The following is a 130,120-nucleotide window of genomic DNA, read 5'->3' as shown; positions in this document are numbered from 1 at the left end:
GACACTGGCTGTCTCCAATGCAAACTCCAGAGGCAGGAGGAAACCTTGAGAGCTTCACTACCCTTCCCACGTCTTGAGATGCAAAAATGTATACATCCAACAGCCCTCAGGAGGGGAAGACCCAGGGCAGTGCTTCTTGGAGAAGAGGATGGAAAGCCCAACAATCTCAACCAGGGGAGAACAGCCAGCGGCAGCCACTCCAGGCAGGCAGGCTCCCAGTGGCTTTCCCGAGGCTCCTCTGCACTGTGACAGGAGCAGACTCCATCACTGCCACCCAGGAGGCAAGCTGTGGGGGTGGGACATACTTGAAATCCTGAGTCAGAGGAAATGTTCCACTTCACTTTCTCTGGAACAAGTCAAGGATGTAGCAGTCAGTCTGTCTGAAGAGGAAGGGGAACTGGAAAGTGAAAAAGAATAGTGCTTGTTTCTTTCGCTACCGTGACTTTTATTTTTACAGCTTTTATTTATTTATTTATTTATTTATTTATTTATTTATTCTGCCATATGTGATGCATGTACATTACCAAAAATACATGTGGTGGAAATAACATTTATTAGTGAATGGTCCTCCCTTTTTTCTCTCTTCTTACTGATCTACCAAAAGAATCCAACCCCACTTTCCAGTTTAGAGAGTTTGGTCTTTGCCAGCCCAGTTTCTGGGTCCCCTGTAATATAGAATCGTAATGGGCCCAGGGACTGCTTCTTAGAGAGAGAGGATGAGACCTGGAGCCTGAAAGGCTGGGAAAGGAGGGACTTGAGTTGAGAGGCTAACCGGATCTATGTAAGAAAGAGTTAGGAAGGGGAAGGGAGAAGAGCAAGAGATCAGTTTGAAAGGAAAGGCAGGAGGGATGTTACCAAGCATTGCTGAGGGGCAGCAAATGGGTTCTCTAAGTAGAGATTGGAATAACTTTTTTATTTTTTGTCCCCAGGATCCTAATTCTTTACTTGCAACACCATAGAGCACTTTAACCATGTAGAGACCCAGGATTTATTAGGGTTCCATATAGGAAAGTACAGAATATCATTATTTGATCCATGAAAGAAGGAAGTCAAGTATTTATCCTTCCCTTTTTTTTTTTTGCAACTATGATTTAGTGTAAGTTCCTCATAGACAAATTCTGTCTAATAAATGCAAATGGAATGAAAAAATTACAAAATCATCATTTTGTAAGCTCTAATTAGATAATGGATGTAGATAAGGATCAGCAATCATTGGGGATTCCTAAAACCAACTGGGTGAAAGATTGAGGGGAACTTTAAATACCAATAATATTTGAACCCACCAATTAATTTTAGCATCAGAAAAAGAGAGACCACCCAAGAGAATTGAAAACATATGTTCACACGGAAACCTGCACATAATGTTCACAGCAGCAGCATTATTCGTAACAATCAAAAACGGAAACAATCCAACTGTCCATCAACTAGAGAAGATGAATGGGTAAAGAGAATGTGATGCATCCATACAATGGAATATTATTCAGCCAAAAAAATGAAGTAGGGATGCATGATACAATATAGATGAACCTTAAAGGCATAATGTTAAGCGCTCGTTTTGGCAGCACACGCACTAAAATTGGGATGCAGAGATTAGCATGGTCCCTGTGCAAGATGACATAGACATACCAATTTATGAAGCATTCCTTACTTTAAAAATATATGCTTTAAGTGGTCACATGCAAAAGACTACATATTTTGTTATTCCATTTATACAAAATGTCCAGAATTGGTGAATCCATATCCACAGAAACAGAAAGTAGACTGGTGGTTGCCAGGTGCTGGGGGTAGGGATGGAAGGGGGAGTAACACTTAACAGGTATGGGGTTTCCTTTGAAGGTGATGGAAATGTTCTGAAACTAGAAAGTGCTCAGCATTGTGAGTATATTGAAAACTATTGAATTGTGTACTTTAAAACACAGAATTTTGTGTTGTATGAATTATATTGCAATTTACAAGGTCATATCTAGGAAATTAGACCACCAAAAATTATGTGCCTCCTGATATGTTGCAATAACAAGTACATAGCCTCACTTAAAAAGTGAACCTGGATCTGATCAAGCCTCTAGGTGTAACAACCAGTACATAGGAAATTCATGGGATAGAAGGACAAGTTACACACCATTACAGGGGGGAAAATACAATCTGTCAGATTCCAGAAGTGGGGAATACTTCAGGACAAATAACCTGGTTTCTTCAATCAATAAATAGCAAGGGGAAGTATTATGAATGAAGGAAACTTAAAAGGCCTATCCACCAAATGCAAAGTGTGGTTTCCTTTAGGTCCTGATTCAATCAAAGGGCCTTAAAAATACTTATAAAGATATATACTGAAGTAGTCACCAATGAAATTATGTAACATCTGGAATTTGCGTCAAAACAATCCAGTGTGCCGTGGCGGGGACGGACAAAAGTATATGGACGAAACAAGGTTGCTTGTGAATTGACAGCTGTCAAACTGCTTGATGGATACAGAGAGGTTTATTACTCTATTCCCTCCTACTCTTGTGACTGAAAATTTGCACAATAAAAAAGTGAGGCTTGATTTATCCATAAAATTGGAGCACATTTACAAGTTACATCTTATTTGATGGAAAGTGGGCTAAGATTGAATAATTGAGTTTGAGGTGACTCACACTTTAGTGAAAGCTGAAATTAAAGAGCATGTATCTGGAATGGCCAGCCCAAATTATTTTAGTATTACCGTTATTATAGCAATAACTAAAGTGGAAGTGAATCAGGGGCACCAGGACCCTCCCAAAGAGGCAGGAAGAAGTGTGGCCTTTCAAACACCCAGAAACATGCTGGGCTAAGTTGTTGGCCTTCTTCCTAACATCTCTTAGGTTTATCTGTGAGTCCTTGATGGTTGTAAAAAAAGTGGAACCTTCCAAATTTGGCCCCACCTGCCTTTCCAGCAGCATTTCCTTCCCCTCCTCTCCTTGCTTCCCAGGCACACCACCATTCATTCCTGAACACATGGACCTATTGCCTTTGCACATGTTCTTCCCTCTGCCTACAAATCCTCCTGTGAACTCCCAATCCTCCTTAGACAACCTGTTTCTTTGTCTCCTCCTCCTTGACAGAATGAGTCACTCTCTGTTCCATATACACCTCTAAATTATCACACTGTAAGGTAATTATTTATTGCTAAATCACCCCCACCCAATTCTGTGCTGCCCCAGACTCTGTTTTGTTTATTTCTACATGCTCAGGGCCTAATATAATGTCTGTATTTGATACATGTTTTTTGGATAACAGACTGACTGAGTGACTGAAGGAGGGGCATAGAATATGGATGGCCCAGTGCTGAGTGTGGTCCCAAGAGAGTATCCATACTTGGGCTCTTCCTTTTTTTTTCCTTCCATTTATCTAAAAAAGAGGGGAAGGGAGGGAGAAAGAGAGGGAGAGAAACGTCAATGTGTGGTTGCCTCTCATGTGCCCTCATACTACGGACCTGGCCTGCAACCCAGGCATGTGCCCTGAGTGGGAATCGAACCAGTGACCCTTTAGTTTCAGGCCACCACTCAATCCACTGAGCCACACCAGCCAGGGTGAGACTTAGGCCTTTTCTTACAAGACGTGCCCACTCAATTTGGGCAAACAAAGCAGTCTGATCCAAGAATAACCAATAAGACCACCTGGTTAACACCAACTCAGTAACAGGCAAAAGAAGGAAATTTAAGAGAAAGGCTTTGAGCCTAATAGTATATATATGAAATGGGAATAAAGAAATAATTCAGAGATGAGGGCAAGATCTCATGGATCCTCTAAAAAATAGTTGAAGGAGCTTGATGATCTAGTAAAATAACTACCCTTTCTGACTTCAAACAAACAAACACACAGCTCCCGAATTGATAGGTTGCCTCGTAGGCACCCAGAGCAGGCACAAAACCTACAACCCAAGCATGTGCCCTAAGCAGGAATCGACTGAGTGACCTTTCACTTTGTAGGAGAACACCCAACTAACTGAGCCACACTGGTCAGGACTGGCTCCCCAGTTTCTTAAGTTCCCTCCCTCAAAATGAGTCCCAAGAGGGCCTTCTCCCCCACTACCCTAGGGCCTGCTCTTTGGCCTCCACTGTGCAAATCAGCACCATTGTTTTAGAGGGCTGTGTCCTCCAAGCAGAGGGACTGGTCAGGGCAGCTCGCAGGACAGAGGACCCAAGGTCACCCCAGAAATGGAGGATAGGTCTGTAAGATGGAATGAACACTAGGAAGCCCACCTGGAGCTGGAGAATGGGCACTCAAAGACAGGGAAGAAAAAGATTTAAAATCTAGCTTTATGGAGGTATAAGGTATTTCAAAATAGCTTTCTGGAGGTATAACGTATTTCAAAATAGCTTTATGGAGGTATAGTTTACATACAACAAAATGTGCCCATTTTAAGTGTACTATTCAATGACTTTTATTTTTATTTATTGATTTTTAGAGAGGGAGGAAGGGAGACAGAGAGAGACATTGAGTCGTTGTTCCGCTTATTTATTGGTTCCTTCTTGTATGTGCCCTGAATGGAAATTGAACCCTGTAACCTTGGAATATCCAATGATGCTCTAACAGACTCAGCTACCCAGCTAGGGCCCGTTCAATGGTTTTAGTAAATTTACAAAGTTGTTCAAACCACACAATCCTGTGGTAGAACATTTGTGTCATCCCTCAAATGACACGTTGATCTGCAGTCAAGACCTACTTTTACCCCAGCCCCTGGCAACTACTAACCTGCTCTCTGTCTCTAGGGATTTGCCTTTTCTGGATATTTAATATAAATGCAAATGCAATCATACAATATGTACCTAACTTCTTTTTTTTTTAATCCTCACCCAAGGACATGTTTATTGGTTTTAGAGAGGGGGGAAGAGAGGGAGAGAGAAACATTGATCAGTTGCTTCTCACACACACCCCGACCAGAGACTGAATCCTCAAGGTAGGCATGTGCCCTGACAGGGAATTGAACCATGACCCTCTGGTTTACAGACGATGCTCCAACCAACTGAGCCACACTAGCCAGGGCTATACCTAACTTCTTTATCATAATGTTTTTTAGGTTTATCTATGTTGTAGCACACACTCGCATTTTGTTCTTTTTTATTGCTGAATGCTGTTTAATTGTTTGGGTGTACCACATCCTGTTCATCCATTGACCAGTTAAATAGACACTGGGTCCTCTCCACTTTTTGGCTATTATAAACAATGCTGCTAGAACATTTGCACACATATCCGTGTGTGAACACGTTTTCATTTCCCTTGGGCACATACCCAGGAGTGGAACTGCTAAACCATTTTCCAAAGTGGTGGCACCTTTTTACATGCCCACCAGGAATGTATGAGTGTTCCAGGTTTTCCCACATCCTCATCAATGCTTGTTGTTATCTGTGTGGAAAAGCTAATTATTAAGAATAGTTTCCTAAAATAAGTAAAGCCACCCTCTCTCTGCTTTAGCCTTAACACACATCCGGGCAGGCAGCAAGGGCCAGTCTCTCAGAGTCAGGAACACAGACCAAAACAACTCTCTGGCCTCAGCAGCCCTTTTTGCTCGAGCTGCTTCACAGTCCCAGGCTCTCTGGGCCCAAAGAAAAGAAAGAAAAGATGAAGTTTAACACTATTTCAGAAGTGAGGAGTGGGTAGGATATAGGGTTTGTGACGACTAGTAGGTGAGGGGAGCCTGTGTTTCAGAAACACCCTCCGAGGAAGAACCCTCGGAATATAATAATAAAAGACAAAGTGTACAGATAACCTCTTAGGACTAGTCCCCCCCCCCAAGGTAAATTTCTATATCATCTGATCTTAGCCCCTTCCTCCTTTAAAAAAAAAATACTTACTTATTTTTAAAGAGAGGGGGAGGGAGTGAGAAAGAAAGGGAGAGAAACATTCATGTGTGGTCACCTCTAGCGCACCCCCCACCAGGGACCTGGCCCGCAACCCAGGCATGTGCCCTGACCAGGAATTGAACCAATGACCCTTTGGTTTGTAGGCCGGCACTCAATCCACTGAGCTACACGAGCCAGGGTGCACCTTCCTCCTTTTGATGTAGAAGTGTGTCATCAGTGCGTAGCCTACCATCTGTGAGGTACCTTTCTTCACAGAAAAGTATCACCAAGGACTTATATACCATTGCCAAGCTGAAGGAAGGAATAAGCAAATGGGAGGGGGTTTGCAGTAGAGCAATAAAAATGATGAAGGGGCTGACTCTGTTCACTGGAGGAAATATTAAATAGAGCAAACCCCTTAGGAGTCTGGGCCCTGGCTCTGAGTTTGGGGGGAGATGGGTGATTATCGCTTTGAGTAAAAGGAAGATGAGTGGAGACAGGGTGGGATGAAAGAGCCAGAATGGGGGTTTTGGAGTGTATAAGGACACATCCACCCACAGACCTGTGCTCAAATGTACACAGCTGCTTTATTTATATTGATAGTAGCCCCAAAGGGAACACACCAAAATATCCATCCATAGGTGAAAGCATGAATAGACTGTACTATAGCCCTACAGTGGAATACTAGTCAGCAATAAAAAGGACTGAACTATTCATTCATGCAACAAAATGGAGGAATCTGAAAATGATGCTAAGTGAAAGAACCCAGATCAAAATGAGTACATACTGGGACTCCCGGCCAAGACGGAGGTATAGGTAGACACACTGTGCCTCCTTGCACAACCAAAAGAAGGACAACAACGATTTAAAAACAAAAAACAACCAGAACTGACAGAAAATCAAACTGTAAGGAAGTCCGACAACCAAGGAGATAAAGAAGAAACACTCACCCAGACCGGTAGGAGGGGTGGAGACTGGCGGAGAGGACTCACAGCAAGGCGGTGGCTGACGGACCCAGTGAGGTGGCGGAATGAGGAGCGGGGTGGGCAAAGCTGCAGCTGGCTGGCGAGGCAGCAGCTGGTGGACCAGGTGACAGGCCGCGCAACCCAAGGCTTCAGCACGGGGAAATAAAGCCTCAAACCACTGATTGAAAACACCTGTGCGGGTTGAGGCGGCAGCAGGAGAAACTCCCAGCCTCACAGGAGAGTTCGTTGGAGAGACCCACAGGGTCCTAAAACGTACACAAACCCACACACTCGGGAAGCAGCACCAGAAAGGCCCAATTTGATTATGGGTAGTGGAAGGAGTGACTGAAAACCGGCAGAGAGTGGAGCAAGCACCATTGCTCCCTATCGGACCCTCCCCCACATACAGTGTCACTGTGCAGTGATGAGCGTTACCCCGCCCTGGTGAATACCTAAGGCTCCGCCCCTTTACATAACAGGCACACCAAGACAAAAAGAAAAAAATGGCCCAAATGAAAGAATCAGATCAAAGCACCAGAAAAAATACAACTAAGCAGCGAAGATATAAACAACCTATCAGATGCACAGCTCAAAACACTGGTAATCAGGAAGCTCACAGAATTGGTTGAATTTGGTCACAAATTAGATGAAAAAATGAAGGCTATGCTAAGAGGAACAAAGGAAAATGTACAGGGAACCAACAGTGATGGGAAGGAAACTGGAACTCAGATCAACGGTGTGGACCAGAAGGGAGAAATAAACATCCAATCAGAAAAGAATGAAGAAACAAGAATTCAAATAAATGAGGAGAGGCTTAGGAACCTCCAGGACATCTATAATTCGGATGTTGGAACGTTTAAAGGGGTACCAGAAGGAGAAGAGGAAGAACAAAAAAATTAAACTTATTTGAACAAATAATGAAGGAGAACTTCCCTAATCTGGCAAAGGAAATAGACTTCCAGGAAGTCCAGGAAGCTCAGAGAGTCCCAAAGAAGCTGGACCCAAGGAGGAACACACCAAGGCACATCATCATTACATTACCCAAGATTAAACATAAGGAGAGAATCTTAGAAGCAGCAAGAGAAAAGGACGCAGTTACCTACAAAGGAGTTCCCACAAGACTGTTAGCTGATTTCTCAAAAGAGACCTTACAGGCAAGAAGGGGGTGGAGAGAAGTATTCCAAGTCATGAAAGGCAAGGACCTACATCCAAGATTGCTCTATCCAGCAAAGCTATCATTTAGAATGGAAGGGCAGATAAAATGCTTCTCAGATAAGGTCAAGTTAAAGGAGTTCATCATCACCAAGCCCTTATTATATGAAATATTAAAGGGATTTATCTAAGAAAAAGAAGATTAAAAATATGAACAGTAAAAACGACAGCAAACTCACAGTTATTAACAACCACACCTAAAACAAAAGCAAACTAAGCAAACAACTAGAACAGGAACAGAACCACAGAAATGGAGATCACATGGAGGGTTATCAATAGAGGAGTGGGAGGGGGAGAGAGGGGGGAAAGGTACAGAGAATAAGTAGTATAACTGGTAGGTAGAAAATAGACAGGGGGAGGGTAAGAATAGTATGGAAATGTAGAAGCCAAAGAACACATGTATGACCCATGGATATGAACTATAGGGGGGGAATGTGGGAGGGAGGGGGTGTGCAGGATGGAATGGAGTGAAGGAGGGGAAATGGGACAACTGTAATAGCATAATTAATAAAATAAATAAATAAATAAATAACACATAAAAAACCCAAAATGAGTAATACTGAATTATTCAATTTATAAGAAATACCATAAAATGCCAACTAATCTATATAGCAACAGAAAACAGGTACGTGGTTGCTCGGGGACCGGGGTGTAGGAAGGAAAGATCACCAAGGGCACAAGGAACGTTTCGGAGGTTGTGGATAGGTTCATTATCTTAACTGTGGGGATGGTTTCACCTATGTATCTATATACATCGACTCCTGAATTGGACACTCTGTATGTACAGTTTACTACGTATCGATTGTATCTCAATAAAGTTGCAATAATAATAATGATGATGATGACAATCTAAGTACTGAGGGAATGAGCTTGAGGGAGAGAGCTCCCTGAAAGTGAACATGAGATAGTTTCACTTGGATCTGAAGAGCTGAGTCACCAATTTGACCTACAAGAACTTCTCAAGTCTGCTTTGCCTCAAAAGGCTCTCTTAGATTCTAGTAACGGGAAAAGGGAAACTGGAAGAAACATCACTGAAGCAGAGGGCTAGAGTTTATATTTGGGTGCAAAAACCTTATTAGCACCCAAAGGTTTATGGGTAAAATGTTAAAATGTTACTTGCTCAATACCTGATTCTTTTAGACTTGGCCTCATTTTCTTTACAACTCTGGGATCTCACTCTGCCCAATCTTCCCATCTCAGACCGTCCTAAGTATGGCTGAGCCAGGAAAAACAGCAGGGATGGTGAGAGAGGGGGCCGTGGCTCACGTACCTCTGAGCCTATAGTACCCATTCCTGACTCCATTTCTGGCTGGGAAGGGGGAGCTCCGAGTAGGTGGAGGTATACGACTCAGCCTGACAACCAGCCTAAGTCCTTAGAATCTTTGAAAATGAATGAGGCTGAACATTTCTGAAATTCAGAGAAGAGTCTCTCTCAGGTCCTGGGAGGAAGCGGCAAGGGGCCTTAAGACATGATTCTTTCTTTTACTTCAGAATCTAAACCTGTCCTTTGCTGGAGGAGTTCCCCCACCCTCTCTCCTCTACCACCTGACTTCTCTCTGTCCTTCTCCACAGTCCTGAAGCCCTAGACAATGTCCCCAGGTGGCAAACAATTATTCAACACTATCTGGGTCCCTTCCCAAACCTCAGCCTTTATGATGATAACTTTTATCAGCACTGCCCTGTGCCCTTGGTTTCAGATTTCCCTCACAGGAGCAGGAGTTAAAATGAACACTTTCCTTTTATTTTATACTATAGGACGGTAAAATGGGGCAATTTTCGAGTCTTGCCCTATTTTAACCATGCCAAGAAATTTGAGTTTGGATTGTCAGAACCTAAAGATACCCTGCTGACAGGACTTATAAAAAGTAGCTATCAGCCTCGGCAAAATGCCTCGCCAAGCCATTTGCGCCAGAGGCACCTGGGGTGCTTGCTGCCAAAACCAGTTCCAGGACCCCATCCCCGACCTCAAGAGTCGATGATGCATGGTGATAACATAAGAGACCCTGTGCTGTAAATGGACAGATTCTCTTTGCTCTCTCTTTCACATTTCACTCTTGCCATGTTTTGTTTCTTGGGAGTATGTGGGAGAAATTCTTAAGAATGTGTAACAGGCATAGACTTGTGTTCCTGGGCTTAGAGTGAGGTGGGGAGATGTAGGTGGGGCTGGAAGAAATGTGCCAATGCAAATATTGTCCCATCGGGACCTGGCAATTTTGCCTGGAGGCTCGCAAGGATATGCCCTGTGCTAGAGAAGGTGGCTTGGCTCCCCCAGCTCCCCCAGCTCACGGAGGAGGCTGGTATCATGGGAAAAGGCAGAGATCAATGGTGTTGGTCAGGAAGGCTAGAATGGAAGAGAAATAATTGGGCCAATTCCAGGGGATTGCTGGAATTCCCCTGGCCCCAGGTTGTGTTTGCTGGTAACCTGGGAGAAACCCTTAGAGGGAAGAGGAGTGGAGGCAGGTGACACCTTGACTTCACTCAGAGCCTGAGAACCGTAACAGGTAGGGAGGGCGATTCTTCATTGTCGTTATATTTGGGGGTCAGAATTGGAAGAGGCTTGGGAACTGCAGGACACCAAATCTATTGCACCCTTCTGACCAATGGATGGTGGTGTCTGATCAATTCACGGAAGACTCGTATCAGGATTGGAGGTAGTACTCCCATTCAGTGATCCATCCTCCATGCTCCCTGGCAAAGACTCAGCCAACGCCCTTCCTGCCTCACACACAAAGGAAGTCAATCCGGTTGACTCGGTTGACTCGTACTCACCCTTCCCAACTCAGTTTTTCCACCTTTCCTAAGCCCCAGGGTTGGGTGTCCTTCTCTGTGATCCCATAGAGCCCCATGATTGCCCTTATTATATAACACAACACCATGTTATAATTTTTTACTTACATCTGTCTCCTCAACTGACAATCTGCGTTATTGTTGCGGCCAGCTCAAGGCCTCTCACAGAATAGGCAGATATTCATGTGCCCACAAGGACTGCTCTATACTCATGAGTGTGGACCTTCACAGGGCTGGGGCCAGAGGAACTTAGCATCTCAGGCCTCCAACAAAACAGGTACAGACTTGGTCTGGATGGGAACCTTAAACACCAGGCCAGCCTCCTGCCCACTATCCAGGGTTGTGTCCCCGGAAGCTGCCAAGGATGGCAGCTCCAGCTGGCAAGTAATGGGATTTCTTCCTGGAAGGATTCTTGGCTTGAGAATCGGCCCTCACCTCTTCTAGGTTTCTTCAACACGCTCAGGTTTCTGGGGATATGGAGAATGGGAGGGAGAGGCTGAGTCAGCTCCCGCTTTTACTGTTTCCCAAAGCCCTTGTGCCCACCCCTTAGGAGTTAAGGCTCCTGCCAAGTACATGGCAAGAATTCCCAAAGACATGGATCTTCCCAACCCTTTGTAGAGATGGGGGGGTCGGGGAGCAGGGCTCACTGAATGTTCAGGGCCAGGAGAATAGCACTGCCTCTGACCACACGTGTTCTACCCCTACGCTGGCCTTCTTTAGCTTTAACCAAGATCAGGCTGCAGCCCACCAGACTGAGGCGGAACAGGCCCAGAATCAATGGAGGAGACCCACACCCAGTCCTCATAAAGAATTCACTCCAATGACACACAGTGGGCCCCGCAACTCTGGTGGGAATGTCCTCATCTCTGCAAAAGTCCATCAATCCCCTCAACAGGGAGAGCGACTACAGAGCCCACCCCCGGCCCAGCAAAGACAAGTGCAGCCACAGCTAGTTTATTTTCCTTTTAATTTTGCTGAAGGATATACACCACATATCCCATGGGCAATAAAGCGCATTCAATGTGTTTATAAGCCAAACAGTCACTTTGTTTAAGCAAACACAAGTACAAAGTAAAATAAAACCACAAAATAATGAACTGCATGTTCATAACATACAAAAATCGCCGCCTACTCAGTAGGTAACTACGACATTCCAACTCCTGAATATATGTATAAATTTACATTTTCAGTTAAAAAAATAGACTTTTGAGAGTTCAGATTTTGTTTTAGATTTTGTTTTCTTACATTCTGGAGAACCAAGGCTCAGCTCAGCCCTCTTCTTTATTTTGCTCCCAAAGCCTCCCCGAATCATCACTCCCTGCCCCCCTTAAGGCTAGAGGTGAGCACGTCCCTTAAACTGGCACAGGTCGAGCTGTCAGCAAGGCGCATCACACAAAAGGCACCAAGACATAAAACTTTTTAAACTAAAAGGACGAAAAAAAAATAAAAAAACACTTTCAAAAAAAAAAAAAAGAAAGAAAAACCAAACCGTATCTTGCCACATGTGAGAGTACAGTCGGGCAATATTTACAAAAAAAGTTGACAGAACGTCACTCTGACACATGCTGACTAATACCAAGGACTGCTGTTTCAAAAAAAGCTTCAAACTTAATTGTCACAGCGTCATCACAACATAAAGAATCACCATTGGTTTGCTGGGCTTTTCTTTCCCTCCCCCCCAAAGTGAGGCCCTAACTCCAAATAATACAATAGAATATGCAAATTATCTTCACATCAAGAGTACCCCAAGAAAAACGAAATCCATGGCACAGACACTGTACAAGGGTCAGGGCTGGGCTCTGAGAGGCCCAAACCCCATTTTGCCAACTCGATTTTCTAGCATTGAAGGGAGCAAGGGGTCAGGCATACGGTGGAGATGATACTGAAATGATATATCCAAAATCCATGCAAATCAAGTTCTTTGGATAGAGGTGAAGAACTTGGACATGGCTGTTTCAGGCAGCTGAAGTCAAAGGGAGTAGAGGAGGAAGGGGAAGTGGGCAGAAAGGATTGTTGGCCAACACTTTCCACGCTGACCCTGGGGTCAAGTAGAGGGGGAGGACTGGCTCTGAGAACCTCCATGTGGCCTAAGAGGAAACCCTCTTATGGCCATCTCCTCCTCCTGTCCTTTAAGTCTCCTGTGTTTCTTTATCTCCCCTTTCCCTTTTTCCTCTTTTCCTTTAGCAAATTTCAATTGTCCTGGGAGAAAAGGTTGTTGTCATGTCCGAAAGCCCTGTGGAGGCGCTGAAGGAGTTGGTGACAGCTGAGGAAGGGAAGCTGCTGACCTGGGCAGGGAAAGCAGGGGGAACAGAGGAGTATGTGGTGGCCACTGAAGGAGAGGGGAAACCACTGTGCACAGGGGATGGGTAGGTCGAGGAGCCAGGAGAGGAGTAGGAGGTGGGTACAGGTGATGGGTATGAAGTGGTGGCTGGAGATGGATAAGAGGTAGTGACCGGGGAGGTATAGGAGGTAGCCACTGGTGATGAGTAGGAAGAGAGGGACGGCGTGGCAGAAGAGGCCACAACGCCTTTGTCTGCTTTTTTGTCCTTCTGCCTCAAGTGGATCTTGGTATGCCTCTTGCGTTCATCGCTCCTGGCAAACTTTCTCCCACAAATGTCGCAGGCAAAGGGCTTCTCGCCTGTGTGGGTGCGGATGTGGGTGGTGAGGTGGTCACTGCGGCTGAAGTTGCGCATGCAGATGCGACACTGGAAGGGCTTCTGGCCAGTGTGGATGCGAATGTGGCGGGTGAGCTCATCTGAACGGGAGAAGCGGCGGTCACAGGACTCCACTGGGCAGGCGTAGGGGCGTTCGTGGGGAGGTGTCTTGCTGGGCCGGTTGGGGTACTTGCGCATGCGGCTGGGTTTGATGAGCTGGGACTGGTAAGTGGTGTTGAGGGCCTTCAAGTCCTGGGAGCCCGATTGTGTGGCAAAGGCCTTGATGGTAGAGAGTGGAGTGAGTGAAGGCTGCTGGGTCCGGCTCTCCAGTCCCTGGAAGGGCTTCTGGTCTGGGGTGCCCAGGCCCAGGTCCCCCTGTTGTTGTGGAAACAGATAGTCTGGAATCATAGGGACCTGGAAGCTACCCTTGGTAGCAGGGTAGGCAGGAGGTGGGTACTGGAGCGCAGTGCCTGCAGAACCTGGAAAGGCCTGGCTCTGTGGCTCAGGGAAGATGTCGGTGTTAGGCGTGGGGAAGGTGGGTGCCGCTGAGTAAATGGGGCTGCTGTCGTTTGACTGCACTGCACAGCTCAAAGGTGGGCTCTGGGAGGCCGAGGATGAGGAAGAGGCTGCTGGAGATGGAGCTGAGCTTGAGGGAGCTGGTGGGTTGGTCATGCTCACGAGGCCACTGACCAGGCTGAAAAGGGGTTCAGGCCACAAGGTGTTGCCAGTGTTGGGTGCAGGCTCCAGAGAAAAGCGGCCAGTGTAGGTAATGGGGGGCAGCCGGGTGGTTTGGCTGGGATAACTTGTCTCCACCAGAACCTTCTCATTATTCAGAGAGATGTCAGGAAAAGACTCTGGTAGGAGAAAGAGAGAGAGGAGGCTTGGTTACTGGAGAGCAATCACTGGAGGACGAGGAGCAGCAGAGCTGCCAGGCGAGAGGCCGGGCCAGCTACCATTGACGGCCGAGCTAGTTAATAATTGATAGCAGCAGATTGCAATGTTCCTGGACCCGCTCCAGAGGTAGAGCCCATTTCAACAACAGCTGACGCAAATACGGAGAATCCCCCTCCACTGCAGCTCCCAGTGCTCCGCAGCTGCGGCTGCGCGGCCCAGGGATTCCCGCCAGCACCCCTTTGGCCTCCGCTAGTGCGCATCCCCTGCCCTGGGCTGCCGGGACATCCCTCGCCATGGACTATGGCCCTTCCCTGGGGACCAGCGGCAGGCAAGGAAAGTCTTTCTGGAGGAGGAGAGCGCCTCGCAGCCCTGCTTATCAAAACAAGCCCTCCCCCCACATCCACCCACCCACGCAGCCCCAGAGCTCTTCATCCAAAACAAAAGCTCGTTCCTCTGCGCACCGCTAAGGACGACGAGGGTGGGGGTGAATGTCCCTAGGCATCCTTCTAACACATGACCCTGGGGCAACGAGGAATACAAGGGAAACCCCACTTGCATCCCTGAGGTCCAGCAGCACTGCAGCGGTTACGGGAGAGCTGCAAAGGCCGTGGGGAAGGACTGGACGCTAGGATGGTGGCGAAGGGGATAATTCTCGGCATAGTCCCCCCACCCCCTTACCTGAGGTCAGGTGCTCGTAGGGCTGCTCGCCCGTCTCCCCTTGAGGGTTGAAGGCGCTGCCGCTGCTGCTGTTGCTGCCGCCCCCTCCACCTCCACCGCCCCCGCTGCTGCCGCTGCTGTTACCGCCGCTGCCCTCGGGAGCGCCGGGGGCCCCGAGGAACTGGGGAGCCCCGTTGCTCAGCAGCATCATTTCCTCCAGCTTAGGGTAGTTGTCCATGGTAGGCGAGTGAGGAAAGGAGCCGAACGGGTCGGAGATCTGCAGCGGGGACATCAGCTGCATCTCGGCCTTGGCTGCGGCCATCCCGGACAGGCGGGCTGGAAAGCTGGTGTTGGGGCGGGTGGGCGCAGCCCGGGGCGGGTGCTGCGGGGGACACACTCTCGGGGGCCGGCCGGGTCACATGCGGGGCGTGGGGCACAATGTGGAGAGCGCAGGCGGAGTCCCCAGGCTTGCCCTCGCCGCTGGCCGGTGGGGACGCGGCGCTGCTGCCGGGGCTGGGGCAGGGGCCGGTCCTGGGCGGCGGAAGCTGGCGGCGGCGGTAGCTGGCGGCGGCGACTCTTCAAGTTCTGCGCGCTGGGATCTCTCGCGGCTCCGCGGATCCGCTTCTATTTGAAGGGTCTGTAACCACACCGGCCCGCCTCCGTCGTGACGTACATGGCCATATATGGGAAGCAGGAAGCCCTAATATGGCAAGACCGGCGGGGAGGACCCGGAGTGACGTGAAGCCCCCTATCCGAGAGCGGTGGGCAACGCCATTCCGCACCCCGGGCCGTGCGCCGGCTCTCGCACCCTGGACGCCCAGGTCTGGAGAAAGTTTAAGCCTCAAGCCATAGCTGGGGACTCCCAGACACAAGCTTCCCGGGAGTTCCCGACGTTGCCCCCGTCCCTTCCCCCCGCCTTCCTCCCTCCTCCCGGAGCCGGAAGTGGCCGGGCCATATAGAGTCGCTCCATATAAGGTGCTGACCAAATAAGGCTTGTTCCGGCCGGGGGATCCTTCCTCCTCCTTATATGGCGTTTCCGGGTCGCTGCTGGCTGCTCCCCGGCTCCCTCCCTCTTCCCGGGTTCCAAGCCGGGAGCCCAAACGCGCGCACGAGCCGGGGACGCCCAGGCTAGGAGGGCTCAGGCGCGGAGCGCGAAGTGCACAGCGGCTCAAGCGGCTCCCGGACGGGGACTGGCTTGGGGAAGCCCGGCCCTGGGCGGGGGCGAGGGCGAGTCGGGCCGGGGTTGTGTCGCCGTCATCCAGTGCCTGCCCGCCCGCCCACCTCTGGGACCGTGGGAGCCGGGCGGGAGCGAAGGGGAGGAGCGGCTGGGCAGGCCGGGTCAGAGGCCGCCCAGGAGAGGCGGGGCCTTGACCCCGGGCCTCAACCGATGGCGGTGCTTTTCCAGGTTTCACTGGGGAAACTGAGGCTAGGAAATACTAGCCAGATGGTTCCTGTGCGTTGCATTGGTCACCTGGCTTCCCCTACATTTTCCAATGGGATATGGGAGCCTAGGGATCCCTCTGCGCCACCGAGAACGGAAAAGCTATTCCCTGGACGCCTCCGGGAAAGAGACCACTTTTGAGTGACCGGATGAGGGAATCGGATTGCCTTAGGAGAGAGTCTTTTTCCTGCCAGAAGCTGGTGATCCTTGTGATGGCGGGGGACTTTCCCACCTTTATCCAGAGCAAGTAGAGGTGGCGTGGGCAGTGCGGGAATCTGAAAAGGGGGCTTCCCTATGAACAGTCTGGGGACCCCAGACAATCACGTAGAGGACTTGCCGAGCGGTTTGGTGCTGCCCCCTGGAGGTCGCTCTCCAGTTGGTTTCCCTGAGCCCCTGACCGAGTGGGCTCTTCCGCTGTCTTCCTGCTCCCCCTCCCGGCTCCTGTGCTGGGCGCCGAGCCAGACCGGGGGAGCCTTAGACGCAGTGAGCTCGAACTGAGCAGGCGCCGCAGCCTGGGCTCTCCCTGCAGTCCCCGGGGAGCCGCCACTGCCGAGGCGACCAGACTCGGGGCGGGATAACACTCCCCCTCCCTGACTTGGAGGGGGAGAGGTGTAGGCGGGAACCGATACTGCAGGTCTCCCAGGAGTCGGACGCTAGCAGGGAAGCCCTTCACCGTCCTGGTTACCCCGTAGTCAAGTGCGCAGCCCAAAGACCACAGGGATTCCGGGAGCGGAAGGCTCCAGCTCTAGCTTTGAATCTAGAGGAGGTGTTGTTTTTCTGAATTGAAAAAAAAAGCGGAAAGTGTGTGTGTGTGGAAGGAGGGTACCAATGACACCAGGAGGGAAGGGGGCAGGTCTACGTCTCTAGGAATCCAAACAGCCTCATACAGTCGAGGTCAAGGGGTTTGAATGAGGGGTGGGGATGGGGTTGTAACTTTATTGTGCTTCATCCCTAAGTAACCATCCCCCGCCACACACACACACAGATATTTTCTTAACAAAAATTTACTTAAGGAACCCAGCAATGAACGAGGGTTCCCTTGTCTCTCTGCTCTAGGTTTATGCTCCCCATCCCCTACCAGTGCCTAGGGCCAGGTAGGGGGCCCACTCCCACCACCTACGCACCGAGTTGTCCTTTAAGGGGCAGGAGTGATGAGCCTGTCTGAGGCCTCCTGCAGGGCAGGAAGGCTAGGCCAGGCAGGGTCAGATGGTTCTGTTTCTGAATGCCTATTTTTACCACTCCCTGGTGGGGTTCCTTCCCCAGGCTTTTTGTATCTCGCCTTTTTCAGCTATAAAATAAGGCTAATGTTAATGATACCCACATGGAAGAATTGTTGTGAGGACTGAAACTTACATGGACTGCCATCTCTGAGTCCCAAAGCACAGTGCCTGTCCTGCAGTTGGCTTTCAATAAACAGTGGCTATTGTTGTTTTCAGGGGCTTTTGACCCACAGGGTCAGCCACAGTTCACCCACCCATCCTCAGACTCCAATCAGGCCCCAGTGACCCATTTCTGACAAGTGGTACAGAAAGGGAGAAACATTATGATTCTAACACAGGAGACATTGTCCTGAAGAGCTAATCTGTATCCTTCTTGCTGTGGTAGAACATCATTTCCTAGAGCAGAACTTTTCAACCTTGACCATGCAGCAGAATCACCCCTGGAACTCAGAAAGGTTTTACACTAGACCAACTGAAACATAATCTTCTTGAGCTTGTGAGTGCCAGAGCTCAGCAGGCACTTCATTCTAGGATCCCTATTCTGCCCCTGGACAGCTGCCCGGATCCCAAGAGCACACCCTCCTTCTCCCGGCAGGGCAAGCTGGTCCCCTAGGATTCTGACGTGCAGCCTGACCTGAGGTATCTTAAGGTCCTCGCTGAAGCTGGGCTCTGGACATCCTTATAGTTAACATCTTTTGTTTTGCATACCCACCATCAGTTCCCCTTTCCTTCCTTTCTTTTAAAAGATTTTATTTATTTATTTTTAAAGAGAGGGGAATGGAGGGAAAAAGAGGGGGAGAGAAACATCAATGTGTGGTTGCCTCTTGCACAGCCCCAACCAGGGACCTGGCCTGCAACCCAGGCATGCCCACTGACTGGGAATCGAACCAGCAACCTTTGGATTTGCAGACCAGCACTCAGTCCACTGAGCCACACCAGCCAGGGCCCCTTTTCACAACTCCTCCCCAGCCAGCGATTTCCTTTTGAGAAAGACTCCACTCCCTGTGGTTGGGGGAAGATAATCCCATCTTAGACCTAGGAGTGGGCATGTCATCCATCCATCTAGGAGCATTCCACCTTTCTAGCCATGGAGATTGAATCCGGATAGACACATGACTCAGACCAGGCCCACAAGAATCACTTTGGGGACTCCTGAGAAAGAGGAATTCTCTTTCCCTGGTGGTATTCAGCCAATGGAGTATGAGCCTGGAAGCTGTCTTACCGTCTGGGCCGGAGAGCCCACCTGGGATTGACACCAATGCAGAAGTTAGAGATGAGATCTACCACCAGAGAGTAAGTCTCTGGACAAAGCCTGGGAGTTTTAGTTATGCAGACTAGTGAATTCCTCTCTTATTTAATAAAATAAAACAGACTCATTTCAATTTCTGTTACAGCCCAAGAGGTTCTGATTAATATACCCATTATCCGTAAGAGCCAAAAACTTTTCTGAGGACTAACTATGGACAAGGCCTGAGATAAAGCCTGAGGCATAGGCCCCTGTCTCTGAGGAACTTACAGTTGGATGGAAGAAGTCTGGGTTCCATTTTACATGAGAATTAAGAATAGGAAGCAGCCCCATTAGGCACCAAGTCAGTTACACCAAAGGACATAGGGAATAAGGGAAGGAAGAGGTTTCAGGGGACTGGAAGTAGGGCAGGGATGATGAAGAAATTTTGGAAGAGAAAGAATATGAGAAGGACCAAGCCCGTGATTAGAAAGTGAGAGGCAGTTTCAGGCTGGGGTTGGGGGTGAGGTGGCCATGTGTGGTCTGTCTGGGAAAAAATGGCCTGGAGTAGAGAAGGTTCCTACTGGGAAGCAGTAAGAGGTAAGGTTGAATAAAAATTCATTTAACAAAAAGTTTATTGGCTACTGCTTGTATTAGATGCAGTGCTAAGTCTTGGGGATTCCATAATGGGGGAAGGCAGATGTAGTTTTGCCCTTCTGGAAACTAGCATTCAGTGGGATAGAGGGAATTAAACAACTACATAAGTAAAAAAGATAATTTTAGATTGTAAGTGTAACATACCAGAGAGGTGAAGGAAGACCTCTCAGAGGAGGTAACATTTACACAGATATAAAGAAAGGGCAAGAGGAAACCAACTCTGCACAGAGGAGAGTGGGAAGGAGAGCATTCCAGGCAAAGGGGACAGGGACAGCTGTGTGAAGGCCTTAGGGGGAAGAGAGGTCTGGCCGTGGTCAGTCTGGAGCTTCCAGCTACAGTGTAGGCAGTGAGAACATTTAGGGCTCCACTGTACCCTCCACTCTCATCTCCTTTGTTCTGCCCTGTATAGCTCCTGCAGAGAAGAAGGTGGCTTTCCAAACCCTGCCCAGCCTCCACTGTGTCTGCTGCTAAAGACAGCTTCTGCCCAGGAACAGTGAGCGGAGCTGGCTCAAAGTCCCTGCGTGCTTCCCAACCCCCAGCCCTCTCTGTGATGGGGCAACCTGTGAGAGAGAAGGCCTGGAGCCTGTGTCCTGATAGGGCTACGCTGCTGGGCTGCCTTCTCAGCGGCAGCGCTAGGGGCATCTGAGTTATCCCCACACTCCTCTAGTCTGTATGGCCAGTGGCACAGCACACTGCTGTTTGCTGTGGCTTGGGGGACAGAATGGGGAGGAGATGTGGTGAAAGAACTGTCCCTTTCCAAGAAACCAAATTTCAGCATGGGCACCCAACTTGTGACCAACAGCCCAGATGGGATGACTGGCCTGGGGCCTAAAGGAAACCAGGTTGGGGGTAAGGCGGGCTCTGCACTCTGGTCTGATGCCCACAGGGCCTCAATGCATGCTTAGGGATGAGTCTGGGACTCTCAGACCTTACCCACCGCGTGACTGGGGCCAGAAGCCCTGGGAAGGGTGAGAGGCCCTTGGAGGATCTGCAGGTCGGAGCTGCTGCCTGTGCTCAGACTTTCCTCACAAACAGGGGAGGAGGAGGCGGGGGTGAGAGAAGAACTGAGCTTGTCCATGGCAGCAGGGGCTCTAGGAGAGAGCCAGCAGGAACCATCATGTCTTGGACACCCACCCCAGGGCTGAGAAGGCTGCCACTCTCAGAGAAAAACAAGCCCCTTTTTCCATTGCTGCTTCCTTCTCCCCAACCCCGGGCTACGTCAGCACCTACATGTGCTGTTCAGATTGTGGTTTGCCACTGCTGTGGCCAGCCCCGGGGCTCAGGAAGTGACTCTTTTTTTGGTTCTGTCTAGGGAGCCTGTCACACTTTCCGATGGCTGATAGGCTGTGACGGAAATATGGAGGGCTTGGTCTTCAGTCGGTGTGGGGTAGCTCAGCTCCCACCCCCAGAGGGTCTTGAGGGGGGAGAAGAAAGGCCAGGTAGAGGGTGGGGCAGGAGGTACACTGAGGAAGGAAGACATAGAGACACGGAGAAATGCAGGGGAGAGAGATCATCCCAAGTGTTGGAGTGTGAAGCCATCTCATCCACTCCAATTACTGGTAGGAAACTGGGTGTCAGAGGGGAGCCCGAGTCCTAGCACAGGTGGAAATAGCATGTTCTGAGAAGGGCCCATGCAGAGGGAGGTCACCTGGGCTCTGAAGAGAGTGCTTGGCATGTTCCAGGTGGGACTCAGAGGCTGTGGGGAAGAGACCACAGTGGAACTGGCCCTGGGTGGGGTCTGCCTGAGAGAGTTGGGGTCTGGTCTCCTGTCCTCAGAGTCTGTCTGAGGGGCCTGTGTCAGACAGGTGGGTTAGGCCTGACGTGGAAGATACTGGGGCACAATAACTTGGGGAGGTGGCATAGAGGGTCTGCTAAGGAAAGAGGGAGTGGGTGGAGGTACGTGAACACTTAGGTAAGGCTCCCCCGGTCCTCTTGTCCCAGAGTTCCCTGCAGATGCAGAAAGCAACTACTGTCTTTGGACATGAGTCCCTCTGCTCCACGCTGGGTAGCCTTTCTCCCAGGCCAGGGCTGGCAGGACCCTGGACTTAGAGGACAATCCAGCCTGGGGTGAATTCTTTGCTCCCCAACCCCCGGTGCAGCAAAGCCCGCTGCAGAAATCTCTGGAAGCTCCTTGGGCGGGCAGAGGGAGGGGAGTGTTACATAAGAGCCCACTGATGTGCAGGAAGTCTAGAGCAGCCTTTAGATGAGAAAGGCAGTGTTCCCATCCAGCCCAGAAAGGCAGGAATAGCAACAACGGTTATTTCTGGCCCCTCACCACTGCCTGAGCCGGGGCTGCTCAGCTCAGGGCAGGTGAGCTTGGACTCTGCAGTCCTGGTGTGTGGGGGGAGGGGAGGGACAGGCAGCCCCTGGGGCTACCCCACTCTGGCACTGCCCTCACCCCACACCCCCACCTCCAAACACCAGAATGCAGCAATCAGTGGTGGTGCTTATTTCCTCTGATTTTCCTTAATCTCTAGACACATTCTTTAACATATATCCCTTGCCCCCAAGATACGTTTACCATGTGATAGTCTCTGTGCCAAACACTTGACAGGCATTTGTCCTCACAATGCCTCAGGATTCATTCTCACCACCATTTCAGTGATGAGGACACAGGCTCAGAGAGGGCAGGTCAGTCACTCAAGGTCACAGAGCCAAAGGTGGAGCCCGGGTTCCAGTCCATCTCGACCAGAAACCGCTTCTGGGGTCCCAGAATGAGTCAGACAAAGCTTCCACCCTACAGCAGTTCTTGAGTCAAGTGGAATGGGGAGGGACACGTGAACAGGTCATTTCAGTTCATTCATTCGACAATTATTTATCAATCATCTACTCTGCTCTAGGCATTAAAGATACAAAGAAAAGTAAGGAGGGCACTCCTTCTGCAGTGCACAGCCTAGCGGGGAGACAGACTAGCAAGCAAGCAAGTACAGCAGAGTGATCCGTGCTCTCACAGGGAAGCACAGAGACAATGGGAGCTCCGATCCAGCTCCCACCCACTGAGGTGGTTCCCCGGCAGTCAGAAAGCTGACTTGCCATTTTTAAATAATGGCAGGAGGCTGGGTAGGGGAGGACTGGTGGTGACACCAGCTAGAAAACCATGCAACAGTCCTGGAGAGAAGGCGAGGGCTGGATGCGTGAGCACATCATCACAGACTCCCTTCAGGGGCCTCCCGGTCCAAGGCAGAGAGCAAGAAAAAACTGATGCCCAACTGTACTGACAGGCAGCTCAGCCCAAGTGCATCCACGTCCTTGGTACAATGGCAGTAGGATAGTCAGAGAGGCTGGGTGGAAGGGGGACTTTTCTTCTTCCTCCTCCAACTACCCCCCCCCCCGTTTTAGAGTGAGTGACTAAAGCAGAAGGAAGCTCAGAAAGACGAGGAGAGCTTCCATCCAGATGATTGCACTGACAAGTGGTGATAGGAGGGAGAGTCAGCTCCTCTTCCTGGGAATATCTGCAGAGGGGTCTTCTTGGCTTTGCTCTGGGCTTGAGGCAGCACTTCGGCTATTAGCAGGCAAAGGGAGGGAATCTCTGGAACTTAGAGGACCCAGTTTCCCTCTGGTTCAGCCGCAGAAACAGCCATCATAGTAGGATGACTGTGCCTTTTATTATTATTATTATTATTTATTTTTAAAAGATTTTATTTATTTTTTTTAGAGAGAGGGGAAGGGAAGGAGAAAGAGAGGGAGGGAAACATCAATGTGTGGTTGCTTCTCATGCACCCTCTACTGAGGACCTGGCCAGTAACCCAGGCCTGTGCCCTGACTGAGAGTGGAACTGGCAACCCTTTGGTTCACAGGCCCACGCTCAATCCACTAAGCTACACCAGCCAGGTATTATTTTTTTTTTTTTGAGAGAGAGACATCAATTTGTTGTTCCACCCACCTATGCATTCATTGGTTGCTTCTTGTATGCGCCCTGACCGGGGAGCGAATCTGAAAGCTTGATGTATGGAGATGACTCTCTCACCAGCTCAGCTACCTGCCTGGACCAGGATGTCTGTGTCTTGAAGCTGACATTAGACTCAGTGTCTTTTTTAAAAAAATCATTGTGTTAGAATACACATGGCATATGTGAACCATTTTAAGTGCATTTCAGAGGCATTACGCCCACTCACAGTGTTGTACAACCATGACCGCTCTCCACTTCCAGACCTGTCCATTGTCCCCAAACGACAGTCCTGTACCCATAAAACACTGATTCCCCATTGCTTCCTTCCCCCAGCCCATAGGAACCTCTATTATAGTTTCTGTCTCTACGAATTTGCCTATTCTAGGTACTTCATAAGTGGAATCATATTTGTGCTTTTGCAACTGACTTATTTTACTTGGCATAATATTCTCAAGGTTCATCCACGTTGCAGCAGGTAGCAGAATTTCATTCCTTCTTAAGGCTAAATAATATTCCATTGTATGGATATACTGCACTGTGTTCATCCATTATCTGTTGATGGACACTTGGGTTGTTTTGACTGATTGACATTTGTGAATAATACTGCTATGAATATTAGAAACTTTGTGGGCTCTGTTTTCGTTCATCATCCATCTCAGCTATCACAAGAGGGATTAAAGTTAGATTTAAGAAGGACTTCCTGGTTTCCTACTACCAGTGACCAAAGCAGCAGCATCTCCCTCTTGGGATAGTATTGATAACCAGAGTCTCCTCAGCCTCCCGGAATCACACCCTTCGACTGGGGTAATGCCTGCAATGGCTGCACTGAAATAGGAAAGAGGCTTCATAGGGGTCACTGTGGGGTCATGGCCTGTGTGGTTTATTTTTAGGAGCTGGGTGGCGGGGGTTTCATAGTCTTCCCTTGGGTATGTTTGCCACCACTCCCCAACCCAAACCGACTTTCTCCTATCCCTGGCAATATCCAGGCTGTCTCCCTTGTTCTCTCCCGGGCTAAATTGGGAGTGTGAAGCTGCTCTTCTTCCCAATATAGCTTTTGAATTAAAGTGAGAACTGAATGTGGCTGGAAAACTGACTCCCATCTGTGTGTGTGAGAGAGAAAAAAGGAGAGCAAGTGAGCCCGAACACATGCGGGGCAATTGGAGGGAGGGGGTGGATCTGGGCTGCAGGGGCGCCTTCCTCAGGTGCAAGCACCGCTCAGCAGAGGGATGCTGAGGTCTGGAGGCTGGTGTTTTTCCAGGAGCGCTACAGGGACATCATTCGAACATTCCACAAAATTGTGTCGAGTGCTTACTGTGCTAGATGCTGGGGAAGTGGTGAACCAGGTAGACGCATCGCCTACTACATGGTTTTCAGTGTGGAGGGGAAACAGATGATGACCAAACCGGGTGATGTGTGCTGTCAGGGAGGAAGAGCAGGAAGCCACAGGGGTCTGGAGGGAGAGGGTGGGCGAGTCACATGTAAGTGCAGACTTGAAGTGCACACAGGAGTTGACCAAGTGAAGCAGGAGAACAAGAGTACTTGGGCAGAAGGCGCTGTGCATGCAAAGATTTTGAGTGGGCCAGGCTTCGGTGGCGGCGCTGGCACTGGGCGAGTTGGGTTTAGGAGGGCTCAAAAGCATTCACCTCCTCCTCCTTCTCCTCCCCTTCTTCCAGGGAAAAGAAAACCAGATGAGAGTGATCTAGGCCACAGAACTCTGGGAGTACGTAAGTCCCTTCTGCTCAGGTTCTAAATAGTCAGAGGTGGGGGGCGGGGAAGTTGCAGGTCACCTTTGAGCCACCACTCAGAAAGCTGGACCTGGCAGGTCCAAGATGGACATAGAACAGAGGGAATAGGATCTCAATCGTATCATAAAAGGCATTTGTATCAAGAAGGGTCTCTGCTTGGTTTAGCTTACCACATCTTTCCCGGGTGGCCAACTGAGTCGGTCTCGGAGGGACCTTCCCTCTTCTTACGTGATAGGAGTGAATCATGATTCTGGCTGAGATGGGAACAGGCTGAAATCTTGGCAAAGAAAGACCTGCTGTTGGCAGAGACAGGGAAGAGCTCTCCGGGGGCCGTACATTTCTCTGTCAGCTCTTGTGTGCCCCAGTGACAGGCACAGCTAAGGGATCCTGGTGTAAATCTCGCCATCAATATTTCAGGCAGCATTATTTATTGATCACTCTTCTGGCTAGGACAAAAGGAGAGGGTAATTCATTAGGGATGCAGGGCTGGTGGGGTCAATTTGGGAAAGAGGTCAGGGAAAGGTAGATCACTGAGAATCCCCAGCCTGGGCTCCTGCAAAAATACCTTGGGTTTCCAGGGTTTTGAGATTAGCATCTTTGTCCTCCTTTTTAACCCCATGATACCCATGAAAGTAAGTGAAGGGGCAGGGGACAGGGAAAACCGGGACAGGCCTGAAACTGCCACTGTGGCCATCAGGGGGCTCATATCCAGGGAATCCTGTACTAGGTGCACTTCCTTTCTTTCTTCTGGATCCAGTCTGCTCCTCCGAAATCCCTTGTCCCTTCGGTCCCTCTCCTTACCTTACCCTGAAATCAGCTCCAGTAGCCTCTCTAGATGCCATTTCAGGAGGCCAGGTTGGGTCCTTTGGGTTGTAGGGCCCTTCCTGGGTCAGCTTGGCATCTTCCCTGCTTCCAGGAGATGCCTGATCCTCACCCAAAGGGAATACCTGCCCTCTGGTGTGACCTGAGAGGAGTAGGTAGAGGGCGTGCACACAGGCTGGGCTTAGGAAACAATTGCTTGAGAATCCATAACTGTGCTGTCTACCCACAAGAACGCTTTCTTCGTGAACCTCCAACTCCAGGGAGTGAAGCATGAGGCAACCCGCTCTCCACATTTTAAGCAGACAAGGCTGCAGGAAAGATTGCCTCCTGCGGGCGCCAGGGAATCCCGTATTGGGAGGGAGCTGCGCCACCCAGTGGGCTTTTTCCTCCTTGCAGGCATCCCTCCCACACATTGCTGCCTCCAGCCTAGACAAGGGACAAGCTCTTGGGCAGAACCCAAATGGCTCTAAGACTTGCGGTGCTCTCTTCCTCCAGGCAGGCCTAACACAGCTCAGAGAGGAAAAAATTAGGGGAATTTTGGAGCAAGATGATCATGTACTGGCTGAAATTTAAGGCAGTGGGGAAGCCAGCAGTGGATTTTGACCTGGAAACCAAACCATCTCTCCCTCTCAAACTAGACTCCACAGATACAGAACCATGGTCCAGAGCCCCCAGGGCCCCCATATCCTCCGCCTCCCTCTCTTTCCTCCAGGCTGAGCAAGGCTAGGCTCAGTCCATTGATCAAGGAAGAGCTGGCACAGGCTGGAGCTGCTGGCTTTCCTCTGACGTCACAGCCTGGAAATCCCATTTTAAGCAGGTTCCCCAGGTGTGGGGCACACAGAAGAAAGGGAGAGGGAGCCAGCTGAAGAAGCTCCAGGCCTGAGGCCATTCTAGCCAGAAATCTAGCCATCCAGGCTGCCCCCTATCCCCAAGATGGTCTGGGTGTGGGACACAGAGCTAGACCTCAGCCCCGACTCCAGAGCTAATGATCCTCAGTGCCCACTGAGGGCCTAGGCAGTGAGTGAGTGCCCTCCACAAAGCTCTAGCCATACACCTCTGTTCCCACCTTTCTATCCCACTCTCCAGGCCTAGAGGGATCTACTGAGACAGTGGCGGGGCGGGCAGGTGGCCCCAGGAAATGAGACAGCAAGGGCTTACCTAGACCCAGATGTTTCCCACCAACCTCCTCTCAGGAGGCTTGCCACTCATTCTTTTTGTCCTCCCCCCATCTCTCTTCTCCTCCCCTGCACCACAGTGGCCAGGCCTTGTGCGTAGTTCTAGGCGAATGATCGTTTCCACGGCAACGGACCGACGAGCTTAGAAATCTGAGCATGTTCTAGTTGACACAGGGAGGCCCAGATGTGCATAGAGAGCCTGGCAATGCGGCACCTGGCAGTGACCTCCTTAGCTACCAGTCACTGTGGGTGCGATTGTGCGACTGTGTGTGTATAAAGCAGCAAATGGGATTTAGGTTAGAGAGGGCCTAACCTGCTTTCTTGGCCATATGGCAGCTGCTAGTGTGAGACTACAGCATCTTACTCTGTGGAGGTCTTTCTAGAACAAAGGAGCCTCTCCCCTGAATTCTCCCTGAGGCTTCCTCTCCTTTCTGGTGGAGAAAGGGGCCCATTCGCTCAGAGGCCAGTGGTGACAGGAATGACCGGGAGAGGGCTGTTGACTGGAGGATTCCAGGGAACATGGACAGGACATCTCACGCCTCACTTCCACTGCAGCCTCAGTTCTGGACCTTCTAGGCCAGCTTGGCTCAGGTGTGACTGGAGGACATACCCCTGTGATGCCAGGGAAGGAAGAGGAAAGCCTGGCGTAGGGGCATTTTGCCAACCTTGGGGCCAGAGGCTGGGGTTACCCACGCTCCCCACCCCAGTCCAAGCTCTGCTTCCTCTGTTTTCCTTCCACCAGGCTGAGCAGCCCTTTCTCTGCTTCTTCTTCCTCCCTCCCCATTTGTTTCCTTTATCTTCTTTTTTAAAAATGATTTTATTTATTTTTAAGAGAGAGGGGAAAGGAGGGAGAAATAAGGGAGAGAAACATCGATCGATTGCCTCTCACTCGCCCTCACCCTGGGACCTGACCCGCAATCCAGGCGTGTGTCCTGACTGGGAATCGAACCAGTTTTGATATTTCCTTTTGCAGGCGATGCTCAACCAACTGAGTCACACCGGTCAGGGCTCCTTTATTTATCTTCTGATGCACTTCTACTCCCCTGCCATTCTTTCCCTTCTCCTGAGTTCCACCTTCCAGGGTCTCAGTCCCAGCCAGTTTGCCCCTTGGCCCCTGGTGGCCTGGGCTGTACCTCCCAAGGGCTCGGGCCCCATGCCCTATAGTCTCCCTCAGTCTGTCCTCCAACCTCACCCAACACCTCCCTTTTGGGGCCACATGGGCTGCTGCTTTGGCCCCAGTCCTTGGGTACCTGTCCTCCTCTGTTCCTAGGGTCAGACATGAGCCTTGGGGGCTGGTTCCTAGCTCCACCTCTTTCCTCAACACACCTGTCTCCTCCTTTCAGCCTTTCTAGGCACTATGGCAGCCCAACGCCCCAGCCCCGCCCAGCAGTCTAACTTCTCTTCCTTGGAGGCCTCATCAGAGTCATCTTTGTCCCCAGAGTTTACCCCTGGCACTTTCCATGAGGTACCAGAAAGTCCATCTCAGGGCAGGCTTCTTTAAAAAAGAATTTTAAATTGATTTTTAGCCCTGGCAGTTGTGGCTCAGTGCATTGGGCATGGTCCCACAAAGCCAAAGTTCGAAGGTTCGATTCCTGGTAAGTCACATGCCTCGGTTGTGGGCCAGGTCCTGGTTGGGAGCGTGCGAGAGGCAACCGATTGATGTTTACACCTTGCGCATCGATGTTTCTCTTCCTCTCTTTCTCTAGAAGTAAATAAAATCTTTTTAAAAATGGATTTTTAGAGAGAGGGGAAGGGGGGAAGAGAGAGAAGAGAGAGACATCGATTTTTTCATTCCTTTTATTCATTCATTGGTTGATTCCTGCATGTATGTGCCCTGACTCGGGATCAAACCTGCCACCTTGGTGTTCAGGGTGATGCTCTAACTGAGCTACCCGGCCAGGGCCTAGGGCAGAATTCTGAGGGACAAGGCAACCCTAGAGGGTTGAGGCTCCTAACCTTTCTTAAGTCCTGACCACTGTTGGTCCCCTGACTTTATCTTGAACCCAAAGCTTCTGGTGTCCATAGTCTGATCTCTTGTCCCCTCCCTCCCACAGCTGGGCCCTGCTTCTCACTTCAGGTCCTTCCACCTGGATTGGATGGGGCAAGAACAAAGCACAGAGGCCAAAATTGATGTGGTGCCAGAGTTTGGTTTATTGGTTTGTCCCGTGCCAAGGGTTGAATGAGCATCCACTTTCCACTGAATCGGGAGCCAATGGCTCCTACATTTCTCTCCCCCTCACACATTCTTCCTGGCTGTGACTGAAATCACAGCAGAAGCTGGGGCAGGGTGTGGGGCAAAGGGTGGACTCTGGCAGGGATCTGCTCACCTGGGGCCCCGTCTGCTTGGCACAGGAAGGAGACCTGGGGGCAAGGATGGGCCCCCTGGTGTGAAGGAAAGGAGCTGTCTCAGCAGGGGCCTCTCCAGTGGGCCCCAAGGGGTAGAGGAGTCCAGTCCAGAGGCAGGAAAGGGATGGGAAGAGGCAAAAAAAGAACTGAGGTCAGAGGAGTAGGTGAGAGGCCCCTCAGAGTCCCTCTGCCTCACAGGCTGGGCCCCCCTGAAGCTCAGAGACTAGAAGGGAGGGCTGAGGGTGGAGGGAGATCACAGGGAGAGATTACTGCGAGAGGGAAAGTCCTTTACACCAACCCCCCCCCACCCCCAGCCTTAGACCCGGAAAAACACACCCACACTCACACGCACACCCCTGGAATCCCATGTCTTTACTGGGGACATGTAGCACACAGTTCATCCAATGCCCCCAACTGCGGTTCTGGCCTGGCCATCCTGGTCACTTAAGCCCACACTAAGCCCCAGTCCTCCACCCACAGCTGTGGCCTGGAGCCCCTGCCCAGGTTCCCTGAGCCCCTCCTCACCCCCTCCCTCCCCCAGGCGCCTCCCCCTCTCTGGTTCCCCTGGGCTGTGACTGCTCCCCCACCCCCAGCCCAGGGACAGCAGCAGGTGCACGTGAGGACCTCAGAGACGGGATGGCCGTGGTTCAGCAAGGCACTGGGTGGGCAAACAGGACTGGAGCGGGAGAACGGCAGTTCAGGCTCTGAGGAGCCCCCACCTCCTCGGTGGCTCAGTCCTCAGCTCCTGGTCCAGCCTCTACCTTCTACCTGCCCCCCACCAGCAGGCTTCCCTCCTCTTTTCCAAGCCCTTCCAGACAAGCAGCCACTGAGCAGGCACCAGAAACAGTCATCTGAGGGGCCCTGGGGCCTGTGACACGCGGGCCACGGGCACAGTGTGGAGCAGGGGCTCTGCAGCCTGGGGGGCGTCCAGACCTCAAGCTGAGTCACCCCCGCCAGAGGTCTTCTTCTTGGGCCGGGTCTTCAGCGTCTTGGAAGCCAGTGGCTGTGGGAAGGAGGGAGGAAGCCAGACAGCGCTCAGCTTGGAGCCACAGCCCCTCCCCACCTCCCCAAGTCCTGGGCTCTCACCTCAGCTTTGGGTACTTTTTTGATGGATTTGGCCCTCTTGGGGGCCTTGTCTCCCACATCATCCTCAGAGGGCTCTGTCCGGGAATCTGCCTGGTTTGTGCCAGACCTTAAACTCAGGGCGGGGTCGTCTCCTGGTTGTGGAGAGACGAGAACAGGGGTCCTGGTGTCTCTTGCACCTGGTCACCTCTTTGCCCTTGTGCCCCCCGCCCAGCTGTGGGCCCGGCCTGTACCTAGGTCCTCAATGGTGTCCAGAAGGCTGCTGGGGCTGGGGCGGAGGCGGCCGTCAGGGCCCTGCAGGGGCAGTGTGTCCTCATCCCGGATCAGGGTCAGATCTTGCATGCTGAAGCTTCGGAGCTTCTCTGACAGCACCCCCTGGCCCTAGGGTCACCACCACGCACCGGGAGAACCGGAGGAAGGGGCGGGGTGGAGATAGAGGTCACCGTGGGGCACTGGGAAGCCACTGGGCTCAGTGCATTCCCTACACCATCCTCATCCAGCCCTAATGGGCAGCACTGATGGGCTGGGCCATACTTCCCATTTTGATAAATGAGGAAACTGGCTCAGAGAGTGGGAGTCACTTAGCTGGAGTGTGGCAGAGCCAGGACTGGGACCCCAAGCTGTACAAGCTCTAAACCTTCACAGCCGTGAGGATAGGGCGGATGCATAAGGGCCGAACCAGCGGGAAGTGATAGACAAGCTGGAGCCCCGGGAGCGTGGGCCTACCCCCATCTCACCTTGGCAGCAGCTGTGACGGCGGCATTGGCGGCCAGGTTCAGGCCCCTCTTGCCCACCCTCATCATGGTCTCATAGCTCTTGTCTCGGGCCTGCGTGATGTACTCATCGATCTCCTGAGGGATCAGAGGGGAAGGAGGAAGAGGTGAGGGCAAGCCTTCTTGGCCAGGCCCTGCCCTGTCTAGAAGGCAGTGGACAAAGGCACTGCCTACTGCGGGCCAGGGCCCTGCCAGGTCACTTCAGGCTCTGGGTACCCCCAGGGAGGGCCAGGAGTATATGTGGCTGCAGGCACTGGGCTGCTGTGGCCTGGGGCTGGCTGGGAAGCCGCGTGGGAGCAAACCTTCTCCTTGTTGGACAGTGTCGGGTGCACGAACTTGCGGTAGAGCACACTGGAGCCCTTGGTATAGGGGGACAGCAGCCATATCACAAAGGCAATCTTGAGCTCAAAATAGAAGGGGAACCTGTTGGGGGGACACAGGCAAGCAGCAGAGCTCAGGGCAGGGCGTCAGGAGGTGCACTGATCCCCTGCGTGACCCTGGCCAGCCCCCTACCTGTTAGTACACTGGGTCTCCATGTGGCTCAGGAGACCGGTCATTTCTAATCTCAAGGGGACTGAGAGGTTCAGCTAAGTTCCCAAGTGGGAAGGTGAAAAGTGCCCTCTTCTCTCTTGGGAGTCCCAGCCCTCTCACCCTGACAGGAGACCCCCCATTCCTCTGTCCTGGGGCCAACACCAAGGTGTGCTCCCTAACCTCGTAGGGCTACTGCATCCTCACCCCCTTCTTCACCTCCCCTCCCTCCCATGAAGACAGGGGCTTTTCCAGCTGTGCTCTGGATCCTGCCCCCGGCTGCAAAGACATGCCCTGTGCTTGTAAGGATTACTCTCCATTCCCCACGTTCCCTCTCTCAGGTCACAGACTCCTTCTGGCAGGTTTCACAAAGCCTCCGTCTAAGCTCTCCTTTGCTTGTGTTAGGCAAGAGGCATCTATACTCACTGCCCTCAATTTTCAACCCAGTTCCCTTCCTCTGCTAACACTATTTTTCTCAAAGGCCATAGGCTCTTACACAGCAGGTCCAAGAATAACATCCTTTCCTTCAATGTCGTTTTGTTATAACGTCGATGAAATGGTGGAGGAATTTAATTCTTCTTTATGTCAATTAGTCTACAGTAAAACGAGTTTAGTCATACACCGCTTCGCTTAAAGTTGCAGAACCTGCTGATGACGTTAAGTGAGGACTTAGTATAATCTACAAATGCAGCGATCTTTTGTCCTCTACCTCTCCCTAAAACTCTCCTTGTGATTCCAATGCACTGCACGTGCCGTGTTACTGTTCTTTTCCGAGAGGCATGTATGTCCCATTCAATAAACAGTCCTGAGCTCTGCTGTGAATAGACAGATGATTAAGACTCTCCCTCCCTGTCCTCATAGAGTTCATAGTCCAACTGTGTCTGGAAAAGGGCTTTGAAGTACAAGCATCCAATGTGTATAGGATTGAATCATTTACAAACAGAGAAACTGAGGCCTAGAGAGCTGTGACTAGCCACAGATCCAAGTAAGCCTGGCAGAAAGAGCTTTCCTAAATTCTACTGTGGTGCTTTGGCTGCCACCAGAAAGAAATGTGAAGGGTATGTTCCTTCTTATTTTGCTTATCAAGCCAGGCCTGGGTGGGGGGCAGCATCCAGAACCCCATAGAACTGTGGTCTCCACCCTGGGTCTTAATATTCTGTTTGCCTGGCTGGGAAGAGGAAGTCAGAGGCCCTGGGCCCCGAGATGCAGGGAGGGGGTGCTGGACCTCACCAGGAGAGCACGATATCTGTGAGCGTCTCAGCTGTGGTGAAGAAGGCAAAGACGATCCAGTACATCATCCATTTCACCTGCGGGCACAGAGGCAGCATTGGCTGGGGCCTGAGGGGCCTCTGCCTGCCAACTATGCTAGGGGTTCTGTGGGGGAAGGGACACACTCAGGACCTCAACTTTGCCTGAGGGTCACACCCAGGCAGGGGGAAACACATAGGAATCTCCTTTGGACCAGGGTCTCATTAGTGCCAATGGCATTGGTACAAAGTCACCCCATCTCTGTGACCCACTGCCCTCCCCATCTCTACTGTGTATGTTGGGTGGGAGCTGAAGGGTCATACACTCACATATTCCTTCACATTTTTTGTCTTCACGGCTTTGTAGGAAGAATAGGCTGGGTACAGGGTGCCAAAGATGAGCCTAGGGAGACAGGCATGGTTACTGGGCCCCTCGGCCAAGAGCAGTGGCCTTGCCCTCCCAGTTCTGCATCAGTCCCCAGGTAGGTAACAGGAACTTCATTGATGAACTCAAGACTCAGGTGAACCCTGGCCGGGTAGCTCAGTTGGTTAGAGCATCATCCCCATATGCCAAGGTTGCGAGTTCAATCCCAGATCAGTGCACATGCAAGAATCAACCGATGAATGCATAAATGAGTGTGGGGGAGGAAATCGACATTTCTCTCTCCCCACCCTCTTCCTCTTTCTAAAATCAATAAAAATAAAAAAAAAACCCTCAGGTGATACACAAGCATGGAGGTCCCAGCCAGCTAAGGAGACGTCCCTTCCCCCACACTGTTCAGTTTTTCTCCAGCCCCTGAGATACAGAAAGACCCAGAGCCCAGAGGGTCCTGTGTGGTCCCTTCGGCCATGATCCTTGTTATGCACAAACATATATGTGGAGTGGGGAACAGGCACTGCCACAAGGGTGTTTTCCTTCTGCAAACACCATGTCCATTCATACCCATCTGCCCTTATCCTCTACCTCCCTGTCTCAGAGCCAGGCTGGGTAGGGCCAGGTCTGCAAGGGAACCTGACGCTGTCTATAGGCCACTCTGCCTGGCAGTCAGAGGCACCACTGTGGCCCTGAGGGGCAGAGGGCATAAGGGCAGGAGAGCCTGCGAGGGGCAAAGAGGTTTACTCCCCCATGTGAACACTCTTGGGACCAGTCTCGGGGAAGGCCTTGGACTCGAGGCCCTGGCGGGAGTGGACCTGGTGGTGATCCTATTAGAGACCAAGTATGGTCCTCAGGTCAGGGGATAAGAGGACCAACGCCTCTCGGGGGCTCATCCAGACGAGAGAGAAGCAGCCACTCTGAAGCCACATGAAATGAGGCCCCGGATTCCCTCTGGGTTGGGATGAGCTAGAGGAAGGAAGGAGATGCCAGTGCATCTAGAGGAAGCCAGGACACCAGCACAGGACAACACTGAATGGAAGGCAGCAGGGAAGTGTCAGTCCCCCATGGTGGAGGCTGAGGGTCTGGGTCCTGAGACAAGGCAGTGGTTGGCTGAGGCCATGTGGGGCCCCTGCCATGCTGAACCCTTTGACAATATGGGGGTACTGCCTGTTCCCACATGGACCTGCCTTCCAGAGGCAGGATACTTCTGAACTAGCCTGTGGAGATGGGGTGGGGGTGGAGTCCACAAGGACCAAGTCTGGGGTTGTGGGATCAGGGTTCCCCCCTGGAGGCTGGGGGAGGTGGCAGTGACACAGCTCTGGGACATGGCTGGCAGCCTGGAATGAAGGCCACCTAGCGCCCTCTCCTCCGTGGTTTTCACAGTCCCTAGCTGAACATACACATCCTCTCCCAGTTACCTCCCACACTTTGTCCTCCAAGCACCTCTGCCTCCCCAAACCCAGGTGCCGCCCCAGGGGCCTTCAGAGCCCGTGCCCTCATCCCCCCCATCTCCTGACAGTCAAGTGGAAGCGGGAGGCGGGACCCAGCCCTTCAGGGAGGCCAAGGCTGCCGCTATGGCCCTAAACTGGGGGACGGTGAGGCCCTGCCTTGCTCCCCACTCTCCCATCAGCTCCCTCTCCCCAGGGAGATGAGGACCCAGGTCTGAGCAGCTCCTCCAGACCAGATATGCTAGGTGGGGGAAGGGACATGCCCGCCTCCCCCCCATAAATCAGCCCTAGGATGAGGGAGAGAGAAGGTGCAGGGAAATTAAAAATAAAAGGGATGGGAAACCAGGCCTGCCAGTCTCCTCTCCATACTCGCCCCCAGTCCTGGGTCCCACACATCGATGTCTCTGGGAACCCCAAATACGGACGACGTGTCTTTAGGTGACTGTGCTGTATGAAGCTCCGGAGTGGTCCACCCTGGTCTTCAGTACCCACGGCCCCATCCCCCTCCCACCCGCCGCGCCCACCGGGGCACTCACACCACCAGGCGAGAGATGATCCAGGACACCATGGCGGGGCGCGGGGTGGGGACCCCGCCCGGCCCAGGATGCAGCTGCCGGAGGTCGAGCGGCAGCAGCAGCAGAAGCCGCAGTAGCAGCAGCAGCCGCCGCGGGGGCCGCGGAGCGACGAGCCGCCGCCGTTAAAGGGGAGGTCCCTGCCGCAGCAACCGGCCGTGGGCGGCGGCGGTTCTTAAAGGGGAGGCCGCCGCGCCCCCCGCACCTGCTGTCGCCGGGCATGCGCCTTTGACCCTCAATGCCCGGCCCTCTTCTCTGAAATCTCCTGTTCACCTCTCTTGGGTTCCAAGCTCTGGCTGAGGTCCTCAGAGGCCTTCACGGTTGCATCCTGACACCCCAGCCCTTTCCCTGCCCTGCACACGTTGGGCTGAAAGGCTTAACTATCCCGCAAGGAGGAACATCTGACTTTGAATGCTTTCTATGTGCCAAGCCCTGTGCTACGAGCTTCACGTGCGTTCGTTCTACCAGTAAATCCTCACAACCGTCCTCTAAGGCAGAGGTTATAATTATCCTCATTTCGAAGGTGAGGAAATGTGAAAAATTATGGAGGTTCAGTAATTTGCCAAGTATCAAAAACCACGAAGTCATGCTTCTAAGATACGCTTGTACCCTGGCAATCTACTTCAAATAGGCTACTTCTCCCAATCGCTGACCAGCAAACCCTCCTCCCACACCGCAGGTCCTGTAAAGACACCTACCCGAGAACTGACGTCTAAGGCGTAGTTGCTGCATCTGTCCACCCCACCTCTTCTCAGCCATCAATAACCAACCCCAGCTGGGCCCTGCCTGGTGCGGCTCAGTGGACTGAGTGCGGGCTGTGAACCTAAAGGTTGCCGATTCGATTCAATTCCCAATCAAGGCACATGCCTGGGTTGCGGGCCAGGTCCCCAGTTGGGGGTGTGCAAGAGGCAGCTGATAGATGTATCTCTCACATATCGAGGTTTCTCTCTTAAAAAAACAAAAACAAAAAACCCAACCCCAGTTGGAAGGGAACCCTACAACCTGACCAGCTTTTTTGGGGTTGTTCCTACACTTTGCAGGGGAGCCCTGTGCGCTCAAGGTGAATACTCTGGGGCAGGAGGTTGAGTCAGACCTTCTCCGAAGGCCTGGGGTCTAGGTTGGAGGTGGGTCCAGGGGCTCCAGTTCCACCCCCATCAGGTAGCTCTGGCGGCTCTGTATGCCCTAATTCTGAAGACATTATATCCAGAATGTAGGCTAGCCCTAGCCAGCCTCCCGATTTTCACCGAAGCAACAAAGCCACAACCTCCACAACTCCCATTTTCCCGGTGGCTTTCCTTTCCTGTCCCATTTCAAAGCTCCTGTGGCCATCTACGGTTTTGTGGAGGTGTGATCCTTCTGGTGATCACAGCATCAACCTGGGCCCTTCCAGGCTGAAAGAACGTGCCCTGAGCTCTGTATTTCAGTTACGGTCCTATTTAACCTTGGTATCTTTGAACCACACAATCCATTTCCACCCTGGTAATTGCATTTCCAGGCTAAAACACTTTGGAACACGTTTTCCAACAGGCTCCAGAGAAGCGGCCTCTAATGACCCCTCTTGCTATTCTTTACAACTTCCTCTTAAGGCCTTTTCTAATTAGAATAGTTTGTTCTAGCTCTTCAAGCCACTTTCATTGTTGCTTGATAGAAATAAATCCTATTTGGGTTTTCTCCCACCAACTCCCGAGGTGGATCTAGAGCCATGTTTTGTATGTGGGCCTCCTGCTTTGGAGGAGGCCAAAACCTTGCTCAGGCCACCCCCCATGCGCCTTTCCCCTAGACTGCCCCAGGAAGGAAGGCCCCCACCCTTCCCACTCCATTCATAGGGCACAGACTATGGGAAACCCATCTCTCCTCCCATCCTCTAACTCATGTGGCCCCTTTCCCCTCACCCCAAGCCCTCAAACCACAATGACCTGACACTTCCCTCTCCCAGTTGGGAACAAATTCGGAAGAGAAGGGTGATAATCAGATGCAGCAATGTAATGAAGACCTGAAAATGAACCATCCTCCACTTCCAACCCCGCCGAGCTTTGCGGAATGGCTGGCATAAGAATTTAGTCCACTCCAAACAAATTTGTTAGATTTTTAATAAGAACATGGAAATCCCAATCAGCCCTTCAACAAAATTAAAGTACAGAAAGTGAAATTAAAAGTATTCTACAGTAAATGACTTTTATTAAAAAAAAAAAAAAAGTAACTGTGAACATATAAACAAGCCTGCCGGGCACTACAGTACAGCCAGAAAGAAGACAGATACATTTTCCAATGTACCCGTGGGCCAATGAATTCCATTATTTTCAAATAAATTCTTAATAAAACTCCACTGAGTTGGAAAGTTTTGTTGAAAATATTTCCGGACAAAAAACCCCCCAAACGAGAAAAGCCTCATGTAGGAAAACAAACCTTCCTTTGCATCTGGACCTGTTGAGAGGAGCCCCAAGGGAACGCTGGTAATGGTTGTGGAGTCACGTGTGCGGGGGGGCACACCACAGCTCAGACAGGATGGAGCTCCTTCTCACATGGCTGTTCCCTCGAGATAGGACTGAGATGGGAGGGGAGACACTAAAAGAACCCTAAAAAGCCAATTCTTGTAAGTTCTGCTTTGGCTGATTTTGTGCTATAATGGGCAGTTGATTTCTAAAAATCATATTTCTTCAAAGGATTTTATTGAAAGGAAGACTAAATGTAATGTGCCTTTCCTCATAATCCAGGAAAACAACTGTGGTATTTCAAAAATTCTAAAAATATCTACTTTCATGAAATAGTAACTATTTCACTACAAACCTATTTTTCACTAAATACACACGTTTCCTAATCCTGGAGCCTCCTGGGAAAAGCAGTGGGTCCTCCCCGGGTCCTGCAGGACTCCAGTGTTCACGGGAGAGATGTGGGGAATGGCTCCACCCTGTCTCCTGGGATGGGCTGTGTCAGAGGTCACATGCAGAGCCGCTGTCAGGCTTCCACCAGGCATGTTAAGCAACCGGCCTTCCTTGGACCAGCTGTGTGATTCCCCATACCTCCAGACATTCCCACTTAACTAGGCACGAGAGAAAAAGAAAAGAAAAGTGTGCCCACATTCCTGGTTTCCACGAATCCCAAATCACAAGACTGTGCAGGAAAGCCCAGCGATGTTCAGGCAATTCAGAGTCCCAGAAGGCCACAGGGTGGGAATGTGGTGCCCTCGGCTTGGCGTCTGAAACTGTGTGTGTGAACAGTGGGACTTTCCTGTGTCCACCTTCGGTGTTGAGGCAGCATAGAAAAGAGTGGCTGGAGAGTTTGTAATACTGACCACACTGGCTCCGAGTGAAGGGCCTCTGCTCCAGCAGAGCGCCCCGCCGTTCCCTGTATGTGTGTGAGTGAAAGACCTGCTTCACAGGGGAGTCTGGAATTTCTCCACGCCTAAGACCTTGCCAGTTTGGATTCGTGAGCCTTGAGGGTGCCAACAGCATCTTTCACTGCGTGATAAATGATGTTCTTCACCTGGAGAGAGCAGACAGCACAGTCAGTTCGCGGCAGCCCCACGTAGCCTTCTGCAGAGGAGAGTGCACGTTCTACACTGCCCATGAGCCTACGGATTAGTGAGGAAACCCCTCAACCAGGACTGCACGCTTCCCAACTCAATCCCAAAGGTGATTTACAAGTCACATAGCATGTAAGGTCTGTATTCAAAAAAGAGTAATGAAATCACTTGAAAGGCTATATACTCTCCACCATCTATGTGAGTACTATGTGCTGGGTGCTATTTATTGCACAGCTCTTTTTGTGGATTTTTATTTAATTCTAACCATAATCCCTGAGATAGATTTTATTATTATTCCCCATTTTATAGGTAAGAAACTGAGGAAATCAAGGTTCCATGGTTAAGAACCAAGCCTGAGGTCCTGTAGTAAGAATGTATTAAACAAAGTGGGCAGGTAAGATTATTGGGTATTTTTCCCTTTTGTGCTCGTAGGTATTTTCTAATTTGTCTAAAAGAAACACATACCACGTGTGAAGTAGGAAGATACAGTAAAAGTTATTAAAAGAAAGTGAACAGCTCTGGCTGGTGTGGCTCAGAGGCCTGAACACTGGTCTGTGAAACGTGCCTGGGTTGCAGGCCAAGTCCCCGGTCGGGGATACGCGAGAGGCAACCAATCAATGTTTCTCTCGTACATCGATGTTTTTCTCCCTTCTCCTCTCTCTAAAGAAATAAAATCTTAAAAAAAAAAAAAAAAAAAAGAAAGGAGAAAGTGAATAGCCTAAAGACAGTTTTAAACCAAGATGGTGACTATTTCTGGGGAAGGAAAGTGGAGAGAGAGAATGGGAAGGGCGCATGGAGACTTCAACAATGTAACTGCTGTACATGTTTATGTTGTGTATCTGTTATGTGTACATATATGACGTTTTATTTCTTAAGCTGTGTGATGGGCACGCAAGCCCCCTTGTGCTGCTCTCCACTAAATTTTTTGTATTAATTCAACAAATATTTACTGAGTACCTACTATATGTCCAACATTGTGCTAGGGAAAAGCAGGGAATAAAACAGTAAAATCCCTGCCTTCATAGAGCTTAAATAGCTTAACATCTTTTTTTTTTTTTAAAGTTTTATTTATTTATGTTTAGAGAGAGGGGAAGGGAAGGACAAAGAGAGGGAGAGAAACATCAGTGTGCGGTTGCTGCTCGCACGCTCCCAGCTGGGGACCTGGCCTGGCCCGTAACCCAGAGGTGTACCCTGACTGGGAAGTGAACCGGCAACCCTTTGGTTCGCAGGCTGGCATTCAATCCACTGAGCCACACTAGCCAGGGCTGAACAGCTTATATTCTAGTAGGGACAGAAACCAAGAGATAAAATACAAAGTATGTTAGATGGTAAAAAATACAACAACAACAAAATAAAACAGTGACGGAGGATTGGAGGTGACCTGTTGGAAGTAGACACCTAATGGAGGTAGGGCCTGAAGTACTTATGCCTGAATATTTGCACTATGTCTATAATATCGATGTTGTATTTATCGATGTGATTGTACTTTGTGTAAAAACTTTACAGTTGAGCCCTGGCTGGGTACCTCAGTTGGTTAGAGTGCCACCTGGATATGCCAAGGTTGCAGGTCCAATCCCCAGTCATACAAGAAGCAACAATGAATGATTAAAAAAAGTGGATCAATAAAACTGATGTTTCTCTCTCTCTCTAAAATCAGTTTAAAAAAAAGAACTTTATGGTTGAAATGTTCTATAATTTTGAAAAAGGAATAGCAAAACAGATCAGATTCAGGTTGAAAGTGACTGAATCTACCAGAGACCAAGAAAAATCTTCAACCTCACTGGTCATTGAGCAAAGAAGACACACCTGAGCCACAGGCATGATGGATAAAAACGGCTCACAAGTGAGAGGCTGGGAGAGTGTGTCTTCAGACTGCTGAAATTCTGCCTGGGCAATCCTGTTTCTTTATTCTCTCATGTCACTGAAGCACCGAGATGTATTAACAATGAAATTTAGCCCTTAAAGCTCCAATCCACTTCAGGAGCAGAGGAAAACCTAATCTGATTAGATCTGCAAGGGGAAAACAATCCTCACTCCTCTTAGGGACATGATCCGCAGTCCCTAGCAGAGCTCTAAGGAATTGAGTCTGCACAGAAATCTGCTGTGAGAAGCATCTTCAGAGAAAAATCCAGTCTCGGAAACATGCTCAGAACAAAATGTCACAGTGCTTTTCCCACCTGACTGGGGAAGTGAGTCCAGTCACAGTTCCGAACGCTGAAACACTGTATCTCCCAGGGGCAGAAAAATAGAAAACTGTTACACCGCACATGATTAGGTTAAAAGATGAGTATTCTCTAAGAGGACTGATTAAATACTTTTTAGGGGGAAGACTCCATACCCCCAGACATGGTTCCCTTTATCATCTCTCCACAGTTTTACATCCCAGAGAATACCTTCAAAAAACAGAATGTGCCTCCTGTGTATGTAGCTGAGTAGGAGATGAGAAGACAGAGTGGGGGTGAAGGAGGAGCTATTTACCTGCAGTTTATCCTCATGGTTTGTATGAGTGTTAGAGAGATGCCTGAATTCCTGCGTCAGGCGGAAACAGTGCTTTACGTGTTCTGGAGATACAAAATCTTCTGCTACTTTTATGCAACTGTATAGATTGTGCACCTGGGAGGGGAAAGTACATAAGGCAAACACAGGCATTAGAGATTCAGTAACACATGCAAAATGTCCATGATCTAGTTAGGACAAACTTTAGATATACTTTAAAAAATTCTATTTTTATAGAAACAACACATGCAGAAACATTACAAGTATAAGTTTATAAACAAAACATTACTGTATGCACAGGAAAGGATCTGGAAAAACACACACTTAACTGTTAACAGCAGGCTACCTCTGGGGAGGGCAGGATGAGGAGACTGAAGAGGGGTACGGCACAGGGACCTAGGAGGGGACCTCCACCTTATCCTTAACAGTCTCCATTGTTGAAGAAATTTTTAATGGGCATTTAAAATTACATAGAAGGAAATTCAAAAACCAAAAATAAATTATAGTTTCAAAGCAATCTGTCTAATCCAGCCATTTATATTTACTGCCAGATTAGCAAGAAAGTCCAATAAGGAAGCCCATGGAACTGGGAGCCCCAGCTCCCAAGATGAAACCCACCTGGTGTGGGGCCCCAGCAGGTATGAAGACGGCATCTCCCAGGAACTGAACGATGGCCCAGCCTTGCACACCATACTCTTCATAGAGTCGCTTACGGAGGGTCTGGTCCAGGTACCAACTTTGGTCATGAATTGGGTCATGATCAGGGGGATTCTCTTGGCCTTGCTCTTCTCCAACCTGAAGCCATGACCAAAACACAAAGACAGAAAAATCAATAAATACGTAAAATTATTAACAGCGTAAATCCGACTTGCTGCAGCAACGTCCCTGGTAGGCCAAAGCTTCTGCTTTATTCAACACCCTCTAAGTATAGATTCAGGCCTTTGGGGCATTTTGATAAGGGGTACAGGTCTTTAATGCCAAGGGACCCCCACATGAGAAACCCTAGGGAGGCTGTCTCAGGAACCCCAGACCTTTATTTATTCTGTGAGCTGGGAGCCCGCCCAGGAGCATACCTTTCGGAGCAGCTCCCGGATTTTCTCTGCATCCTTGGCTGCATAGATATGCCACAAAGCACCAGGCTTCTCATTTCCATCGTGAATCCTCTGCTTTGTCACCTCATCAGCATCTCCCTCGTCAATTGTCTTGAGTACCTCTGAAAAGAGCAAAACGCCACTTTTCAACATAACTTGCAATCTCAGTACCTCTGAGTGAAGCAAAATGTCTAATTCAAACAAATTTCGTCTCCACTATTCTTGTCTCTCTGGAGTAATAAAGGTAGAATCAAAGAATCAAAACTCATATAGGTCTAAGCTTCCCAAACACAGGAGGATCGACCCTAATCTTCCGTACTTAACAGAGACTCGGAATTTTTTGGAGGCATAGTTTTCCTTTAAAGCATATTTCCTGTTCGAACTGTGTAGCCATATCTTATGTTCAAATTTGCAGCAGGTTATTTCCTGCTGCAAATAGATGAACTCCGTACTTTCTCAAGATCTCTTCTAAACTCTATGGACTTTATGGATTTAAGGCCACAAAGCATAAAGCTTCTCTGCTAAGGAAGTTACGAAGGCTGGCTTCTGTCCTGACTGGTGTGGCTCAGTGGACTGAGGCTAGCCTGTGAACAAAAAGGACACTGGTTCGATTCCCAGTCAGGTTAAATACCCTGGTTGTGGGTATGCAAGAGGCAACCAGTTGATGTTTCCCTCACACACAGATGCTTCTCTCTCTTTCTCTCTCCCCTTCCCCTCTCTCTAAAAAGAAATAAATAAAAATCTTTAAGAGGGATGGCTTCTAATGCTTATTTATTATAATCCCTCAAAGGACAACACAGTGGAAGGATCTGCAGGTGTGAGGCATCAAAAGCAAATGTGTGGCGGGAAATATGCCAAAGTAATGATACTGATTATCCCTGAACCTTGAGATTTTGAGTTCCTTATTTTCTTCTTTAAAATTGCCTATGTTTTCTAAACCCTCCATAATCAACACATTAATCTTGTACTGAGATAGCAGGGAGTGTAAGTGCAGCAAAATGTCACTTTTATGCTTCATTTCTGTGTGTGTGACCTATCTTTATCATCTGTCCTCCCACAGCTGATCTGGCTGATGACCACGTGGGCTAGTTGGCCATTCCTTCTTCATTCCTCTTTGTGGCGCTACACACTCAGAGGAAAAGGGCAGCACTCCCAGGAGGAGAATAGTAAGATACACAAGTAGCGCTCTTCTCTAGTAAAACCTCCCTGTGTCTCGCAACATCCACTGGGCATTTACGACACATTAGGCCTGGCAGAGATTTAAGAAAAAGCCACTGTCCTGGATTGAGGAGGAAGACACCCAAGGCCAAGACTCACCACCCTGAAGCAGGGAGTCTAGAAAGCGTACCTTCATCATGAGCACCCTCCCCGATGGGGATCCCAACGTACACCATCACATTGACTGCATCAGACACATCCAAGTGCAGGTTTGTCGTGCCAACTCTTCTGTCTTCCGCTGTTATCAAGCCTGGGGGCAAAAGATACGCAAGGTGAAGGGTATTCTGAAGAGCATACTCTACGATGTTCCTAAATGAGTAAAAGTTGGGGAAGAAAGAATATATCTGTTTATCATGCTCATATCTTTTCTAGTGTTTTAAGACCGATTTCTAGCTTGGTTGACACTATCGTTTCATTAGCTTTGGCCACTGAACCAAACCCCTCCACCCCAAAGTGATCTCTTCTTCAAAAGCAAAACAGATATGGGCATTAGCGACATCCAAGTAGAGCCTGGACTTCACAGTGATTTAGGACATGGCTGAGACGTCACAAAGAGCTGCTTGGGTAGCATGGTACTCAGACTTCTTCACTGTTATTTTATCAAGTCTCTTAAAAACCAAGAATCCTGTCTCCTTGGATAGAATTTTTGAGAGGAAACTTCCTCACTACTAGAGATATACAAGCTTTTGGACTGGGCCCATATGGATGTTATGCAAATTAGTATGGCAAAACCAAACATATTCGAAACTAGCCTGGATACGATCAACTTCTCTAGCACACTGCCCTCTGTCATCTCTATACTCTCTTTATGGGTACAGTGGGAACAGTAGTGTCCAAAAAAAGGGGTGATACGGCCTTGCTCTCCTACCATAGGCATTGTACATCTTGGGGCCCAGATCGGGCCTTACGAAGTAGCTGGGTAGCCTAGAGGCCAGGTTGAGCCTGCCATCTCGTTTGGTATACTCTGGCAGAGGAAGGTTCTCCATCAGATCTTCAAACCTACCAAAAAGCAGGAAAGATGACTTAACGTGTTACTGGGGAAAAAAGCAAAGAGGCGAAATTCATTTTTCTGTGATGACTTTGTGACTGCTTCGGCAAGGCAAAAGTCTCTCAAGATGACCCCTGTAGTTCACTGACCTTGTTGGCATCATGTCCCGGAAGTCTTCCCCCGGAGGCCAGTCCTTGAGTTTGAGCACCATTGGCTGTCCGTCTTCTGACCTTAATCGCTCTGGAAGACAGAAACGTTCCCACAAACATCTGCTGAGTCAGCCGCTGCCTGCTTTTCCAGTGATTACAAGTTTTAGGAGGCTAAGCGCTTACATTCAGACTTCTAAAACCCCGTAACAGACTAGCTGGGCTGTTTTCCTCACCCCCTGCTTTAGTACAGGCTGTATTTCTCCTTCTCAGAGGGACTCTGTACCCCTTCCTCAGAGCGAAAGGATGCACCACACACCCTGTGGGGTCACCTGCTTGAGCTCAGATGTAACCGCCATGCTAGCTACCTGGCTGGCACCAGGAAAGAATGTTCCTATAGCCAAGAGGATATATGTTATTCCATGGGCAGGGCTGAACACTGACATGCTTACCTCCCAGCCTGCCATTACTGAACTAGATAGAAGAGCTACTTACTGCATATGATCTCGAAGCCATCCCAGAAATCCCGAACTTTCACATCGGAAATTATAGCACAGTTCCTGCAGTTCACCAAGTCTACATCCTGGTCTCCGAATTCTTGGCTAAAGGCTTCTGGCTTCCAGAGTTCGGACTTGAGCTTTTTATGTACCCCTGAAACCAGCACTGGCTGTGGAAACAAAGTCACCCCATTTAGGAAATACTCTGGGGCTCAGGACTAAGAGATGGACTAGAAGAAGGGTTTCCTGGGGGGCCGCCTCTTCTTGTCTGTAACGATGTATTGTTCCTGGCCAGTTTCAGAAGCTATGGATGTCAACCTGTCAGCTACAGCAAACGGGAACTACTCCTACTCCATTACACAGCACGTGATTCTCATCCTGGGAGGGCACCACAGAAACCACTTCTGCTGCCCTGCTATCTACCACTATTTTGAGGTGAGAAGCAAAAGCTGACAAATGTACCTTTCAGAATACCTCCTCAGAGTGAGAATCAAAAAAATTCCAGACAATTCCATAACCTCCCCCTTCCTCAAGCACCTGCTAAAGTAGGAAAATTAGGCAGTGTTATCACACTATCACATAACTTGTGTGGCCTGGAAACATTTACCTGCAAAAGTACCACCCACTTCCACCCACCCCACACATCACAATTAAGGATTTTCCCCTGAAGGTGTCATCAATGCCAGATCACCACCACCTAACAGGAATTTCACCTGCCCTATTAACAACGCAGAGCTACACAGCTTAGAAATAATACAATCCACAATGTCTTTTCAGGAATCTTTCGGTTTTTAAAAATCGAAGAAAACTCAAAGTAGCAAGACTATTTACAATGAAGTTACTTACGTTGACATGTCGCTGGCCGAAGACCTTCCTTCCAGAGAGACTGCGACTCCCCAGGTAGCCGTGACACAAAGGTAGCCCAGGGAACACTCATTCTTGCTTACCTGGCCTTGCTTCCAACACTCCCGGAAGATCTTCCAATTGTTTTTGTTGCTGGGGTCATGGAGACACAGAAGTCTCCCATCACAGAGCCAGGAGTGAGAGGTATGAGGGTCCAGCACATTTAACCCCATCACCATCTCCTTCACCTCCTTTTGGGTATCAGTCAAGTTGCAGGCCCGCTTTGCAGAATCTGAGGTTTTCTTATTTTCTACCACTGAGGCAATGATGTGGTCAAGGAAGTTGGGGAGACTGGCCTTGTTCTTCACTCCCTGCCAGACACAAATCCATTGGGTAAGTCTGACTGAGGCCGCATGAGAAGAGCATTCAAACACTTGTCTAACAGTTGCATTCCTAAGAAGGAGTTCTGATCTATGTCATTAGATTTCATAAAAGTTAAAATGGCTTTTTATAATTGGAGGGGGGAACCTAGTAAGTCAGTATCTTAAATTTCCCTATGCTTCATATTTTCTTTACATTAATGAAAGAACAGCACTGAAAGATTCCCTCTGCCTCAAGAGACCCGACGCCTAAGGAACATCTTTGCGTTTAGCCCTTAATTTGTATTAAGCATGTGCATGTAGACCAGAGAGATCAAAAAATACTGTTGCTGAGTGAAAAAGATCATTTACTTTGAGGGTCATCAGTTTCTTTTCTGGCCACAATGCCCAAGGGATACAATACTTGGGGTTTTTGTAAACTTGATAATTCTATCCCTGCAATGTCTGTACTGTTACTAATCATTATCTCTGCAGAATACATGAAATCATAAAACATCCTGGGAAAATTTAAAAAGAAAAAGAAAGACTGGGGCTCAGAGCAAGTATAAAAAATACAGAACCAAAATAATTTCTTTAACGCCACTTATCCAAAAGACAAGTGACCCACATTGTACAAGGCTCAACCACCTACTATTGATCAAATTTCAGCCATTAATTACAAAACAGAATGAGAAACATGTTTATGTACTTGTTTAAAATGATCTTCAAGATATATAAACTGAAAACAGAAAAACACTATGTAGAACATTTGTGTAAAAGGCGGGGGGGAAGCTATGTACATGTATCACTGAAAGGACACTCACGAAACAACAGTGACCTTCTGAAAGGGAACCAGGTGGCTGGGAGACACCGTGGGAAGCAGATTTTTCACTGACTCCTTACAACTGTACCTTGTGAATAAACATCTGTACCTTGCTTACTAAATATCTACACTGTGGCACTAGGGATACAGTGGTAAATAAAACAGCAAAAACTGCCTATAAGGAGAGGTGAGCAGACAATAAATAAAACATACAGTAACTCAGGTGTTCGTAAGTGCTACGGTAAAAATAGTAAGTGTAGAGAAAACAGGTATGGGTTGAGGATGGGAGTGGGATGGACTTTCTAAAAAGGTGATCTAACAAGAAGCCTTACTGAGCAAATGACATTTTGGGAGGGAGGAGAAGTTGATGAAGCCAGCCACGTGGTCACGGGAGAAAGCAAGCTCTAGGCAGAGGAAAGGACAAGTGCACAGGCTCTGAAGAGGGTGAGTGCCGGGCCACACTCAAGCACTAGCAAGAAGGCGAGTGTGGCCAGAACAGGGCGAACAAGAAGTGGGAGAGTGGTAGGTGAAGTCGGAAAAGTAAGGGGAGGACACACAGATGGGGTGGAGCCCTAAAGTCCACGGAAAGGACTCTGCTTGCATTGTAAGAGAAGCAGGAAGCCCATGAAGGCTTTTAGGCAGAGGTGACATGATTTGACCTATATTTTAAAAGGATTACCTAGCTGCTGTGTAAAATAAGACTGTGGAATGGAACGGGAAGAAATAAAGATGACCTGTAAAAGGAATTTACTGCAAACATTCACACAAGAGGCTCCGACCTGAGGGGAAGTAGTGGAGCTGTGAGACACGGGTGGACTCTGTCCATTTGGAAGATCAAACTAAAGGGATCTGCTGACAGATTAGTTACCGAATGTGAGAGAGGGGAATCCCAAACGACTCCCAGATTTCCAGCCAAGCAACCGGAAGAATGAAGATGCCACACTGACCAAGAGAGGAAACTAAAGGAGGGGCGAGCACAGGGAGACCAGGACTGTGGTCTTAGATGTCTGGGGTGTCTGTCAGATACTGCCTAGGTGAAAAAAACTTTTTTAAAGTCTGTCAAGAAAACAAAGTAGTTCTAATGATGATGGAAAATTTCCATGTGTCAATTTCCACTGACTTCCTAACAAAAGGTTCACTATTTAAAAGGATCCCAAACTTACTACAAAGAAAGATCTTGTTGGCTGGACAATGTAGAGAACACAGGTCACCCGCATACCCTCTAACCCAGTTATCAGATCGCCGGTGGCTCTTTCATGGAAAAGCAGCAAAGGCTAGAGTTGTAGAGAGGACACTTACTGCTGAGGATGTAGAGAAGACCGGGGGGAAGGGTATGCCTGTGTCCAAGGGGGTTTGAGGAAGCTTTCCGGGCCCGGAGTGAAGGAGGTCTCGAAGGCTAGAGCCTTCGGTTTTGTTGTTGGAGGCAGTGGGACCCAGTAACAGACTGTTAAAAAGCTTTGGAGTCAACGGAGAGACCTTTGCAGTGGAGTTGAAGGAGTCCAGCCCAAAGGGTGAATGAGACTCTTTACTGAGCACCGACCTCAGGGACCCTGCTTCTGTAAGAACATAACCGGGATAGCATTAGGCACGACAAAGGACACCCAGCAGGCAAGTGACTCCTAAAAATCAGCCAAGTGGGAAGAGGGAAAGACTCTCCCCTCCCCTGCCCCCAAACTACGTATGGTTAGTCTGGGCCAAGCCTGACAAACGACGACTATGGCAGGTCTCATGGCCAAGGAGAATCTCTCCTATTTCTTCCTTTCTTTTCCAGATCTGGACTTCAAACTTCCTTTTGTTCCCACCCATCTTTCATCTCCCTCACTTTCTAAGACAGTGTTTCTTCCAGTGGGTCTCCAGGACACTTGTATTGGAATCACCTGGAATGCTTGTTAAAAATGGAGATTCCTGGTCTTACTCTAAGACATCCTTATTTAATAGTTCTGTTGGGGCACAGGAACCTGCATTTTTAACAATTCCCCAGGTGATTCTTATGCCCATTGAAAACTGTCCAGCCCTCAAGCCTAGCTGCCTAACAGAGCCATCTGGGAAGCTTACTAAAAATCTTGCATCCATTCTGACTACAGAAGCCTGGGGTAGAGCCCAGGCGTGTGCATTTTAAAAAACGTTCCAGTTCTAGAAAGAAGTCAAAAGAGATTCCCTCATTTTATGTGATCAGCCAGAGAAAGCAAGGGGCATGTTTCATAAATGTGGATGATAATGTGTGAGTCTGAAGAGTCCCAGAATAACTCAAGTGTTCCACCCACAGCAGGGCAGAGGCTTTTGTTCATCTCACCTTTTGTTTCTTCTTTAGCTTTCTGAGTTGCTAAATCCGCCAACCAGTGCAGGGCAGAGGAGGGTGGGGCTGTGTCTGGGCAAGGGGGCCTGATGGCTTTTAGCTCACTATTGCTGTTTGATGCCAAACTGTCTGCTTTCGGAGGCTCATCTGCTCTGATGTCAGTGCTGTCGGCTTTGGGATCGGGCTCTGGAGTTGTGACCGCTGCAGTTCCTCCTCCGCCTGAGAAGGTGGTTTCACTTCCAGAAGAGGCACTAGGGTTTATGCTAGGAAGCTAAAGCACGGAACACCAGCCAACATGGTTAGAATGCCATCCTTGTGGAGCAAAAGTAATGGCTAAACAGGTCTACTTAGTTGACTCTAAACAGGTCTGCGAAAACAATCTAAAACTGTCCCATAAACAGTAACTTCATGCATTCATTTATTCAACATGTATTTATTGAATCCTATAATGTACCAGAAACTGCTAGGTTCTGTGGAAAGAAGAGTGAACAAGACTTGAAATTAAAACAAGGTTTTGGTTAGCATGTCAGAGGCTCAAATTCTGCAATGGCAAATTGGTGATGAGAACTTGACCTCACAGAGCTGTTCTGAAGATTAAATGAGACAGTATTTGCAAAGAGCTTAGCGTATTTTCTGGCACACATAAACTCAATAAATGTTTATTATTTTGAATTTCCTACATGATTTGCTCTAATATGGCAACTCTACTGAAAATATATCTTGAAGTCTCTCAGCATTAATGCCCCCAAATGTAAGCAGTAGTGGTGTGTGCGTATGCGCGTGTTTAAAAAAAGATGGTCTCTTGTTCAAAATGGTCACGATCAAACAGGAATGACCTCCATCTCTGACAGAACAATGGGAAAACCACTGACCCTCTGGAGGCTTGGGGCCGCTTTCAGGATAGAATGATCCCAACTCAGCAGGTCAATCTTCACATTTCTATCCTCTGTACCTCACACGACAAGGACAGGAACCACGCACAAGGAGAAGACTGTATTCCTAGTAACCTTTGCTATACTCTTCGCCTACACTGGACCCTGAGGTACAATATAAATCTTGACAAAATGCAAAGATTCTCTTTGTGCTAGTTATCAACTAAGCCTGAATTGGTTTTAAAGATGAATTAAGAGAACTTGTACCAGTCAGGGGGAATTAAAATCCCTTGAGTAACTCTCCTTAGGTTCTTTCTAGAAATGCTTCCCTATCCTTCCCTAACTCCGTGGGAACTCTATGTAGTCTGGTACAACAGAGGTATGAATTTCTTGGTACTGAGAACTTAGGTTTTGCTCAGTTATTCCCACACACACTTTACCTGTGACATCCCATTGGTGACAGCAGGTCTCAACACAGATTTGTTTTGCCGACTAATACAAGGGCAGTTTGCTTTAATTCCCCACTTGCCCCGGGCAGCATGTACCATATCTCCAATATTATAAAGAGCTAGAAAAAAGACAACAGTAATAACAATTAATCTTAGAATGCCCATATGTGTTAGGTATTGTGCTAAAGACATTATTTAAATTACTTCTCTCAATCCTTACCACATTTCAATGGGGTAGCGGCTTTTCCCCTCAATTTTTAATGATAAAAGTGACTTGGAAGTTAGGTCATTTACTCAAGTACATACAGTTGGTCAATGGAAGTACTAAGACTTTAACCCTAAAGTTCTGTGAACTCATAACCACTAAGCTACATTCTCTTCCCTCCTCTAGTGAACATTAACAAGGTATCTCCGGGCAAAACTTTAGGGGTTACATTCTTCAGTGTTTTTTTTTTTAATATTTTATTTTTACTCATTTATTTTTAGAGAGAGGGGAAGAGAAGGAGAAAGAAAAACATCAATGTGTGGTTGCCTCTCGAGCGCCTCCCTCCCCCCCGCCCCCCCGCCCCTACTGGGGACCTGGCCTGAAACCCAGGCATGTGCCCTGACTGGGAATTGAATCAGCAACCCTTTGGTTCGCAGGCCTGCGTTCAATCCACTGAGCTACACCGGCCAGGGCTGGGTTTTTTTTTTTTAAGATTCAGTTGTTGATAGCTGTGAATTTGCTGCCTTTATAATTCTCAATGTTGAAGAGTATATAAATATTTTGAAATGTACACTTAAGATTTACATACTTTAAGTTATGCCTAAAAAGAATAGTAAAAGTGAAAAAAAAAACAAACCCTAAACTAAACTAGAAAAAGCAAGAAAAAGAAGACCAATGTAACCTTTACTTACACAAACCTTTAACCAATGCCTGGACCAGCAGGGAGCAGGCATCCTACCACTACAGACAAGGAGCCCTTCTGCCTGAAAGCACTGGGGTGGGTATAAAGGACGCAGGAGTGCAACCCCCCAAATCTTTCTTTAGTGGAGAAGAATATAGGCAGTAGTTTTGCAGATTCCCACCTTTAAAGATTTTATTTATTTATATTTAGAGAGAGGGGAAAGGAGGGAGATAGTGAGTGAGAGAAACATGGAGCAGTTGCCTCTCGCAGGACCCCATCCAGGGACCTGGCCTGCAACCCAGGCATGTGCCCTGACTGGGAATCCAACCTGTGACCTTTTGGTTTGCAGGCCAGCACTCAATCCACTGAGCCACACCAGCTAGGGCAGACTCACCATCTTTAAGGCATGTGTGTTGGTGGAAGTGTGCAAGCTGGAAACAGACTGTCTGGAGGAATCAGTGAAATAAAATGGGACTCTGACACAAAATGACCATTTATTCCTACTGTTAAACTGCCTTCTTCATAGACTCAAGAGGTTTGATTAGCTTCAGCTGGATTTGTCCAAGCCTAAAACCAAAGGTCTTTCTGACAGCATGGGGACTGGCCTTTTTTGTTCTGGTCCTACCTACCATAGGGATGTAAGATGGTATCTGGAAGAGTAACCAAGCTCTGCGACCAGAAAGGTGAAGCAAAGTGTACACAGGGGCTGCACACAAAATAACACCTATCTAATGATTCAACTTCTCAGAGAAATCTGGGGAGGCTTAAAAAAACAGGCTTTCACCAATTCTAAAAAAGGAACTTCCTTACCTGTGCCGGGGATGATCTGTGTGGGCATTAGATTTTCTGGTTCATGGGACTGCCCCTTTGCACATTTCAACCAGGAGAAAACCTCTTCATCACCCATCTCTTCTGTCTCTGAAACAAATGAAATGCCCTCAGTTATTTTATGAGGTCACAAGGTATGAGGTCTCTCTCCATGAGTGGGAGTTTCAGACCTTAAAGGCTAATATTCTCATGGCTCAAAGAAGATTAACAGCTAACTTAAAAAAAAATCTGCTTCACTGGGCTATGATTTACGCACAATAAATCCAAAGAGACAGTTGTATAAATACTACCACAATGATGATACAGAACATCTCCATCTCCCTTGAGCCCTTTGCATCAATAGCCCCATCTCAACCCCTGAGCACCACAGATCGACTTTCTAACACTTTTCCTAGAACTTCATGTAACTGGACGCATACAGTAGGTAGTCACTTGTGTTGGGTTTCTCTTATTTAGTGTCGTGACCTTGAGATTCCTTCCTACTGCGGCATGTACGAGTAATCCATTCCTTTTTATGGCCGAGTGGTGTGCCAGGGTATGGATGTACTATACTTTGTTCAGCTGGTGGACATTTAAATTGTTTCTAATTTTTGGCTTTTAGGAATAAAGCTGCTACAAATATTCAAGTACAAGTCTTTGTATGGCCATGATTTAATTTCTTTTATAAATACCTAGAAGTGGGAATGCTGGGTCTTACGTTAAGTTCATGTTTAAATTTATAAGAAATGGTCACACTGTTTTCCAAAGTGATGGTAGCAATTTGCATTCCTATCAGCAGCGTTTAAGATTTCTAGCTCCTCCACTACTAAGGGGGGTGACCCTTTTGGACTCTACCCAGTGTCTCCCTGCTCTGGCTGGTGGGAATACAAATTGTGAGTTCTACAAGCTGTTCAGTCACTTTCTTTCTCAAAGTTATTTTTTGGAAAGCCTTGCGGAGTTTCATCTCAGGCATGTGCAGATCACTCTGTAGCACAAGGCCCGCGGGCCCTCCACCTTGTTTCTACCCGGCAGCAGCGCTGAGCTCCTGGCCCCTAGGTAAGGAGTAGTCCCATTCATACAGTCCTAAAGTTACATTCGGCCCTTCGAAGGCAACTGCGAGGCTGATGTGGCTCCCGGTGAAAATGGGTTTGACACCCCTGCTCTACAGCCAAAAAATTGAGGTGATCTCTTTGGAGCTATCTGGTGTTCTCTCTCCAGGCAGCTGTGTCTTCTTCAGTACTCTGCCTCACTCTGCTCAGACGCTGGTTTCTCTCCGTTCAGTGAGACTGCCAAGCTGTTTCAGCTGCCTTCCCCTGCGCTACAGCCTGGAAACCGCCTCCAGGGCTTGGACTGGGGCAACTGCAGGGTTCGCGCTGTTTCTTCCCTTCTCACAGGGGTCACAGCCTCATACTGCCCATTGCCCAATGTCTGAAACTGTGGCTTCCCATATTTTGTCCCATTTTCTCGTGTGTTTTCTTTTTGTTTGTTTTGTTTTTTGTTTTAATGGCGGGAGGGCAATTCCTATAGCAGTTAATCATTCATGGGCAGGAGTGGAATATCTAACAGCTACCTGACATGTGGAGCCTAGTGGGTGTCAGGCCCTGTGCTCATCACTTTACCTGCGTTATTTCATCTAAACCTCACAGCAGAGCTGGGAGAGAAGTACTGATATTATCTCTGTTTTACAGATAAGGAAACCGAGGCTCTGAGGGGTTAAGTAACTACCCCAAGATACCACAGCTGGTGCAGTAAGATATGGGAGTGGGTTTCAAATCCCAGTAGCCTAAGCTACCATTGCAATGGTTATACTGTATCTCTGAAATGGAAGAACGAAGAGGTCAAGGAGCAAGGTGGATTCCTGGCCTGTCGTAAGATAAAGCAAGAACAAAGGGAAGCAAATGATTCACATAGACATTTCTCCAAAGAAGAGAAACATAGGGCCAACAAGCACATGAAAAGATGCTCAACATCATTAGTTATCAGGGAAATGCAAATCAAAACTACAAAGCAAGATACTACCCCATAGCTACTATGATGGCTGTGATAAAAAAGACAGACAATAGCAAGTGTTGGTTGAAAAACTGGAACCCTCATAGATTGCTGGTAGAATTATAAAATGGTACAACTACTTTGGAGTACAGTTTGGCAGTTTCTGAAAGGGTTAAAATATAACTGTCATATGACCCAGCAATTATACTCCCAGGTATATACTCAAAATAATGAAAAACACAGGTTCACACAACAATTTCTATACAAATGCTCATAGAGGCACTCTTCGTAAGAGCTGAAAGTCAAAACAACCCCAATGCCCACCAACTGATAAATGAATAAACAAAGGCAGTATGCCCAAACAATGAATATTACCTGGCAGCACAAATGAATTACTGATATGCACTACAACATGGATGAAACTTTAAAACAGTATGCTAAGTGAAAAGAGGCCAATCACACAAAACCAAATATTGTATGATTCCATTTATATGACATGCACAGAATAGGCAAATCTAGGGAGACAGTAACTAGGTAAGTGGTTACCAAGGGCTGAGGGGAAGAAGGAGTAGGGAGGAACTACTAACGGCTACAAGTCATTTCACCTTTGGGAGTGATGAAATGATGAAAATGTAATTAAATAGTAATGATGGCTGCACAACCCTGAAGATACACTAAAAACCTTTCAGTTGTATATTTTAAATGGGTGAGTTTTATGACACACAAATTATATCTCAATAAGGATGTTATTAAAAACAAAACAAGGGAAGATGAACAATAACCCTTCTTGGCTTATTTTAGCCTTCCCAATGATGCTAAAATATTGGCAATTGTAAAGAATGAAGCTAAGAGGCTAAAGAAGGCACGCAAACCCATTCCTGCTCCAATTTCCAAGTGCCATGCCTCCACTGACAAGTTACCTTTTGAACTGCAAAGGACAGTATTTGCTTACCACTGCGTGGACGGCTTTTCCTGAGCCTGTAACAGTCAAGGCAGACCCCAAAGCCACATTTGCGACAAACCCAGTGGATGTTGAAGAGGGTTGTTTCACAGACATCGCACATCTCCCGTACCCCACGCACTGCTCGCTTCCATGCCACTTTCTCTGGTGGGAAGAGAAGAGAGATATTGTTGGTATCTACTCTCCTGAGCAGCAGCAAAAGACCCAGATCCACTGATTCCTACTCTAGTCATTTTGTCCAGCAATAAAGCTCAAAGATTCACAAGAAACAAAATATATGGAATTTCTAATATTTCTGAACAAGTGCCACAGGTTGTTACTTAAGATACTGTAAAATTTTCCATTTGGGGGAGTTTGAAATAAGAGGATGCTTCTCTTGAAAAGTGGGGAATTATTTCATAGTACACCTTACCTTCACCTAGACATACGATCCGGTATCTCACAGACATGGAAAGAGTCCTAAGTGCCTGAATAACGTGAGTTCTAGGTGTGAAAGATGGCGCCCGGTAGCACCGCATCTCTGCACAAACCACAGAGCATCGCTTACTGATACAAGGTGGTCCAGAGCAAACTGAAAGTACTCGGAGTGAACCAAGCCCAAGCAGAGCTCGACATGCTTGTTATAGAGGCTGTGCTACAAAAATGAAAGGCAAGCAAGGGAAGGCGTTTTTGGTTGTCTTAACTTTCAGAGACTAAAAGAATGAGGTCTGCTGGATACTGTTAGGGCCTCGGCTATATAGTTTGCTACAGAGAAGTCTTATCGGTCTTAATTCATCCACAGAACCTGCCATCTGCCACTGCTTCCACTCCTCCCCTTAAGCAAAAGAAAACAAAAGTTTCAACTAGGAGTGCGGGGAAGACAAGCAAGAAGGTGCCTTACGGTGTGGCTCTACCATCATCATGGCCTCCTTCTCGGACATCACGAGCTGACAGAACTGGTCCCCGACGTTGGCCAGGATATATTTTGAGGTTTCTAGGTCTATCCCTTCTGCTAGGGAGGAAGAGGGAATCCACAGGTTCATGGCATCAGGGTCACTTTGCTGGGGACTCAGAAACCCCTCCACACGGAGTACCCCCTTTCGAGTGAAGATCAACCTGAGGCAAGAAGGTAGACAGTCAAATACATAGTGAAGAGCAGTGGCCATGCAAACTCGCACACCCCTAAAATCCTACTAGCTAAGTGACATTACATGAGACTTAACGGGAATCAGTCTGAGTTAAGAATTTCCATCACACTTGACCAATGTAGTATGCATTCTCTGCACTAAGAAAGTTTGTTAATACTTCGTAGGTCTGGTTCTTTATAAAGCTGTCCCACCAAATGTCTATCAGTTTCTCCACTCACTCGTTCTCACATCTATGCCCCCACGAGTAACTGACCAGACGAAGACACAGAGCCATGATGTCACACTTTAAATTGATGTCCACCTGCATCAGGTGAGCCCTTAATATTGCCGGGCTGTCACAATAGTTTCCTGGTGCACTTCCTCTCCTAGATGTCTGTCTAGTTGACATCTTTCTTTTCAAACCTCCAATATTAATTGCCCCATGAGGACCTGGCTGAGTATTCCACTGAGAAAATACAAAGAGCCAGAAGAGAACTCCCACAAATTCTCACCACCACACCTTCCAGCAACTGGGCCAGGTACACCATCTGACCTGCTGCTGCTATGAACGAATGAGGTCCCAGCGAAGACCAATCTCTCCACCTATGCTCTTTCACAAACTGTCTCTTCTGTATCTTTCTATTTTCCTCTCTGCTGAATCACTGTCAGTATTTGAACTTCACTATCTCAAAAATCCGCTAACACTTTGTAGCTCAAAAATCCTCTTGACCCCACTCTCTTCCACTTACTTGCTCGCTACAGCAATTTCTTGAAAGAGTGGTCTGTATTGGTTGTTGCCAGTTCTAGTTCCTTTTCCTTTTATCTTCTCTTAATTCACTCCCATCCTGCTTCCCCCACCAATCTACCAAAACTGCTTTTCACAAAGCCACCCCCCCTTGTTAAGTCCAACAGCCATGTCCAGTCCTTATCTTACCTGACCCAACCAGCAGCATTTGCCACAGTTCATTATTCCTTCCCGGAAATATTTTCAGCTGTCTTCCAGGATCCCTCACAGGCTGTTGTTTCTCCGCCTCTTTTACCCTCCTCATCTTCTCCGTGTCTACATGTCGGAGAGCTCTAGAAAGCAGTCCTTAAACTGCTTCTCTCCTCTATCTACATTCCTTACGTGACCTCAGTTAGACTCACAGTTTTAAATACCTGGTGACATCCCAAGTTTTATCTCCAGTTTGGACCTCTTGTCTCACCTCCAGAGTTGTACAGCCAGCTGCCCTTTCAGCATCTCCATTTGTCATCCCAAACACAACATGCCCGAATTAAAGCTCCCCATTTGCCTTCCCAAACCTGCTTTTCCTTGACAAATCTCATGAACAAATTCCATTTTACCAGTTTTCAGGCCAGAGGCTGCAGATTCCTTTCTTTCATACTCCACATCCACCCCATCAGAAGATCATGTGGACTCTACCTTCAATATACATCCTTAATTCATCCACTTCTCATCGCCTCTGTTGCTACCTCCCTGCACTAAATCACCATTTCTCACCTAGATGACTGCAACAGCCTCTTCTCTCTGCCTTTGCCTCAATATAATCTATTCTCAAAAAGGTAGTCACAGTGCTCCTTTAAACATTCATCAGTGTCACTCATCAGTTCCAAACCTCCAATGACTTATTTCGACCCAAAGCCCTTAGGTAGCCCTTTAACATCGGAACCCATCATGAACTCTTTACCCTCAACTCCTTTTCTCCCTGGCGTACTTTATTTCAGTCACCCTAGCTCCATAAACAAACCAGGACACTCCAGTCTCGGGACAATTGCTCTTGTGCCCTCTACCTGGAATTCTTGTTCCCCAGAAAAATGTGTGCCTCACTCTCTCACCTCCTTTGGGTCAGTGCTCAAATCTCACTTTCTCAAATCATTTTATTTAAAACTGTATCCTCTCTAGCCTCCCCCAACATTTCAATCCCTTTTCCCTTATTTTTCTCATAGTTAATATCAGCTGACACACCATGTTTAACCTTTTTTTCTTATTTATTGTCTGCCTCCCTAACTACAATGCAAACCTCCCAAGGCCTGGAATTTGATGGTTTTGTGTACTGCTTAATCCTTGATGCCAAGAACAATGACTAGCACACATGATGTGTTCAATAAACACTTGCTGAATAAGCCCTGGCTGGTGTGGCTCAGTGGATTGAGTGCTGGCCTACAAACGAAAGCATTGCCGGTTCAATTCCCGGTCAGGACACATGCCTGGGTTGTGGGCCAGGTCCCTGGCGGGGGGCACACAAGAGGCAACCACACATTGATGTTTCTTTCCCTCTCTTTCTCCCTCCCTTTCCCTCTCTTAAAAAAAATAAATAAATAAAAATAAAATCTAAACATTTGCTGAACAAGTGAATTCACACTGTGTGGATAAGCTATTTGAATTTCTTTATTTAAAAAATTAAAGTTTCTTGAAAGATCATTTAGAAGAAATTCATAAGTTTATCCAGCGGAAGTGACTAAATAGCTGTTGTTTGGTAAAAGCAGAGGATATTCCTAGGATTTTCATCGGGTTTCTCTTTTCAAAGACGAGTCATATTACCTCCTAATTGTACTTCCCCTTCTTTCTAGGGGACTCAAGTTATTTTAGTGCTGAAGAGTGGAGTGAGTGGTCAGGCAGATTCATAATCCAAAGTGGAGCTCTGCTCATACCACTGGTTTCAAACGGAACCCGAGTTAGGAATAACTCAACGTAGGTCAGGGGCTGACAGCTGAGACTATGCAGCTTCAATCCTCTAAGGACAAAGCCACATGTCATTTCACAATCCAAACAACTAAGTGTCTACCGTGGCAGAGCCTCTGAGAGCAGAGAGGTAAGGAAAACAAAGAGGAAGATCGTGAGATATACTTACAGAGTCAGAAAAACAGTGGGAGTTATGTCTCATTAATGGAAACTGGGAAGGAGACAAAGAGAGAAGTTCGGGTACCTCCGGAAGTGAAAGAAGCGGCAGGCCACAGTAGAATCGTCTTGCTCCTGTTCCTTAAACTTGCGATACCGCTCCAGGCGGCACTCGCGACACTTGTGCAGGTGAGGGGCTACATTGATGCAGGACCCATCCTGCAGGAAGGGCTCTCCAGACTGCTTCAGCTTCTTCACTTTGCTAACATCTTTCAGGACTGACTGGCCAACTGTGGCAAGGGAGAAAGGTGAAAAACAGTTGGTTGTGACAGGTATAAATGAGATTCAGTAACATGATCCTTTTGAGGCTAGATACTTGTTCTGACCTGGGCCACCTCTCTTTGCACTGCTTGGGCATGTGCCCATCAGGTCCATCCTTGACGGGAAGGGAGCAGAAGGAGCAAAAAGGCTTCACTTTGAAGCTAAGGACCATGGAGAATTTGAAGGAAGCAGCCCATTATAGTGAACAACTCTGGGTACGGGTGAGAAAACCTAAGAAGGCAGAAGGTAGCCCCACCTGTCCCTGGCCCCTCAGGATATGACCGTTCCAATCAAGGACTCTTCTAATCAAGCTCCCATGACATGCCAGTTACTAATGACAACAGCTTTTACCACCAGCCTTTTTTTTTTTTTACCATCAGCTCTTACACTCTCCTGGACCATAACCTCATACAATAGGAATTAATAGCTTTTGGAAAGGGCATTAAAACCTTACATATGTGCCAGAGAGAAGCATAGTGAGGGGTGAGTAAAGAGGATGGGCCAAAGGGAAGCAGAAGAGGATGAGGAAAACACAAGGGGAGAGTTCCTGGACAGACTACCACGGAAGATCAAGGCCTTTTCTTTGTGGGACTGCTTAACACCGAGCAGACACCGCTCTTAAGAGTGCCGATTCAGATGCAATCCTGCCCTGACACAGGTCCAATGAGGAGCCTCTGTTAGGCCCTCTTGGCTATGTAACTCTATGAGATTATAGAACTTTCCACCAAAGGGAGGGCCTCTGCTGCCCAAAAGCACAACAGGTACTCAAGGTTAGTGCCAGAGCCAAGCCCAGGTACAGCCCCAGCAGGATCACCTTTCAGGGGTGCCGTCCGAGGCCGGCCCTTGGGGGCCTGCTTCCCTTTGCTTTTGCCCAGCAACAGCTCAGCGCTGCGCTCCCCACTGGAGCCCAGCTTCCCAATCAGGTGCTCTGGAATCCCCTTCAGGCCAGTCTTGGCCTGCAGCTGCTCCTCAGAGTCGCTCAAATCTGACAGGTCACTGTTGGTGCTGGAGTCCGAGTCCTGTCTGCAAGCCAAGCTTCGCTCATCCAGCGAGAACCTTTTCACAGCTTCAAAAGGAGCTTTGTTCTCCTGTGAAAAATCTACTGGGGAGGACAGAAAGCTGCCTGGGTGCCTGCCAAAGACGTTGGTAAAGGTTTTGAGGAGGGGATTGTCCTGCTGCCCAGGCCCCACAGTTGGCCTCTCCTCTGTGGGGCTGGAGGAGAGAGTAGGCATCTCAATGGGCTGGGTGAGGCTGCTGGTGGGCGAACTGGAGCGGCCATTCCCCATGGCAGAGAGGCTTGGACCCCCGGTGGTAAGAGCTGAGCCCAGAACACCAGATACCAGTTTGGAGGAGTCGGTTGTGATGAAGAGGGTTTTCTTCTTTGCTAAAGATGCTGAATCTGAAGAGGAGTGAGACTCAGGCCAGCTGGGTGCTGCCTTGGAGGTGACAGTGGTAGCAGAGGAAGAGCTACCTGACGATGCCTGAGATGCAAAGCCACTGAAAGGGCTATGTTCAACTTTCTCCACAAATGCCAAGAAAGGGTTAGAGGGCTCTTCCCGGGACAGTTTAGGGGGCTGTAAAAATAGATTTTCGTGACTCTCTGGGGTGCGGGCATTGAGGAGGCTCCGTGGGAAGGCTGGTGTGAGGGTGGGCATGGACTCTGTAGGCACTTTCTGGTCCACAGAGCTGCCAGCCTTAGAGCCTGGTTTAGTGTCTGCTCCAAGGGTGGATCTGCCTTTACATAGGCTCTCAAGGCTTTGTTTGAATGAGTCTCGACTGGAGGAATCGTCAGCCAAACTCTCTGAAACGGTAGTGAAGTAGTTACTGGTGGGTAAAGTTTGGGGCATGCATTGAAAAAACAAGTTTTTGGAGAGATCAGAGTCTTTCTGAGACTCCGGTGCAGAGCCACTGCCAAAAGAGAAGCCCAAAGGTTTGTTCTCTGTGGCTAGAACCCCATTGGACTGGCTCCTTCCACTTCCAAAAGTCAAAGGTTGTGATAAACTTGGAAGAGACGCTCCAAATCCAGAAGAGGCCAGAATAGAATTTCTTGAATTCTGAAAAGAAGATAGCCTGAGTCAGTGATGCTAGTTTCTCTTAACCACCTTATGATCTCTTTCTTGGACCTAGGCAAACATTTCTTATGGGTCAATTAATTTTTCTCTCCAACAATTCCATTAAAACTTCTAAGAGAAGTTTCTCTTAGATCTCATCAGCATTAGGGAAGAAACCTGTCACAGACCACACAGAAGGCATCTTTAGCAAGGTAAGCTAGAGATAGCAAGATATCATTCATCCTGCCACTCCCTTGGTTGTCACAGCATGAGGGTCCGTGTAGGCTTCCAAGTGTCTATTTGGAAATAATGACTCCACCAGGGAACTGGTGAAAAGGATTCCTGAGCAGACATCAGCTTTTACTTTAGAATATACCAAGTGACCATGTAATATTAATCTATCTCAATGACCTTAGAAGCTATTGTTAAAGTTTTGATTTATGTAAGCTACTATAAATTCCCTGTCTTACAAAGGTGACTTTAGCACCATAATAAGCCCATTGTACATTAATGAACCCTTTTAGAATTTGGCCATTTATTTATGGGTCCAAGCCTACCTAAAAGTTGACTATTTGTTTCAATTAAAGTTAAAACTAAAGATGCTAAATTAAATAAGGCACACTGGTTATTGAACACTTGTGCCACCATTAGGCTCTAACAAGTCTCCAACCAGGAAAGGTACAGACACGGACATGCCTACCAAACAAAAGCATTCGGTGTAACAAACTGAACAATAAAACATGCTTTATTTTTTACCTTAAAAATGTTAACTTCTGCATGTGCATAAAGAAGGATGGGATCACTTTCATATATATTACACAACCGTTCACATACACAGGAACATCTATACGTAGGTATGAGCACTTACATAGTATTTGTTAATTGAATAAAACCCAGGTGCTAGAACTTGACTAAAAGGAAGGAAGGAAGGAAGGAAAAGAAAGAATAGTTCTGGCTGGTGTGGCTCAGTGGATTGAGTGCCGGCCTGCAACTGAAAGGACACCATTTGATTCCTGGTCGGGGCACATGCCTTGGTTGCAGGCCAGGTCCCCATTTGGGGGCATGTGGGAGGCAGCCAATCACATGTTGATGCTTCTCTCCCTCTTTTCCCCTCTAAGAATAAATAAACAAAATCTTAAAAAATAATAAAACACTAGAAATAAATTATTCCATGACTGCTTAATGAACATGGTGTTTCCTTTTGAAGTGCTGAAAAATTCTGAAACTGGACAGTGGTGATGGGTGCCCAACACTGTGGACGTATTAAATGCCACAGCACTATACCCGTTAAGTGGTTAGAATGGTAAATTTTATGTTACTTTACCACAACTAAAAAAAAAAAGTTCTAGCCCTGGCTGGTGTGGCTCAGTGGATTGAGTACCAGCCTGCAAACCAAAGGGTTGCTGGTTCGATTCCCAGTCACAGCACATGCCTGGGTTGTGGGCCAGGTCCCCAGCAGGGGGCACACAAGAGGCAACCACACACACACATTTATGTTTCTCTCCCTCTCTCCCTTCCTTCCCCTCTCTAAAAATAAATAAAATCTTAAAAAAAAAAAAAGTTCCAGATATGAAAGGGCTACGTTAAAAAAAACAAGATGGAGTTTCAATTTACTTAAGGCATTCTTGAAATATGCAAGAAGTCTCTATTAGGACTTTCCTGGAGAGAGGCACAGAGACATGAGAACCAGGCAGGCTCCCTTGGGTTGCCGCCAGTTGACATTTGCTATAGAGACAGTTTCAGGGCATTTTAGAGTTCATAATTCTGCTTTCTTTTCCTTCCCACTAACCAACTACCATTGACTTAAAGCCCCTCCAACAAAAAAAGAGGAGAACACACAGACACAGCTCTGAGGCTTTGCAGTTGCTTCACTGGCAGGTTTTGGCCAGAAGCCTTGACACCTGCATGACTGCAAGGAACCAGCAATGGGTAGCTCGGGTTTCGCTACTAAAGTTACCCTTTAAAAATAAATACACATATGAATGAAGAACAATTTGGATGGTCTTTCATTTTCCTTCAAATGATTAAATTCCAAATCCTCTTCTTATACAAAAGTGATGACAAACTGATTTCAACTCAATTTTTAGGGCAAGGAGTTTCCTGGGTGGGCGTTGTGTCCCTATTTTAGATATGACATCATAAGGGAAACATCTATAACTGTATTTTTAAATCCTACTCCCAAGGAGAATATCTTTGTTGACAGCTTAGCAAAATTACTGATGTAGTCACAGAAATTTCTCCAACTTGTTTGGAAAATGCCCTTTGCGCCCACGTTTCATCTATTCAGATTTGAAACTCCTAAGAATGACAGCCTTCAGTGGTACTTTTCTCGTAGCACATAAAATTTGGTCTATTTTGTAATCCCCCATTTTCGTCCGCACTGCCTCTGACACGGAGTTTATTTTAATTAATTTGGGCACTATGATGACACGCAATGTGGAAATCCGTGAGACCTTCACCTAGTTCTCTTTGGGAATGCTGGTCAACGAACAGAGCACAAGCCACGAACAGAGGGAAATTTGCATTTACAGGCCACCTTCGCTTCTGCCTGGACATTTCACCTCCTCCCTCATCCCCACACGCTAGCGATTAACAAACTGTGTTTTCTATGGAGAGGAAGAAATCAGATAAAATGTCTATGTCATGTTTTATCTGGCATTGTTACATCTAAAATGATTTCATTTTAGGATGTGAGCTCCTTCAAATAGGGATTTCAATTCTTTATTTATAAATATGGTACTTAGCACACAGTAGTTTCCTATACATAATTTGAAAAATAATGTAGTATATTTCATCTTTGTATTTCATATTCCAGCTTGAAAAAGCTAGGACTAGCATCATAAACCATACTTTGGCGACTGAAACGAGAGTCTGTCTGAAGACTGTAAGAATTGATTTTGATATTGTTTCAAGTTTGATTGGGGAGTCAATTTAATGTCAATTTGTACTTACCAAAAGTTCCATTTCAGCAATAATACATGCATATCAGTTAAAGAAAAAAGTAAACTGGATAATTCTGTGATTAAATTCCATCAAATTTTCGAGGTAAGGCTTAAAAAAATTAAGTTAGGCCCTGGCCGGGTGGCTCGGTTAGTTGGAGCGTCATCCCGAACAACAAAGTTTGTGGGTTTGATTCCTGGACAGAGCGCATATCTAGGTTGAGGGTTCAAGCCCTGGTTGGGGTGCGTAACAGAAGCAACCAATCAATGTTTCTCTCTCCCCTCCTTTCTCTATAAAATCAATAAAAACATACCCTCGGGAAAAAAATATTTATGGCCATATCAAATCATAGGGAAGAAGTCCAATTTCAAGGGAAAATATCATAGAAAATGAACAACTAAAGACGAGTTGGTAATGGTAGTTTTCATATAGTTTCAATTATAGTGCTACTATTACCAACACTGTAATTTGTGAGCCTTGTCTTTCATAGGCTTGGTGGAGGATCAACTAGTACTTGAACTAAATAGGTAATTGAATTAAAAAGATCTATCTTAACACCTCAGTAAATTGGGTTGTATAATCAGTTTTGATTAGCCTAATTGTTTAGATGACTTTTAAAAGCTCATAAAGTTAATAAAATATACACATTTGCCCAATGAGCAGTACAGGTCTATCCACAGAGTTCAATATGCTTACATATCTCAGAAATACTCCTTCCCTGTGGCATTTGAGATGCTTTATAATGTGTTACCAAGAAAGTAGGGTGAAAGGGTGAACCCAAATCTTGCGTATCTGCCCCTGAAACAACTCACCTCTCCTGGGACCTGCGACCGGCTGCCTTTCTGTTTCTCGGGCCCAGTCCCTGCTGCAAGGCCAGTGTCCGAGATCCTCACCGTAGTTGGTGTAGAGCTGGCAGTAGTGACCACAACTGCTGAAGCCACCATGCCCTGGCCAACTTGTTCCAGTGTTTTTCCTGCCTCTTTGCTTTCAGCCCCACCTACCTCTGGGGCCAAAGGTGTCTGACCTGTGGCTGTAGAATATGGAGTAAAAGGTACAGGTGTATCCCCACCTACAGGCTCATCTTGCACCACCAGAGTCCTGCCGTTTTCTTTGGTGTAAGTGGCAAAGCGAATGTTGCGGTTAATCTGGGGGACAAATGTAGTCGGTGGTTGCTTGGCTCTCTGATCCAGCCCTGGCTCTCCACTGGCAGTCCCTCCTTTCCAGGGGCCTCGGCTCGCCTCACCTCCATCGCTCCCATTACTGTCTACTTCACCCCTGTCTCCTTTTAATTTCTTTGATGTAGAGTCACACCCAGAGTCCGAAGCACTTTTTCTCCTCCGGCCATCTTTCCCCTCTATGCTCTCTCTCTTCTTTTTTCCTTTGGAAGATTTTACTGCTTTTAACGTACCCCCCTACAAAACAAAATTCAAAAAAGATTTATTACCAGGGATTTTCCATCTTGTGAAAACCATAAACCATTAGCTCTTTCCCATCTCTAGAAGCAGAAAATCAAAGCAGGCACAGATGGCCAAGTTCCAATGCCAGCTCTAAGACACCCCCTTTGTCAAAAAGCTCCCATCTTCCTGTGACTCAATTTACACAAACATACTCAAGATAATGGTCACTAGAGATTAACTCACTTGGCAAACCTTCCCTTAAATAAAATGCACTACTTCCTCAAATGAAGGACGGTTTTAAACATTTGTGAAATTTCTTTTACAAAACAGACTGCCAAAGCTAGGTTGGAAGCTCATTTTCCCCATGTTTTTAAAAAGTCAGCTTTATTTCATATTTATCTCCTTGTTTGACAGTCACAGCATTTCAAATAGTGACATAAAATCTCCTCCTCTAGCAGTCATGAAAAACTGATGACGACAATAGGAAACTAACATTTATGAGTCTGTGACCAAAGGAAAAGTGAGCCCAACAGAGACAAGTCTGGCCTTACAGATACTATAAAGATGCAAACAATCTCCAGATCTTACTTAAAAGCATTAGACAGAGGGAGGCAAAAAAGGCAGGCTATCACATAGCGTAAGTTAAATCTCTTAGCTCTTTCAATAATTTCAGCCTCTCTCATGAAATCTTATTTGTGCCTTATTTGAGAGGCCAGATAACCTTAAAACATACAGGTTAGAAGAGGCAATTCCTATTTTCTTCCCTGAGAGGAACAAAGGAAGAGAGGTTTGGGACACAGCTAACATTCTCTCAAGCAACATTTGTGTAGCAAGGACTGGTATCTGGAACATTCTTAGACTAGTATTTCACCCTAAGGCAGGTAATCATTTTAGCTTTATTCAGATAACTTTCACATAGTTTAATCTGGCAATAACATGTTAGGGTGGCAACAAGCTATTGTCACACAGTTGGTTAGCTATTAATATTATCCAGCTTAATAAATATACTCTTATTGCCCTTGAATATTTAGATTCTTTGTGTAGATCTGAATCTTTGTTGTAATCATTATCATAGGTGTTATAACAAACTGTTTCAAATTTTGTATTTCTTTAGCCAGTTCTACTTCCTGTATTTTTCTTTCTTACTTTGCTGCCTTCATTCCCATCTTTTCTCCTGTAATTTCCTTCTATAATTCTTAACCAAAGCCCAAGATTTCTTTGTGTTTCTCCCATACTTTTGGTAATATTAATCTAAGTTTTTAAATCTTTCATTTAAGAACTGTTGCTGTGTGCTGGGAACTGTTTTCACTTGATCTTTTAAAAACTTTTTTGGCTCTTGTTCACCACCCAGTTTCCACTGTTGTAAAACATGGAATTATGATCAGTGAAATCTCTTCTTTCTTGCTCACTCATCATTCAAGAAATGAGGTGAATCTCTAAGAAGGGTTACTGTAAAACGTGGCAGAACTGTCAATAATAATTATGCTTTGCTAGCTAAGAAGATAGTCACATCATAGCAAAGCTGAAAAGGAAAGAATCAAAATCTATTGCTGGAAACCACAGATCGATCTCGCCTCTGACTCATCTGGCCAACTTGCAGAGCCCGGCTCACGGCACCCTCCCTGAGCAACAATTACACGCATGGCCCACTTACAGTGAGCTATTCTCATGTGAGTAGCCAGCCTAGGACACTGAGACCAGTGACTCTTCAGCTGTATCTGGCCAACTTAACAGTACCTGGTACATAATAAATGAATAAATGAAATAAGGAAGGGAATAAAAAAGGGGCCCAATATACCATCAAAGTAATAGGTGTTTTCAGCCACATAAACAGTCAAGACATTTATCCTATTTGTGGTAATATGGAGTGAAGATCTACTAAATTTAACCCTGATTCTCCTTTTCCTACCCTTATCTTACTTAATGAAGTCAAGAATGACTGGATAAAGAAGATGAGGAAGAACTGTATACTTAGCGAGAGTGGCTGAAACAGCAATATTATAGAGGTGCTAAGAGACTATGAAGAATATGTGGACAGTTGGCCATCCCAGTCCATATCCTACTGAAGGAAAATCACAAAAGATTCCTTGATTGGTTCAGGTACTGATTTATAATGTATCTTTTTTGGCCTATGATAATTTTGAATGAACCAAGAATTGGACTGGCTCACAGTAATTGTAGAATAATTTACTGTGTGCTGAGCACTGAACTAGGCATTTGTTTTATTTGATCTTCTTGGGGTAAGGAATCTCAGATTCCCCTGGAGCTCACTACCACTTAGTGAAAAGAAGAAAGGATACAGCTTCTCCTCCATTTCTTATTACTGGGTAGGCCATGAATATTACTACTGCTTATTACAGCTTTAACTGTACCTTTCAAATATACCTGTCCTAAAAGAAAGTAAGAAGAAATAGTTAGGCTATGGATTTTAAAACGGCTGGGTGACATACCCATTATTAAAAGGGTTTTCTCAGACTAGGTCTTTTTCTTGAGACTATCCATCCTCCTTTAACTAGGCAAGACTGAAAAAAGCAAGAAAAGTACAGTGGCCAGAGATGAAATCCAAAGGGTATCCATGGAAAATACACATATAAGGAATCTACATAATAACATAAGGCAAGCTCCCAAGTCTGCTTAGAGACTCAGTCCATTACTGTACCTCGCTCTGAGGCGATGAATTATCCATCAGCATCACGTGAATCAGTCTAGGATCTACAGACTTGATCTCACCACTCTACAGTAGGAGCAGGATAACAGATAATATGAAAAAGAGGGAAAAAGATTTAATACGTTGTCTACCAAAGACACAATTAAGTATTTTTCTAATCTGCCTAATTATTTTTGTATTTCTATTCCCATAGTAAAATAAAAACGCTACCAGAGCAGGGATCATTACTATCTTGTGAGTAGATAACATCTGAAACAAGGTCTGGACTATGGCAAGCGTTCGAGTATTTGGGTCTCTTTTAAGGATGTTAATTTCAAATTCTGCTTCTTTAAAAACCTTCCTGTTCTATACATTACAGAAACCCAAAACCTTCAGAACCAATAATGATTAAAAGCGCCACTCTACTATTAAAAAATAAAAGATTTCCACACCTAGGAATTTATCCTAATAAATAATGTGAAAGAGCAAACAATGATATATGTTCAAGGATATTCACTGCAGCATTATTTGTATTACTGAAAATACTCGCAGTGATTAAAATGTCCATCAATTTTTGATTACCGGTAAATTAGTCATGACATATCTATCCATCCAGTGGAATAGTATGCATCTATTTTAAAAAGGCAAGGCAGCCCTGGCTGGGTGGCTCAGCTTAGCTGGTTGGAGCATTAAGGGTTCAATCCCAGGTCAGGGCACATAACTAGGTTGCGGGTTTGATCCCCAATCAGGGTGCATACAAGAGGTAATGGATCGATGCTTCTCATATCAATGTTTCTCTCTTTCTCTAAAATCAATAAACATCATCAGGTGAGGATTAAAAAAATAATAAAATAAAAGGACAGGCACATGTCTATCTGTACTTTACACAGAAAGATGTCAATTTACAATTAAGTAAAAAAAAGGTAAGTTATAGAAGAATATGTAATATGTACCGAATGTTAATGGTAGTTATCATTGGGGGGGGGGGAGCAGCTCTAAATATCTACTTTATATATGTGTATTATTTGAACTTTTAAATTGAAGATTAATTAATTTATTTCTAAAAATTCAAGTAAATAAGTAAAATCATTTATGTTTATATTATCAATACATGTGATTGCTAAGGGTAAGTCTGAAACCGATTCAAAGACATCAAATACAAATCCGTCTGCTTGAAGACACTCGCCTAGTGTTTTTCCTACACAATTCTCTAGGTAGGGCTAGACGCTAAGTTTTTTCTGTTTACTTCATTAGAAACAATTTTCCAGTGTCTAAGGGAGAGTGGCGTATTACAAAAGCAAATGCTAACTAAAATTTTAACTACTACTTAGCTTTACATGATAAAATGATAATACCACTTCACATTTGGACATTGTTTTACAGATTTCAAAGCACTTTCAAATACATTATTTTACTTCCCAACAGTGCTGTGAGATCAGTGGGGTGGAGCTGTTACCTAGTTAATTCTAATTTACATATGAGAACAATGAGGTTAGGAAAGTTGAACTGCCTTTCTCAAGGTCATGTCTTACACAGGAAGTGCTCCCTTACCCTACACCTCTCTCAGTAAGGGGATGGATGGGCTTTAGATGAAATAACACAAGGCCTCACCTCAGTTATAGATACCTCCATAAGACGAGTAATGGAATCTTGGTGGCTTACAACACCATAGATCCAACTTACTTCCCCTTCTGGCTGGTATACTTTGACCCTGTGACCTTGAACACTGTAGGGACCTAAAAGAGAGATCAGTCAGTATCGAATATTTTTGGCTAAGCTACATTTCATAATTGGTTCTAAAAGGAGAAGGAAAACTATATGGTATAAATATCTGGCAATTTCAATCTTGTATGGAGTTGAATAAATGAGTATTTTCAGATTTACCATACTCAGCAATTTAAAAACAAAACAAATAGTTTTTCCCAGTGACCTTTGTAAGTTCAGTTTATTTAGAGATTTCTTAGACTCTCCCAGGCCTCTCATTGTACTTTATCTCAATCTTCCCATTCTAGAACACAGGAAAGAGAAAGGAAACTTAGAAATAAATAAAAAACTACAGGTAGTATGAAAATGTACTCACACCTGACACCTAACATTAAAAAAACAGGAGGCCAATAGGTTGAGTATACTATTTTGTTAAGTGACCATATGAGTGATATGAAACCATTTACACTCTACTATCTCCTTTCAGTTAACAGTAGGTAGAAAGATCAATTTATGAGGTTTCCAACCTTTGCACCAATGATAGTCTGAACAAATAAAGCACCTGTTTTCCTAGGAACACAGAATTTCAGACGGATCGGGTGGTAATTCAGAGTGGTATTGCCGTAGACGGAACACAGAATTTCAAAGATATTACTTTCTTAACTGGTAATGTTACCCTGCAATTTCATCTGAACCTCCAAGGAGGACAGTTTCTCTCTCCTGCATATCTTACACATATAGCCTCCTTGAGACTATATAGCTAAATCACTAGTTATTTTAAATTACCTCTCAGAGTTATAATTAAGCTTCATTAATTTTTCTATAAATATGGATATATGTCTCCACCTCTCATTCTGTCAAATTTTCCTCTGCTATAATTTTTTTTCTCACATTCTTTCTTCCCCATACCTTTCCTTGATTACTGAATATCATTTTATCCTGATACTCTTTCTTCCCTAAATAGGGCAGTGTTCCTATTCCTACCTTTACCTGTTTACATTTAGTTTGACAGAGGAGAACCAAGGACACTATTTCACTGAAAACCATGATCGTGACGAGGGTCAGAAAGGAAGAAGACTGGGGGTAAGACATGAAGGTAGGGACAGATGAAGCAATAGTCTGCCTTTGTACAGAATCTTGGGCAACTGTATCTGAATGTAAAAAAGGTAATAATTCTTTCTTGTTTTCGTTCTTAAAAAAATAACATGATATTAATGTGAATTGAGTCTGTGGACACCTTCCTTTGTGAATATTATCTTGCACTCTAAGTTGTTACAATTTCATGTTAACAGTCTTTAGTCCTTGACATCCTTAGAGACAGTCAGCTCAAAAAGAGCATAGCTTGTCTAGCTCATAGTTATATCCCAAGTACCTTAACATTCTGTGTAGTTCACGGTTCATCCTTAATAAATATTTAAGGAATGAAGAAACAGCAAAACAAAACTCACTACAAAACTGTAAATTATGAAATGTAATATAAAGAGGAAACAGTGGTCTGAGCGAGATCCTATTTTTTCAAAGTCTCGAATCCATCTAACTGCAGATGCTCTTGATTCTACGCGCGCGCACACACACACACACAAGACAAGCACAAATATTTAGATTTGCACAGTGTCTTCCCCATTCCATCACTTTCAACATTGACATACCCTTGACTCAGAATTCAGGGACGGAAGACTACCTGTTCTTACCTCGGCTGAATATCTCTTGTAGCTTTTGATCACTGATCAAAGCATTAACGGTTTCTCTCAGAGCAGCATGTTCCAAAAGAATCTGGTTTTGGCTATCTGTTCCCATCTGGTAAAGATAAGAGAAGAAAACAACTGAATGTTAAAATGAATAACAGTAATATCTAACCAGACGAGAAAACTCATACCCCTGAGGAGCTTTACATCATCATTTGTCAAAGAATATTCCATAGAACCCTAGGCTCCTGAGATCTCTGCAAAAATTAAACATGTCTAAGGTCAGTTAGGCTTAAGGAATATTATATACTCTATCTTTCTACATACAACAGCACATTAAAGCTCTGAGAAGACATATAGGAGAAAAATCTGCTTAGGTCAGTATTTCTCATACTTATTTGACCACAAAACATCTTTTTAAATTGATTTTAAAGGGTCAGAGAGGAGGGGAGGGGGAGAGGGAGAAGGAAAGGGAGAGGGAGGGAGAGAGGGAGAGAGGGAGAGGGAGGGAGAGAGGGAGAGAGGGAGAGGGAGAGAGAGACAATGATTTATTGTTCTACTTATTTATGCATTCATTAGTTGCTTCTTGTATGTATCCTGCCTGACTGAGGATCGAACCCAAAACCTTGGTGTGTCAGGACAACACTCTAACCAACTGAGCTGCCCAGCCAAGAGACCATAAAACATTTTATTTTGATATTTATCCAACATTTACCAAGTGCCTACCCATATAAGCACTAGGATTACAAAGATGAATAAAGCAAGGTTGATGAACAAGAGTGAAGCCTACTAAGGATGAAAAATATATCAACAAAGAAATCATCATTAAATCCTGGCTGGGTAGCTCAGTCGGTTAGAGCATCTTCCTAATATGCCAAGGTTGGGGGTTCAATCTTTGGTCAGGGCACAAAAAAAAATCAACCAATGAATGCATAAATAAGTGGAACGAGTTGATGTTTCTCTCTCTTCCTTCCTCTCTCTAAAATCAGTTTAACAAAATCATCATTAATATATCACAGAACATAGTTTAGAAAATACTTCTCTTAATCTGTGTCCTAACCACTCTGAACGTGCCCAATCTGGTCTGATCTTGAAGCTAAGAAAATACTTCTCTTAGCTGCCTCAGTAAGACAGCAAAACTCCTAGAAGCCTCCAAATTTGTAACCTTCAGAGAATAACCTTTATATCAAATATCTAATATAAGGAGTTTCAAAAGACACAAGAGAAAAGATTTCTCCCAATTTTTGCTTTGGTAACTTCAGCGGACTGAGTGCCAGCCTAATGAGAAATAAATATTAGCATCCATAAATTCTTAAACTCTAATTCAGACGCTAGTTTGTTTAAACTACTATCTTATCCCTTTTCTTTGTAACTAAAGATATACCTACGCTCTTCAATATTTAATGCTGTTCAGATCGGTCCAAACTCCCAGCCTCCCTGCCACTGACACAACAAGTGTAGGTGTGTCAGTGAGCCTCCCCTCAGGCTCAAGTTATAGAATCAACCACCTCCGGGAAGCCACCTCTTCTGGGGAGACCCGCAGAATTGTGGTCTTAAGTGTTAAGTGGTTTCAGGGTTAGGTGAGGGTCTGTCGAAGAAAGAAGCCTTAGTCACCAATTGCACTTTTCAAGGGAGCAGAAAAACAGTAAAAGACACAGGGAATTATTGGAAGGAAGAACTTTTTTTCAAAGCTAAAAGAAAAAGGTAAACACCATATTTATAACCACCAAAGAAATTAACAAGGAGAGGAATAAGCTTAGTACTAGAGCAAGAGTTCAGTACCTGGAACAGATGCAACCCATTAGCATCTGACAGGAAACGAAGCTCTCTATCCAGAAGGTATTCGACTGGAACCACAGACCCCAGACCGACTTTATCTACTAAGGGAGTGAAAGTCTGTGAAGTACAATAAGAAGAAATTGATTAGAACTTGGAAAAGAAAATAACAATTCAACCAAATCTCTAACTTCAGAGAAAATATCCATTATTATTACTTTTCACAGCAGTAAATACAAATTAAGCTAAAGCATTAAGTCCTTGGAAACATTCCCAACCCAGCATCTGCCCCTCAAATAATCAAAAAGCAAACTAGCTTTTATTTATAGTTAAATAGGAAAGAAGAATGAGAAATTCCTCATTTTTTTCCAGGGATCTGACTAATCTTTTTACCTGGCTTCAAGGGGGCTAACTTAACATTAAATTCCCAGAATAAAGAGTTACCCATTATCATCTCTATAACTCCTAAAAATCTTTGTGAGATTTCTAAAATAATCACTGGTATAAATATGCATGAGTACATTCATATTTCTGTCTCATAAATAAATAGCCTACAAAGTCATCCAGGGGCCCATGAGTTTGAGCTTATTCTAAAAGTTGAATTGGAAAGTGACCTTAAAAACAAATGAAAAATTGAGTGTAGCAAGTGATGATACTGTATAATCACCAGGTGAAAAATACTTGTTTTGAACATTACTTAATTTGGTTAGCCACAGAACTAGATATATTTAAAAAAAAAACAGAATCTTTAACCCTGGATGGTGTGGCTCAGAGGGCTGAGTGCCCGCCTTCAGACCAAAGGGTGGCCAGTTGGACTCCTAGTCATGGCACATGCCTGGGTTGTGTGGGCCAGGTCCCCAGTAGGGGGCGCATAAGAGGCAACCACACATTGATGTTTCTCTACTCTTTCTTCCTCCCTTCTCCTCTCTCTAAACATAAATAAAATCCTTAAAATTTTTAATTATTTATGCCAATACTTTGCTAACAAGGATAGATACAAACAAATGGATACTTTCAGAATTGAATTTTATAGCACTATTTTGCCTGACTTAAGAAACCCAAACTTAATACTTTAAAACTGTAAACACAAACAACAAAAGTAAAAATAAAAAAGTGGGACTACATCGAACTAAAAAAGCTTCTGCATAACACAAGAAATGAAAAAGCAACATAAGAAATGGGAGAAAATATTTGTAATTGTATATCTGATAAGGGGTTAATATTCAAAGCTATGGAACTCATACAACAATAGCAAAAAAACCAAATATTCCAATTTAAAAACGAGCAAATCACCCAAATAAATGTTTTTCCAAAGAAGATACAAATTGCCAATATGTACACAAAATGGGGCTCAAAATCACTAATTAGGGAATGCTAATCAAAACCACAATGAGATATCACCTCAAGCCAGTCAGAATGGCCACCATCAAGACAAAAGATAACTAGTGCTGGCAAGGATGCGGAGAAAAGGGAACCCCTGTGCTCCGTTGGTACAGCTACTGTGGAAAACAGTATGGAGGTCCTCAAAAATTTAAAAATAGAACTACCATATGATCCAGCAATTTCACTTCTGGGTATATATCTGAAGGAAATTAAATTACTACCTCAAAGAGATATCTGTACGCCAATGTTCACTACAGCATTATTTACAACAGCCAAGACATGGAAACAACCTGAGTGTCCAGTGCTGGATGAATGAATGAAGAAAATATGGTGTATGTATGTGTACACGTGAATGTTACTCAGCCGTAAAAACAGAAAATCCTGCTCTCTGCAGCATGGATGAAACTTCAGGGCATTACGCTAAGTGAAATAAATCAAAGAGAGAAAGACAAACACTGTATGATTTCCTCTTATGTGGAATCTAAAAAAAAAACCTGAACCCATAGATACAGACAGTAGAGTGGTGGCTGCCAGGGGTGAGGGGACAGGAAGAAACAGGTAAAGGGGATCAAAGGGTACAAACTTCAGTTACACGATGAGTCAGTTCTGGGAATCTAATGTAAGTGTGGTGACTATAATTAACAATACCATACTGTACACTTCAGAGCAGCAAAGAACGGAGATCTTAAAAGTTCTCACCACACACATAAAAAGGTAACGATGTGAGTCAAGGACACGTTAACTAACCTTGTGGTAATCTTTTCAGGTTAGGTATGTACATCAAATCATGGCGTGCACAACCTTATACAATATTATATGTCAATCATATCTCAACATGGTTGGGAAAAAATAAAATCATTTCTATGGAAAAAAATAAGGATTACAGACATTTTCATAGCCTTACTAGGAGAAAAGACTAAAAAGAAATATTATTAGAAACAAAAAGAATCAAATATCTAATATAAGGAGTTTCAGAAGACACAGGAGAAAAGATCTCTCCCAATTTTTGCTTTGGTAACTTCAGAATAACAGTGATTTAAGGACAACTGGTGGCTCAGTGGACTGAGTGCCAGCCCGAGGACAGAAAGGTCACCAGTTTGATTCCAGGTCAGGGCACATGCCTGGGTTGCAGGCCAGGCCCCCAGCTGGGAGTGCGAGAGAGCAACCGATTGATATTTCTGGCAGGCACTCGCGCACTCTTGATAAGGGGGTTTGGGGAAACCCGCTTTTCTCCCTTCTTTCCCCTTTCTCTAAAAATAATTAAATAAAAAAAAATTTTTTTTAAGTGTGTTAAGGACAAATCTCGGTGTTTGGAGAATTCTAAAGAGTTCAAGCATAATTCATAGTATAGAAGTAAAGTCCAAATGTGGTCCTAGCCAGTAAAGTCACTCACCAGAGCTGGCCACTGTGCAATTGAGACTCGAGTGCCCTGGACAAGGACTGGGTCCTTCCGGGGTGCCCACACTAGAGAGCCTTCCAGTAGAAGCACAATAACTTCTTCAGCATGAACTTTGACCCAGGAGTGTTGCTTCCAGTTACAGCCATCAAATTCTACAAAGATCTGCAAAAAGGAGATAAACAGTTTGGAGGTCACACTTGAAAAATCCCACACTATTATATATAAACCTCATTTTGAACAACTGACTAGGAAAAATTCTACTAACTTGTTTTTAAGTTCTTTAATGGATTTTTAAATAAAAGTCAACCTTACTTCAGAGCCAGGCAGCTAGTCAGCCCCACTCTGAAAGGGGGGACAAAATGAAGGATGCATGATTATCTACAGTCAGTAATTTGTAGGTGAGACGACTGAAATTTGTAACTTTTAGTTTCCTATTCATATATATGAACCCTAGTTGGAGGCTTACTATGTAGAAGGCACTGTGCTAGGCTCAGGAATACAAAGAGAAGTCTAGCACATTTCTTGGTCTCAAGGAGCTCATAGTGTAACAGGTAGGAAGAAATCTTTTACACTCCTACTGAAAATGACCATGAATTTGTTTCATTCATTTTTTGAACAGGTGACATGTGCACATGATACAAGGTTCAAAAGGATAAACACTGGGGAGAGGGGGGGAAGTTGCCTTCCTAGTTCTGGACTTTTAAAGTACCACTGCCAGCAGTGATCTTGTATCTGCCAGCAAAGGCATGCCCAGAAGAGATACACCACTTTCTGAGATATGCTTAAGTAGACATTTTAAGTTTTTTTTTTTTAAAAAGCAATTCATATCAAATGAAACCACATTTTTCTAGTAAGTAGTATGGTTAGGTTTGGCTTTTCCATATAAATTCTGCCTTCTGAGCATGTTCAACAAGAGGAGTAGAAGGGCCATATATGTGTATATAGGTATCAATATTTAGAACAGATGTGTCCAGGGCCTCAAATATAACGGGTCACAGAAGAAGGGCTAGAGTATCTATTTATATTCCATTTCATTTTAAAAGAATTTTAGTTGGTTTTTGGAAAACAATGCAATAAAATCATAAAACATAAATTTAAAAGACCAGGGCCAAGTAAACTACATCAGGAAGTCACTACCAAAGTGTGAAAAGGGAAAAAGTTGAGCAGGCAATAAGGATCTATACAGTTATATAATTGAGTGATATATTTGGCTCTAAGCTTCCTTTTTATAGGCCAATCTGAAAATGGAGAGTTCAGTTGCATAGCTCTAACAACAAACAAACAAAAATAAACATAAAGCAATTACTCAGTGAAGCAAGCCTTTTCCAATTGCTTGGCTCTATAAGAAATTTCTCACATTAAATTTCCTAAGGCACAATGAGCAATGGAAGACAATGTCAGAATCCCTACAGCAGAAACTCCCAACTGGAAACCATGGAATTATCTGTAGGTACTAAGGGCACAAAGCAGACTCAGGCACCAAGAAAGGAAATAGGAGCATAATGATCAAAGCTTGGGGCTTGTGTTCCAGGAGGCTTGGATTTGAGTCTTAGCTGCAAAACTTAAGTAAGTCACTCCTTCTGCCTCAAGTCTTGGTTTCCTCCCTTGTGATAAGACACACCTGTCTTACCTCATAGACTGGTTGTGAAAATTAAATAAATGGATTCAAAAGCAGTCTGGCCCATGGCAAAGCATTACTTGGACAATAGTATGCCATAAGATAAACAGAAATAAAGTAAAGATAAAGTGTGGGAGACGTTCACAGGCAGGAGGGATCACTTCAAGTGTGCAGAGGGACTGATACGGGCTGAGGCCAAAAGAGTCCCATCAAGTTCTAAGAGGCCAGGAGCTTCAGCACACTGTGGGGAAGGAGGGGGAGCTGAAGCTAAAACAGACCTAGAGTCAGTGGGAAAGATCTCGAGGACTGGGATACAAAGTCTGGCTTCATCCAGCTGCCTGCGGGAGATGTGTATGCATGTGCGTGTACAAATCCAATAGCCATCAAAAGAGTTCAAACTGAGGTCAAGATATGAACAGAGCAGTTGGTTTTAGGAAAACTCAGCTAGCTACCAGTAGGTGCAGATGGATTAGAGGGGAGGGAGGAAAGAGTTTTTTCCTTTTAAAATAAATATATTTTTGTTGAATTTATTGGGGTTACATTGGTTACATAGGTTGCAAGTGTAATTCTACAACATGTCATCTGTATATTGTGTTGTGTGTTCACCACCCGTAGTCCTGCACCCCCCAGGGAGCATCCTTAACATGACCTAAAGAGGGACCAGGGAGGCTAGGAGGAAACAGACTTATGTTCATGAGAATCCATGAGTCCCATCAACAAAATTGATGACTGGCTGAATATAAGGAAAAAAAATTTTAATTTTATTATTTTTTTAATCTTCACCCCAACTATACTTTCATTTCATTGCCCCCCCCTTTTTTTTAAGAGAGATGGGGAGAACAACATTGATGTGAGATAGACATATCACTCCTGGACCCCAGGATCAGAGCCGCTGGACCAGGGATTGAACCCACAACCTACATATATGTCCTGACCAGGAATCGAACCAGCAACCTTTTGGTTATGGGACTATGCTCCAATCAACTGAGCCACACTGGCTGGGGCCAGGAAAATTTTTAAATGACTTGGGTTTTGCATCAGAGCCCAGGAGAACAGTGGGGCAATTACACAACTGATGTCAGGAGAAGGCAGGCGATGGCTGAAGGGCTGACCACCCTGCAAGCCATGAAAAGGAGCGTGGGGTGTTCCATGCCCAGGCTGAATGTGACCCTGAGTGACAGTACCTCCCTGGGCATTACTTAGAAAACCAGAGGCTGAGGCTCCGTGGTGACTGACAACTAGGTGCCATCTACTGTTCCAATCTGCCAACCACTTCAAAAATCAACACAGGAGGCACAACACTCTAATTCACACCGACACACAAATGTAAGAACACTAAAAAGTCATTGTACCGAAACCGTCACAATTTGTATTCTTTGTACATAAGAACTTAAACATTTAAAAAACTGATATTCAGAAATCCATCATCACATATCTGGAAACATCAGGGAAAAGCTGAAATATTTGAAAGTCAGACTGCATCCAATTTAAGGGCAATTATCTCTTAACCTGCCTGGGCAAAGGATAAGGAACAAAGTGTTTAACTCGACAACAACCACCGTCCTGTTTGTTCTGGGATCAAACGATGGCTCCAGGTGAACCTCGTGGAATGTGGATGGCTGGATGTAAACCTGTTCTCCCAACAGTGAGGCAAGTTCACTTCTGGCCCTAGAACTGTGCCTCACCTCCAGCTAGAGTGCTGGAAGCAGTCAGAACATGTATGGTGGGAATCACTTCCCATCAAAGTACAGAGAACACAAGCTGGTGTAACGGCAGTGAGCGGGCTCCGGGACAGGGGAAGGGATATAAACTAACAAAAAGCAACAGTAGTGGCCGGGTTGAGCTGGAGACGGTCAAGGCAAGCTGACAGTCTGAACAGAACAGGGCTAAACACAGTTTGAATTGTTTTTTAAGAAAATCTTAAGTTTTTTTCTATTAGAGTAAAAGTAGCAAACAGCCTTCATGCTGTCTAGCTAGAACCCAAGGATGAGATGTAAAATATTTCGGTAGTTAAGGAGAGTTAGTCTCTTGCTTTTATTTCAAAATTCATTTTATGGTCTACATGTGATTTCCATTCATTTTAATGACATTAAACTCAAAAAAATTTCTTTAAAACTCAAATAAGTTACCCTAAATTTTATAAAATCAGTTGGCAGTAATCTGAGAATATAAGGCCTTCATGTTTCTCATGTAACCATGTTACCATCAATGTGGATTCTGGTTCTCTCTAAGGCCATTCTTACTGCAGTTAATGAAATCATTTTATTCACCCGCTCAACAAGAACAGAATGCCTTATTTAAGTGTGTGAAGCACCAAGACAATCCAGTGGCCCTGGATGGTGTGGCTCAGTGGATTGAGTGCCAGCCTGCGAACCAAAAGGTCGCCGTCAGGGCACATGCCTGGGTTGAGGGCCAGGTCCCCAACTGGGGGCGTGCAAGAGGCAACTGATCAATGAGTGAGAGATACATGGATGTTTCTCTCCTTCTCTTTCTCCCTCCCTTCCTCTCTCTCTAAAAAAAAAAAAAAAAAAAAAAAAAAAAAAAAAAAAGAGGAGAATCAGGTGAGTAAGGTAGCACCTGGCAGGAGAGACTTACACCCTAGACAGCCAACACGAGGTACAGAAATCTTTACAGAGCTATGTAATAAGGACAATAACTAAGATTTGAGTATGCTTTGTTAGGCTAGAGAAAGCAAATGCCTTAGGAAACTAGAAAAGTTTCACACAGGAGATAGCAGCATACAGACTGGGTCTTAAAGGACAAGCTGCCTTATTCTGGCAGAGAAGGTAAAGACTTTCCAGCAGGTGCAAAGGCAGAGAATCATAAAAGACTGAGTGCTCTAGGAGGAGGGGCAAAGTTAGCTGTAAGGCTTTGATGGGCATGTTAAAAAGATAATAAATTAAAACCTGGTAGCAAAGGTATCTTCTTGTTAAGCCAGCAGAGTGGTTTTTTTGATCTTTAAAAAAATTTTAAATTGATTTGAGAGAGAAAGAGAAACATCAACTTGTTGTCCCACTTATTTATGCATTCATTGGTTGCTTCTTGCATGTGCCCTGACCAGGGATCAAACCTACAACCTTGGCATATCAGGACAATGCTCTAAACAACTGAGCTACCCAGCCAGAGCCTGTTGACTTATTTTTAATGTGCATCTTTAGATAGTGTCTAAACTCCCCAGCTGTCAATTCCCGTTACACCGTTTGCTCTGTCACCCAGCTGTGTCTCATAAACCTGGTCCCTGGATACACATGAGTTTACGTTGCTTGCTACAGGCCTCGGAGGAGCCACTGATAGTTTATATTTTATAATTAGGTGAAAAGCTAAACAGACTTTAATCATACTATGGAGTAATATAGAGAAGTTTTTAAAAATGAGGTATATCTAAAAGACTAATGTGAAAAGGCCTCCAAGATATATTATATGGAAAAGAGCAAGTTGCAGATTATTAGGAGGGGAGAGAGGAGGTTGGGGGACAGGAAGAGGCTTGGGATAGGAGCGTGTGAACCCTGAGTAGGGGATGAGGGGAAGACACCTATTAAGAAGGGCTCCTAGTGGCTCACTGGGCTCACCTTTTTTTAAAACTGCCTAGCAGCCATTTCTGCACAGGAACCTGCCAAACAACCTGCACCTCATGGAGAAGCCTATGCTGAACTGCCTGCCTGGACTGTGTTTCTGCCCTCTGAGCCAGCCCTTATAAAGGAGTTCCTGGAATCTATTTCAACCAGGACTGAGGCTTTTCCCATTCAGTCAAACCTGTGCAACTCTGACCAATCTGAGCAGCTCTATTATGACCAATCAGGATAGTGCCTTTTGGACCAAACTGCGAGGATTTGGAGGCACCAGGGAAAGGGTCTCGAGTCCATATAAGCCAGCTCCCCTCTGGCTTAGAGAGTGCAATTTCTCTTTCCACCAAAGGCTGCTCCTGGCTGAGCTGAAACACCAAAGTGAGGGGCTGTACAGCCAGGCTGTATCACAATTGAGCTATTTTGCACAGAATGAAATTTACTTCTTCATGGCATCCCACACTGAGGATTCCTGTGGCGTCGAATTGGCACCAATGGCTATCAGTTGACAAGGGATGATACTTTTTTTAGCTTTATCAGTAAATGTTCCTTTTCTTTTTCCTTTAATATATGTAGTCACATATTACTTTTATAATTAAGCTTTTTAAAAAGGAAAGAATCAACTTTGGGATTAGGTTGGAAGATAAATAAATTAGAGGGAAGAAACTGAAGACAGAAGACCAATTACAAAGCAACGATAGCCCAGGAAAGATGAAAAAGACCTAAATCACTAAGACTACATGAATGGAAAACAAAATATATTTTAAAAGTTAGAGATAAAAAAATAATTTGATATGGTAATTAAATTTGATATGGTAAATATCAAATAATTTGATATTCGATAATTTTGAGAGGGTACCAGAAACGAAGACTAACTCCCAAGGTTCTTAAATTTTCTTTTCCAATTTTCCTACCTACATTCTAAACAAAATATAAATTGTTGCAAATAATTTCATAAAACTAGGATATCTTGACAGCCAAGGTGTGGGAAAAATGCATGTCTACAATACTGCTGTTTTCAAATAAAATATAATTTTCCATGGTTTCTTGATCAAGAGATAGCTTTCTGAGAGTGCATTTCACTCTAGTACATTTAGAGAAGAAGAAAAAAAGAGACAGCTTTCTAACAATTATCCCCAATTTTTTCTTTCCAACAATCTCAATAAATTAAAGTTAAGTACTTGAATAGCACAGGGATAACAGGAATAAAAACTCAAGCATATATAGTGCTTTCAGGGGCTGTGGAATCACAAAGACCTGGACTTGCACCCCAACCTCCCCATTTCTTAGCATGTAGCCAGAAGCAAGTTACTTTGGCCTTTGTGAGCCTCACTTCCTTTCCTATAAATAGGGACAGTTTAAGTACCTCAAAGGATTGTCACAGGATTAAATTAAATAAAAGCCAAGATGCCTAGCAGACCATGTGGCTCCTGATAAGCATGCATTTCTTAAGCAAACTCATACTACTGGTCAGGTTATAGGTTGCTACGACTTAAAAAAAGAAAAAAATTGCTATTGCCATATTGAGAAACATAAATATATGTATATGTCTCCAAAATACCAATCCTGGCATTAATACTAGGAAATAATCCTAATCATACAGAAAAGACTTTATTCACAAAAATGTTCATCAAAGAATTATTGATATAGCCTAAACTCTGCAACAATTTCAATATGCAATGAAAAGGGAACAGTTAAATATATTATCCAGCCAATAAAAATTATTTCACCTTGGCTGGTGAGGCTCAGTGGGTTGAGCGCCGGCCTCTGAACCATAAGGTCACTGGTTCGATTCCGAGTCAGGGCACATGCCTGGGTTGTGGGTCAGGCCCCCAGTTTGGGGTGCGTGAGAAGCAACCACACATTGATGTTTCTCTCCCTTTCTTCCTCCCTTCCCCTCTGTCTAAAAATAAATCAATAAAATACTTTTAAAAATTATAAGATTTTGTTAGAGCCCTTATTATTTTCCTTTTAGCTATGAAAGCAATACATGTTATTACCTGTGGAAAATACAAAAGAACCAAGAAAATTAAAATCACCCATAATACAAAAGTTTTTAGTAATACAGGAAAATAATTGCCATATTAAGCAAAAAAGCAAAACCCAAAATTGAAAATACAGTATTCAGCTTTTAACAATTCTAAAAAAAGATTAGTAGATTATGTTCCAAATGTAAAGAGCAGTTTCTAATGAGCTGTGACACTACAGAAACAATTTTTTTTCTTAAAATAATTTCTACACTTTGTATAATTAGCATGCATTATTCAAGAATCAGAAAAACAAAACATCTAGTGCTTCTAATTTAGCAACCCAAATATAATAACAAAAACCAGTGGACAATGTGCCTTGGATTGGGGTCCCAAATATGATTCCAATAATGTCAATACAAAAAAAAATTAGTAGTGAGTCTGTATTAATAAAGTATATAAAAGAAAAATGCTTAAAGATCAATCGTAAATACCTTATAAGAGGGAGCAATAGAGTAGAAATTCCATACTAAATCAGAAGTGAAAATTAACAACCTAATACTTGCTTCTAAATATTTTATTTTTTAAGACAGGGTGGTCAGAGATGGCCTTTTTGAAAAATTTATTATTTTTAAAGATTTTAATTATTTATTTCTAGAGAGGGAAAGAAACATCAATGTGTGGTTGCCTCTCATGCACCCCCAACTGGGGACCTGACCCGCAACCCACGCATGTGCCCTGACTGGGAATCGAACCAGTGACCTTATGGTTCTGAAGCCGGCGCTCAACCCACTGAGCCACACCAGCCAGGGCAGAGATGGCCTTTTAAAATAACAGTAAAAAAATGCATATGCTTCCTGCTCTTGATTAACTTATAATCTTGTAAGGGAAATAAGTTACATATCTTGTTATTTATTAACAAGAAAATATAAGGCCCTGGCTGGTGTGGCTCAGTGGATTGAGAACCACCCTGTGAAGCAAAAGGTTGCAGGTTCAATTCCTGGTCATGGCATAAGGGCACATGTCTGGGTTGGGGGCCTGCGAGACGCAACCAATTGATGTTTCCCTCCTTCTCTTTCTCCATCCCTTCCTCTCTCACTAAAAATAAATACGTAAAATCTTTTTTAAAAAAATCAGATAAATTCCAAAAGACATATCCACAAAGTGCTCCAGGAGCAAAGAAAAAAAGAATGACACAGTGTGAATTCAGAAAGGCTTTACAGAAACGGTGGAAACTAGAATAGACAGGCTTTCCTTTCTCTTTATAGGATTCTGAAGAATGACAACATTAAAAGCAAATGGTAAAGTGGGAACGAAGCAATGGCAACATGAAAGTACTGAAAGTGGAGAATCACCAAACCAGGGCTGCTTGCTATAAATATTCTTTTGGCAACACCCAATTTTCCTTGCCTGATTTCTTTGCATACCAAGGATCCTTCTTATCTGTAATTTGGTCTCTCGAGTAGACCAGCAGGGGGCATCTCTGGATAGGTATATTTCCCCCACTGCAAATTAATAACCTTACATGTAGACTTACAAATCAGTCTCCAGAGAATTTGGTTAGTGAGACTCAGTCCCCTAGGGCCTGACTATCCCTGAAGACACATGTAAAAACGAATTTCTGTCATTGCAAAACTGACAGGCCACACTATATGAGTTACTATTAAACAAACAGAGAAGGTTCTACAGATGAGGGTAAAAGACACTCTGGCAGTGGAGCTAGTGGAGGGGGGGAGGGGGGCTTAAAAACCACCAACCTGTCAAAGGCAGTGGAAAACTGAGAAGCAGCAACAGGTGTTGTGTCCCCCAGGCCTGGAGGAAGCAAAGCTTACAGGAGCCCACCCCAGCTGTTGTTGAGAAAATCGCTAACAACAGAAAATGCCATGTTACTTACCCACCATTTAGGAGGGGAAACTAAATCAACCAGAACAAGCTGGGGATGAGAACCAAGGAAATGAGTACTAAAGAAAGAAATAAACCCTTGGCAGGTGGGGAGTTAGTGAAGCAAAACTCTCAGAAACAAATGGGTAATTAAGAGGAAAGATCTGATTGTGTTAGATCTGAAAGGGAGAGGCCAGGACACTGGACAAAATGACCAGGGTATAATGTGTGAAACAAATAGAATGCAAAGACAAACAAAAACAAACAGCAAAGAGCTCTTAAAAAATTACACAAACATATAAGACAAATTTTTAAAAAACTGTACAAAGCACTTGAGTGCCTGAAACACTTAATGCTGTCTATATTTCAAAACAGAGCCCCTGCTGTAAGAGAGTTAAGGTGAAAAGTGTGCTTGGAGGAGTGCAGACTTAAATGTTAAATATTCCCCTGTAAAATCTCATTTTATTTAAAGTTCGCTAAATCGTACACTGATCCACAAAAACATATTCTATTTACTTTAATAAACAGAGCATGATATCAGATATCACTCAGATATTTAACTTTTGAAGTTATAGGCAAGAAAAGGACATTTAAAGATAATTACTAAAAGCCATAAACTCCCATTTCAATTAGGGCTGAAGCTCTGTTTGTTTGAACACATGTTGAGAATAAATACTAATGGATTGCACACTGCAAACATGGTAATATCCTGGACCTGACTATAGTTATTAGATAACTAGAAACAAAGTAGAGAGGTATTTATTTGAAAGGCCACCTAAGCTGAGACAAAAAGGAAAGGCTGGAGGATGAGGCAAAAATAAATAAATTAAAAAAAAAAAAGGCGGATATGCTTTCACTCTGCTTGGAAGATTCCCAGGTAGAAGAAGCATGGTCCTAGCTCAACACTGCTATAATTATTACATTATCTCGAATCAAAGGAGCGGAATATTTTAGAGTCCACTTTTCTTCCAGATAAAAATGAAAGATTAGGAAATAAAAAATAAGGCAGATATGCTTTTACACATCTAGCAAGGTCTGGATAGCCGAGATAGCTAAGATAAACATTCAGAACAAATCAATGCTACCAAAAGCATCACTTAATTTTACCACACAACAAGTAAAGGATAGCTTATTTAATAAAACTGGTGCTGCCATAATTGGTTACACTGTAGGAAAAACGTTAGAACCCCTTCCACCTGTCATTTATAAAATTGTATGTGGACCAAAGATCTAAAGGTAAAAATAAATACGTGAAAATATTAGAAAGAAAACTTGAAGAATATTTATATAGGCTGAAGAAGGGGAGCGCTTCCCAAGCAAGCAAACCCAGAAGCCATTAAGAATGATGATTTAAAAAAAATTTCTTTTTCCATGTGGCAAAGCAACCCGTACACAGTCAAAAGACAAATGAGAGAAAATAATTGCAATACACTTCACAGGCAAAGGGGTTAATATCACTAATATGCACAGAAGTTGTACACAGTGATAAGACAACTCTCATTTTTCCAAATGGGCAAAAGACAGGTATAAATAACTCATAAAAGAAATGTAAAAGGCCAATAAACTGAAAAACACTAGTGATCATAAAAATGCTAGTTATTATCATATTTTGCTGTGTACTATGCATACTTTTTTGACCAAATTTTTGAGGGAAAATCAGGGATGCACGATGTACACGAGTATAATGATTACATACCGTGGGCATAACAATGGGAATAATAAACCCGTGTATAATGCACACAAAAACCCGGGTGCGCATTATATAAGGCAAAATATGGTATTTTCCACCCATCAGATTGCCAAAAAATGACAAAGATGAAGACACCAGTGATAGCAAAGGTTAGGGGACACAGTCATTGCATGCATTCCCTGCTGGTGGGAGCATGAAATACTATAATCTTATTGGAAAATAACCTGGCATTACCTAATAAAAAATACACACGTATGACTCGTATATTCCTTAACCTAACAATCCTACTCCTGGACGGCTGCACTACAGAAACAAAAAACTATGATTACATAAAGAGATATTACAAGTATATTAATCACAGCACTGTGTGTAGTGCCAAAAAATTTAAATAACTTGACTACCCATCATAAGAGGGGAAGAACTGAATAAATTATGGCACAGCCATGTTATAGAATATAATGTAGTTATCTAAAAAGATGAGTAAGATCTACAGGTACTGATGCCTACGATGTAATGTTAAATGGAAAAAAGAAAATGAGCAGGCTGTAGATAGTGTGCAGTATGCCATCTGCTTTAAAAAAAAAAAAAAAAGCAACCCTGAATGTTTTTATATTTTTTGTACTAGTATTAAGAAAGATGAGCAAAGCCTTCTTTGGTAAGAGGGAGCTGGTTGAGGATGATTATTACTGTCCTTTCCTGGTACACTTCTGGCTGACATTTTGCAAAATGTAAGTTTTGCTTTTATAACAATAAAAGGAAAATCCACTTTTTGGGGGGGTCTTTTAAAAAAAAATCAACCATACCAATATCTGTGAAGGTCTCAAGGTCTATGCAACTTATAAGGACCAATAATGATTTAGGAACACAAAGAGGACATTAAGTTAGAAGAGTGAAAGACATATTAAACCAATTTCACAACAAGACTTAAAAAAAAATAACAGGCTTATTCTGAAATATAAAGAAAGCTACTCTTCCATGGGGGCAGCTGTTTTCTTACTTAATCTAAAAATCTTAGCAGTTGCCAGCATGGCTTTGATGATGAAGATGCTCACCTATTAAACCCTTATCAACAAAACTCCCAATCAAACAGGATCCTGACTTTCCTTTTCTTCAAATTCATTTTAAGGTAGCACACAGCTTTGGTACTGTTTTCCAAAAAAAAAAAAAAAAATGTGTTTATTAAATGGGTCAGGACTATATTTTGAAAGATTTCCGAATCAAAAAAGAGGACATTAATGGAACCTAATATTGAGAAGTATTTTCAATCACTTCAAAAACTCATTCATCCAACCCTCAATTACTCATCCTTAACAGGGGGCGCCCTGCTATGCATTACTCAAAACCAAGCATGCCTGAAAACATCTTAAACATAACTGAATGAAGATCTGCCCAATCACAGGCCAGCTGCTTGCAAACTCCACCCTTGAGTACAGGAAGAACACTTTTGATTGGAAGACGGTTGTGTTTACTACGGTGTGTGGTGCAAATTGGAAAGGCCCACATGTCTAAGGTCCAAAGGAAAGCTCTTTAATGAAAAATGGAAATAAACGGCCAATTCTGATCCTATACTAGTCATTGTCATTACCAGAACCTCATCACAGCAACAGCAATTCTTGAGCAATTTTGCAAGCTGGTGAAAATTTCTAAAGGCTCTAGGTTTTGGTGTGGCTGTGTTCTCATCTAAGTCCCTTGCTATACATACAAGCATAGTGCATTCTCAAAACCCAAATTTGCCTTTGCTTCTATATGCATACAGCTCCATGCAAGACTTCAATGTCTAGGAATCACTGCAACTTTTTACTTGGCTTGAGAAATGAATTCCATGGGCCCAAGAGTAAAATTATTCAGTATTTAGCTCAAGAGGTGTCCAGCAACTCAGTGAGTTTCACAAACCTCTGCCGTAGGGAGCCCAGCAAACAACAAAGTGAATGGGTAGCCATTTCAGGTGCAGAGCTCATTAGCAATTCATGTAATGGAGGAAACAACTAGAATGTAAAATTCAGAATGAAAAGCTAGGCCTCTGGTCAAAGTTTACATGCAATGGTGGATCTTAAGTATGTTTTGCATTCAAAGGGGTAAATTCTGGATCTGAGAAAGACGGCTCTCCCCTGTCTCAACCTAGAAAGCAATCTTCTAAAGAAAGCACAGAGAAATTTAAATGTAAATCTCCTTAATCATCATCCTCACACCCTTATATTCCTGATACTTTTACAAATTTGCTTCACTGAAGCCTCATAAACGTCCAAGCAGCCTTTTCTTAGGTAGCATGGAGAAAGATCAAAGCAAATGAACTCATGCAGCAGAAGCAAAGCCTAAAGGGGCCACAAGTCAACCCATAAAGCTTGCATATTGGGGGGGTGTGCCTAACATCGCTGATCAACAGAAAAATTAATAACAGAAACCTACAATATTACTATTAAATCTCAAGAATTGCGTCCGTCTTTAGAGCGAATAAGATCTGCAGAAGCAAGTTCACCAAGAAAATTTACCTTCTACCTGCTGATCTATCACATTCCGAAAGAATCCTCCTATTTTTCATAGCCTTATCTCAACAGAGAAGCTGGGGCCGCTATCAGAATGAGGAACTCAAGAGGCTTGCTAAAGCTCAAACACAGTATTTTTGCCACCACATAACAAAAATAGCACATCATGGTCCCAAATGCTAGTTAAGTTCTATTACTGAACAACTTTAAAATCACAAAATACACCAAGGCAAGTATTCAAAAGCGACTAAGCCCCAACGCAAAGTTTCAAAACAAAACCTCTCCCAAGGCTGGGGGAGTAGACGAGCTGAGAGCAAAAAAGCACCACCATGCAGCTGCTAAAACAGATCTCAAAGTTATCAAAAACAGTCACACTGCAGCTCCTGTCACCCAAAAGGGCAGAGAGCTGGCCTTTCTGGAGACCGCCAGGCCGAGTCCGGCTCAGACAAGGAGGAAGTAACTGCTAGATAAAAAAAAGCCCCGAGCAGCTCCAACTGCAGCGGCCGTGCTGCTCACCACTGCCCACATTCCCGCCCCACTCGGGACTGCGGGAGGAAAGGAACAGGGCGCAAGTCTCCAGGGAGAGGCTGGGGATTACAGGTCCGCGTCTTCCAGGGGACAGCGGCAGCACCAGCCAAACTCTGAGGAGCCCTGGGGCCCAGGGTTCGAGAGCCTGCTCCGAAGGCGTGTTGGGGGCGAGGGGGGGGGGGGCTGAAAAAGGGTCGCTCAGGAGGCGGGGCCTGCCGGGTGGAGGCAGCAGCTTCTGGAGTCCTGGCCACCCCCCGGGGGAAACCGGGGCGCGCACCCCGACGCGGAAGCCATGCCGGCCAGAACTCGGGGTGCTGAGGAGCCGGTGGGGGGCGCTGAGGAGATCTGGGGGCGCGGAACTGGGTCACCCCTAACCCACCGCCCCCTCACAAAGGCCCCCGGGGAGGCCGCCCGCAGGCCCCGCAGCCCCGGCCTCGAGTGCCCGCCTCGGCCGTCACTCACCGCTAGGTCCTGGGGCACCGCCCCGCTCATGGCCCGCACCGTGCCGGCCCTCCAGGCCCGAGTGCGCAGCACAGGCCCCGGATCTCCTCCCGCCGCTGCCGCCGCCGCCGCCGCGGGCACCGAGGCCGAAGCCGAGGCCGCGGTGTCCGCGAACAGAAGCAGCAGCCGCTTGCCCACTGGGGAGGCCGCTGCGTCCGCCATCGCCAGGGCCGGCCGGACCCGCGCTCCCGCCCGCCGCCTCCCACCACCTTCGCCGCCGAGCGCCCGATCCGCCCGCAAGGCCTCCCTCCGCACCACCCGCGGCCGCGGCTCCCCCCCACCCCCCCAACAGCCACCACCAACCACCGGCGCCGCGCAGCGCCCCCGGTGGCCGGGAGCGGAGCTGCAGCCTGGGCCCCGGCACAGCGCCCCCCGCGCTCCGGAGCGGGGTGGCAGCTCCGGGCCCCTCGGAGCGCTCCGCCCCAACCTCCCCGGGGCCTGCAGTGCCCCCCGCGTTAAGGAGGGGAATTGCAGTTTTGGCAGGGGTGGGGAACTGGGCGGGTCCTGCAGTCCTCCAGGGCACCATCCTAGTCCCAACCTTCCTTTTGGGGGTCCCCTATCTGGAAAGCTTTACCATCCTTGGATGCCAAAGACTTACTGGGGTGGGGGGCTAAGGGGCAAGGTAGGGGCAAGGTACCTAGAGAGTGAATGTTTTGAGCTCAGAAGTTAGCACCCCAATACCATTGATTTCCTATCCTGAAAACATGTACTGCCCTGTCATTGTCTTTTAGGAAACTTCCTCCCTGTTGGCCCATCAGACTGTCTTTTCACTGGCCCATAACATGCTACCACCCCATTCTATACTACCATGACTTCATAGGTATCTTTCCTATTAAACAATGTGTTGTACCCATTGGATGAAATAATGCTACTCTTTCACTGGCTGAAGGCCAATGAGCTTCCAACATTTTGGTATTCTGACTTAAACCCACTGAGCCTCTTCCCCTTCCAAGTCTGCCAATGTTATTAAGTCCACGTGTTTCTCAACTTTTAGGGGAATTGGAAAGAAACAAACAGTAGAGATTATTTTACTTGGTTCAGTAGTAGCACCTCATCTTACCATGGAAATAGTGGGACTAGGGACAGAGAAAACCCCACCACTTCAATCTGAATTCTCATTAAATGTGGAAGATTGATAGCTTCTGTTAGAAAACGGGCTGTAGTGGAGAGAGAGCGGAATTTTTTGCTTAGGTTGTTTTCACACCAGGCAATGGGAAACTTCAATCTTTAACGTTGGTGATGTCAGAGACCAGCACAGGTTCCATGGTCTTATGGATGCAGAGACTGAGTATACAAACCAGGAAGATAAAGGGGTCTAGTAACAATCCATGATTGTTACCCTAAAAGCAGCTATTTCTTTCACAGATCTGCCCTACAGATAGGAAAGAGCAGTAACTGGTTCTTTCTCGATGACAAATGTGCCTATCCAGTCATCTGTCCATAATCTTATCTTTACCCTCGACCTACTTGGCTTGTAGTACAAAATACCTAGGAAAGTGAGTCTAGAACTAACCCTGTAGAGAACCAAGGAAACATTTCCTTGGAACTTCCATTTCCCATACCCAACCTGAGGCCTAAGAATATTTTCCTGGGCCAAGAGACACCCCTTAAAGCACATGGCCCTCCAGTTGTAGTTAGTAGGAGGGGAACAAGGGGGAATCCATATAAGATCTAGCCACCTTGCAGCTTTCCTATCAAAATTCTCCACTGGAATTTTCTCCTATGTGGAGCTCTAATTACTACCCTAGTGTTCAGAGCTGGCTTCTCACAGCTTCAGAAGTAAAAATGTGCCTAAACTCAGGGCCAGGAAGGCAAAGATGGAAAATTCATTCAACAAATATGGCAAGCACTTTTCATGTGCCAGTAACTTCTCAGAGTGCTGGGGACACAACACTAAATGTGAAAAACTCCTTGCCCTCAGGTAGTTTATATTCTTTCCCGCATTAGCAGGACTTTAGGAATGGTAAAGGAAATCACATTGGGCTTATAGCAAATAAACAGTAGGAAAAAAACAACAAAAAAATTGAACAGAAAGGAAAATGGTTGGCGGGAGTTATATGTGATGTTCAAATTTTACCCCTGCTGAAACAGCAGATGAAATAAAAGTTTTGAAGAAAAAACCTGTAACGGTGAGCTTCTGTAACTACATGCCATTGCCCCACCCACCTAAGCCCCTCCCTTTGTTTCTAGAGCAGGTGACAACTCCCACTCCTTTAAGAGTGTATTTTCATCCCCTCAAAGGTTTTTGTCCACCTGGACCCACTTTCCCCTCCTGCCTCAATCCCCACCCTAACATCCCCATAACCTCCTTGCCTCCCCTGACCTTCCACTCTTTCCCATCCAGGTGTTGAACCAGGTGGTCCCCACTCCCCTCCTGCACCACGAACACACAAATACACAAAAGTTTCCTGCTCCAGGTAGTCAGGCCGATCCTGCCCACTCACACACTTCATTGGTATTCAATGATGAGTGCCACCAATTTGAAGCAGGAAACTGGGACGAAGGCTAAGCAACTTGACTCTTCTTGCTGCCTGGCAAGTCAGCACCAAATTGGTAAAGAAAGGCTATGCCTTAGGGACAGAGGCTCCTGCCTGGATCTCTAAGCAACTACAGCTCACCCACACACATTGGAAGAATGCTAACGTAGGGAGAAGAAAGGGTGTAATAGAAAGGTCTAAAGAAAGTGAGCCACACAGCTTCTTTCAGCAAATGAACATTCCAAATTGAAGCATTAGGGAAAAATACCATCTTCTAGGGCAAAAGAGAAGCTCTGCTTGGTAGGATTTTACAAAAGCATTATTTTTAGGATGCAGAAATTGCCTAGGTCTTTGGGATCTGAATTCTGATGACTAAATCTCTACCTCTCCAGTATATAACATGTGAAAACTTAAAAAAAAAAAAAAAAAAGAGAGAGAGAGAGAGATTCCTGCTCTGGCCAGGCAGCTCAGTTGGTTAGAGCATCATCTCAATACACCAAGGTTTTAGATTCGATCCCTGGTCAGGGAACAAATAAGAACCCACCAATGAATGCATAAATGGAACAATAAATTGATGTTTCTATTTAAAAATCAATAACTTAAAAAAAATTTTTTTAAAGATACCTGGTCAAGTCTACCATCCTGCCTTCTCCCACTTCCCAAAGCCTACATACCAGTCTAGACAAGTCTCTGCCTGCACCGTCAAGCATTCTCAGGGAGCAGGAATATATTAACACATCACTTCAACCTGGTGAAAGTGAGAGAACAGTAGAGCCCTGAGTGATGTGGCTCAGTAGGCTGGGTGACATCCCTGCAAACCAAAAAGTCGCTGGTTCAATTCCCAGTCAGGGTACATGCCTGGGTTGCAGGCTAGGTCCCCAGTTGGCAGTGTGTGAGAGGCAATCTATCAATGTTTCTCTCCCTCTTTCTCCCTCCCTTCCCATTCTCTTTAAAAACAAATAAATAAAAAAATCTTTAAACAAACAAACCAAAAACAGCAGAGGAGACTGGTGTAAATAAATATCAGGGTAACACAGACCAAATCAGATTACTGCAAATATCCAAGGCCTTAACAGGAGCCTGGGTCTCAAGGATGTGACTGCTGCGGCCCCAAAGCCTAGAGACCAGTTACTGCCCTCGAAGGGCAGAGGCCCAACCACAGCACAGAGGAAGGGGCTGGAAGAGTTAGGTGGCCCTCTCCCTGCTTTCTCCTTGCCTTTCTTTGTGGAGAAAGGAAGAAGACACTGTAGAACACAAAGTTGCTTGGGAAAATGGATTATTCTAATAAAACTTTATTTTTTCAAACACAGCCACAGAGGCAGGACCTCATGTTTAACACACACACAGACTTATGGATTTTTTTTAATATAAAACAAAGTTTACGAAAATTTTTTTCCACTTTTTGTATTTGTAATCCCATTAGCACAGGGACTTTGGCAGCAGGTGGGAGTGAAGGGCAGCTGGAGCTGCCACTGGGCAGTCACTGGGCACAGGAGGAGAGCACCAGCCTGGGAGTGGCTTAACTCACACACGCAGGAATACTCACCTACTGGTCAGCCACACCACACACACAACACAGATGCAGATATCTACCCAGTGTCAACCACAGCCCTGTAGAGGTGCGCTCCACTCTGGGTAAGCCCAATATGTGAAAATCCAAATAGTCAAACAGCTAAAGTAGAGGGAGGTTGCTTGCTTTACAAAAGAAGCAATTACAGGCTGCTTTTAAATGGTCAGCAGTCCAAATGCATCGAAGGTCAGAGGGTGAGGGGAAAAAGGTCCCAACTGTAAAGAGGGAAAGAAAGAGATGAAGCCCTTCAACCCTGCCTCAGTTACCCACATGTGCTTGCATCTACTTAGAGAGTGAGAGGCAGGTTGTATACAGCCTAGGCAATCTGATAAGAAAAAAAGGCCAGCTCAGAATCAATGTGAAGAGCCCTCTCCAGCCCCAATACTAAATCTATCTAGGGGAGGGGAGTGGGCCTGAGGAAAAGACCACTGGCTGAGGTCACAGCACTTAAAAGACCCTGCAGTACCCCCAAACAGAATCCTTTGCAGAGCCAGTAGTGCTTATGGATTATAAGCCTGGTTCCAGAACTAGTTAGAAAAAAAAGAAAAACTTGGTACCCTCCTTCTGACTCCTTGAAAAATCTCACTGTCCTGTGAAAACTCAAGATCCTGGGGGTATCATGATGCTCTACTGTTAAGGAGCAACTGCCTTCCTTCCCTAAGGCTACGCAAACACACCTTTCCTCAAGTATACTCCCATGCACGCACACACACTCTCTCACACAATTTCTCCTAGGAGGCTGAGTGAAACCCCCCACCCTGGCCAAATTCTAAGACACAAGTGCCCTTTGAAGCAAAGGGGCTAGTGAAATTCCCCGAGCTGGGGTCAGCAGACCCCTTCCTTCCCTGCCCACTGCTTTCTCGGTGGCAGGGATACTCACACTCAGGGCCGCCATGGGAAGGGTCTGCTCTGGGGCTGTCCCTCCCGCCACCAGCTCTGTTTATCTTGTCCCGGACAGTCTCTCGGCATGGTCGAGCTTCCTGGAGCGAGAAGATTTCCGGCTGCCCTGAGTCGGAGCCCTCAACTCACCCCCATTCCCAGGCTGGGTCCCCAGACTTGGGGCCTTGACACTTGTTAGTAGCCATAAGAGAGTCAGTCTGTGTGGCCCCAGGAAGCAGCCTCTCAGTTTTAGTTCTCCTCAATCAGATTCAAGTCCAGGTCCCCAAAGTCCTGCTGGCACAGTGTCCTCTTGCTCAGCGCCTGCCGCCCCCACCGCACGGACCCTTCCTCCTCTTCTTCGCTCTCACTCAGCACCTGGGAGGAACCCCCAATGGGGCTACAGGAAGCAGAGAGGGGCGGGGGGCTGCAGGCCATGAACCACGGCGGAGAGATGCTGCTGCCTTCCCGGGCTGTTTCTTGGAGACAGACACCTCCTGAGTATGGTTTCTGTTAAACAAACAACAAAGTTAAGAAGGCAAGGGAAGATACTAACATCACAGAGCACCCTGGTTCAAACTGTATTTCAAAGTGTTCCTAGTTGCCATTGAAGGCAGGAGTCCCAGGCTTTAGGGTGACGTTTATGAACCCCCTGATAAAATTTGAAAAATTCAGTGTACATGTACATTTCTTTGAGGAAAGAGCCCATAGTTTCTATCAAATTCAAGATTAGAAGCTCATTTATAAGCTTGACGTGGGCAGGAATATCATCTGCCTATTTCACTACTATACTGCCAGGGCCTAGTTAGAGCCTGGTACATAGCAGGTATTCAGTAAATGTTTGCTGACTGGTTGGATGGATGACTCTGCAAGTAAGTGTTTAAGTTCTCAGACAGGTTTGTGACCCAGTGGTCTAGAAGGAATATGAAAAAGTGGGCAAGTCCATAAGACAACTGCACTCACACTGGGAAGTCAAAAACATTTGCTGAACAGATGAATGTTGCAGCAGCCTGTTTTAAACTCTCCCAGACACACTTAAAGCAGTGAGGGCAAGTGGCAAAACCAGCCTTGAGCACGAGGCAGGGTGGGGCAAAGATAATGGCACTTAATGGCTTATGCATTCTGAGGGAGGAGGGAAAGTGCCTCTAGCAAGAAAATCTTGGGTCCCTGTTGGAAAGTTTAACATGGGTCTCACTCCCGTTTCTTTGGAACCCCCAGGGCTGAGAAGTTTCACAGAACATGGGACTTCAGAATTCAGTGCTAAAACCAAGACAGTCCTGGGCAAACTGGGATGGTAGATCACCCTAGTGAAAGTTTGGATGGAAAGGAGCTCCAGGGGTGGCCCTGCCAAGAAAGCATGGGACTAGGGCAGCCCAAAAGTGAAAGAACGGAGTCTCTCTGCTCCCATTCAAACTTCCTTAGTCTGGCCGGTCCCACCTGATTCATCTTGTCAAAGTCCAAGGAAGGTCGCAGCCGACGGGAGTCCTCCTCGTGGCGCCGCTTCACTCCAGCTTTTCGGGCATCCAGATCACAAGGCTGTGAGCGGCTTCGGGGAAGGTTCCGGAGGCCTCTAGGTCGCCAGGGCAGCTCTGGGGAGGACGCAGGGGAGCTCCGGGCAGAGGGCAAGAAGCGGCTTGCCTGTGGGCCCAGGCTGGGTGACAAGGAAAAGCGGCGCTGGGGTGGGCAAGGTGATAGGGATTCAGCATCACTCTCCCAGGAGCCACTTTGGGGGGAGGCAGCGCAGGGTCGAGAGGAATCTTGGGCCAGGGCCAGGCTGAAGAAAGGGGGACTGCAGGGTCTGTGGGCTGGGGCACATTGAGAAGAGGCACTGGGAGCTTGGAGGAACCTGAGGCTGGAGACCCGCTTCGGGGGGCTCTGGTGAGGCACCTGCGGCCCACCCCCTCCACCACTGCCTCGGTGCTTGATGGGAGTCCACAGCTTGGAGGGGGCAGGCCGCCACACTGGCTGCCAGCGAGACAGGTCCACGGGCACTGAGAGTGAGCGGCAGTGCCTCTTGGATGGAGGAGCAGGGGGCACAGGAAGCTTCTCTGGGTCAGGGGGCTCAGGGCTTAGGACTTGGGAGAGGGGCTGCTCTGGTGGGGAACTTCCCCGGCTGGGTGGTCTGAGGTGCAGGCTCAAGCCTGAAGGGTGGTAGCTGAGGTTGAGGCTGTCCTGGAACTCTGCACAGGAACAGCGGGGCAGGCCCCTCCAGGAAGCACCTTCTGGAAGGCATTCATAATAAAAATAGTATTAATGATAGTTGATATACTTCTAAGAGCTTACTATGTGCTCCACAATGTAACTGAGCACTTTATGTGAGGTTTCCCAAAAACCTCATGAAGTAGGTACCATTATTATGCCCATTTCACAGATGACAAAAGTGTAGTAATTTGCCCAAAGTCATGCAGCAATCAAATGACCAAAGCAGGATTCAAACCCAGGTCTGTCTGATTCTAAGGCTAGGTTTTTTAACCACTATGCTATTCTGCCTCCATTAGGAGGAACCATGTGAAACTGAAAATATACTCATGTAGTGCCTTGCCGCTCCCTCTCAAAGGTAAAACAATAGAAATACACGTGTGTGCGCAGTGTGCCCTGCTCATCCCTCACTCCACTCAACCTACTTCACTCCCCAACCCCACAGCCCCACGTTGTGAAAAGAAGGCCTATGTTCTCCCTTCCTTAGCCTTTCCGCTTTCCCATGTATCAAAAGCACCAAGAGTTAGGTTTGTCAAGTAGTAAGGTAATCAAGCAAGTAAAAACAGATCACTTTTATTCCTAGGGAGGGCAAAAAGGATGCAAAAGCCCTTTGACGGTAGAACCATGCTTGGGTACATTGATTCCCCTCCCCTAGGTCTGCTCTGAAATCTGAACAGATTGGGAGACTGAGCAGTGGAAGAAGTGGACTGAAAATAATTCTCACTGCATTCTAACCAAAACCCTGACTTTTAGGAGGCAGCTCATTAAGAGACAAAAGGCCTACTCCAGGTTCCTCTGGCTAGCTGACTGTAATTCTGCAGGGGCTAGATATTTGGAACAACTAGTAAGTATATGAAGTCATACTTGATGATGGAAGAAATCTACACTTCACATTTCTGGTCAACAGTTCTGCCCCCTGCTGACCTCTATGAGGGCAGGGACCGCGTGTCCTGTTCTGTAGGTACTGCACAATCCCTGGCTCTCAGCAAGTATTTAACAAATCCGAGGAAGAATGAAGATGCTTTGGACAACTGACCTCCCTTGCCATGTATCCCAGAAAAGGGAATGAGCTGCACAGCAGCCTAGCAGCACGGGCCAGAGTTCTGGCTGTACAACAGCGACACCTCTGCCCAGATGCCCCCATGATCACAGGCCCTATACTGAATAATTCATAATCTAGGAATTTAAACCTCAGACACATTTTCACACGTGCAAAATGACACAGGTACAAGGCTGTTCGCTATGGTTTTGTTGGAAATAACCTAATATGCATTAATAGATGATTAAACTATGGTCCATCCCTACAATGCAGTAACATAGAGCTACATAAAACCCGGAAATGCTCAACATTACATAACGATATGTATAATAGAGACAGTGCCAATCTCAGGAGGTGACCCTGGCAAGAAAGTTGTGGAGATAGGATACCTAGTCCCAGGCACTGGAAACCCATGAAAGAAGTATGTGGGTGGAAGCATGGGCATACACACACAGAGGCAAACACACGATACCTTACCAGACACAAGCTGGAAAGGGTTCCCACAGTTGGAGATGTCTGCATGATCAGGCAAAGGCTAAGAGAGAGAATATCCATCATGATTCAGGTTCAGGATACAGATCTCTGAGAAGCCCTGTTCAGCTCACCCCTGAAATTCCTGGGCTATAGGGATGTTAGGGACTCCTAAGTGTTCTCTTCTTCTGGTCTTCTCTAAGTTAGTGAGTAAAATAATGCACACCTTTTACTATCTCAAACCCTTCTCCACCCAAGTTTTGGTGTCCCTTCTCTATCAGTGGAAAAATCCCTGCCCCTTTCCTTTTGGACTGGGTTTTTTGAGCTTTTAGTGGACTCTTCCAGTACAAGTACCATGACTCATATAGCACAGGACAAGGGTGAAATAGTACCAACAAAGAGCCTCTGAAAAAAGGGGGAGGGGTCGTGGAGAAGCAGGAAGACTGGTCTTTTACCAGACTGATGCTGAAGCGTGTGCATTTCAGCTCATCCAGAGTCTGCTTCTGTAGCTGCTCAGTGATCAGGGTTATCATGATTCTCCCCAGGATCTGACTTGCACACTTTGGAGCAAATGATGGATGTCTTCCCTGTTGTTCTTCCACACCTCACTCGTGAGCCGTCTTCTGCCACTGCAGCACCATTCTAGCACCATTGGGACTTCCCTCTCCAGTCATGCCTGCTGAGTCTGCCAATTACAGAGGGACCAGCCCCAAGTGATATTAGAGAAGTACCTGGTCCAGAGATGGAAAATGCATGGCACACATACCACAGCATCCTTACGCCAGGCCTCTGGCAGACATCAGTAGAGATCACAGCTCTTTCCTGCTAAACCTACACATAGCCTCAAACACATTCTAAGTCTCACAGTCCAGATATCCAGTAAAATGACCTGCAGTTGGCAAGCAAGTTGAAACCTATTTGCCACTCCTAACCTGGGTCATGCTCTGCTGTCTACCTGGAACACTAGCACCACTTAGAAAACAGCTCAAGTGAGAGAGAGGGATGACCAAACGGTTACTTCCATTCTCATTAGCTTAATATTTTCTTTATCTTCCAGTGAGAAGCAAAGAGAGGTACCCTTTTCCTAAATTACAGAAATAATAATAGGGAACAGGGAGGAGCAATGGTTATAGGAGTGACCTTCTACTTCAGACAAGAATAAACAAGGTTTTAAATTCTTCCTAGCCCGACAAGCTGGTATGTTACTGTTTTCCAACAGAGGCTGCATATATTCTCTTATAAAATGAGAAGAGGATAAGGAAATGATACCAGTGTAATTCCAATTACATTTCAACTCTATAGATGTTAAAAACAACAACTCTATGACTTTATTCAACTAAGTTTTTAGCCTGATCTGACTCAAAGACCATGAATACAATTAATCAAGACTCTTTCTCAGGTCAATTTTGGTAGAAACACACTAACTCTACCAGAGAACAGGCTTTAAGGCCACATAATTGCCTGAGGGGCCTTACTTAAGGGAGGAGGGGAGGTTAACCTCTGTGTCTCCTTACTATTTTATTCCCAGAAATGACCAGCAGGCAGACAGCTCACCAGAGGGTATCTGTAGCATTTGCTAGTAGAGAGAACAAACTATCAAGAAACCTAAATCCAGAGCCAACTTGCTGAGGCAGTTTCAGCAAATCACTTAACCCTTATGTGTCTCAGTTTACCCATGGAGAACAGGGTGAATAATCTTAATCTGTCACATATAGCATAGCACACAATACCAAAATGTAAAAAGTGTACCATCTGGCCCATACAAAACAGGAGTCCACACAGGCTGTTTCTCCACTCCGTTTGTCGTGCTACAAAGCCTCAGAATGCCACAAGTGATGATATCATTAAGATAAAGGCAACAGGGTTTATGAATTTGGTTAGATATCAACTTCCATCGCCTGAAACCCAAGAGAAGCCCAAAAGGGCTCTTCTATGACCTTGGGGGTAAGATCACTTTCTCCTTTTACAAAAAAGAGAAATCATCCCTACCCAATTCCCACCTCAGAGGGAGGCAAGCCACACAGAAGAGCAAAGAACTACACGTGGATATACTTAAGAGTTTTTTGGAAAAAAGGTGTGGGAGAAGTCAGTCATCATTATAGTTAACTATCATTTTCATGTATAATTATTACAACCCTGAACAAAGTTCCAGCTTCCTGAGAGCTCCCTTCAGCTGCTTCCCCTATGTTCTTGTGGGAGAAGCTAAAGCTTATATCACTTCTGCTCTTGGTTTCTTAACTCTACCCTCAAAGATCAACCAGAGAGGGAACCTAAATGCTGGCTTTTACGCCAGAGACCCCAGGCTTCAGGCTGACCAGTCATGAGGAGCAAAGAATGAAGCAAAACTCTTTCAAGCTTTTCATGAGATATTTGGCCAAACAGCAAACTCCCAGCCCTCTCTGGGATCTAGTGAAGAGAGTGATTTCGTATTTTTCTGCATTTTAATTGTTGGGATGTGGCCACACACGGCGGTAATTGGAACAATGCAACTACCACCACGCAACTGATACTCAGCCTGAGTTTCCTAAAACAGGCCAGGCTGAGAGGGGGAACAGAACGGAAGCCATAAGGAATCAAACCAGGACACAAAAGAAGGCAAACCAGCTCTGCGAGGGGCCTCCTCTTTCTCAGGCAGGCATAGAAAAAAGTGCAAGAAGCCCTCTCTTGCCGCCTTCCTTCCCCTTCCATTTTGTGTATTTGGGAGGCAGAGAGCCCTGGACGTTCACTAAACAAGTTAAAACTTCTCAGCTTAACTGGCACGGGGCTCAGCCTTGCACAGGGCAGCAGGCCGCTAAGGCCCTCCCCACAACCCCACCAGGCCCAACTCTCAATCTAGGCTTTCCCTCCACCATCGGCCCTCTGAAATAAAGGTTGGACCCTCACCCCATCTCCTATTGGATGGCAGTAACCCCAGACATTCGGGTTTCAGGGATGCTGAGGTTGTACTGAAACCTGGAGAATCTAGGATCAAGTCAGGCTAAGGGGGAGGAGAGTCACCAATCCCTGGGGACCTTCCCCCAGGTCCCAGCCCCACATCTCTGGGGGAGACTGAAGGAAAACATGAGGGAAGCAGGGAGGTGCAAGAACTGGTAAGTGGGGACCTGATTGCTCGTCCCCCATATGGCTCTGGTGGGGACAGGGGTGACAAGTGGGGAGAACCCCTCCCCCCACTCGGATGAAGAAGCAAAAGGCTAGGCCCCCTCCAGTCTTCAACCTCTCCCTCGGTTGCCCTGGCTGTCCCCGCGGGGTGGGGCATGGGGCGTCCGCTGGCCCCCGGTGGGGGGGCGCCAGGGCTCGCTCAGGGGGCTCGTTGCTCCCCTCTTCCCAATTAGCTTCCATCATCTGGCCTCGGAAGCGAACTCAGGACACAGGGAATGGAGGGGGTATGGGACTTAGCACTCAGCCACCCCCTCCCCCACCGGGTCCCGTGCTCTCCCCGCGGAGGCGGACAGCGAGGCCCAGCCGCGCGGGCTGCCGGGCTGGGGAAAGGTAAAGAGGGAAGGAGGGAGGGGAGGGTGAGGTGCCCACCCCGAGGCCCCAGAACCACCTGCCTTCCGCCACCTACCGCGGCTCCTTCAGCTCCCAGGGCCGCGGCCGGAGCAGCTCTGAGCGCTCGGTTCGCCCCACGGTGCCCTTAAAAGGCGCCGGCGCGAACCAATGGGTCTCTCAGGAGAGTGGGGGAACCTCTCTGGTTCACAGAGTCCCCCTGAACCGTCCGCGAAAGCTCTAGACTTCCGATTTTTCTCTATCAAACTCTTTCTTAGATAATGCTGTCGGAAAGGAGCCCGGCTCTTTGGTTTAAGGATGAGGGCGGTTTCCTCACTATTGAGTCACCCCCTCCAAAATATTGCGGAAGGTGGACGGGCCCAGTTAGAGGAATATCAGGAAACCCGCGGGGGAGGCAGTGTCAGACGAAGGTAAACAAAGCCGCCGCCTCCGCCCTGCATTTCTACACTGGCCCAAGTACAGCCCTCTAATAGTTTCGGGCCGTGTAATAGCTTTAGCCAAGGTCCCTCTCACCTGCTCTCCGGTCCCACCTTCTGCCGCCGTCTCTCTAAAGGAATCCCCCTTCCCCCAGCAGAGGACCTGTCCGCGGCGCAGAGGCTTCTGGGAAATGTAGTCCCAGCGCCGATTAGGGCCTGCTCTGAGTCCCAGGAGCCCTTATTCCAGCGGCCGGATCGGCTCGAACCTTTATAAATCCAGTACTTACAACAGTTGGGGTGCTGTTCCCATTTGGTTTTGTAATTAGCCCTCACCCAAAACACTTTGTAAAGCTGAGGAGGGCCCAGAGCTGTTCACTCCTTCTCCTCCCTCTACGCACCGCCCCCCCCCAACAGGATGAGGTAATGGGATTGTGATTATGACATCATAGGCGGTTCAGTAGCTCGCGTGGGGGGTGGAAGGGGGGAGTACGGTGGTTACAGCTGGACTACTTTCCTTAAGACCCGGAGGGAGAAAACAGGCTGATGGAGAAAATATGTTGATGGTGCTGTATTTCCTCTTCAGGTAGAATAAATCACCTTTTATTAAATCACCATCATTGCCACCACCTCCCACCTCAGCCAAAGTTTAAGTCCTTTTTGAAGAGACTGAATATGCACGTAGACGTTAGTAGATGAAGAGGTTGGGGAACAGCTGGATGGTTTCTGGTTCTTATGTAAATTTGAGTCTCATCTACCAAAGAAGGTTTAGAGAGATAGGCAAAACATGGAAAAGGAGAGGTTTTAAACAAACAATGCCTTTCTTTGTGTTGTGATCTCTTTGTAGGGCAGAATTTTAGATTCATTTTTTAATCATTTGGAAAGTAGCAGTCATGCAAGTAAATCCTCACTACTAAGCAACAAGTCCCCTGAAAGATATGTCTTCCCTAAATATTTTGTTCCCCACTCAGGTCTGGGACAGATAAGTAACTGTGATTAGTTAGAAAGTAGAACCAGCGCGTGTCATCTTCACAGAGCCAAGGAAGGGAGGAGTCAGGAGCCACCAAGTCTGCAAACTGGAACAGAAAAGGGAAAGTTAGGTACTTCTCAAGAAAATGGGGTGAAGGGAAGATGTACTTCACATTTCTTTGCCCTGCACATTTCCTCCTGGCAAAAGACCCGGCAGGGGCCATAAAGATGCGGAGACATGGTTTCCAATAATTGCTATTGTGGAGCACTTACTATGTGTCAGGCATACTTTAAATATGTATTCTCATTTTTTGCTTACAAAATTTCCTTATTTGACAGATGAAATGGCTGGAGAGGTTAAGTGACTTCCCATGTTGTAGACAAAGGTAATATTAAAAAAGCAGCCTGAGGTTCTAAAACCCTAGGTCTTCACCACTGGATGGTCCTCCTTTTTATTATTAACCATACTTACTAAAGTTAGATGATTAAGTATGAGAGGTTGTTAGCATTGCCTCATTTGCAAAACATTGAAAGAAACTGAGAGTTAAAAAATAAACCCTGCATGTCAGGTTTCAAGCTTCACTTCAAAAGAAGATTTTGCCTCTTTCATCAAGTATAAAATAGCCCCCAGTGAAGTTCAACTCCCCACTTTGCAAACTGTAATTAAATGTTCTTATGATGCCACTTTTAGTTCTCAAATTGGTTGGGGTTTTTTGTTTTTGTTTTTGGTTTTTTTTACTCACATCATGCTATTTTTTCCTGCTGCTGTATTTTCCTTCTTTTGTTCTTGGAATACTACCTTGAACCCCATCTTAATTGTGACCTCATAGACCAGATCCCATCTCTGTCTGACCCTACACTTAGCAACAACTCCTCTAAAAGATACCTGTTTTCCCTAAGTATTTTGTATCCCACTCAAGTCTGGGACAGATAAGTAACTGTGATTAGTTAGAAAGTAGAACCAGTGGTGGGGATCTTCAGCGCCAGGGAAGGGAGGAATTTCAGCAGAGGGTACTACCTGGCCTCCCTTCCGATCTCCATCCAGATTCTCTGACAGTTCCAGGGGCCGGAGCCAGTGATCCAGGAGGTCATCCAAAGGGTTGGAATCCATTGGTTCTAAGAGACTCTCCATTCCTTGCCTAGGAAGGCTGCAGAGTTAGAGGAACATGAACCTCATTCAGACTCTCCCTTTTCAGCCAGTAAAAGTTAAAACTCTGCAAAATGGGGAGAGGTAGGGCTCAGTCCACCACTCAAGAAAGGAACTAAGATTAGTGTACATACCTCTCAGCCCCCCTGCCCTGCAGAGGCTGGCTGGGGGGGGTCCCAGGAATGTAGGGCTCTTCTCCACTGCCTGATCTGGGCATCCCAGGAGCGGCGGCTGTACCTTCTGTTTTTGTTTGGTGTTTGAGGATGAAGTCCTGGCTGTCGTTGTGTCCTGGCAACAACAAATATGAGTCATACTGAGGTCAAGGTGAAAGGGCATAGCTCACTGCTTATCACAGTGAATCAGGGCGCTCATTAAGGATTCTCTGGGAATAAGGTATGATCAATGCCCTCAGTCCAACAGAAGAAACAAACCTTCAAATCAGATTAAACATCAAACTACCTAACTCCCCAATATTCTTTCATCTGGGAAGGGTAAATTAAATATTCCAATTCTCTCAGAAGTCAAAATACATATAAAAGACAGCATTTGGCATCCCTTTTTAAACACGTCCTACCTTTTCATACATTTACTTTGTATGTATGCATGTAAACCTACAGGCAAATATATTGCAGTTAGCCAAGTCAGCTGGAGGCATGAGGTAAAAATAGTTGGAAAGAAAAAAAACTTTATTAGCAAACATGGATAGAGGGTTTTTGTTTTTTTAAGATAGATTTTTTTTAAAAAAGTGTTATGTATGACTTGTACCATTTGAAAAAAAATCTTGGAAAATTAACCTCAGGGCTAGATTGCAGGAGAATTTGTTTTTGTAATGCTGCAAGTGTGTGAGACCACTCAGATTCTAGTATATTTTTATCATCTGACATTGAACCAAAGCCACTTGACTGACAGTCCTGTTGTTACTATCCACAAATGCACTCACTTGGGGATCTGCTGCAGAAAGCACTGGTAACCAGGTGTGTGCTTGCCATAATCTATCTGCTTTTGCCGCCGCTGTAGGACAATTTCATCTGTCTCTACCTCCCATCTGCGGGGAAGTATATAGTGGTCACATGAAATGTGAATATAGTTACCAAAGCAGAAACCAACTCATCCCACACTCCGTTAATCCCCAGCTTGATTTTCAAACTCACCTGGCATGGCAGGGCTCCGTGCTGACTCCCACACTCACCATCTCTATCCCAGAGGGCAAAGACTCTTCACACAGCTCCTTCCTGGGGAAGCAGATACTACAGAGGAAAAGGGTATTAGGTCAATACCCAGCTAGCTAAACTGCACCTTTCAGCCACTACCACCACCAAGATCCTGACATCAGCTAAACGTTGTATTTCTGACTTACTGTTTCTCAAAGAGAAAGGTTGCATTTCTGATTTGTTTCTCAAAGTGTAGTCTACAAGCCTTGGTAGCATCTAGGGACCTTGATAATTCCTGGGCCCCATTCTAGACCTATTGAATCATCATTTGGGGGGCCTATATTTTAAAGAGCTTCCAAGGTTATTTTAAACATTTTTTTATTACGGAAAATTTCAAATATACAGAGAAGTAAAGAGATTAGCATATTTTGCTACTCAAATATAGTACTCAAAGCATCAGCTGGGAGCTTTTTAGAAGTAAAGAATCTTGGGCCCCAAGCCAGACCTACTGAATCATAATCTGCATTTTAACAAGATCCCCAGGTGATTTTAGTATGCAGATTAAATTTTGAGAGCACTGATAAAATAGACCCCCAGTTACCCATCTCCCAATATTCAAGGTCAATCTTGTTTCATCTATACCCGCCACCACTCTACAGGATTACTTAAAAGCAAGTCCCCCAAATTAGGAATAAATTCTTAATATCACCTAATGTCCAAATTTCCATAAACAACCAAATTTTGAGATCCTTTGGATTGTGATAAGGATTATGCCAAGAGATAATTCAGCTCCCCTGCTTTCCCTGAAAAGGAATTTCCTTTACTCACATAACCTAGAGTCTTAGAAATGCTGCGCACTAAAATGGAGATCTTAACTAGAAAAGCTCTTGGAAGGGACCAATGCCGCTTAGCATAAATACACACACCTGCCACGCCCCAGCATCTGCCACACCCAAGGCAAATGTTCCATCTCCAGCGGAAGGCTAGCTAACTAAGAGGGAAAAGTCTGTATAATACACGAGAAAGAACCAAGGAAAAAGAAACGTCTAAAACAAGCTAGTATCCAGGCTAATTCCTCCAGGTACTAAGTTAGCACAGGACGTCCCTAGCGAGGCGCAACTTAAATCTCCCGGGGTCGAGGGGCAGAGCAAAGGGAAGGATCAGGGTGGGTGAGGCGATTGGCTATAGGGAAAACCAATGGTGTAAGAGGGTTGTGTGGGGCGGGGCTTATTGAGCGGCTTGCCCAATGCCGGTGGGCCAATCGGCATCCTGCTCTGGCTGAGGGGCGGGGCAAATTTTGCTCCTTTCAAAAGCTAGCTCACGCCCCTGGTGATGGACGAGCCAAACGATTGGCTGAGAGGGTTCTGGGCGGGCGCGCGAAGATTGGCTGATTCATCTTAGAGGCGATCAGGATAGGTTATTGGGAGGGCGGAAGGTTTGAACGGCGAAGGCCTGTGGCTGTTGATACTCCTGCTCTGAGGCCCTGAGGAGAGAAACGGCAATTCCTGATGCCGGCCTACGCAGTCGAGAAGTAGAATTGCAGTCTGGTTAATTGCCTCCTTTCCCTAGAATTCCTTTAATTCTGCCCAAGTCTTCACTGTGACTGACCCTCATTCACTTCCTTTTCTCCTGAAGGTAAATCTCAGACTCAAACCTGAGGTAAGACCGGAGCCATCTGCGCCGGAATCGCGGAGACCCATTTCCCCTCAAGAGGCCCGTCGGAGCCCCACAAACAGAAGTTCAGGGGCCCTAAGGTCAGTATTGTGGCGAGTTAAGAGACCTGAGTTCTTTCGGGTGCAGAGTCACGATCTGTGCGGTCCCGAGCAAGTCGAAGCCTTCTTTTCATTTTTGCTTTAAAACTCAGGTTTCCTCTCGGTGAGTTCACGTTCCGACGAAAAGGCCAGGGATTTTCGGACGAGGGTGATTTAATCTTCAAGCCAAGCAAGCGGTGATTGATTCGCTGTTTGGGGATGCCCACCCTCCAACGCCGACCCACTGGGCCGCGGCTGGGAAGGGTGGAGGAGGTTCTGAAAGCTGGACCATCTGTGACGTGCGCATGTAGATGACGTTGTCCTCTCAGCTAGGTGTTATTTTTTTCTTAGTGAGCACTCGGAGGCTATGTCTGCAGAGCTCAGTTCATCCACGCGGGAGGAGGGAAGTCCTGACACAGGGCCTAGTTTTAGGTCCCACCAAAGGAAGATACTAAACCTGCTCCTGGAGAGAGACACTTCCTTTACCACCTGTCCAGATCTCCCAAGAACGCCGGTGAACAGACTCTGTGGTGATTCTGCAAACCTAAGTATTTTGTCTGGGTAAATCCACCTTTCGCACCTCATCTCTTTTGCTTTCCTAAACGGTTTTTGCGTTTAGAAAGAAATTACCCTGGCTCAAAGATCCACGTTTAAGTCTTAGCCCTGGACTGTGTGACCCTTTTGATGCTCAAGCTTCTTTTCTGTGACATAGAAAGAATCTCTTCCTATCTTACTACGATCTTGTGAGAATCAAGTGATGTGATGTGTGGGAAAAGTCTTTGAGAACTCTATTGCATTATATGAGTTGGTCACTTTACTAGTGTTAATATTAGTGTTATTGTACTGTAAATGTTGGCTATGCGGTGCCCTACTGCAGGGGGGTCAAACTCATGTTCACCGGGGGCCACATCAGCCTCGCGGTTGCCTTCAGAGGGCCGAATGTAATTTCGACTCCTCAACAGTTAAGGAGTAGTTACATTTATGCAGTCCCCAAATTATTTCGGCCCTTGGAAGGCAATCGGGAGGCTGATGTGGCCCCCGGTGAACATGAGTTTGACGCGCCTGCCCTAATGCCTCCGCTAGCACAGTGGGAGAGCTGTAGACTTGAGGAGTGCTAGAGACTCCAGGGAGAAGTCAGATCAGCGTGCTTATGGTGTACCGGGCAGATGTGGAGTCAAGGGCCACCTCGGTCAATAAACTTTGGTCTTCAATTAATAAAACAAACAAACTCTACTGTCTCAGTATGTTGGTGAGGAGAAAATTAGGTACAGATTACTGGGGGAGAGAAAAGATGGGAGATTTTTCTCAGCATAGTCTGAAATATTCCCAAAAGCAATTGGATTCATATGGACACTGTTCAGATTGTGTGATAATCATTGAAGGGTGTTTTTATTGAGGATAATGTGATCTTTTCCTTTCACAAATATTACATCCTAATGAGAATATTGATGTGCTATTATATCTCAACAGAGGGACCCCAAAACGTTGCCTTGATCTTTCAAACCTTAGCAGTGGGGAGATGTCTGCCACTCAGCTTACCACTCCTACAGACCTTGATGGAACTGATAGGGTGAAGGGAGGTAAAGGCTTCAAGGAAAAGAATAACTTTTTCTTCTTAATTTTTATTTATTGATTTGAGAGAGAGAAAAAGACATTGATTTTGTTGTTCCACTTCTCCATTTATTCATTGGCTGCGTCCTATATGTGTCCTGACCAGGGATTGAACTTGCAACCTTGGAGTATCTGGACAACACTCTAACCAACGGAGCTACCCAGCCAGGGCCAGGAAAGAATAACTTTTAAGGGAGAAGTCAGAGTAGTAAGATGGACATAGAAGGTGGTAAAAGTAGGTAGAGAGCCTTGAAGTTGGAATTCTGTGGGTACGTATAGGATTTTTGAGGAGAATGATTAAGCCAATGGGAAGAGAAAAATAATAACAGTAGGAGTCACTTTGCATTTAAGATCTTATTTATTTATTTTCAGAGAGACGGGAAGGGAGGGAGAGAAACATCAGTCTGTTGCTTCTCATACACACCCAACTGGGGACCTAGCCCACAACCCAGACATGTGCCCTGACTGGAAATCAAACTAGCCACCTTTCAGTTTGCAGATCAGCACTCAATCCACAGAGCCACACCAGCCAGGGCAAAAATCTCTGTAGTTTAGTGCGTTGTTTCCCAGCATTTTGTCTTTCAGTGACACATGTAAATTCTTAAGATTCTATTAACTTGTACTTTGTACTATGAATTTGGTACCTATCAAGAGCCTTTGTACTTAGAAGGCCAGCTTTGAAATTAATATGATTTACTGGTAATTAAGAAAATCAGAAGGAAAGACAGGATGTATGGACAAATATAACTTCATATCTGATTGCAGGTCCTTTGGATTCTTCAGGACCTCAGGAAATACAGTCAGCTCGGATGTAAGTTCTTTTGCTAAACGAAGCTCATGCTAAAGCCTTCCAGCACTGGCACGGGGATTTTTATCCTATGCAAACTCTGTAGAGTATGGAACATTTCACTTCGGGTATAATGGGCTTGGAGTCCTAGATCCTTCCCTTGAAAGGTTTTTAAGTTTTCCAGAGTGTTGTGAAAATGAAGGCTATTTATTATAACCATCACACACAATCAGTGTTATCATTAAAGATGGAGGAAAATGGTATATACTGCACTTAGACATAGGCTGTTACCTGCATGTCAGTAGTACTGTATCTTAGTGCTTAAATGTGCCTAGTGTAGGCCGTAAAATCAGTGTGTCTGGATTCCAGTAGCTTACTACCTCACCAACTACTACTTTGACAAGTTTCTTAACTTCACTGCACCTCAGTTTCTTCATTAATAATAAAGAAAACCAATAATGGAGATAATAAAAGCACTTCTTATAAACAACTATTGTAAGGATTAAATTTTCATTTTATCTTTAGCACCTGCCGAAGTATTTTATTTATTTATTTATTTATTTATTTATTTATTTATTTATTTAGAGATGGGAAGGGAGGGAGAAAGAGGGAGAGAAACATCAGTGTGTGGTTGCCTCTCTCTCATGCGCTCCCCCTACCTGGGACCTGGCCCACAACCCAGGCATGTGCCCTAAACTGAGAATTGAACTGGCATTCTGTTGGTTTGCAGGCTGGCACTCAATCCACTGAGCTACACCAGCCAGGGCATATTTTAGAATATTTACTGCACAGACTCATAGATGGAGACCAGGATGACAGCCAGTGGGGCGAGGGGTTTAGGGCAGTGGAAGGATTGAACAAAAAGGAAAAAGTACTCGTGGACATGGACAACAGTGTGGTGATTGCTGGGGGGAGGGTATTATAAGGGGACTAAAAGGTAATGTAAAAAAAAATACAATAAAGATTAAATATTTAAAAAAGAATATTATTAACAGTGAAGATTCTTTGTTGGAGATCTTAAAGTGTTCAGTCAGGGAATACTGAAGGAGTAAAAAGTAATTTTAATTCAACTTCTTAAACTTACTGTAAGTTTTCTGTTTGACTGTTTTAATCTTTTTAGAACTTTATCCTTCAATGTTTAGGTGAATTTGATGCTACTTTAGTACGCTAGGGAGGGCTTTCAAAGACTATGACATGTGAAAATTTACTTTGTATTGTTTGTACTTTCTTTGAATTACTTAAAATGCCCTAACCCATGTAGACAAATGAACTCCTGGGAAGGGGGATAGAAATTCATAAAAAGAATAAATATTAACTCTCAGTAGTCAATGCTGGAGAATTAGTAAATTATGAATTGTATCTACATAAGATGTAGGACAAAATCATCATCGTTGATGCACATCTCGTATACATATGATTATGTATACATATGCAACTAATAAAGGCCTTATCTTCAGGATGTCACTCAACATCTTAACATTTACCACAGAGAGCACCCTACCGTATTGTTATTTGAATAGACATATCAACTAGGTATAGGGATCCTAGAATTCAGGAAAGGAAAAGTTGGCATGCCCTAAGCCACTGATGAATAACCAAAGAGTATTTGGGGCTAAACTGACTGGTACTTTTTTTTTTTTTTTTTTTAATCTGCAGGAATCATCACCAGCGCCTTACAAAATGCAGCCCAGTGAGTAGGTCCTCTTTCTTAGATTTGGCTTTGTTTCTAGGTGGAAGACAGAGGGTTTCCAGCTCAACTGTGGCTGGAGGTTGCTGAGTGTTCTCAGAAAACCATCTCTTGTAGGCACAGCTGCTTTGTAGCACTCCGAATGCTTTGGATCATGGCAACAGGAAGATGGATGCAATATGTACCTCATCCACAAATAAAGGAAATGTGAGTGTCTAATGGAAACCTAGATACATTAGCAGTTGTCTTCCTTCGAGCAGATCAAATCATTGGTATCACGAGACCTTGAGCTCATTATGCCTCAGTATAGTAGACAAATGAGTAGCATCATTATTAGAAAAAAACTTCTTTATAGTTTGTTTTCGCTTTTTTTCTTTAAGGTTTGACCCTAGAACAGAAACCTATTCTAAGTCTTGCACAGTAGGTCATCATTATACTCATGTTCAGTTTATTGGTTTAAGAACAAAAATATCTGTTAATATTGTCTCAGGAATTTAGGATACTTTTTAAAAACTGTACATTACTCCCTGGCTGGTGTAGCTCAGTGGATTGACTGCAGGCGTGTGAATCAAAGGGTTGCTGGTTCTATTCCCAGTCAGGGCACTTGCTTGGGTCGTGGGCCAGGTCCCCAGTAAGGGGCACACAAGAGGCAACCACACATTGATGTTTCTCTCCTCCTCTTTCTCCTTCCTTTCCCCTCTCTCTAAAAATAAATAAATAAAATATTTTTAAAAATGTACATTACATTTTTTTACATTACATTTTTTACATTACATCACAAAATTAAGTACATTAAGTAGGAATAAGGTATATAACTTGTTCACAGACTATTTGCATGACTTCACGTACAAGTCTAGAGTTCTTAATTTCTTTTTCTTTATTTTTATTTTTGATTTTTTAGAGAGAGGGGAATCAAGGAAGAAAGAGAGGGAAAGAAACATCCATATGAGAAACAATTGGTTGCCTTTTGTATGTGCCCCCACCAGGGACTGAACCTACAACCAAGTTCCTCCCCTCCTGGAACCTCCCCCCTTCCCCATGTGCCCTGATGGGGAATCAAATCTGCAACCTTTCAGTTTGCGGGATGATGCCCAACCAACTGGGCCACACAGGCCTGGACTAGAGTTCTTAATTTCTTATTTCTCCTTTAATCTAGCTTTTTTAGTCCCTATTCTGAGAAAGCCATGTCCTTTTTGATCTGAGCTAAAGCCATCCTTGAGTCCCAAGTTGAAATTGACCTCTCCAGATCTGCCTAATCACTAAGATAATTCTCTAACTAATCTCTCTCTCTTTAATTGCTTTGAGAGAGAGAGAGAAGAAGAGAGAGACAGAGACATCGATTTGTTGTTCAGCTTATTTTTTTATATTCATTGGTTGATTCTTGTTTGTGCCCTGACAGGGACCAAACTCACAACCGTGGCATATTAAAACAATACTCTAAGCAACTGAGCTACCTGGCCAGGGCCAGTTTGTTGCTTTTGTGTTTCATCCTACATATGAGTGAATTCATACTGTTCTTAACTTTTCCATCTGACTTATTTCACTTAGCATAATACCCTCGAGATCCATCCATGTTGTCGAAAATGGCAATATTTCTTCTTTTTTATGGTTGAGTAGTATTTCTGTGTGTGTGTGTGTGTGTGTACACACCACATCTTCTTTATCCAAACATCCACTGAAGGACATTTAGGTTATTTCCATGACTGTTGTGAATAAAACCATTATTATTTTTTTAACATTATTTTTATTTTTAAAGATTTTATTTATTTAGTTTTAGAGAGAGGGGAAGGGAGGGAGGTAGAGATGGAGAGAAACATCGAGCAGTTGCCTCTCGTGCAACCCCAACAGAGGACCTGGCCTGCAACCCAGGCATCTGGCCTGACTAGGAATCCAACCTGCCACCTTTCGGTTTGCAGGCTGGGGCTCAATCCACTGAGCTCCACCAGCCAGGGTTGTGATTTTTTTTAAGTGGTAAAATATACATAACATAAAATTTACCATTTTAATAATAGTTAAGTGTACAATCCAATGGCATTACATACATTCAGAATGTTGTACAACCATCACCACTATCCACTTCCAGAATTTTTTCATCATTCAAAATAGAAGCTCTGTGCTCATTAAACAATAACTCCTCAATGCTCTTTCCCCTGGTAACCTCTAGTCTACTTTCTGCCTCATGAATTTGGCTACTCTAGGTGCTTCACGTAAGTGGAATCAAATTTGTCCTTTTCTGTCTGTTTACTTCACTTAGCAAAATGTCTTAAACGTTCATCCATGTTTGTAACATGTATCAAAATTTCATTCCTTATTATGGCTGAATAATTTCCTGTTTAATATATATACCACATTTTGTTTATTCATTAATTTGTGATAGACTTTTGCGTTGTTCCCACCTTTTGGCTATTATGACTACTGCTGCTATAAACATTGATATTCAAGTATCTGTTCAAACCCATGCTTTCAACTTTTGGGGGTATATACCCAGAAATGGAATAGCTGGATCATTTGGTAATTTCTTGTTTAACTTTTTGGAGAATTGCCATACTGTTGTTATCCATAGCAGCTATACCATTTGACATTTCCCACAGCAATATACAAGGATTCCAATTTCTCCACATCCTTGACAATACTTGTTATTATCTTTTTTATACATATATACACAATAGCTATCCTAATGAGTACGAAGTAGTATCTCATTGTGGTTTTGATTTGCATTTCCTGAATAACTAGTTAGGTTGTACATTTTTTCATGTACTAATTGGCCATTTGCATGCCATCTTTGAACAAATTTCTATACAAGTCCTGTTTGTTTTTGCTTTTGTTGGGTTGTAGCAGGTAAACACACACACACACACACACACACACACACACAGACACCTGTTCAGAAAGTATCCAGCCATGTAATATGAAAAAGAGACATTTATTGAAGAAGATACAAGAACCATTGTACATAGGACAATGATGCCTCAGTTCCCTTCAAAGTAGGCACCTGGCCTACTCACACAGTTCTCCCAATCGCCATCAGCTGCTCCATCATATTTTCCTGAATGTCATTGATAGTCTGAAATCTCTTCCCTTTCAAAGGTGATTTTAGTTTTGGGAAAAGTCAGAAGTTGCAGGATGCTAAATCTGGGCTATAAGGGGGTTGAGTCACCTGGGTGATTTGGTGTTTTGCCAAAAAAACTGCACAAGTCGTGATGCATGATGAAGCTGCCAATCACCAGTTGCCCATAGCTGCAGCCATTTTCATCGTATTACATCTCTCTACTGACAAAGAACATTGAGGTAGTACTCCTTATCAATTGTTTGGCCTGGAGGGGCGTACTCGTGATGGACAACACCTTCCCAATCAAAAAACAGTTAACATGGTCTTGATCTTGCTGCCACTTTGCTGCACCTTCTTTGGATGTAGAGAACCAGGTGACTTCCATTGGGACGACTGAGCCTTCATTTCTGGATCATACCTATAGACCCATGATTCATTTCCGGTTATGACCTTCATGAGGAAATCTGGTTCATTGGTAGCAGTTTGAATTAAGTCATTAACAACTGCAGCACGATGTTCCTTCTGCTCTGATAGCAGAAGCTATGGAACAAATTTTGCCACAACACATTTCATGCCAAGATGCTGCGTCAAAATCTTGGACACAAAATTTCGGAATCCCCAGATTGGCCTCTAATTCTCCGCTGTCAGTCATCAAGCTTTGTTGATTGCAGCCTGTACACGTTCAACATTCTTGTGTGTTCTGCTTGTTGCAGGCCTTCCAGAACGTGGATCACTTTCAACAGATACTTGACCATCTTTGAAGGGTTTAAGCCACAGTTTTATTTGTACTGCGTTTACTGCATCATCTCCGAAAGCTTTCTGAGTCATCCAAATAGTTTCCTTGGAGGAATGTTCAAGCCTAATGCAAAATTTGACGCAGATTCGTTGCTCTACTTGCTCAGTCATTTAGAATGCAACAGCCACACAGTACACATGTTCATGCAATGTTGTCTACTGCCGCCACTGACCAGTACAGTGAAGCTGTCATTTTTCACACATGTGTATTCTAGTCCCCTCTCCTTGGCTGCCAGGTTACATTGACGGCACATACATCATTCTCCTTATATTAACAATGGTTGGACTTTCTGGACAGACATCATAAATGTGTGTGTGTGTGTGTGTATACACACACCTTACCAGATGATTTGCAAATGCCTTCTCCCATTTTGTGGGTTGCCTTTTCACTTTCTTGGTTGTATTCTTTGATATGCAAAAATTTGAAATTTTGATGAAGTTCAGTTTATCCATTTTTAAAAAAATTTTTATTTATCTACTTATTTTTAGAGAGGGGGAAAGGAGGGAGAAAGAGAGGGAGAGAAACATCAGTGTGTGATCGCTTCTCATGTGGCCCCCACTGGGAACCTGGCCCACAACCCAGGCATGTGCCCTGACTGGGAATCAAACCAGTGACCCCTTCGTTCACAGTCCACTCTCAGTCCACTGAGCTACACCAGCCAGGGCCAGTTTATCCATTTTTAAAAGAAAAATGTTTGTGCTTTTATGTCATATCCCAGAAACGATTACCAAATCCAATGTCATGAAGTTTCTCCCCGATATTTTCTTATAAGAGTTTTATAGTTTTAGCTCTTACATTTAGGTCTTTGATTCATTTTGAGTTAATTTTTGTACATGGTATAAGGTAAGTGTCCTGGATAACTTATAATATTGTCAATATTGGCAGGACAATGGAAACTTGGTGGAAAGTGAAATGAAATATCTGGGCAGTCCCATCACCACAGTTTCAAAATTGGATAAAAATCCAAAACTAGAAAAAGACCAGGCAGAGGAGATTTCAGATGAATTGATCGAGTTTTCCCTGGAAGATCAAGAAGAGGTCAAGGTACAGGGCTCTCTGATGGTATCTTTGCATTTTTCATTCCTTCATTCTTAAATGAAGAATACTGCATATCTAATATGTCGCAGTCACTGTACTAAGTGGTAGGTCTGCAGAGATCAAGAAGACATGGTCTCTACACTTGTAACGGCTACCTGACTGATAGGGTGTCAGGTCACAATACGACTCTTCTTACCTCGGGGTGAGAGGTTCTAGTTGGCACTTTGAGTAGATCACCATCAAGTGTAATTTGGTATAAGTGATAATGGTAATGGATGGAATATACCTATTAATTCATTCACTGAACACTGGGGATACAGTAGTGACCACAACAGCACAAGAAAGTCCCTGCTCTCATACATTCTAATCAGGAGGAAACAGATGAATAAACAAATAACCTTTATAATATGGCAGATGGCAAAAATACTCTGGTAAAAAAGCAGCATAAAGAGAATAGTGAATGCCTGGATTGGGATGGCACAGAGTGGGAATTGATAGGTTGCACACGCAGAGAAGAACTCTCATCAAAGAGCGACATTTCAACAGACATTGAAGCAGTGGGGGCCGAGCAAACAGATATCAAGAGGAATGAGTTATTTCAGGTGAAGGTAAAGCAAGTGCAGTGCCTCTAAGGTGGGAGTGTGCTTGGCATGTTCATGGAACAGCAAGTAGGCCATTGTGGCTGGAGCAAAGTGGGCAATAGCAGCACGCAGATGCAGGCAGAGGGCAAGATGCAGGAGGACAGATCATGTAGGGTCTTGTCTGCCATTGTGGAGACTACAAAAACTCTGACTCAGGTGGAAGCACTTTGTCTGCTCCTACAGTATTTCTTCTTTCTCTCTCCTGTATTATCAGTTTTCTTCTTTCTCTTAGATTAATGGTTCTCAAACTTTTGATATCAGGAATCCTTTACGATCTTTTATTCTTTCAATTTTATTTTGTATCGGTTTCAGGTGTCACAGTCTTAAAATTATCGAGAACTCCCTTCCTTGTGCCCTAACAGGAAAAGCATCCAGTTTTTCTCCATTGAGTATGATGTTTTTACAGGTTTCTTGAGATACCACTTAACAGGTTGAAGAAAGTTCCTTTCTATTCCTAGTTTGCTGAGAAATTTTAGCAGGAACGGATACTAGATTTTGTCAAATATTTTGCATCTCTTAAGATAATCATAAGTCTCCTTTTTTAACCTGTTAATATAGTGAATACATTGATTTTTGAAAGTTAAAACAACCTTGCATTCCTGTGATGACCTTATTTGGTCATGGTATATTATCATTTGTATACATATTTTAGATTTTTGTTGAGAAGTTTTGAGTCTATGCCCAGGAGAGATACTGATCTTTAATGTTTTGGGTTTTTTTGTGATGTCTTAGGTATTGGTGTCAGTGTAATGATGTCATCATTTGGAAAGAATTCTCTTTTTCAACTTTCTGAAAGTGTGTAGAATTGGTTTTTATTTCTTTATTTAAAAGTTAGGCAGAATTTACCATTGAAGCCATCTGGACCTGAGCTTTTCTTTGTGGGAAGTTTTTAAATTACTAATTCAGTCTCTACTTTTTTTAGGTGTAGTCAGATTTTCTGTTCCTTCTTGAGTTAGTTTCAGTAGTTTTTGTCTTTTTAGGAATTTGTCCATTTAATCTAAGTGTTCTCACTGATTGGCACATAGTTGTTCATAGTAGTCCCTTATTATTTTTCATTATTTCTCTAAGGTTGGTAGTAATGTCCTCCCTTTCATTCCTAATTTTAGTAATTTGAGTCTTCTCTCTTTTTTTCTGGTCAGTCTAGCTAAAAGGTTTATCAATTTTGTTGATCTTTTCAAAGAACCAACTTTTGTTTTTCTCTATTGTTTTTCTATTCTCTACTTCATTAAGTTTTGCTCTTTTTTATTTCCTTCCTTCTGCTTGCTTTAGATTTAGTTTCTTCTTTGGTGGAAGTTTAGCTCATTGACTTGAGATCTTTCTTCTTTATTACAGGCATTTGCAGCTATACATTTTCATCTAAACACTGCATTAGATGTATACCATAAGTTTTGGTATGTTGTGTCTAAGTTTTCATTTATCTCAAAGTATCTTCTAATTTCCATTGGGATCTTTGTTGACCCACTGATTATTTAGTAGTTTGTTGTTTAATTTCCATATATTTCTAAATTTTCAAGATTTTTTTCCTGTTATTAATTTCTAATTATTCCTTTGTGGTCCGAAAACATACTTTTTATGATGTCAATAGTGTAAAAGTTATAGAGGCTTATTTTATAACCTGGCATATGGTCTCTCCTAGAGAATGTTCCATGAGTATTTGAGAAGAATGTATATTATATTGTTGTTGAGTACAGTGTTTTATCAACATCTGTTAGGTCTAGAATCAGGGGTGTCCAACCTGCGGCCCATGGGCCACATGTGTCCCAGGATGGCTATGAATGTGGCCCAACACAAAATCATAAATTTACTTAAAAACTTTTTTTGCTCATCAGTTTTTGTTAGTGTTTGTGTATTTTTTTAAAGATTTTATTTATTTACTTTTCGAGAGAGAGGAAGGGAGGAAGAAAGAGAGGGAGAGAAACCAGTGTGTCAGAGATCACACACACCCAACTGGGGATCTGGCCCACAACCCAGGCACGTGCCCTGACTGGGAATCAAACCAGTGACCCCCTGGTCCTCAGGCTGGCACTCAATCCACTGAACCACACCAGCCAGGGCTAGTGTTTATGTACTTAATGTGTGGCCCAAGACAACTCCTCTTCTTCCAGTATAGCTCAGAGATGCCAAAAAGTTAGACACCCTTGGCTCTAGATGGTTTATAGCATTGCTTCAATTTAGTTCTTGAGCTAATAATACCATACCAAATGGAGCCCTCTTTTTGCCATTCTCACCAGGGTCTTTGCATCTGTTTTTCCTTCAGCTTGGAACATTCTTTCTGTAGGCAACACATGATTTTCTCCCTCATTTCAGTCTCATTTTTCCATATATGTCACCTGATCAGAAGGGTTTTTCCTGACAAGCTTTCCAACCCTAGTATTTAAAAAATTTTTTTATCCTTCTTTATTTTTTACTTAAAACATTTATCACTACATACAAATGTAGAATATATTTATTTGCCTGTCTCTTCTACTCTCTTATTCACTGCTCTGCCAGCTAGTAGGTACCCCCAAATTGTTAAGCAGATATGTGGATATGGAAGTCTGGAAATAAGAGCAGAGGTCTTTACTGGAGAGAGAAATTTGAGAGTCATCAGCATAGAAGAGAAATTTAAATTTATGGGTGGAAAGAAAAATCACCTATTGCAAGAGTGAAGAGATAAAAAAAGGACCAGGAGCTAGCCCTGATGAATCCAGCATCTGTTGGAGATTTGATAGGTGAGGAGGCCCAGCAAAGAAGGCTGAGAAGGAGCAACAGAGAGAAGCATCATAGTTCTTTTAGTATAAGGGTTGTCTATATTAGAACTAAACTAAAAAACTAGGAGGTTTTGCCATTGAAGCCAAGGAAGAAGGGATTAGCCAACTCAGTGGAAGCCTCTGCAGTTCAGAAAGATATATGCATTATGGCTCAAGAATAACTGTTAGATGTGGCAGCATGAAGATTGTTGATGACCTTGATGAGCAGCCGAGTGGTGCAGAGAGTAGTGGGCCTACGTGTGTTGAGCAGTGGCTAGGCCATGAGGAAATGGTGATGCCTCTCAGTTTCCAAAATACCCTTCCTTAAAAAAACATCTAAATATATTTGTCTGTTTTATAAAATCAGTATATGATAGCATAGAACATTCAAATAAACAAAAAGAAGTTGTTGAAAATGCCTATAGTCCCACAGGCCAGAGATAATTACCGTTAACACTTGATATAGGTTCTTCCAGACACTTTTCTTCTATACAATTTTTTTTCTTTTATTAAAGTGGTATTACAAAACATTTTTTTAAATTACTTAATGATATCATGAACTTATTTTCATACCAGTGAACTTAATCTACAACATACTTATTGTATAATAGTAATCTATAGTATTTGGTATATGATTTAACTAAGACTTTGTTATTAAACATTTATTAGTAATTTTTTTCTATTATAAACATGCTGGGGTATCCATCTTTATAGCCAATTTTCTTGTGCATATCCTTATTTCCTTAGGAACAAGTGGAATTACTAGAACAAAGAATATACAGTTTTTAAATGATTCTCCACTTCTTTCATCCCCTGATTTTTAAACTTTTTTTTAATTCTACCCAGCAAAGCTATTATTTATTTATTTATTTATTTATTTATTATTGTTATTCAAGTACAGTTTTCTGCCTTTTCCCCCCAGCCCTCCCCGTGATTTTTAAACTTTTAACGTGAGAATTGGGGTATCATTTTCAGGGCTTAGGTCTAAAGAAGACAGTCTCCCTCTCTGACTTTAATATCACTCAGGTGCTGGAGGAAGATTCTAACCAGGGGTACCTGACTGGTGATTTCTCCAAGGTGAGTGTGGGGACATCTTTCCTATATTTCAGTGAGTCATTTTGGGTCTGAATCTCTTCTTCCCTGCTTCCAGAGAACACTAGGTATAATTATGCATCCTCACCCAGTACACATAACCTGAAGGTGCTGTAGTGGTAGAGCTAAGCCCTAAGCCTTTTCACTGAGAAAGTATTCCTATTCATTCTGGGAAAATCCAGAATAGTGGGGAAAGTATGAGGCTTATTACCCCTTTTCTTTTTAAAACTATCCTTTGAAATTATATAAATAATACTTGGTCATTATAGAAAAGGTAGAAAATGAAATCTACCCCACATCTTTTTTTTTTTTAAATTTTATTTATTTTAGAGAGAGTTTAAGAGAGGGAAAAAGATGGAGAGAAACATCTGTTGGTTGCCTCTCACACGTCCCCAATTGGGGACCTAGCCCACACCCCAGGCATGTGCCCTGACTGGGAATCTAACAGGTGACCTGTTAGAAACCCCAAGTCAAGTCTCCTTCCATCACCATTTATCCCCCTTTATCCTTTTCTACCTCCCCCTACCCCCTTTCACCACACTGTTGTCTGTCTATAAGGTTTTTTTGCTTAATCCCTTCACCTTTTTCATCCAGGCCCCCAACCCTCTCCCCTCTGACAGCTGTGAGACTGTTCTCTGTATCTATGAGTCTGTTTCTATTTTGTTTGTTAGTTTATTTTGTTCATTAGATTCCACTATAAGTGAAATCATATGGTACTTGTCTTCTCTGACTGGCTTATTTCACTTAGCATAATACTCTAAAAGTAAAGGGATGGAAAAAGATATTCCATGCAAATGATTTTTTTTTTCATGGAAATGAGAACAAAGTTGGGATAGCAATACTTACATCTGACAAAATAGACTTTAAAACAAAGGCAATAGTAAGAGACAAAGGAAAACACTACATAGTGATAAAGGGAGCAATCCAACAAGAGGATATAACCCTTATAAACATTTATGCACCCAACATAGGAGCACCTAAATACGTAAAGCAAATCTTGATGAACAGAAAGGGAGAGATTGATAGTATTACAGTCATGGTAGGGGATTTTAACACCCCATTGACATTAATGGATAGATCTTCCAGATAGAAAATCAACAAGGAAAGAGCAGTCTACCCCAAATCTTATCAACCAGAGTATAAGTGCTCTTAACATCTTGGTGTATATCTCTCCAGACTTCTTAAAATTTTTTTGATTGATTGATTTTTAGAGAGAGAGGAAAGGAGAGAGAAATATCTATTTGTTGTTACACTTATTTATGAATTCATTGGCTGATTCTTTTTTCTTTTTTAAAGATATTATTTATTTTCTTTTAGAGAGAGGGAATGGAGGGAGAAAGAGAGGAAGAGAAACATCAGTGTGTCAGAGATCGCACACACCCAGCTGGGGACCTGGCCCGCAACCCAGGCATGTGCCCTGACTGGCAATCAAACCAGTGACCTTTTGGTTCACAGGCTAGCACTCGATCCACTGAGCCACACCAGCCAGGGCTCTCCAGACTTTTCTATGAGTTTTCACAAACACACATGTATACACACAACACATTTATTGGTTTTCCACGAAAACTGTTTTTTACTGTTTTGTGATCTGTTGGGTTTTTTCTCCCTCATTTATTATATCAGGAACTTTTTTTTCATGTCAATAAAGAGTTCTGCTTCATCATTTCATCATTTTTAATAGCAGTACAGTATTTTATTTTTTGGCTACCCATAATTTCTTGATAAATCCCTTCTTGTAGAATATTTTCTAATTTTTCCCTGTGAAGTATATCAAGATGGACATAGTTATAGCTAAATCTAAAACTTCATACACATTCTTAATTAGTTCCTTAGAATCATTTCTTAGAAATAGAACTGCTGTAGTTTTTAGAAATGGAATGCACATTATAGAGACCATTGGGGGTTTAAAGGTCATTTGGAAAGAAGGACAATATATGGGCATTTGATCTCAAATTTGGATCTAGAAAATGTGCTGTTATTTTAGCTCCTTGGTATTTCTAGGTATGTGCGCTGCCAACCGTGTCAGGGAGACACCAAGATCTGAAGTACATCAACCCAGAAACAGTAAGCAGATTTCTGGAGATGGTAACTGGTTACATAAGCCACCATCTGGTCTGTTCTGTCCCTAAAATCCCCACTTCCAATTGTATTTCTCTCACTGTGTTCACTAACAGGCTCCTTATTCAACTGAAGCTGTATGAAAGGACTCACTCTTACCCTCTTCTTTTGTCACCTTTGTTTTTAATTAAACAAATGATATATAATTTTTATGAAAGGAAAAAATGAAAGAAAGGAAGGAAGGAAAAAAAGGAAAATTAAAGAAAAAAAAGGCAAAAACCCCAAAAGGAAAAAAGTAAAAATCACTTAATTTCGGTGATCTTACGTCCTGGTTTACACATTATAATTTATGCCTACTAGTACAGGGTAATTATTAATAGTGTTCTCTTTCACTCTAAAATGTGTCCCAGTTTGTACAATAATTATTTGGTCACCCTACCCATAATCTTGCCACCAGAGACAACCACAAGTAGTATTCTCCTTATGGCCTTCGAGATTTTATTCTGGCATATGCTTTATAAAAATCAGGTTATGATGAATATGTAGTATTACAATTAGCTTAGTAAGACATTGTAAACATCTTTCTATATCAATAAAAAGATTGATCTATATTATCCTTTTAATGGCTATATAATATTCTGTCATACTGACATATGTAATTTATTCAACCAAACTCCTATTTGCGATATTTTGATAATCTATAACAATGCTGAGGTGAATAGTATTGTGCCACATTTTTTTGTACTTTTCTGTTTTCTTAAGATGTTAGGGAAAAAATTGCCAAGTCAAAGTATGATTACATTTATTTTTAAATGCATTTACAAATGCACATAAAAATTGAAGCCTCCAGAAAGTTGGAATCAATTTATACTCCTCCAAGTAGCTTACGTTTCCTCCTCTGAGTATCAAACTTTTCTTCTATATTCTTTTCTAGAAGACTTGCTTTCTTCCTTTATATTGGAGGGTGGGGACCATTCCACATCTCTTCTTCAAACTCTGGATCTTTAGCTGCTACCTGTGCTACTGCAGAAGTCTTTGTGTATCTTCTGAAAGACTGATCCTAGCCATGCCTGTCTCAAGATGAGTAGCTTCAGTATGGTTTTTTGTTTTTTTTTTTCCCCCTGGTATCCTGGCAATACCAGCTATTTTGGTTCTCTAAAAAGGCCACTTCCTGTTCCATCCTCATATGTGGGGTGGGGCTGAACCATTGCAACATTTCAAATACAGGGGGACTTTAGAGTCTGGGCATACAGTGGAATCCTGGGTGACTAAAGGGAGTATACATCAGAAACTGTGTGACTGGCTCTTTTCTCCTTGAGAGTGACAGTGAGCAGGGTATTCAATCATAGTTTGTGTGCAGGTGGCTGCCTTACTGTTGGGGAAATTCCAGGATCTGATTGAGAAGTTTTATGTCATTGATTGCCGCTATCCATATGAGTACCTGGGAGGACACATCCAGGTGAGGATACACTGGGGACATTAGCAGGAGAAAGGGGTGGAGATAGCTCTTTACTGAGAAAAGTCTGTGGACAAAAAGTCCTGTGAACCCTGGAACCAGGGCAGACATTATACATTTGGAGCACATCAAAGCTGCAAGTCCTCATTGTTATTCTAACTCCGTATACCTTGAGCAATTTACCTTCCCCTTTTCTTCTAGACCAATCTCCCTCTCTTCTGTAGGAGCCAAGTGTTCTTACATGGAAATAAAAACATTAATCGAGGACTGAGAAGCACTTTGCAAACATTTACTGCTCGTAGACATTCCTCACAGTGATCCTACACTTCAGGCAGTTTTATTGAGCAACTACTACATACCAAGCTCAGTGCCAGGCCCTGGGGGTAGATACAGAGATACAATGAGGTCTCTTCTCTGAAAGTGCTTATAGTCTAGCCTTCCTGTCCCAGATTCCCCAAGGTGGTATCCCACGTATTTCTAAGTGCTGTCACTGTCCACAGGCCGTTGAGGAAATAACTTATTAAAATTCTTCTATAGGGAGCCTTAAACTTGTATAGTCAGGAAGAACTATATAACTTCTTTCTGAAGACGCCTATTGTCCCTTTGGATGACCAGAAAAGAATAATCATCGTGTTCCACTGTGAATTCTCCTCAGAGAGGGGTCCCCGAATGTGAGTGTCTACATGGGGTAGGGCATGTGATGGAAATTGAACTTGAGTTAAGACTTATAAGTGAAACTTCCCAGACCAGTTCACAGAGACTAAATGAATGACTGCTCTCTACTATGGTTTGAAGAATGGCATGGATTAGTAAGAAGAGGGTTTCTACAATTCAAAAGTTTGGAGCAGTGATGGGAAAAAAAAGGGAATTAGGCACCAGTGGAGGAAAGGAGAAAGAATGGTGCTGATTAGACCTTGTTTTGCAAAAATAATGAGATCTGGAGGTCCTTATGAGGTTAGCAATAATCTATTCTTTCTCCTCTTCCCCATTGTTTTTTTGGACCATGGAATCCCGACCTTGCTTCTCTCCACCCCACACATCTCCGGGTTTTCTCTAAAGGTGCCGCTCTCTGAGAGAAGAGGACAGGGCCCTGAACCAGTATCCTGCACTGTACTACCCAGAGCTGTATATCCTCAAAGGGGGCTACAGAGACTTCTTTCTAGAATATATGGTAAAGGATGGAGCATGTTGGGCAATGGGGGAGCCCAGACTCGGGGGATCCAACTTTAGCATGCAACTCCTAGGGCCTGCAAGCCCTTTCAAGAAGAAACTGCTGCTCCTTCTTAGCCACTACCAGACTCTATTATACTTCATAGGCAGAGTTCAGGAACCTAAAGAATCCCTTCCTCTGTCCCTGACCTTTCAGGTGCTGTGTGAACCACAGAGCTACTGCCCTATGTATCACCAGGACCATAAGGAGGAGCTGCTAAAGTGTCGAAGCCAGAGCAAAGCATGGGAAGGGGAGCGGCAGCTGCAGGAGCAGATTGCCTTGCTGGTGAAGGATGTGAGCCCACGATAATAAATCAGCGGCTGGCTGTCTAGGAGTCACCAAAGACACTGTAGAGACCCCAGGCAGAAAGAGGCCATCTTTTACGTGACTAAGCTCAAGATTGTTAAAAGACATCTGCAAACCAACAGACTGCCAAAGTGATGTAATCCTAGACCTGGGAATTGGTTAGGTTTCAGTAGAGCTGCTGGCTGGTGGTGAAATCCTGGAGCTGGCTCTGGAAGCTGTAGCTTTGGGTTGCACTGAAATGTGTGTTGCTTCAAGGGAGTGCTTGCATTCTCTAACTACTGTCTTTTCACAAGCCAGCCAGCTCTTTCTCTCCCTGAGCTTCTGGCTATGCAAGAGAGTTGCCCACCTTCTTTCTCTGCATTACCCTTCTTTCTTTCCCTCTCTTTTTCTTAAATGGGAAAATAAACATTGTAGAATGAGAGATGTGATTATTAAGCCTTGTCTGCTCCTGGAAGATTTGTATGAAGAAGTGATCACCAAATTAGACTCCTTCTGACATAAAGGTATAACCATGTCTAATTCAGATCTGAGACCATATTTCTTTTTCCTTTGTTCGGCCAGTGGTTCTCAAAAGTTTAGACCCTGGATGATCAGTATCATCTGCACTTGTTTGAAATACAAATTTTCAGGCCCTAGTCCAGACCTATTAAATCAGAACCTCTAAAGTTAGGGCCCAGAAATCTGAGTTTTTAAAATTTTCCTTGTAGGTGGTTCTGATCCATGCCAAGGCTTGAGATCCACTGCTCTGGAATCAAAAAAACTTTTAAAGTGCACTCTTGAGCAATGTTCCAGGCTTTCCTATCCTAAAGACTATTCCATGGTATGAGTTACGTGAAAGTGTGCCCCAGACTCGGCCCTCTGGCATCTAGGCTGAGAAAACCAGATGGGTGGCATTGTCTATGACAAGTGGTAGGTTGAGTTTGGCTCAAAAGATTCCTTGTCTACAGCTTCAATGGAGTTTTGACTTTTTCCATTTCCCAAACTCTTCTCCATTGGAAGTAGAGATTTGTGCTATATTTCTTTTATTTGTGGAATAAAAGTACCAAGCAAAATCAGTTCTTCATGGATAACCCAGGCTTTCCTTTCTTACAGCTTTTTATGGCTAGTAGTCTTTTGTCTGCTTAATGAGATAAAGCCCTGTTAGGCCTGGGATGGCAGTGGAATGGTTAGGAACATTGTCACTCTCCTGCATGAACTTAGTAATAGTGATAGCTCAGGACTAAGAAAAGACCAAGGGCCCTGAAGCCTAGGCTGAGATAGGCTCCCAGGTTCTGGAGCAGGGAGACTTTTTAGAAGTAAGTGGGTGGAGACAGGGCTGGAATCATTTTTGCAAGGCTTGCGAGTTCTCTTCTGGAGTGTGGAGTGCGTGCCTCACAGCAGAGGGCACTGCTGCATTCTCTAAGCCAGGCACTGGAGCCTGCAGCCTCCACTCCTAGCACGCACCTGTCTGCCCAGGGGGAAGATATCTCTCTGGCCTCGCTGAGTCCTTTAGTCCAAAACTAAAGGAGGTGGGGGATAAAAGGAGAGAAAACCTGCTGCCCCTCCCCCAGACACTTACCCCCACCAAGCAAGAACGCTTAGTAGCCCGAGGAGGAAACTGTTCGAAGCAGTTCCACTTCTAAGTGTGAGGACGGGTCCCTGACTCATATCCTACCCCTACTAGGTCATTTCCTGATCATTCTCCCCAGAAAGGTAGAACCAGGCCCCTACCTGGGAAGAGACTGGTATACATGCATTCACATTTCAATAATCTTAATATGTGGAAATTCTGAGTTGCAAAACAAAAAACCAGGGATTAATTAGTTATCAACCTTGTGAAAAATTTTGTTTGCCTAAAAGGCAACATTTTCCTATATAATTTTTCATAACATCCTCCTGTACAGTATCATGTGATTTGATTCATATTACTTTCAGGAACAATAATGCTAGCTAATACATTTCAGGTACTTATTGCATGCAAGATTTTTTATGACCTTGTGTTTATATAAATTAATTTTCACAATACTGTGAGGCAGGTACTGATTATTATGCACATTTTACAGATAAAGGAACATATTTTAAGATCACACAGCTAGTGAACAGTGGAGATGGGATTTGAACCTAGGCATTATGGCTCCAGAGTCTGTACCCTCAGTGGATTTTGCTGTTAGGCAAATCCTCACTAAAGAACAATGTGCCTTTCTAGAGTTGGCATTGTATTGTGTGCTAAGTATATAAGGCTCAATTGTAGGTTTTTGAGAAGTCAAGGCCATAAGGGTCGCTTGGGCTTGGCAGATGAGGCTAAAAGCAGACACTAAGACCCCCAGCCCATAGACCTCAGAACAAGACTATTTAGGGAGTTGGCTCTGCACTAGTACCCTTGCACGACTAGTATTCGTTCATCGTGAAGTCAAGTAATAAAGCATGGAAACTTTTTGACCTAAAAACTGCTTCTGGTTGTCAATCTCAGCCTAGGACCTGGCTGACCTCTGCCATAAAGATGGAACATTCTTCTTTCCTTCTCAGGAGTATAAAGTGGGAGGCATGTAGGATTCTCTTCCTCATTCAATTCAGGTAAGTGTTAAGGAAACACCAACTCCTTTAAAAATATATGTATCTGGGGTTGTCAATTCTGAGTACCATAGATATTCAAATATGACACAGTCCCTGCCCTCAAAAAATTGACGAGGTAGAAAATGATGCCTTTTGTTCCCATCCCTGGCCCTCTAATATATTCAGCAAAAGGAAGAACTGCGTATAGTAACCAGCTCCAAAGCAGCAGGGGGGGGGGGGGGGGCTGGCCAAGTTCACAGATAATTAATTCCTGCGTGCTATTTGGGATGATACCACTTTATTCAGTGCTTGCTACG

General features: G+C 45.0%; 6 protein-coding genes across 14 annotated transcripts; 1 reads left to right on the top strand and 5 right to left on the bottom strand.

Moving 5' to 3' along the window:
* Positions 1 to 11,713: 11,713 nt before the first annotated feature.
* On the bottom strand, positions 11,714 to 15,586 carry EGR1 (early growth response 1). The gene is made up of 2 exons (XM_024575199.4): positions 14,992 to 15,586; positions 11,714 to 14,273 (listed from the first exon to the last, which is right to left on the bottom strand). Exons 1-2 carry the CDS (start codon positions 15,290 to 15,292, stop codon positions 12,946 to 12,948), a joined length of 1,629 nt encoding a protein of 542 aa, XP_024430967.1. The 5' UTR covers positions 15,293 to 15,586; the 3' UTR covers positions 11,714 to 12,945.
* A 13,685-nt stretch (positions 15,587 to 29,271) lies between these two features.
* REEP2 (receptor accessory protein 2) lies at positions 29,272 to 35,648 on the bottom strand. 2 transcript variants are annotated; one of them, XM_045184004.3, is made up of 8 exons: positions 35,482 to 35,648; positions 33,452 to 33,524; positions 33,105 to 33,181; positions 31,649 to 31,769; positions 31,311 to 31,424; positions 30,807 to 30,948; positions 30,577 to 30,707; positions 29,272 to 30,493 (listed from the first exon to the last, which is right to left on the bottom strand). In XM_045184004.3, exons 1-8 carry the CDS (start codon positions 35,511 to 35,513, stop codon positions 30,425 to 30,427), a joined length of 759 nt encoding a protein of 252 aa, XP_045039939.1. In that variant the 5' UTR covers positions 35,514 to 35,648; the 3' UTR covers positions 29,272 to 30,424. The 2 variants fall into 2 exon arrangements, with proteins under 2 accessions (XP_045039939.1, XP_024431002.1); XM_024575234.4 differs by having other exon boundaries at positions 30,807 to 30,954; positions 35,482 to 35,646.
* Positions 35,649 to 37,589: 1,941 nt separating this feature from the next.
* On the bottom strand, positions 37,590 to 91,595 carry KDM3B (lysine demethylase 3B). The gene is made up of 24 exons (XM_053912524.1): positions 91,203 to 91,595; positions 77,005 to 77,172; positions 74,235 to 74,348; positions 72,459 to 72,564; positions 70,675 to 70,799; positions 69,076 to 69,150; positions 65,832 to 66,431; positions 60,843 to 62,082; positions 59,796 to 59,997; positions 56,643 to 56,857; positions 55,754 to 55,906; positions 52,816 to 52,923; positions 51,110 to 51,237; positions 49,795 to 50,068; positions 48,801 to 49,057; positions 46,424 to 46,690; positions 45,475 to 45,646; positions 44,983 to 45,073; positions 44,714 to 44,844; positions 43,976 to 44,095; positions 42,610 to 42,749; positions 42,155 to 42,331; positions 41,519 to 41,653; positions 37,590 to 39,000 (listed from the first exon to the last, which is right to left on the bottom strand). The coding sequence occupies exons 1-24, from the start codon at positions 91,401 to 91,403 to the stop codon at positions 38,920 to 38,922; spliced, it is 5,280 nt and encodes a 1,759-aa protein (XP_053768499.1). The 5' UTR covers positions 91,404 to 91,595; the 3' UTR covers positions 37,590 to 38,919.
* Positions 91,596 to 94,994: 3,399 nt separating this feature from the next.
* On the bottom strand, positions 94,995 to 104,147 carry FAM53C (family with sequence similarity 53 member C). Of its 2 annotated transcripts, none has more exons than XM_045183957.2 (5): positions 103,894 to 104,147; positions 100,329 to 100,558; positions 99,880 to 99,937; positions 97,602 to 98,386; positions 94,995 to 96,674 (listed from the first exon to the last, which is right to left on the bottom strand). In XM_045183957.2, exons 2-5 carry the CDS (start codon positions 100,404 to 100,406, stop codon positions 96,417 to 96,419), a joined length of 1,179 nt encoding a protein of 392 aa, XP_045039892.1. In that variant the 5' UTR covers positions 100,407 to 100,558; positions 103,894 to 104,147; the 3' UTR covers positions 94,995 to 96,416. The 2 variants fall into 2 exon arrangements, with proteins under 2 accessions (XP_045039892.1, XP_024431033.1); XM_024575265.4 differs by lacking the exon at positions 103,894 to 104,147 and adding an exon at positions 103,439 to 103,644.
* A 293-nt stretch (positions 104,148 to 104,440) lies between these two features.
* LOC112318037 (oocyte-specific histone RNA stem-loop-binding protein 2-like) lies at positions 104,441 to 108,132 on the bottom strand. The gene is given in 7 exon segments (XM_045183958.2): positions 104,441 to 104,869; positions 105,781 to 105,901; positions 106,044 to 106,081; positions 106,083 to 106,197; positions 106,850 to 106,954; positions 107,061 to 107,156; positions 107,987 to 108,132. Coding segments are annotated over 7 exon segments (648 nt in total). The 5' UTR covers positions 108,031 to 108,132; the 3' UTR covers positions 104,441 to 104,740.
* A 356-nt stretch (positions 108,133 to 108,488) lies between these two features.
* On the top strand, positions 108,489 to 127,692 carry CDC25C (cell division cycle 25C). 7 transcript variants are annotated; one of them, XM_053913097.2, is made up of 14 exons: positions 108,489 to 108,591; positions 108,696 to 108,814; positions 109,163 to 109,372; positions 110,282 to 110,391; positions 111,188 to 111,233; positions 112,866 to 112,899; positions 113,014 to 113,103; positions 117,627 to 117,785; positions 122,125 to 122,226; positions 124,243 to 124,305; positions 125,660 to 125,758; positions 126,293 to 126,426; positions 126,815 to 126,926; positions 127,122 to 127,692. In XM_053913097.2, the coding sequence occupies exons 3-14, from the start codon at positions 109,179 to 109,181 to the stop codon at positions 127,272 to 127,274; spliced, it is 1,296 nt and encodes a 431-aa protein (XP_053769072.1). In that variant the 5' UTR covers positions 108,489 to 108,591; positions 108,696 to 108,814; positions 109,163 to 109,178; the 3' UTR covers positions 127,275 to 127,692. The 7 variants fall into 7 exon arrangements, with proteins under 7 accessions (XP_053769072.1, XP_053769074.1, XP_024431037.2 ...); XM_053913099.2 differs by having other exon boundaries at positions 108,489 to 108,607; positions 122,176 to 122,226; XM_024575269.4 differs by having other exon boundaries at positions 108,489 to 108,607.
* Positions 127,693 to 130,120: the final 2,428 nt, after the last annotated feature.

Source organism: Desmodus rotundus, chromosome 10, assembly GCF_022682495.2.
Source record: "Desmodus rotundus isolate HL8 chromosome 10, HLdesRot8A.1, whole genome shotgun sequence".
Lineage (NCBI taxonomy): Eukaryota > Metazoa > Chordata > Mammalia > Chiroptera > Phyllostomidae > Desmodus > Desmodus rotundus.
The sequence above is the reverse complement of the archived record's forward strand: the minus strand, read 5'-3'. Positions and strand labels throughout refer to the sequence as shown.

Excerpts from the sequence above, each read along its gene's own strand:
- FAM53C (XM_045183957.2), bottom strand. The coding sequence starts at position 100,406 with ATGATAACCCTGATCACTGAGCAGCTACAGAAGCAGACTCTGGATGAG. Across the intron at positions 99,938-100,328 it reads CACGCTTCAGCATCAGTCTG|CCTTTGCCTGATCATGCAGA; the intron begins GTAAAAGACCAG and ends TCTCTCTCTTAG. Across the intron at positions 98,387-99,879 it reads CCCTTTCCAGCTTGTGTCTG|AAGGTGCTTCCTGGAGGGGC; the intron begins GTAAGGTATCGT and ends AATGCCTTCCAG.
- KDM3B (XM_053912524.1), bottom strand. The coding sequence starts at position 91,403 with ATGGCGGACGCAGCGGCCTCCCCAGTGGGCAAGCGGCTGCTGCTTCTG. Across the intron at positions 74,349-77,004 it reads TTGCACAGTGGCCAGCTCTG|ACTTTCACTCCCTTAGTAGA; the intron begins GTGAGTGACTTT and ends TGTACTTCACAG. Across the intron at positions 51,238-52,815 it reads ACAGATCATCCCCGGCACAG|CTCTTTATAATATTGGAGAT; the intron begins GTAAGGAAGTTC and ends TCTTTTTTCTAG.
- EGR1 (XM_024575199.4), bottom strand. The coding sequence starts at position 15,292 with ATGGCCGCAGCCAAGGCCGAGATGCAGCTGATGTCCCCGCTGCAGATC. Across the intron at positions 14,274-14,991 it reads CTACGAGCACCTGACCTCAG|AGTCTTTTCCTGACATCTCT; the intron begins GTAAGGGGGTGG and ends TTCTCCTACCAG.
- REEP2 (XM_024575234.4), bottom strand. The coding sequence starts at position 35,513 with ATGGTGTCCTGGATCATCTCTCGCCTGGTGGT. Across the intron at positions 33,182-33,451 it reads CAAAAAATGTGAAGGAATAT|GTGAAATGGATGATGTACTG; the intron begins GTGAGTGTATGA and ends CTGTGCCCGCAG. Across the intron at positions 31,770-33,104 it reads ACAGATATCGTGCTCTCCTG|GTTCCCCTTCTATTTTGAGC; the intron begins GTGAGGTCCAGC and ends TCCCCCCAACAG.
- CDC25C (XM_053913097.2), top strand. The coding sequence starts at position 109,179 with ATGTCTGCAGAGCTCAGTTCATCCACGCGGGAGGAGGGAAGTCCTGAC. Across the intron at positions 111,234-112,865 it reads GAAATACAGTCAGCTCGGAT|GAATCATCACCAGCGCCTTA; the intron begins GTAAGTTCTTTT and ends TTTAATCTGCAG. Across the intron at positions 125,759-126,292 it reads ACCTGGGAGGACACATCCAG|GGAGCCTTAAACTTGTATAG; the intron begins GTGAGGATACAC and ends ATTCTTCTATAG.